This window comes from Peromyscus leucopus, chromosome 8b (assembly GCF_004664715.2).
Source record: "Peromyscus leucopus breed LL Stock chromosome 8b, UCI_PerLeu_2.1, whole genome shotgun sequence".
Lineage (NCBI taxonomy): Eukaryota > Metazoa > Chordata > Mammalia > Rodentia > Cricetidae > Peromyscus > Peromyscus leucopus.
The window spans coordinates 15998688-16142866 of record NC_051086.1 but is presented as its reverse complement, the minus strand read 5'-3'; the positions used below and the strand labels follow the sequence as shown (position 1 = coordinate 16142866).

The following is a 144179-nucleotide window of genomic DNA, read 5'->3' as shown; positions in this document are numbered from 1 at the left end:
TGGGAAGATCTCTGGCAAGTCATATATGCAAGGCTGTGGTCTTGGACTGAATGAATCAGGAAAGGGATCTGAGCGTTAACGCTCATCTTTCTGATTTCTGGCTGCAAGATGCACTGTGATGAGCTGCCTCTCCCTCCCACAACTGTGTCTCCCTACTGTGACAGTCTGTACCTTCCAATGGGGCCAGATAATCCCATCTTCCCACAAAATATGTTTGTGTCAGATATTTTATCACAGCACCGAGAAGAGTAACCCATCCATGCAGCAATTTTTTAAAAATGTCAAATATTTCACAGAGGTGATTTGTTTTATTTTTTCCAAAGAATCATAAAAATGTTATTTGAATTTGAATGAAATGAAAAGGGGCCAGATATGGTCAGGTGGCTTATTACAATTTTCAACATTAGCCACTGTCAAGGCAGTACTTTGTGCTAGGTGTCTTTGCATCTGAAATTAATGATCTCTCACTTTTGCCATTTTGTATACAAGTTATTATAATGTTAATGTGAAACTGGTTAATTACAAGCTCAGGAAGTGTGAGAACACTTTTAATCAATTTCATTATTTTGTTTATGCATTTGTTATTCATTAATTCATTAAAAAACTTTTGATTACTGCAGTTCCTTTGGGCATTGGGAACTTCAAGGAAGACCCACCCTTGTCTTAATAAAAGTAGATTCTAGTTAGGAAAACTGTTAGTATTCTGACAAAACTAAAAATATAATGGACATTATTAATAAGTTCTCTAAAATTATCATATATATGGACACACACAGACACACACACACACACATATATACGTGGGTAGTGGGTATGTGTAGTAAAATGTATAGACATAGGATAAAATTTACAGAGTGGTCAAGAAAGGCCACACTTTTTCTGTGTAAGTAACACTGGAGTTTGATAATTGAACAATTTACCAACAAGAAGTCTGGAGTTCGCTGGGTGGTGGTGGCACATGCCTTTAATCCCAGCACTGAGGAGGCAGAGCCAGGCAGATCTCTGTAAGTTCAAGGCCAGCCTGTTCTACAGAGGGAGATCCAGGACAGTCACCAAAACTACGCAGAGAAACCCTGTCTCTAAAAACATAACAAAACAAAAAGTCTGGAGTTCACTCTTGTTGAGCTTTAGTTGGGTTAATTTAAATTCATAAATTTCTTTCTATTTCCCACAATGTTCCTCAGCTGCAAATGTTTCAATATGTTGCTAGTATTTTTCTTTTCAATAACAAACATTGCTTTTTGGTAAGAATACTATTTTTAAAGACATAATTAGCCACTGTAATATGATAACTTCAACTAGAATCATTTTCCCTTGCTTGTTCCTCCCCGACTGTAGAGCCCACCTTTGACATACTTAGTCTTGATAAATGAGTGTCTTAACAGCGCAGGCAAAATGACCTTATTTAGCTGAAATGGCATAGTAATTCTAAGATAGTGGCTGGTTTCTTTCTTCCTTAATATGTCCAGCGAAAGAACACCTCTAACAAGACAAACAATACAAGTGTAGCTAGGATATTTGATAATTATTTAGATACTGTCATGCTTTTCCTCAGTTGAATAACTGTCAGTACTTGTGTAAACCAATTTTTCCTAGTGATGTTTGCATGGAAATAAATTAAAAAGAATTCAGCATATTTTTAAAAAGATTATTTATGGTCTGCTCACTTTACTAAAGTAAAACTGAGTTACATTTTTGTAATGCTTCCTGAGAGCACACAAAAGCATCTAGTAAATACGCTAGGTATAGAGTCGTTTAGAAACGTGTCCAATACTGGAAAAATGATTCACTAAGTAGAAAGATTGTGTAATAGTCTTCATTTTGAGGACAAGATATCCAAAGCCTATTACAACTCAGAGAAATCATTGTGAATTGTAATTATACATTGTTTGAATGTGGGCAAACCATGATTACAATAATATTTATATTCTTATCAAGCAGAAAGCATAGAACAACTTTTCTTTTGCTTCCTAATTGAAGTGATATAATCTCTACGGGCTGGAATAGAGCCATCTGCTCTCTTTTCTTCCTTTAATTATTTCGTGTCGGGTTTGACAAGGTGTTATTGAAGATTTATTACAAAGTATTTCACCTTTTGAGAATTTAAGCCTGAGTGTCTGAACATGGCCAAGCCCTGTGGCTTGTGTACATCGTTTTGAAAGTGATAGAATTTCTCAAGCGAAGCTTAACATCTGTAAAAGAGAAAAGAACTGACAGTGCCTTATGAAGTGTTGGCCTCTTCGCTGAAGGCAAAATTTGGGAACCAGAATTCCTCTTTTGTTATTTTGTCTGAACAATCATTACGCCACACTGAAGTTTCTGTCTCCAGATATCCAGCACTTTTCTTCTCATCTGTCTCATGAGGACCGTTGTGGAGACTGTCTGGGAAGTAGATATTTCTTGCTTTCCCCTTTTGTTGTCTCTTTAAAATGGTGTTAAGTAATGATGCCTTTCCCCAGAGAGTGTTCAAAGAATCAAAAAATCACTTCAGTGGCCAGACATGTAACTTCAGTTAACTTACCACTTTTTTTTTGTTCTGATCATTTATGAGAGATCTTCCCTGCTATCTCCTAAGTATCTCCCTCCACAACACACTCACAGGTGGGAGTAAGGAAAAAGCAATTAGCTATTTTGATAACCATGAATCTAAAACATTAACTTCATATTCAAGTTATACCCCCAATTTTATTTTATTTAAATTCTCAGTTTATTAAAAGTAAAATATGACATTGTTTTGCTCTTCTGTTAATTTTACTGAGTTGGACCTGCTGCTGCTGACTTGACTTACTCAGGAGAGGCTCCCCTAACCATATATGAGCTCTTAAGCTCCATGTTAATCACTAGAACATCATTGGTCCTTTTTTTCTTTTTTTTTTCTTTTTCTTTTTTTAATTTATTTTACAATACTATTCAGTTCTACACAATAGCCACAGATTCCCTTGTTCTCTCCCTTCCTGCCCCCCTCCCCTTCCCCCAAGCCCACCCTCCATTCCCACCTCCTCCAGATCAAGGTATCCCCCGAGGACTGGGATCGACCTGATAGACTCAGTCCAGGCAGGTCCAGTTCCCTCCTCCCAGATTGAGCCAAGCGTCCCTGCTAAGTCCCCGGTTTCAAACAGCTAACTCATGCAACAAGCCCAGGACCTGGTACCACTGCCTAGATGCCTCCCAAACAGATCAAGCCAATCAACTGTCTCACCTATTCAGAGGGCCTGATCCAGTTTGGGGCCCCTCAGCCATAGTTCATGTGTTTCCATTCATTTGGTTATTTGTCCCTGTGCTTTATCCAACCTTGGTTTCAACAATTCTCGCTCATATAGACCCTCCTCTTTCTCACTAATTAGACTCCCAGCGCTCCACCAGGGGCCTAGCCGTGGATATCTGCATCCAGATTCCTCAGTCCTTGGATGGGGTTTCTGGCACAACTATTAGGGTGTTTGGCCATCCCATCACCAGAGTAGGTCAGTCCCGACTGTCTCTCGATCATTGCCAGCAGTCTTTTGTGTATACCCCCAATTTTATATCTCTTGGCCCTGTAAGAAAAAAAAAATTGCAAAACACATGGTCAAAAGCAATACTGAATCAGACACAATCTATTCGAATTCTGTAGATGTGTTGTTGTTGCAGTTAAAGTGAAGTACTTTTGCTCTTTTTTTTGTAAAAAAAAAAAAAAACAAAACTATGTTTTTCTTTCAATAATGAAAAGTTACGAATATTCTTAATGTTTAAATCTATTGATATCAATATATTCTAGTAAGTTGAAGATTGAAATATGTTTCAAACATGATTAATAGCCACTGAAATTTCTATTTTACTGTGTGTGATAATTATATGTAAATAACCATAGTATTTAAAACATGATCGATACTAGAATCATCCTTCTATAATAAAATATTAAATTATATATGTACACACATATACATATATGAATATCTAGATATTTACAGCTAAATTTAGATATAAGTTTGTTATTACATGAAAGCTACAAGCTTCCTTTTAATTAATATCTTAATTTATTTGTGCTGCTATAACAAAGTTATGACTAAGTAATTTATAAACAATATAAATATATCTACTGCAGGTTTGGAGGTTGAATTCCAAGATCAGTGTTTTGTCCCACTGAGTAGCTTGTAAGGGATGATTTGCTTCCAGGATCACATCTTAGTGCATGTTCCAGATGGGACAATTCCATGTACTTACAGGACAGAGGTCAAATTCATCCCCTCATGTCCTTTTAAGAGACAGTGATTAAGGCTAGACTGATAGCTCAGTAAGAGTAAGTAAGAGTGAATACACACACACACACACACACACACACACACACACTTTGGCTAAAAGATATAAGTGAATTTGATTAGTATGTGGTTTGAATATTCATTTTAAATGCATTTAAATGTGGAAGTTTCAACAGCAAATATAAAGAAATATCAACAAATTGTAATCTTTCTGCATTAAGTATAAATGCTGGGTGACCTTCATTCAATAATAAATAACTGAAATGACCTTGATTTTTATATGAATAAATAAATCAATAAATTAACCGAGGTTGTACATAAATCATAAGTAAATTAGTTACCTTACCCTCACAATAATTGGGTTTTAATATTTTTTTTGAAACATGGTTTCTCTGTGTAGCTCTGGCTGTTGTGGAACTCATTATGAGAACAAGGCTGGTCTGGAACCCAGAGAACTTTCTGCCTCTACCTCCTAAGTGCTAGGATTAAAGGCATGCATCACTACTGCCCAGTTTGTTTTAACACTCTCAGATGTGAGTTCACAGATGTAAATATTTTCTAAAAGACAGAAGATGAGGATATGATTTCTAATCACTGATTAGAAATTATAAAGATTATGCAATTAATCATCAAGTAGAAATTACATACTTTTGTAAATATCCTAAATGGGAATACAAAACCACCATTAAACTACCAGTGGTAGTGTAAGGTGATAAAATAATATCAGAAAACAATTTTATATAATTATTATTTTTTTTACTCACATAGCATTAGCCTTGTCAAGATTTCTAGGCACATTTAATTTTGTATTTCCTCATGGTGGATATTTACCTGGTGTGTTCATGACCAATGAAAAGATACTGAAACTGAATGAACACTTCCATCCATGGAGAAATGACTAATTTTTTTTCAGGAATGATTTGCAAAACTAATGAAATTGCTTGATGGCACACTATGAATTTTCCACCACAAGGGAAGACTAATGTACAAATGTCCATAATAGAGGTGTGAAAATAGAAAGCATATATGTGCAATCAAGGGCATTTCCAACTTCTGGTACTGTATGTCCAATGTCCAAGGTCGACATCATGACTTCTTGCACAGCCTGTGTTAAGCTAAGGATAAAAATTGACTAAGCACAGATCATTAATTGCTACGAAGCTGATTCTACCTGCTTAAAATTCTGCAAAGATTTCCATGATCAAAGAAATCTGTGGACTTGAAAGTGCAGCAAAGTTATTGGCTTCCTAACTTCAGAATAATTTAAAGAATGCAAAAGTATTTACTGAATTTTAAGTCTCCACTAAGTAAGGATCATAGACACACTGTTTCACAAGCATTTGGTTATGATATTTTGTCTTTACAGAGCTTATATCTTAGGATCAGTGTGTTTTGAATTGACATGGAGAAAAATTTACATTTCATTCTAGTCTATTCTGTACCATTTCCTAAGAAGGTACAGTTATTAGCCAACTTGCAAACCTTTGTGATGCAGTATTTCAAAGTATTGTGTAGTTGCAGAAGGAGCAGATAAGCTGTCATGATTTGAATGCACATCCTAGGATTTCATGTACTGCAAACTTAATCCAAGATGAAGATGTAGCCTATTCCCTTGTGATGTCTCTGCTTTCGTCAAGGGACTGCAGCAGTAATCAGTCAGGTTCAATTCTGCCTTGTACTCTTGCCATTCTGCCTTGTGTCCCACAATGTCACAGCAAGGTTATAGCCACCTCCCAGGATCATGATCATGGTTTCCTAGGAAACGAAACTGAGAGCAAATGGATGCTGTTTATTGTGTAGATCCCAATTTCTGGGATGCTATCATAGCAACACAAAAAGGCAATGTTAGAAGCAATGTGAAGTCATAGTTGAAGTGTATTTTCATTGACAAATATTATAAAAATGACTTTCAAAGTATGTTTTTCTTCTTTGAGCTCTTCAGATGATATTAAATGTATCAAGGAACCATAAAAATTAGTCTTGCATTCTTTGGATTCATTGGCTCGATTACATTTTCTTTGTATTCAAGACAAAGAATGTTTCCTTTAAATATAGAAATGTGTCTCTCTCAAGATTATCTACAAATGTTGTGAGATCCACATCCTATTTTGCTGGTTTAGATTCCTAGTCTCCATAAAAGGACACGACTAAGATGTGAGAAAAGTCAGGTGAATGTCCTGAATGGAATTGAATTAAAATTAATTTCACACCCCATATGAAACTAAGTTGAAGTGCGAAAATGGTAGAAAAATAGCCGATAGTGTTATTATTGCCTTATGGGATTTTAGAATTCTCAAAGTTGATTCTCACAGCAAACTTCCTCCATGATTTCAGCAAGGCTCTGAATATAGATGCATCTGTAGACCAATTGTTATTTCATTTTTATATAATGATGTGGAATGGGGAATGTTCAACATGCAAAGGAACAACTTATAAAGTGAGAGAGCTGAAGTAGATGGATGTTGTAAGCAGATTGCTAATAAAACTATTGGGTTTTTCTATGATCATATTTCTCTAGTCACAGCTTTCTTCTGGTAATATCAAGAAGACTATACTATGCACATATAGGTCTTCTCTCAAGTGAATTTTTGAATCAGCCATTCACATTTATGTAAAATATGGTAGCAAATGGTGGTTGACTTGGAGTATGATGTTTCTGTTCCACTTGCTTAGAATTGAGTAAAGAGCTGTGTCAGCTGCACACATATGGACGAGTAAAGTCTGGGGAAGCTCCACATCATCAAATGAAACAATGAGTAGTGTTCATGATCCCTACACCATCCAGTATTGCATTACTCTCATTTAGTCATACATCTGTTCTAAAGAATTTATATTATTTTCAATGTTGTTTTTGTTTTCCTTTTGTTTTTACAAGATATATGTGTATATGTAAACAAGTACATATAATTCATATGTATATATGATATGATAGATAATAGAGCTCTACATATATATATGCATATATACATATACATATATATGTAATTATTCTTTATTTAAACTGAATATATTCCAAAGATTACTAGTGTTGGTAACTGAATTAAAAGATATGAAAATTTTAAAATAAAGTTATTTACCAATAATTATCCACAAATGTTACAAAGATTGTTATTACTATGGGCAGTATTTGGGAGATGGTGTCAGGCTACTTATTCTTAAGCTACAGAAAGTATCAGTCACTTTTAGATGATTGGAACAAAAAGAAACTACTGCATTTCATATAATGTAACTGGGAGTTTATAGGGGAAAGAGGGATGTTTTATCCACTTTTTTTCTCAAGCTTCTCAAGGATATTATTGCTGGCCACTATCACTCTTTCAGATGTCCATTTCAGACCAAACTCTATCCAAGAATAAAATGGACTCTGGACCTGATATTCAAGGCAGGCTAAATTTCATTTAAAAATTTAAATGCAGATTCCTCCTTGTTCATTGGCCTGCATTGTGATATCAATCCATGCTTAAGTCATATATAGGAACATGATCATATACCTCACCAGGATTCAGCCATGGGGTGGGTTTTTCTGCCAACATATTCTGTATTAAAGGCATATATTTAGAATAATTTGGAGGACCACAGAATCAGTGATTCTTAGTAATAATTAGGAAATTGATCATAGCTAAGCAACCAGCCCTTTCTATCAGAGGTATTTTGATATCAATCTGAAGAGCATAATGGTATCACATTATTGTTTTAATATGCAATTCCTTGATTACTATTGTGGGTGATTCTTTATTTTGTATATTTATTGGCCATTTGCAATTCATTGTCTGTTAGAAATCTGTTTGTATTCCTTTTCTTATCCTGTAAGAGAAACTATTGGCAGAATAATTTAAAGAGTTGTATCAAATGCATTAAACATTGCACTTTTGAGTTAAGAATATGAATTTTTCTTAGATTACTTTCATATATTAAAATTTCTGTACTTACCAACTCTATGGATTTTTAATTAATTAATTAATTAATTTGTTTGTTTGTTTGTATATGTGTGTGTTCTGTAGGTGTTCAGATACTTGTGAAAGCAAAAAAAAAGGGGTGCTGGATTTGATGAAGCTGGAGTTACAGGCTATGGGTATCAGTTGTGGGAACCAATGAAGATAAATGCACTAAAATACTGTGCAAGTAGGTATATAATATATAAAGCATATGCTTGTTATTGAACAAGCACATTAAAAACTACAATGAAATGTGTAATATTAAGAAATGAAGTATAATTCAAAACTTGAGTAACTGCATGTATCCATTAAACTTTTTTATATTTGCTAGAGAGTTAGTATATAACACCCCATTAAATATGGCAGCAAATACCTAACAAATATTTCACAAGTAGGTGCCCTTCCAAAGTATATCTGTGTAATTTCAGGCAAAGTCTATAGATTTCCAAATGTAATTAGCACATAAAAAACTTGTTTGTGGTTCTGATAATCTTAAAAGCTCCCCTATTTAGTACATGGAAGCTGTGCTCTGATCAAATTAGAAAAAAAAGTTATTTTTTTAACATCTAGTTCTTCAAGGTATAACTCAAACACGCATGAAGGGTAAAGGAGAGTTAGAGGAAGGGAAACATGCCTTAGATGACAAAGATTCTGAAGTAATTCCTTTTAATAGCATGGAGTCATGCTTTAGGGGACAGTCCTTGATATCAAGATGATCTATTTTCCAGATGAAGTCCTACTACTTATTAGTTATATTATCTTGACAATGCAAATGACTTGATATTACTCCATATTCCAAGACATTTTTCTGAACAATAAGATAATGTGTGTGAAGTAGCTGGCCTAGGGCTTAGCATAAAGCATCCTTTAGTGATCTGTAGGGTCCACCCCAGTCCTTCTTCCTGTACCTATAAACCTGTTCTCAAACAGAAAATTAACTTTTACACATGCTGGGCCAATTAACCTCCCTCTCAGAAGTCAATTTTTTAAGATACAGAGAAATAAAATGAAAGAAATCTGAAAGAATCACATCAAAGTCAGGATATAGACCTGATTATGTGGTTTTAGGATGTGGGCATGATTAATTTCTTTTCCACTTAGTTGTTCAAGTGTGTATGTCCAGAAGTTGTGTGAAGAGTGACTAGTTTTTGTTCTAGGAAAGTTAGCTTAAGTAACCTCCTGCAGCTTGTAATGGGGAAAAAAAATCTCCACAGTAGAAGACTGTTGTATGTATCCAGTTGTTGTATGAAAGTTCAACAACCCATTCCTTTTTACAAGTTACAGATGAAAGAACATTTTCATAAATATGTCATTAAGGCCACAGTCTCTCTCTCTCTCTCTCTCTCTCTCTCTCTCTCTCTCTCTCTCTCTCTCTCTCTGCCTCTCTCTCTCTGCTTCTCTCTCTCTCTCTCTCTCTCTCTCTCTCTGCCTCTCTCTCTCTGCTTCTCTCTCTCTCTCTCTCTCTCTCTCTCTCTCTCTCTCTCTCTCTCTGTCTTTCTCTCTCTCTGCCTCTCCCTGTCTCTCTGTCTCTCTCCCCATATACATACACACACATATACACACATGTGGGTGTTTGTGTTTGTTTGTGTATTTTGTGTGTGAATCTGAGTGCTGAGAAGAGAATGAGTTCTTAGGCTGTAGTGGAATTCTTTTATCAATTCCCTACCAATACCAAGGAAAATCTCAGAAGAAGAGAGGGGAAGAATGGAAGAGCTGAAGAATGGGAAGGAATGCTGTGAAATTCTGTCTTCTGGACATAATATGGCTGTTAAGCTAATAGATTCATGCCAGCTGTGGTTACCTGAATAACACCTACACAAGATCTAGCCAGCCAAAATTCCTCCATAGTTGGGAGATATGATCTCTGAGCCCTAAACTCATTAACAAGGAATTACTGGCAGTTGATAACTTCTGGAGAAGGGAATGTCATTCTTTATTGAAAATATAACCAATGGTAGGTTTCCCATGCTCCAGCAAATGGCTCCACATACACATACAAATAGCACTGGTGCCTCCCTCCTTTATTAGTTATCCAGTATCTAGAAGTCAGTCCTAAAATGATATGAAATGTACAAGTAACATTGTATGAAATAAGAACATTATATTTATATATTTAGGTGTGTGTGTATATGTGTGTGTGTGTGTGTGAGAGAGAGAGAGAGAGAGAGAGAGAGAGAGAGAGAGAGAGAGAATTAATGAAATAATGAAAAAGAGTCTATGAATTTGAAAGAGATCAAACTCTTCAAAGGTAAAGGAGAAATGATGTAATCCTATTTTTATATCAAAATATTTTAAAAATTAAAAAGAAGAAAACATGACCTTAAGAGAGGAGTGTTGGGAAGATATTTACAAAATTCATGTGGGGAAAACAGGAATGCTCAGGAATCAATCTCATTGCTTACATGTATGAAAATTAAAATAATATATGAATAAATAAAATTGAAAAAATATAGATTAGATTGTTTAATATATTGCACACTATACATATTGCAATGTTACTATTGCATGAGGGGAGAGGGGGAGAGCGAGAGCGAGAGCGAGAGCGAGAGCGAGAGCGAGAGAGAGAGAGAGAGAGAGAGAGAGAGAGAGAGAGAAAGAAAGTCCCCAAATCCTAATACCATCACACTGTGAGTTCAGGCTTCAGTAGATTTATTTCATAAGTATTTGGGCTGTAACATTCCATCCCCTGCCTGCTGAAGAGCCATGTCTATCTCATTTGAAAAATATATGCACTGCATCCCAATAATCTCAGAAGGCTTACCTCATCTAGCATCAATTTTAAAATCTCTTGCTAGGGGATGACTTAAATCAGACACCGTCTGACACAGGTATGATTCACACTGATACAAAGGTCCCCTCCAGATAGAAACTTTTGAAAGCAAGTAACTTATGAGCTTCCAAAATCCTAGGGGCATACACTATGATTTATCTCTAAAACCAACACTTTGAACAGAGAAAACAGCACCCCTGAATTTTCTATAACCACAAGAAATTAAAGAATGTTGTATCGAGCATAGGCTGGAGCGATTGCAGAACCTTTCCTTATTCTGAGCCCCAGCTCAAGAAGAGTACAGTCTTGGATCTCTCAGTAAGCAGAGCAGATTAACACGCCAAAAGCAAATACATTAGCTCTTAAACCAAAAGACCTCCTGACTGAAAGAGGGGCCAGCAGCAGCAATTTATCCTCCATCTTCCAGAGGATCTTCAATTCATCATTTCACCAAACGTCTTGAAACTTCACTGGTGTTAAGACAACTGTGTGGGCTCAAATTACTCAAGGTCAGAGAATCTGAGCTTGCTTTCCCCAGCAAGGTTGCATAATGGGATGATTTGGCCACAGGCATGGTTACCAGGTATTTTGAAGGGTCTACACTTGGCTGTACATTGTGCTTTGATCTTGCAAGGAGGAGGTCTTTTGCCTCTCCCTCTGGCATTGTATAAAAAGCCCTTTGGAATAAACCTCAGGGTGACTGGGTATTGATCCAGGGCACTCTGGAAGCCATTCTGTGTCTCTGTCTTTCTTATTGTCTCTTTCTATCTTTCTATCATTTCCTCATTTTTCTCTTCTTTCCCTGAAGTACCCTTGGACAGGTTGGAGCTTGACTCCAGCAGACTTCCACAGAGAACGGTAAACTTCTGTTTTATTTACCTTCACTTTCTGGCATGCTGCCACCTTACAAATTTGTAGACTAGTTGCAAATGTCTGGTAACTAGATCCAGTAAGTGTAACCTTTTCCATATAATGGACACCATAGTAACCTGGAGAGAGAGGAGATGAACTAAGTTATGACATGAGGCTGCGGGGAGGGGGTGTTGATGTACCTTTAAGGGCTATAATTATTCTTGTCTTAACGTGGGACTGTGCATATGATTTCTAAAAGCTCAAACCTGAGGATGTAGGATGATTTTTCTCTTTCAGAACACACAGAGAAATGCTCATGTTATTTATCTAGCCCAGAATCTGGGAATTCAAACCTCTGAGCTCATCCCCGTCACCACTTTAATGATGACGGTAGGAACACAGAGCCTACTACCTTACCATTTTTACTTTTTCCCATATTTTTGGGGTCCTAGTGAGTCACTTTACTACTTCCCTATAACAAGTGACAAGTTAAGTATAACTGTCTGTACTTACTAATATTAAATTATGATTTTCAGGTTCTTTTGGTCCAATGTTCCCAGTTATGTGGTAATCATTGCTTCTACAGATTATGTAGCTGAGGTCAGGGAGAGTGATACTGAAGTATTTTTCACAATTAACAATGTATTTACCTCCAGTAATATGTAATCAAATGAACTGAGAGAATGAAGGAGGAGATCTATTCAGTTCCTGAAATAGTCAATGCTGCGGGCCGCAGGAATATATCATAAGAACTCAGCTGGTTATGGCAAAGTCACTACCTGGAGGGATCATGGAATTCCTCCAGAGGAAGCCAAATCCCAAGGAGTTTTTGGTGTTACTTGGCTTGTTATATATCAGCTGTCTTCTGTTATGAAAATCATGTGTGCCTTCATAGCTTTCCCAATTGACTTTCCCCTAAGAAGGACTAACAGTGTAGACTGAGCACTCTCTGGACATACACATTCCAGGTATTTGGAGAACAGCCTCAGGAAAGGCTTTCTCTGGAATCAGATTATCTCCCTTAGCCACTTTTAAGGACTACAGGAAACACCACCCAGGTGGGTGCCCAACTTCCGAGGACTAACAATGATAACAGCCCACATGCAAGTCTCCTGACTTATGGTAAATTCCACAAGGGGACACCGCCTAGGAGAGGTGGACATTAAGTAATAGCTTTACACAATTTTGCTCGGACCCTCCATTTATATACCGGGACTTCCAGGGTATAAAAAAGAGAAGAGAAAAGAGAATGGAAGAACTAGATGGGTAAGAACTTGAGAGGAACAAACTGAGATGGGAACGAAGTAGATTGAAGGGCTACAAGAGAGTACTAGAGGAACGAGATGGAAGAGGAGGAAGAGCCAGATAGGGAAGAACAAGATGAAGTAGAATGAGAAGAGGAGAGAGGAGATGGGAGAGAAGATGATATGGGAAGGAACAAGATGGATGAGAACCTAGAAGGGGCAGAACTAGATGAAGGAACTAAGATAGAACATAGAGGGGATCGCAGACAAGTGTAGAGAGAAATCAGGCTAAAGATGACCTAAATATGAGAGCAGAATATAAGCTTGTAACTGACACAGAATAATAAAGTATATGGACTAAGGAGTTTCGTGTACATAGACTCATTTCTTCTCATCAAAGATTAATTATCAGCTGGTTGTAGATTCTTCCCGGACCCTGGGAGGGGACTATTGAGGGGCGGGACCCCCTTAGTCCCCGATAAGTCAAGCCTTAAAAAAACAAAACATAAGACTTCAAAATAAAAGTAGATACAATCTTTGTACTTGAGGATTTTACATGTAAGATGGGAAGATGACAACTTTCATTGATATATTAACTATGTCTTACAAGCATTTAAGCGTATTTAAGTTTCTCATACCTATATTTATATGGACACATATGTACAAGCATACAAGTATGCATTTCTTTTATCAGATATAGGATTTTTTTTAGTAGTTACAAAATTTTAAAGTTTTTTGATATTACTTTCTTTTTAAACAAACACAATTTCTTTATTGAATCTTTGGGAATTTCACATCATGAACCCCAATTCTGCTTACCTCCCACCCTCTCCATATCCTCCCCTTCTCCCTGCAGTGGCATCCGAAAATGGAAATTAAAAAGAAAAATCAAACTAAACCAAACCAAACCAAACCAAGCAAACACAAAGAGAAAAACAAACAAATAAAAAACTGAAATAACAAAACAAAACAAAACAAAACAACAACAAAATGACCTTCACTCCTCCATCTTTCATACCTCTCCAAAACCTCTTCTTCCATCCTGGTGGCATTAGGAGCCACGATGTGTCACACAGTACACCCTTTTGTCCAACCAGCTTTACTTGCAAATGTTCATTGTAATGAATCACTGGTCTGTTTCAAGGTCTCTGGTTTCTGGTTCACTATCATGACTGGATCCTCACCAAAACTTCTCTTGGATATCCTACAGCTGCCCCAAGTCATGAAAATCCAGCGGACCAGACCCTTTACAAACTCCAGCAGTTCCTAGATGGGATAGAAGTTAGAGTGGGCCAACCCCAGGCCTGGCTGTGGGTCTGCTTGGTAGTTGAGCTGGGCAGTCCAGGCCACTAGGGCCACCTGCCCCCACCCTCAGGCGAGGGGTGGAGCAAACTCCCCTATGCCCAAGCCAACATGGTCAGCTCTCCCCAACCTGTGGTGAGGGGAGGGTCACGGCTTTCCCATGAGGGTCAGGGCCAGCTCTCTTGGTACAGCGTCCAACAAGAGGCAGGACCAGCTATCCCGGGGTCAGTGAAGGGTAGGGCTGGCTTAGTGTGGCCTTTCGATTCTATCATGAATGGTTTTCATGGCCCTATGAGGCAACACCGGCCACATACATCAACACAGACCCCAGTTGCAGCAAGACCATGAAGCTAGACATGCCTCTTGGCAGAGGCTTGATCCCAGACAATATCCTGGCTCTGGGTGGAAGGACAGGCCACTCAGATCAGAATGGCTCAGGTGGTGGTATGGCTTAGCGACATGTACAAGGCCACAAGTTTCGGCCCTGGCTCCAGCCTTCAGTGTAACCTTTGTTGGCAACAGAGACCACGGCTGTGGTGGGACTAGGTTGATACTACTTAAAATTGGCATAGACTGAATGTTTTTAGTTCAGATGAAAAGTCATTTGCTCCAGGGTTCTCTAAATGTTTACTTTTTTCCTATGTACAGTTGGATATGAGTGGGGTACGGGGTGGGGAGGGCAGATAGCTACATACAGGAAATTCAATTTTATCTGCCAAGGATTGAAGGAGTCCTACTAGAGGAAAGTTTTAACTTATAAGGGAAACTTGGCCTCATTCTATGCGTGGAGCATAAGATTATGGAAGATTGAGGATAGCTGTTGGCTCCTAACATGTTTAATGTGTAGTTTCCTGCAAGTAATTAACTATTTCCAGATTTCAAAATTGGTTCTTTTTTTTTTCCTTCTTTCTTTTTTTCTTTTTTTTGGTTTTTCAAGACAGGGTTTCTCTGTGTAGCTTTGTGCCTTTCGTGGAACTCACTCTGTAGCCCAGGCTGGCCTTGAACTCACAGAGATCCGCCTGGCTCTGCCTCACGAGTGCTGGGATTAAAGGTGTGCACCACCACCGCCTGGCTCAAAATTGTTTCTTAATACGTTGAAGTTATTGAAGACTATTGTCTGTTACCAGAATGGTTACTTAGCAAGTAAAGTATGTTATAATTCATTTAAGTATGGTGATATATTTAATAATTTGTATTACTAAATAGTGGTAAAATGGTTCTGAAATTGGCGTGTCAGGTAAATTATAGGAGTACTTGAACTGTCCTTGACAATGTCAAAATTTGTGTCAGCTTTTCATATACATTTGGATTCTGTGAGAGTAAAATTAATATAACCCTAATAATGTTAAAGGTATTTAGGCTTAAATGGAAGGTACTGGCCATTTGTAAAGACAGTAGATATGGGTGGGTGGTTACTACCTATTGGTTGTACTTTACAATTCCAAATTGCTACCAAAACAGGAGCTAAGAATCCATTATATATTATAACAGTTCTTTGATTTTATATATATATATATATGTATATGTATATATATATGTATTTTCTTTTCAGAGATCTGCATGTAATTTATACATTTTGAAATTACAAAAATCAAATTAAAAGTTTTAAAGGTTATATGTCTATAACAAGATTCAAATGTGAAATATAAACATGTATACACAATAAACTAATTATGCAAGATCTATATAAATACGTTATTAGAACAATACAACAAGGAGCTCTTACTGCTGTCAAAGGGCTAATTATGTACTCCACATGATTAAAATATTCTTTTCCTACGCCTTCTTCCCTTCCAAAGTGAAGACTTGATCAGATAGTTGCTAAAGTCAATTTTGGATGTAAAATTATATTCAACATTTTTTCAATGAATTCTCAACTATACATTGATTCATTGAAATTTGTAAAGGTATAAAAATTCTTAAAGCACCTAATTCTGTGGGCAAACTCTAGAAATTTCAAAAAGTGTTACTTGGCATTATAATCAATATTAAAATCTCATAATAATTCATAAAAATTTGTTAAGGTCAACAATTATTTTACCTTAAATATTTTTGCTTAAAATGTATATAAATAAATTTGATAATTAAGTAGCATACTCATAAATATGGTCAGGCTATGAGAGGAAAAATATAGTTTATACATAACTGTGCTTCCCAGCATCTAGTTGGTGGTGTGACACTGTGTTGTTTACTGGATGAATCAATAAATGAATGATTTGCTAAAATGAGTTAATAGTATATCATTACATGTAACCATCTGGAGAATTAAGTTCTAAAATAACTTTTTGAGTCTACTTGAGCACAAAGTGTCAACTTTATCACTTGGTGAAGTCTGATAATACTATAAATCTAAGCACTAGCCTCAAATGAATATTGATGATGGTAATTGCCCTTGGTTTCTTTAATGAGACTTTGGACTCAAATATGATACACAAGGTCACTTGGATTTCATGTGTTCCTCTGATGACTAATCTTCATCATCAGTTTGACTGTGATTGGGATCTGATCTCCTAGGGGACATATTTTCATATATGAGGGATTTTGCAGGGAGATTTTTACTAAGAATTGAAGCCTCACCCTGAATATGGGTAGCACAGTGTGGACTGGAGCCTCAGAGTAGGTAAAAAGGGAAAGAGAAAGGAGGCACTGAACAGGACATCAGTTTTCATCTTAATCGTGGATTCATTGTGACTAGCCATCTCATGTTGCCATCACCCTGTGTTCCCTACCATGATGGATTGTGCTCCTCTGAACTTTGAGATAAAATAAATGCTTCCTGGGGAAAGAGATCAATCAGTAGTTAAGAACACATACTGTGATTGCAGAGGACCTGAGTTTGTTTCCCAGCACCCACAAGGTGCCTAACAATCACCTGTAACTACAGTCCCAGGGGAATAGACTCCTTCTAGTCCTCACCAACATGTGCACACATAAGGTGCATATAAATCCATGTAGACACACAGACATACACATGAAATGAAAACCAAACAAACCAAAACAAAAACCTACCACTTTCCCCTTCAATCTATTTTTGTCAGTATTTCATTAGAGAAAGAAGTAAAGAGCACAGTCATCTTATGTAACAACACATAAATTACATAATATTTTGCATTAGCTTTTCAACCTAACCCACGGGAAGATTCTTTAATGTGCAAGTGCTATATGAAACCCAAGGAATGGGGCATAACATAAATAGTAGGATTTGTATGTAAAATTATCAGTCACGTAACTTTTATTCCACAGTCCAAATAACACTAGTCAAAATTTCTACCATCATGAAATGTATGACCAAACCGGGGAAAAATTAAAAAAACAAACCAAAACAAAACACAAGCAATTGTGCAACTATGTAGAGAAAATCATTTTTGTTTCAAATCATAGAAATTTTAAGATGAACTGGACAAGTAGCTTCAGTGGTAGAACACTTTCTTTATTTTTTATTGTATTTTTTATTTTATAATTTAATTTAATTTTACATATCAGCCATGGATTCCCCTGTTCTCCCTCCTCCCACACCCCCCCAGCTCACCCCCCATTCCCATCTTCTCCAGGGCAAGGACTCCCCTGGGGATTCAGCTCAGCCCGGTAGATTCAGTCCAGGTAGGTCCAGTCTCCTCCTCCCAGGCTGAGCAAAGTGTCCCTGCATAGGCCCCAGGTTCCAAACAGCCAGCTCATGCACTGAGGACAGGTACAGGTCCCACTGCTTGGGGGCCTCCCAAACAGTTCAAGCTAATCAACTGTCTCACTTATCCAGAGGACCTGATCCAGTTGGGGGCTCCTCTGCTATTGGTTCATAGTTCATGTGTTTCCACTAGTTTGGCTATTTGTCCCTGTGCTTTTTCCAATCATGGTCTCAACAATTCTCACTCATAAGTAGAATACTTTCTAAACAAAGTCTAGCTCTGAGCTCACTCATGAGCCTAAGAAACCATATTTCTTAATGTGGAGACTTAACTAAATTCATTAGTCAGGGAAGCAAATGTGTTTAAGATGGAATCTGCAGAGTAGGAAATAAATAGCGAGGAGAAGAAGATTATTATGCAGAGACAACAACATGCGTGAAAGCTCAAGGGCTGGGAAATAAAAATGTACTCTGCATACTGTGAAGCACTGCTGTGCTTTGAGTACAGACAGCACTTCTGAAAGTAGCCAGAGATGAAGCTAAATCAGGTGCATGAGGTTAGACCACGCCCTGCTTGCTTAGGTTAGACCACACCCTGTTTGCTTATGTTCCCAGACATCACAGTATTATCACATGCACTTGAACAAACCTTTCTCTGCTTCTAACCTACAAATGCACAGCCTGGAGCTTCTGTGTTTTGAATTAATTTCCTCGTTTTCTTGTTTCTGAATTTGTATGCTTCGATCATTACTTTGAAGCTTTTCATCTTCTAACTACTTATTGCTATAAATTTTCCTCTAAAATCTGTTTTAACTTTGCAACATGAATACTGATATGCTTTGTTTTCATTTCATTTTACATGAAATAAATGCGTCTGACTTTCAACTCTGAACCATGATATCAGAAGGACTTTGCTCTGTACTCAAATATTTTGGAATTTTTTTTTAATTGAGGATAGATTACTCAGTGAATTCTGATATAGTAATCTTATGCCTATTTGAAATTTGCTGATTCTTATTTTATGAATGGCTTAAAGGAATGCATGGTTTGCACTCTATTCTTCAGTTACAGAGTGTGATCTAGAAAAGTCACTGTGTGTGTGTGTCTGTCTGTCTGTCTGTCTGTCTGTCTCCATATTTCTATGCCTCTTTCTCCATCAGGCTTTGTGCCACTCACTTTGAAGCCTTGTTTTCAGTTTCATAAGTTTACGATTTTTATGCCTTCCTGGTTAATCAATTATTTTAACGTTATAAAGATGAACTGTCTCTCACTGTCTTAGCTACTGTTCTCTTGCTGTGCAGAAACACCACAAGCAAGGCAACACTCACAAAAGAAATCATTTTAACTGTAAAAACATAGGTTTTACATTTGCTACAGTTATAGAGGGTTAGTCCATGATCACATGTGGCAGCAAACAATAGAGATGGCACTGGAGCAGTAGCTGGAAGTTTTATATCCTGACTCACAGACAACAGGGAAAGAGAGAAAGAGAGAGAGAGAGAGAGAGAGAGAGAGAGAGAGAGAGAGAGAGAGAGAGAGGAGGGGGAGGGAGGAGGGGGGAGGGGAGGGGAGGGAAGGGGGAGGGGAGGGGGAGGAGAGAGAGAGAGAGAGAGAGAGAGAGAGAGAGAGAGAGAGAGAGAGGAGGGGGAGGGGACGGGAGGGGAGGGGGAGGGAGAGGGAGAGGGAGAGAGGGAGAGAGAAAACCAGGCATGCTGGCATGGGCTTTTGAAACCTTGGAATCCACCCTCTCTGACACATTTCCTCCCACAAAGTCACACTTATTTCAGAAAGGTCACACGTCCCAATTCTTTTAATCCAGTCTCTCTCCTTGGTGACTAAGCATCAAATACATGAGCCTATGGGAGCCTTTCTCACTCATGCCACCTGCACTTGTGATGCTCCTAATATTCATAGATACTTTCATGCAGCATTTAGCTATTATGTATATTTGTGGCATTATAGTCCTCTTATATTCAGTATTTTCTTTTTAAATATCTTTTTTTCATGTATGAATCATCTGCTTGCATGCATGTCTGTGGATCACATGACAGCCTGGTGCCCATAGAGACCAGAGAAGTGTGTGAATTCCACTGGAACTGGAGTTACAGAGAGTTGTGAGCTACCATGTGGGCACTGGGAATCTCAGGAGGAACAATGGTGCTCTTAGCCACTGAGCCACCTGTTAAACACTGTATTCAGCATTTTCTGGTTGTTTTGCCTTTATTCAATTATTTTTAGATTAGATTTTTAATTTAATGATATTTAGATATATCGTTTATTGTGGTGTTTAAAGATGAGAATTTTCATCTCTGTCTTCTTGTCAAAGTCTATTTACAGACATGCTGTTTTCTCTTCAAAGGATATGCAGGAAATGTGTCACACTATAATTTTATTTAACTCAATGTCTAGGCTTCTTTGTGATGCTGTTGCTTGCATATATTTTATGTGCATGTCTGTTATAAACTACAAAATACACAGCAATGTTTTTGTTTGCATTGTAGGGTTGGAGTTTTTATTGTAAAAACATAGCAAACTGAGTTTTAGGGAAATTCTGTTGAACTATATTACATTTTCTGTTATGTTAAGTATTTCTAGAGTTACTCTTTATGGATCTGTGTTTTTAATCTGGCAGTTCTCTCAGCATGAGGTCCTTAGAATTAGTTTTAGTTCAGCTACACTGGTGACAAGATCTCCCAGCCTTCACTTATCTAGAAAAAAATGTTTTTATTTTTCTTTAATTTATGAACAGTTTACCAAATTGTATGTGTGTGTCCCATTTTAGTCATTTAAGCATGTCATTGCTGTGTCTCGGCCACAATTAAAAAAAAATCCTTCATTTTTTGAGAATGTCATACATGTATACAATGGAATATAATCATATCTACTTCTGTTCCCACATTTCAAATCCCCTCATGTCCCTCTCAAAGCCTCCCCCAATTTATGTCTTTTTATTTTAGTGTGATGCATGTAGTCTAGTTAGTTCCATGCTTTGTGCTCAACATCCCTTCCTGAAGTGCTATGGGCATTGTATAGTTGCTGGGGGAGGAAGATTATTCCTTTTTGAGTCTGTAGTTACTGGTAGGTTTCCAAGACTCCAGTGGGGAGCTGCAGTCATTTTTGATATGTCACCCATCATCATATTGCAGAGCTGTAATGTCGTGGTTAACATTTTATATTTTATATGTGTGACTACAAAGATTTTTTTCATTATGTTTACACTGCTTGGAATCGCTGTGTTTTGTGAATCCATATGTTAATATTTCTGGCTAGTTTGGGGAATTTGCAGCCACTATTGCCTTCAATATGTGTCTGCCTAATTTCCTCTGCTTCATCTCCAGCACTTCATAGGAAGCTTGCTATTCACTCACCATTCCTGGGGCCCTTATACTCTTATTTGCAGTATTTTTTTTCTAGTGTTTCTATAAAGTACATTTTTCATTGATCTTGTTTCATTCTCTTTAGTGTTTCTCAATCACTTCCTCTGTTATCCCTGCCCCCATTGTCTATCTGCTACTATGTATATTTCTCTTTCCACGCACTGAAAAGTTTAGTTACAGATATTCTCTTTTATCCTCTTCAAACAATTTCTCCTTTCTGCTGGGATTCTGTGCCATTCATTCATTTGTCCATATAAACATTTGTAGCTAGAGTTTTCCTGGTCCTGTCTGGCCCACAGTCAGGACAAATCTCTCTCACCCGCCAGTTCCACAGCCCCTCAGACCCAACCAAGTAAACACACAGAGACTTATATTGCTTACAAACTGTATGGCCATGGCAGGCTTCTTGTTATCTAGTTCTTCTATCTTAAATTAACCCATTTCTATTAATCTATACTTTCCCATATGGCTTGTGGCTTACCGGTACTTTACATCCTGCTTCTCATCTTGGTGGATGGCAACATCTCCTGGCTCAGCCTTCCTGTTCCCAGAATTCTCTGCTTGTCCTGCCTATACTTCTTGCCTGGCTACTGGCCAATCAGCATTTTATTTATATAGAGTGATATCCACAACAAACATATGACCATAGTTTTCATTAAGTCTTTGAATTAGTTTTTATGGTTGAATGGAGGTTATTATCTGCTAATTGCAAAATTTAGGACATCTCACATTTATCTGCTTCTATAAACTGTAATTGCAATTGCTATGTCTTAATGCTCTGTACTGTGTACAGCTTATGATTTTACCATGTATCAGATGTCATACATAATGCGTGAAGAAGATTCTGGTATGTAGTGTTTCTCTGAAGAATGATGGTTTTTGATGTAATAAGTGTTAAATTATTTACCAGTCACCATAAGCTAGTGGAGAATATACTCTGCACCATTTTCAAGTGGGTCAGTGTCAGTTTTGTTGTTACCCTCATAACAAATCAGTACTTCATTAGAACACAGATAGACCATGGTCCCAGAATTCGAGTGAACTGTGAGGTGCTGATGGAGAAGCTTCATTTGTCGGGGTTCAGTTGCCAGACTTCATGGCAGAAAATGGTAGCTGATATGGATGCTACTTCTTCAATCTTTCAGTTTGCATTCTCTGGGCTCTTTAACGCCCTTAACTTCTCATACAGAAACATTGAGGGGGAGGTTCCCTTGACATGTGAAATATTATCTTTCTGTTTTCACATTCTGATTTCCTTGTCAATGTGTGCTTTTGTGTGAGTCCTCTGAGACCTATCAATGAGATTCTACTGTATCTAGCCATGCTGAATTTCTGGGGTTGAAGAGTTTTCTTCAATATAGGACTACAAACAAGGAAATCCTAGGAAAAATAGAGAACAGGTGGTAACTTTTTAAGTTTGCCAGAGAAAAGCCACAATCGTAGGCCTAATTCAAGTCTGCTTGCATTCTGCCTTAATTTCTTTATACTTTCACAGAACTTTAGACATTTTTTGATACTTAGTATAGTTGCTTATTTAATATTTCCCAAATAGTTACAAATATTTTCCAAAGAAGGATCATCTACTGAGTTATTGCCAGAACTAAAATCTGTATTGTCATTTCTCATGAGATACTATACAATCCAAATTATAATTTTGAAATTTATATACTCATTTATTCTCTGTGTGTGTGTGCCATAGTACACTTGTGGTAGTCAGAAGACAGTTTTTGGGAAAGGATATCTTTCAGTACTCAGTTCTTCTTGTCTACCTCATCGAGTTTATCTTTCTGGATGCTCCTGCCATTGCACAGCTTGCTCCAGGCTATCTGTCCCCACAAGCTTCTCGGAAATTCTTTTGTCTCTGTCTTATTTCCTGTTACAAATGCCTGGAATACAGAGGGCACCATTGCATTTGGCTTTTGAAGTGGGATTCCAAGGAGCATCCTCAGATCATCAGGCTTGTACCAAGAGCACCTTTTTCCTACAGATAGATCGCACTGGCTCACAATATTGAATCTCATAACTTGCTTCTGGAGATAGTAGTGACCACAACAGCAAAACTATTACCACTGCTTTAAATTAAGAATAAAATTGAGCTGGGGCAATGGTGCTACACACCTTTGAGTCCAGCATTTGGGAGGCAGAGGCAGGAGGATCTCTGTGAGTTTGAGGCCAATCTGGTCTACAAAGTCAGTTCCAGGACAGCCAGGGTTACACAGAGAAACCCCATCTCAAAAAAATAAAACAAACAAACAAACAAAATTAATAAAATTTGAAAATTTAATACAAACACTAATGACAGTAGCCATAATCAATAAATACTCTCATTTATTTCAATTCCTTATGGGTGAGAGGATGTGACTGGTAGTTTTCTTCATTCTGCTGTCTATATTTTTCAAAGTTTTAATATAATTTTATCTGCATGTATGTATATACATATACTTATAATTTGCAATAAAATGAGCTTCATTTTTATTAATATAAATAGGTAATATGATTACAAAATGAATTATTAAATCATGTATTTTATAAGTACTAGAGAATAAAATATGTATTGTGGAATATTACTTTAACTATGTAAAGATGTGTTACATTTGTTTCACCTTGTCTGTCTAAGGCACCTGATTGGTATAATAAAGAACTGAATGGCCAATAGCTGGGCAGTAGAGGGATAGACAGGACTGGCAGGCAGAGAGAGTAAGTAGAAGGAGAAATCTAGTCTTGAGAGAGAAGATAATGAGGGAAAAAGAGAGGGAGACACCTGGGGACAGACAACCAGGCATCTGCCAGACAGACAGACATTGAAGAAACAGGAAAAGTTAGAACATACACAATGAAAGAAAGGTAAAAAGCCCTGAGGCAAAATATAGATGAAGAGAAACAGGTTAAATTAAGTTATAAGAGCTAGTGGGACAGGTGATTCAGGAAACCCTGCTACAAATATGAAAATATTAGAAAACATATCAAAATAGCTAAATTCAAGGACTATTCATCAGATAAGAAAATCCATTTAGGTCTACTAATCATAAATAGCACAATACAAATTGTACCCAGACACTAAATATAGCTAAATTTTCTATATGGAGTCTCTTTACATGAAAAAAAAAGAATTATTACTGAAGTAAGTTATCATTTGTGGAGATTATTATGATTGTGCTGAAGGAATTGTGTATGAAAATTTGTGAATGATAACAATCACTCCTGTGGGTTTCATTGTGTGAATGACTAGCTGAATTTACCTGAGAGAGTACTTTGGAATTCCTGAAGGGCCGCATAGGAGAGACGACAGATTCTTTCCACACAGATCTTTACATCATCTCGAAAAAAAATTGCTGGTTAGTGGGCTACCTAAGTATTTGGTTTGGCCACTTAGAATATTCCACAAATTTGTCTTACTTCAATTTCCTCTCGCAATTCTGACTTGAATGAAGTGACAGGTGTATTTCTACAGTCACTCCAGCAGGCATGGTTTCTTATGTCTTAGGGACCCATAACCAGCCTGTCCATTTCATTTATGTCATTTGTTTATTTTTTGGTAGTCATTTAAAAATATGTCTGTAGGCCGTATTCTACAAAACTATGGTCAGATTAGATATAGTCACTAACAGCATGTAATTATAGACTGCCTAGGCTCTTTTAAATTAAAATTATGGCTGTGAGGAGGAACCCTTGTCTTCCTGCTAGAGTTAGGAGTGGGGACCATTTTTCAAAAAAAGGTACTTAAATTTGCCCTATCTTCATAGAAATCACAGTGGAAAAAATCTATTGACCTCATGTGAATGCTGTTATTGTTTTAACTGGATTTTGTCCACATGGCATGAAATAATTATGCTTAAGGGTAGTATCATGCAGGTTTCATTAATGTATCTGCCAGATGGCATCTCCTGAACCCATGTCATTGGCAGAAGCCAACGTTAAATTTTTTTCTGCTTTCTTAAGGTGTAATGTTGAGGGTAATGATGGAACTGGGATCCTGTTATTTTATGTTCAGTTCCCATCCCCTGAACTTCTTGCTCAGATGTCATTTGTAAAGGATGATCTCTATCAGAATAGGTTTTGGTTGAGAGATGATGCACTGGCACTTTCCATGAAGATTTATGGCAATTATCTTACCTGTACTTTTTAGTGAACACCTTCCATGTGAGATGCTAACTCTACAGGAAGTGTGAAGCACTTGACACTTTCTTTCCCAGGATATGAGGGTAGAGACTTCCTGTGTGACTGATTAACTAAGTTGGAATAAGAGAGTTCCTCAGTGTCCTCACAGATCATTTGGTCAAGAAAGAAACACTAGTTAATACAAGATTATTCCAAAACACCTAAAAATAAAATGAAGGAAACAAAGGCCAGAGAACACAGAAGAAATGGGAGTGTCTTGGAACTATTCCATCGCCCGCTGTTTTTGCTCACTGCTACATACAGGCATGAGCAAATCAGGGCGGTATTTTGTGAACCTTACTCAAGCAGATGTCTCCATGCAGCTGTGTTGGTCAGCATTCCAACAGATGGACAGCAGACAAGTGAGGACTAACGTCCTGAGAAGCTCGGGACTTTCCCCATGCCTTATCCTATCAGTGTTTTCTGCTTTCATTCAATTTAAATTCACCAAACCTTTCTCCCAGGATAGTTCACTGGGCACAGCTACTCCTTTCTTACTGCCTGTTGCCCCTCCCCCAATGATGCAATCAGGGTTTAAGATTACATGATTTTAAGATAAGGATTGTTCTCAAATCTGGCAAAACAAACCCTCTCTCTAGTAATTCTGTTTCTGGACATACTGATGCATTTCTTTTTTTAACCCCCCCATGAATGGAAATCCTAGCATGTTGGTACAGGAAAGGGTTAAAAACTGCTGGCAAGAAATCACGCATGTGCTAATTCTTGCTGCAGCCTCACATCTCTTCCACTTTGACCTCAGAGTTAATCTGCAGGAGTTAATCACGAAGAGCCTCTAGTGATTTTTTTTCTATTTCTTTTAAATCACCACACAACAGAACCACACAGAGCACAGCTCCATTTAAAAAGAAAGAAAGAAATGAAAAGAGAGCAAATACATAAACAAAACTAAAAGGACAGACCCCTGGGAGTTCATGTGAACGCACAGGGCATGAATGTGAGCGCCTTTCTATTTCTCTCATTTGCCTCCGTATGCATCTCTGGGTGTACCATCCCCCCCCCCCCGCCTCAATTATATTATCCTCCCAGACTTGGAAGCTGCTGCCTGAGCTAACGCTTTGATGATATCTGCAAGCGTTTGTACTGATCTTTATTTCGGCCCCCTGAATATTAATTTTCGAAGCTGGTAGCAATACATCTCCTGAGTGACGGGACCTACTAGAGGCAGGTGGGGGGAGCCAGCATCAAATCATCAGCATAATAATAATACAAAGGGGAGGGATTCTTCTGCAACCCAGAGGCGAGAGGAAAAAAAAAAGCGATGAGTTCGCCAAATACATGGAGCATTGGAAGCACAGTCTACTCTCCGGTATTTTCACAGAAAATGACGCTGTGGATTCTGCTCCTGCTATCGCTCTACCCGGGGTAAGATGGGCCGTTTTCAGCGTCGTTTATCTCTAGAAAGATGTGGGGGAGAGATAGGGTTGTGGAAGAAGGAAGACCACCCAGATTTGAGACACTCTTTTGGGATTTAGGCTTTATCATTTAGGGAAGAGTGAATATATGGAGTGGGAGAGAGATGGATGAGAGAGGAAGGACATATTGACTTACTTGTTAATGAACTGGGTTTTATTTGTTTATGTTTTGTTTCAGAGCGCTAAAGCTCACCTCATAGACTCTGTGTTCTGGGAATAGCATTTGAATTTGCTGCAATCTGATATCAAGTGGGCTGTGCTCACACGCCGGCATTTGAGGCCATATTGAAGGCATTTGGGTGGGGGTCTGGAGGAGAAAATTACAAATGGGGTCCTGGCAAATACCAGCGTGGTCTGTGTGAAGGAGTATTGGGGGCGGGGGCCGCGCTGTTTCTATTATACACTATAGGCTTCTTTGGTCCTGCACCTGAGCATTCAGTCAGCCAGGTTTTCTATCCAGCCCCATTGACCCGGCAGCTGAATCCCAGATGGGCAAACGCGATTCAGCACCAAGGACAGCGGTCCAGCTGAGGGCCCTGTGGAAAGAGGCTTGTCAAACCTCATACAGTTATCTCTAAATCTACAAAAGACATCCATGTAGTCAGAAGGCCAGTGGGCCAAGGCACAGCACAGGAGCCTGAGTTCCTCACACTGGTTATTACTACTCCCACCATCAGATGGGAGAGGGGATACTGCACATAAGGCAGGGAATGTAGTTCAATGAATGTTTTGGGAGTATATCTGGAAAAAGAGTTGGCCTGGCTGCAGTCTTGAAAACATGCTCAACCAAATGAATGCAATGCCAAAATCGTGAAGCATGCACGAGCGCTTTACAGTCTTCCTGCACAAATAAAGGGGAGGGAGGACCTGTAAAATTCCTGAGCATGACTGCTCCCTGAAATGTATTTCATTTTGATTATTTAGGACTTCTTTGAATTAAGCCTGTGAGAGTAGAATTCCTCCACCAAGCACAGTGTCCCATGCTTCTATCCATGGAAGTAGCTCTCATCACATTATGGTTTCCAACCAGAACAAATGACAGGCAAGAAGTCCACTCTTGCCATAACAGCTCTGTCTGTGTTTCCATTTTGAAACAAAACATTGTAAGAACTACATCTGTGGTTGTGCCATCCCCTACCTCCAATAAAGACATAAATCTATGGAAGATATCAAGACACTACTCCAAAGTTTTCTTGGAAGTTGATGTAGTAGTTGTAATAGAGATAAACTGAACTGTTTGACAGTTTAACTACAAAAAACATTGAATATAGATAGTGTCATTAAAAACCACAAGCTGAAGAAGTGTCCCAGAAGAGGAGAGGAACACTTGCTGGAAAGAGTATCATATGTCACATATCACAGAGTAGAACCATTGAAATATTCTTTTTCTATTCAAAATCATCACATGCTTTCCTATTACACATTCTAAGTAAGTTTGTAAAGTTTGTTTTTGGGAATCAGAGTACTCATAAATAGGACACTTCTTCCTTGTATTTCTACAAACCATGAAACCTGTGGAATTAAATCTAGACCAGACACGGGGGAAATGTATCTTTCCTTCTTATTCCCATTCATTTTAGTAAAGAATTTGCAAATAACTGCTTGAGTATATTCTTATGTATCTCACCTCCAAATAATTGTATGTTACTCCAAAATATTATTTTATTTTAGTTTATGATATGATATTTTAGTATTTAAGATGTATGTGTTGTGAAAATTCTCTGATGGAAATATTTTTTTTGTATGTGTCCTCACAGTAATGATACAGCGAGTAGCCATTGCAGTTTGGTGCAGTGGATGTGATCAGAGTTTCATTTGCTGCAGTTCAGTAGATGATCTATCTAAATGGCTAAGTATGGGTGGAGGAAAAGAGAAAATTTGATTTCTAAAGCTGGTGCGAAGGTGGGGGTTACAAGAAGTCTCTTGAAAAAAATGGAATTCTAAGATTCTGTCTTGTAAGCAATAATAGTAAGAAAAAAGTACTGAACATTGTAGGATTTTTAATGGACTTTATTTTTATCTGTTAAACTCCAAATAAGCTTTTCTTCCTATTAAATGACTAAACTCACCCAATTATCTCCACATAAAAGCAAAATAAATCATAGAACAAGACACTAGAGTAAGCCTATTGAAAGCTTATAGCTATCCTTTGAGTGAGAATTTCACAAACTTGGAATTTGCTCTACTCCTGTGTATCTTGTTTACAACTTGTGAGAATCACTTGGGGACTTACTAAAATGGAAATTCCTAAACCACACGCTGGATGACTCTGAGTCATGAGGCCTGAGTGAAGTCTGAGAATGTTGATTTTAACAAGTTCTCAGAGTTCCTTTAAGAAAAATAGGCATGTTGTCTGTCTATTTAAAAAAGTTTATTTATTGCCCCAGTTAATAGTCATAAATATTTTGTTTCTTACAATTTCATTCACCTTGGCACAGAAAATCAATTCCTCATCCATAAACTTTCTAATTGTATATCAATCAAGTATGCCCATAAATCAAAATTGAAAACTGTAAAGGATGTTACTATATTTATAGCATGTGTAAGAGTTCTTGAAATATTTTATTATATGTACCTGAATAAATATCTATTTACACATTCTATCTACCACAACTGTGCCTATTGGAAAGTATGTTTTAAAACAATTTTTAAAACATTCTGTTACAGAGTTTGAAAAGTAGTAAAATTTTAATATACATCAGAAATAATTGGGTATAGCAGGAAATTGCTGTACAGAAAGAGACATTTTATTTTGATTAGAACAAATTATCTTATACTATATTTAGACTGACAGATAATTATTTTCAAAGTATTAGATTGAGCAGAAACATATTAGATTAAATTTTTGATAATAAATTTCAATTCTTCATTAAAATAATAGTTTTAATATCTTTACTTTATATATTTTATAGATAATTTAATTAAATATTTCTCACTTCTCACCACTCCTTCTAAACCCTCCCATATATTCCTCCTTGCTCTATGTCAAATTTATGTCCTCTTTTGTAATTAATTATTGCCAAATATATATATGTATACACATATTTATTGAGTACCATTTTAATGCCTATATTTATTTTCTCTCCTTAGCTATTGATGGATAAAAAATGTTTCAGATAAAATATTGAGAGCTTTGAAAAATGTTTAATTCCATAATTATATTTTATGCTGACTTTTACTTTTGCAGACCACAACCATAACCATAAAAGAAGATATTTCAATATAACCGACTTGTTGACAGAGTTAATTTCCATGGGCGAGCTTGTTACTCTATATCTTTACAAATGCTTTACTGTGTTTTCTCTAGAAGACTACTTTGTTTTTCATAAGCACACACACAATTGCTTTGATTGTCAACATAGGATTCCAGTTATTCTGCCTTAAACACCTACCTGAAAGGGTAAAATAAGAGGCTGTAAATATGATTCAGAATTTCCAAGAATCCTTTTCCCACCACACTGTAAACCAAATACCTGGATAGCAGGCTAGGATTTCAAAGCTGTTTTCTGTTTTGTTCTTAATGTTTCACTTTGTGTTGCTCAGGCTGGACTACAGGTTAAGCTGTAGGCTGTGCTCCATGCCAGTTGAAAAATTAAGTTTTTGTTTAAATAATTAACCACATAAATGCTTTTCTGATATCCCAGATTCATTTTGAATTTAATCTAAAATAATTAATTCACAAAAATTTGATTCACTGGTAAAACTTATTTAGATATTTTGTAATTTCTACTCAAATTGGTAGGGAGTCAAGACTGATTGTAGGGACATCATTCCTGTGGTTCATATTGTGCTACCCGTCCCATGGTTCCTTGTGGATTATAGCATCTTACTTAGTTTGTCAAGCATGGATGTTTAAAGTTTTAAGTACAGTGTAAATATCTCACAAGTAATCTTGTCAAGCTAACATACTTAGAAGAACAGAGGGTAGATAAGTTGGAACCAATAATGCCACAGGTAATTAGTGATTGATTTAAAATAAAATCGGCTATGTTAAGTGTGCACACATGCTTATGCACTTACTATGTACATGCTACATGTTTACTTATTATTAAGCACACATGTTTTGCTATATGAATCGACAAAGATTCTCATATTGTTACTTCTTATCTGTTGGCCTTAGGCAAAGCACTTTGTCTTTAATTCTATTTCTAGTCTGTCAACCCTGGGTGATAAAGACTCTTTCATCAATCCATAGTGAAGATTAGATATGGTTGGCACACATATATGTAGTTCACTCTATCCACATATATGACAGAAGTAGATTTGAAAGTATGTCTATTTATTTCTGTTTTTGAAGATACCTTATTTTCCTCTAATTCTGTACAACATGCATCATGCTGGGGGTTGTTTCTAGAACATGGACATGCTAAGCACTCACATCCCAGTCAGATGGTTCCTTTTCTTGACATCAACCTGACACAAACAAATAACAACAACAACAGTGACAACAACAACAAAATCATGGAATATTTATCCAAATTGAAATACTGACTGTTTTGACACCTATACTGGTTTAATTTTCGGACTGTTTAATTAAGAACTTTTAATCTGTTTTCTGTGATCAATTTGGTAAAATTTTTTTTTTTGAAAAATCACAAGCACATGCCATTTCAATAAAGCCCAATTGTACTATATCAAATATGACATATTCTAGAAAAGCTTAGCTCCAAATGCCTTTTGGATAAATTACAATTTAATTTAATCTAAATTTTTCTGAGGATTCCTTGAGACCTTAGTATTTACCAATTATATCACCATTAAACGCTATCACATTGTACTCTCTGGTCAGACATGCTTAGACACATCTTGTTATTCACTGGCTTTATACATTTAAGGACATACTAAGTGCAAAGGTCTAAACCCCAAGCTAGAGTTGTATTTGGGAAAATACATTTTCCCTATGGTCATGTATGTTGAAGGCAGGGATAGCTGACTTTGCAATTCTTTGACTATGTAGGAACTACTACTACGGCACATCAACAGTGTTTAAAAAGTCTGTCCTCCATTGAGCAAACTCAGGAAAATTTGCTTAATACTGTTCTTCAGTTTTCTAACAAAATTCTTAGAAAAGTGGATGATGAAAAGATGATATTGAATTAATAACACTGAAGAGTAAAGCAGAAATAACATCATTTTATCAATGTCTGGAAACTTAAATATTCAAATACGTAGATATTAAAGGAAGATTTTTTTTTTGTTTTTGTTTTTTTTTGGTTTTTTGGTTTTTTTCAAGACAGGGTTTCTCTGTGTAGCTTTGCGCCTTTCCTGGAACTCACTTGGTAACCCAGGCTGGCCTCGAACTCACAGAGATCCGCCTGCCTCTGCCTCCCGAGTGCTGGGATTAAAGGCGTGTGCCACCACCGCCTGGCTAGGATGATTTTTTAAAATCACTCCCGTCATACTAAAACTTACTTGAGTAGCTATGCTATGGGATCTCCTAATATCAAAGCGCTGGTGTTTTTATTTCTGGAGGAAAAAGTAGTTTGTGTTTCTAGGAATTGATTATAGTTTTTAGTTTTTACTATCATGCTTATATCAGTGTTCTTATACCCTCGATAGGTTTGTTAGTTATATGACAAAGATATCACTTTTTCTTTCAAAGAACTGTCATAACTGAGAAACAAGGAGATTAAGGGATATATCTAGAATTCTTAAATATCAGCTTCAGAGAAGACCCATATTCCTACTGTTTCATTCCTAGTATACACAACACACTGTATAAGTATAGCCACCTAAAAACAATTCTTAGTGCTGGAAAACACACAGGTTGTTTTGAAATGCAAGAGGCCTCTTCACATTGCATTCCTGGGGGAGTTGTTCCTTGTTCATTTTTACCATATACTGGAGATTGAATGTCCTTTAAGAGAAAATGAAAAAGCCTCTTTTAAGTTACATATTAGTGGCATAGGGTAAAAATAAAACTTAACTCCAAATCATATTAATCCTTGTAGCGTTATATTACGAGAGCATAAATATGGTAATAATTCTATATTATTATAAGATCACTGTACAGCTGTGCACAGATAAAGTACCACGTAAATGGTAAATACGTAGCACTGACATTACACTCTCCACCCATTCATAAAGAAAACCATAAGAACAGAAAATAACATAGCAGTTGGCAAAACAAGGGATTTTTTTTAAAAGCAAAGATCCTTTATAGTAATTGAAACCCTGCTATGAATACAAGTTCAGCTACAGAAACAAGTCCATGCAGTAGGGCATATAGAAAGTAAATTCTGTAATTTATTCAGGAATTTTATGGTAAAATATCTCAAATAAACTAAATATACTATGTCAAATTTCAACGTATATATTTGTTATAGGAAAAATTAATTATAGATGGTCTTCTGTATTGGTAGTTACCAGTCTTTTTCATAAGTTGATTTGGGAAATGTACTTAAATGGATAGTGAACAGTCTTCACACAAAATTTGGTATAAATGAGTCAGGCATAGTGGTGCACGCCTTTAATCCCAGCACTCAGGGGGCAAAAGCAGGAAGAACTCCTAGAGTTCAAGGCCAGCCTGGTCTGCATAGTGAATTTCAGGACAGCCCAGGCTAAACAGAGAGACACTATCTCAAAAAGAAAAGCAAAAAATATAAATAAATGAAACATTTTCTTAATTTAAGAAGGGACAGCATTTGAGTTAGTTTTACTGTAGTGTCGGAGTACGCAATCACAAAGCAGCAGAAACCATGAGTTCTGTTCTTGTAGAGCTTTCAGTCTAACCATTTGTACACAGGTGATGAACAGAGAAGTATACAAATGATTACTCAACTTTAACCAGATAAATGTTGTACACGAGAGCCACATGATGCTACAAGAGAGCAAGGTGGAGTTCTCGTTGTGTCAAAGCACAGGAGAGAGAACCCGAGATTCACAAACATCTGAAGTTCATCTACACATATATCATTGCACAGTTTTAGTATTTGATGTTATTTTCTTTTCTTGTTCTTCACAGTTTTAAGTATAATTCTGTAGGGATCTTTCATATGTATAACAAAACTATAAGTTAATGATATTTATTTTTGAAGAAGTATACATTTTTGGGAATGTCCTAAGCCTATTTTTCCCTCAGTATTTAGAAAATAACTATTTAAAAGACACACATGCAAAAAATACAAAGGGCAGTGATAAGTGCCAGACTGTGCTCAATGACACTGACTTTGCGCATATATATATGCGCATATACATACATATATATATATGTTTGGTGAGGACTCTCATACAAAATTTGGTATAAATGAGTCAGGTATAGTACTATTAATATATTATATTAATTATATATGTATATAATTATATATGTATAACATAATATAATATATTTTAATATAAAACAAGGCCTTGTGGTTCTTACTTGGCAGTGGATATATAATTATTTCTTTCTTAATTTTTAAATTAATTTTACATACCAACGACAGGTATCTTCTCATACCTCATCCCAATCCCCACTCCGTCTCCCCCCCCCCCGACCCACCCCTCATCCCCTCCTCCAAAAGGTTAAGTTCTCCCATGGGGGAACAACTAAGCCTGGTATATTCAGTTGAGGCATGACCAAGCCCCTCCCTGCTGCATCAAGGGTGAACAAAGTGTCTGACCATACGTAATGGGATCCAGAAAGCCAGTGATCACACTGCCAGGGGTCCCTCAAACAGATCCAACTACATATCTCTCTCCTGTACGCAGGGGTTCTAGTCCGGTCCCATGCAGGTTCCATAGCCGCCAGTCTAATGTTCCTGAGTTTCTATGAGCTTGGTTCAGTTGTCTCTGTGTTTTTTCCCATCATGATTTTGACCTCCCCCCCGCCCCCCTTGCTCATATAATCCCTCTTTCCTCTCTTCCACTGGACTCTCAGAGCTCTGCCTAGTGCTTGGCTGTGGATCTGCTTCCATCAGATACTGGATGAAGGCTCTATGATGACAGTTAAGGTATTCACCAATCTGCTTACCAGTGCCAGTTCAGGCACCCTCATTATACTAACCTATATTGTTAGTAGTCTTGTGGGTTTGCCATTGTGGATTCCTGGGAATTTCCCTAGCACCGAGTTTCTCCCTTATCCCACAATGTCTCCCTCTATCAAGTTATTTCTTTCATTGCATTCCCCTAACTTGAATATCCCACTCCCTCATGTTCTCACCCCCCCATCTCTTCCCCTTTATTGCCCAGCTCCCCATCTCCAGTTTAATATAAAACAAGGTCTTATGGTTATATACTTGGTAGTGGATATATTTTTTAACTATTATCTCCTATTGGTATATCTTCTTTGAGCCTTTGTTAATTCAATATAAATGGTCAAATACAGTCATAAAAGATGCCATGGACATCTGTATTCTACAAATAACTCTAGAAATATTGAAGCAAGATCATTTGGATACGTCAGAACCAAAACTACATGGATGGAGGCATTCAGATTTTAAATGTAAAAGAAAGTGTGTCATATAACAGTACACATAAGTAGCTTTTAGTTTTTTTGGAGGTTTTTATTTTATTTTAGCATTTTTTTAAAAAAAATAATATTTTGTAAAAGTGATGCTAGTAGTTATGTTAATAAAGTAACTGCCTTATAACTCATTTTCTTCAACTTTCCCTCTCCAACAATTAAGAAAATAATTGCTATACTGCAAGGGCGGACTCATCTATAGTGGGCAGACATATCCACAGAAATACAAACTTAAGATTTTGTCTCTTTATTTACAAATGATGTGGAAAAGCTTTAAAAATTATATATTTTGACTTTCTATCTATCCCAGGAAAGATATTTTTAATCAAGCTATTTCCTCCCAAAGTATATACCCAATAACAATTTATTTAATTACATAATGGAAGGAAAAATATTTTGAGCTTTCCCATAGTCTCTCCCCCTAAACTTTGAAATTCATCAAGTGTGGCTACAAACCAAGAGAAAACTAGCAACAACAAAACAACACTTAAGCAATACATCCTAGGGTATGGTGTTGTCTTTAAGAGGACCAGCTACTCTATATTAGAGACTCATTTATACTTAGTCATTTACTTACATAATGAGCCTCAGTCACCTTATATGATTTTCTTTGCCACATTCACTTTTATGTAAAAAGGAAGGTTATCATTCCTCATATGCTTACTTTGAGCAGTGAATGGTAAATATACTTGTACTTATTACTTCTCTTACTAGTGCAAGGTCATTGTGTATTTCCTGGCCTATGCTCTTCCATAAATGCCAGTTCCTATACCAATGTAATATCCTTTCTTCCCCCATTAAACTCTAAATTTTGTGAGCATGCAAAAGATACATTTCTTAATTTTCTAATTATTTTGTTTTCAAATTTCTCATCCCTCACTCGCCCCCCCCCTTTTTTTAACCTGGAATGAGGTAAGAAAACTGGGGGAAAGATTGTAATTTCTAGAATGCCTGCACTATTGACTTTAAGTATATTGTTTCGGTGAACCAGAGACTATAAGGATATGGATAAAAATCTAGTAAAAATGTATGTCACTTCATGGGACTCCTTAAATGTAACATCCCCAAATAAAACTAAATAGACATTTACTTTCCAGTAGATGGTATCAAACTACTGACTTTCCTTTGCTAAACAATATCACTGGATTTGTTATTGAGAACAAACTTGGTTTGCTTATCCTGACAGTCAAGTCTCTTCCTGTCAGAACAGATGCATTTAATGGTTGGAGGGTATTGGGAAAGATAAGAATGTAAGCTGATATATTGTTATTTGTGGTCATGACTAACTCTTCCATTTCTTTGCACCTCATAGATGTGATCACAGGTGGGAAATCATATCACCTGGGTTACAGCATTAGCACCCAAAATACCTTTCTGACACCATGTCTACTCGTCTACTCTCGACCAACACATTCATGACACAAAAGAAAGAACCCTCAAGCTAGTTCTTCTCAATAACAATCTAGCATAATCAGTAATTTTTTTTTTTAGGATTTAATGTATAGCTAGATGAGTTTTTATTGATAGCATTTCTTCTGATTTATGTGGCCATAGATTCTTTTCCTACTTGTGAAATTGGTATTAGTGAAATTAAATGTCTATGTATATTCTTAGATGCTTTTTTTATTGTTCAGAATGATGCTTTGGGATACAATGATGTTGCTTTTTATTGCTGAGCTTTAATATATCTAGCTATTTTCATCATGTGTCTGGATTGATGTTGTCATCTGAGTTATTATATAAGTGTTTTTGAGAACATGCTTTAATTTCTCTTCATGAACATTTTTAGATGCAAAATAGCTGTGGTATGATACTATAATAAATTAGCAGAAGAGTCTTCTAGTGTACAACTATGAAAATTTCCTCAAATTTCACAGCTTTAGATTTTATCAGTTTGCAATAGCTACGTGTCTATATAACCAATTATTCTAAAAGTTAGCAGTATAAAATACATATGTCTTTCCCAGATTTCCTAAGAACCAAACTATGGACAGCTTAGCTAAGAAGCTGTAGTTCAGAGTTTCTCATGAGGTTACAGTCAAGTTGTGCCACAGGGTTCTACCAATATCCAAATGAACTAATCTATCTGTTTTCAAACTCTTAAAATTATTCATACCTTATACTGTCAGTAACCCAGACCAACTCAGACATTGTGGCAGTGTTCAAAGGAAAAAGGTTGTCTTAGTTTGTTGGAAATGCTATAAAAAAGTGTCATAGACCATGGTTAAAATAATATCAACGAAAGCTTATTTCTCATAGGCCTGTAGAACTAAAATTCTGAGATTAGGAGGGTGAGCTTCTCATAGAGCATTCCTCTGCATGGCAGAATTTTTTGTATGCCACATTGAATTTAATTAGATGTCTTTAAACACCAGGTTCATTTTCTATTTTCTCCACATTTGCTGTATCAGAGTTTATTATCTATTTCTCATTTTCTTTGAGCCTAGCTATCTTCCACATGAAATTTTCATGAAAGAGTTACTTCCGAATTTTTGAGTTGTTCACATACTTCTTTCATATTTCATAGTTTAAAATGGAGGTCTTAAGTAGAATACTATTTAAAAAACTAATTATAATTTTGAAAACAAGAGTGAATGAAGTGCCACTATTGTAGAAAGAAGTACAGCTTCTCAGTCATACTGCAAGTCACACACATACAGACACACACACACATACACACATACACACACCATTCCTGGACTTAAATAAATAGTAAATAAAATTATTAATGTCCTAAAACCACAGATATGCAAGCATTCAAATATTCTTCAAAATATCCATTTTATAGTTTTTGAAAGTTTTTCAGGTGCTTCTATGGCAAGTAGGTCATTTAGGGTTTTGCACATCCAAGTGAGAATTCCTTCCTAAAGCTCATTGTTGTCCCGCCTCGCAGCACAATTTCTCTGATAGACAAACATCTGAGACACCCTTGCAGATGCACACGGAGTAAGAACACTTCATTCAATTAATTCTCTCTGACTTCTGATTTTAACTAATTTCCCGAGCAAACTCTTAGCAGATGCTTAAGTCTCAAAAAAGTACATCAAAAAACTTCAAGTGCATTTAAGGCAGAATGTTGGAAATAAAAGGTCCATACTTATTCCAGTGAACCAAAATATGACCTCCTGGTTTTCTATTTACTTTCAAGATGACTTATCTGCCCTGTTCTCAGTACCATGACAGGTGCTAAAATCAGACCTGACCAAGTTAAGAACTTGTTCTTATGGTATTTATCATACACAATAAAAACATACCTTAAATATAGTGGTGTATTGCATATGACATTATAGGCCTACCTTTATAATTTTACTCATAACCAATGGTATAACTATGTACCATCCTGTTTCACTTATTTCTCCTGACCCAAGGAAGTTGTATATAATTTTTATTTATTTATTATTTTATTAACTCATCAATAATTTTTTGAACAACTACATCCCCAAGATTCCACTCATGTTCCTCTGGGCTGACATGGCTAAATTTGTGTTATGAGTTGATGAACTGAGTATAAACTTCATGAGATCTGAAGTGCTCTGTTGAATATGGATCAATCCATTCCACCATTCCATGTCCTGACTTCTCTGCCTTTAATAAATATTTGCTGCACTTCTAGTACTTGTTTGCTGCTATCTTATTTTTGGCATAACACACACACACACACACACACACATACACACACACACACACTGGACAAATACTCTTCTCAATAGAAGGCAGACAGGAAACAGATAAACAGCAAAACAACAGGGAAAAACAACAAAACTTTAACATTATAACGGGTATTAAAAATAAATGGACTAAAGTTTGTGATATGATTGAAAATAAAATAATGGAAATTTACATTTCATAAGATCGTGAGGAGATACCATTCTGGGCAATAAATAGCAAGTTACAGTGATTTTTTTTTAATTAAGAAAAGTTGAAACTATTAAGGGATTGAGAAAACACCATACTTATGATAAGAATGATTTAGAATAATAGGAAATATTAAAACCTTATGGGAATAGGATTTTGACATAATTTGAGTACTAAACTAAATCCAGATATTTGGCACTGTGGCCAAAGGAAAAAAGCTAGAAGAAAGGATTTGAGAAGCTAGAAGCTGTTTCTCAGTGTACAGCCTTACAGCCACAATATGAATTCAAACTGTAGCTCTGGTAAAGGCTTCAGAACATCAGTCTCATTCTTAAAGAAGACACATGCATATCCTCTAGAGAATGATGAATTTTGTAATTCACACACCAATATTCAATAATGGAAATTAACTTTAACTGTTGGACTTCCAGCTACAGTTGGCTTCTTTCTTGCTCAGAAATCTCATCTTTTCTTATTTCCAAATAAGGCCAAGAATCACTTGTTAATTCTCATGGTAGTCCAGTTATTTAAAACACAATTGTATATCATGGTTATAAAATTATCTCTATATATTTAACTGATCTGTTTATACACATTTAGTTTTGTGATGCTAAAATTGTAGCATTGAAAAATGGCAAATATTTCCTTTTGCTTGCAGAAATTAAAATTTGTTATTAGTTGATTGATTTAAATGCTGTAGAGAACTGTCACAGAGAAGATTAGCAAGTATGTTTTAATTTCTTTGCCTTAAAGTTTACTGGTGTGAATTGAAGTTAACAGAAGTAAGATCCAGCTATGCTGAAGACTGACTGATTAAGACTTTGTGATTTGAACAAGTCGCAGTTTTTGCTAATCAAGATTCAAAATTTTCTTAGGTTATTTTAGGCCTTTACTAGTCATTCATTGCCTGCTGCCTCCTGACTGTGAAGGTAAAACTTCTAGTGTGTTTTGATTCAACAGGCCACCAGCTTCCACATACCCTGAAGCTAAAGCTGTCAGCAAATGGAACCTAAAGCCTCCAGCAGAAATTCTCCTGCTTTGTTACCACCAGCTCATGTGATGATCTTAACCAAAGTATTTTCAGATGCCATGATTTATGGCTTTCTTTTGTTTTGTAACTATACAACACCAGTAATTCACAAGGACTCAGTGTTTCTAATCTTATGACATAGTTAAAGTTATTAATATATTAATCTATGAGCTGTGGAAACTGTCTTTTCTTATGATATAAACTTGTATTTTCCACTAAAACCAACATGGTGACTTAAAATATGTTGAAGCTTAAACTCCATAAAACCACATCCTCATTAGAATAGGCTATTTGGGGAAACTGTGTGCTGGGGATGTCACTCATATTTAGCTCATACTAGTTCTTTCTTGTTATTATAGAGTTCTTGGGTTCTGTGTTAACACTGCAGAAATTATCCTGCACACAGAAGTACTAGAGAATGTAATGTCCTATCTAAACTCCAAAAATAAATACTTAAACTGTTCAATAAATTCACAAGAAACAAAGTACTGTTTCAGTAATAAAATATTCATCATTGTAAACTCAGAAACTGAGATTCTTGGAAAGTCATCTAAATTTGTGAAATATCAATCACATAAAAAATATAACACTCTGAGCTAGTAGTCATTGGATAAATGCACATTTCAACCACAGCAGACTAACACTACAAAGTTTTTAGATGGGGGACATCAAAGTAATCAGATAGTATATGAAATAACATGCTGAGCATCATTTTCATACACCTACTTTCAGTGACCATCAGAGTTTTGCTAAAGCTAGGACAGGTTTGGCTTTCACTCACAGACTGCCTGGGAGAACACAGAGGTCATCCTGTCTATCTGTGGATCTGTTGTAAACACATGAAATCTGTACCTGTGTATATGAACAATTTTATTTTCATTTTATTTTTGGTAGAAAAAGAAACAAAAGTTTTATCAGATTCTTAAAATGTGTGTGTTCTGGCAGAAACTGCTCATTTTCCCACAAAATACTGCGATTTTAAAAGTGAAGAGAGAAACACTTCAGAAGATTTAACCTTCATGTCAAGTTGGATGCCCTGGGAGACAGATTAGTCATGTTCTAGCTCAGAGAACACTTTAGGGTTGTCTTTCATATTAAGTGTTGCCTTTTTCTACTTGTTCAAGATTTGTCTCCACAAATAGAAGAGAGGTGTTTGATACCAACATTGCACTTAACACTTCCTTCTGCCTAACTACAGCTGTGTCTTGTGCATGAGTTTTAAATACAAGCTGATTAACTGCAGGATTAGAAGGTCTAAACCTATAAACCATCATTTTCAAACTTCAGCCACTCTCATGGGTTTCATGACTAAGTAATAACTAGTAATTTATATATTTGAAAATGTATTTTGATATTTTAGGTTTATTTTATTTCAATTATAGTGTGTGTGTGTGTGTGTGTGTGTGTGTGTGTGTGTGTGTGTGTGTGTGTATGCTTACATGTGAGTACAGGTCGCTTGGATGTTTTAGAGTTTTAGAGTTCCCTGGAGTTATAGGCAGTTGTGAGCTGGTTGATGTGGATGTTGTAATCCAACTCAGGTCTTCTGGAAGAGTACGATGTCCTCATAACCACTAAACTCTATCTTCATCCCATTATTTACTGAATATTTTTCAAAAAGAAAGCCAAGCACTAGTAATTCAATATACTTTTATAATCTCAGTAAATTCATTTAAAAATATTAAGACTAGAAAATTAGTATCACTTTTCATAATAGAAGACAGCTACAAAGTAATTGCAATAAAACTAGAACAATGTTGCTAAGCTTTTATTACATGGTTTTTGTCTATCAGACGAGTTGATTTTGTTACTGCTCTTTTACAAAGCAGATTAGCAAACTAAAAACAATGATAAAAAACCAATTAAAGACAGAGTTTTACCAAATATGATTAGATATGCTGAAAGTAAATTAAAAACAGTAAACTTTCTAAATATGTGTTTTAATGACATTTAATACTATGTCTATGTGATATTTCAAGTTGTTCTCTCAGAATGACTTCAAGGATTTAGGCGAAATAGGGGCTGTCTTAATAGGACACAAATATTTAAGGCATTTTTTTAAATTGTCAATGTACTTGGAGTTGCATAACAAAATTCTCAAATGATTATTTACTCCAAAAATGAAAGTAAATAAAAGATGTTTAAAATGATTATAAAAGAGTAACCATGTAGTCATGTCTTATTTCTTTCTCTAGCTCTTAGTTTTCCCACACCTCAAAATTACTTGAATACCCGTGTTTTGACTTCATCTTTGATCAGTTAAGCCAGTATCTAAAAATATTGTCCTTCAGCATTTGTATTTTATAAAGAACTCCAAATAATTTTAGTATGCAGGATTAAAAATGAATTGTCTAGATCCTGTTTGAACATTTAATGTGGAGCAAGTGGCATTATGCAGTTTTAAATACCATAGATAGTATATATAAAAAATACAAATTATTTCTTCCTTGGAGTAATTCTTGGTGGTGTATATAATCACATCCCTCTCTGACATTAACTTTTATGTCTTATATATCTTCTGCTGTTAAAATTGACCTTTGATTTCCACAGCCAGAAGAGAGAAAGTAATGCAGAATCTGAGGATAGAATATAGCTGAACTGGCAGAGTGCTTGCTTAGCTTGCAGAACACCCTAGGTTTGATCACCAGCACAATTATCAAAAAATAGCATTTTTATCAGTTTTCTAAACAATGACATTGAAGCTTTCTTATAAATAAATGGTTAAATAAAACCATGCCTCATTAGCAACTATCCACTTATATTTCTTCCTAACTATATTTAATACTAACACTTTCCTTTCCATTTTATGAGATAACTACAATGGTTGAGATGACTTTAGAATTTGCTTGTTGTAGTATTAAGCTTGTGTTGTCGGTACCTAAAACCTATTTCTAGTGTATGTCATGTACATCATTTGCATATTCACACAATGGAATGGTTGACATTTAATGAAGAAATCAGTGGCTGACAGAGACCATTCATGTACAAATTAGCCTTAATTGTTCATAAAAACACTAAGAGGAAATTAACTTATGATTTTTTTTTGCTAATTTTACAAATAGTACATGCTCTTATTGATCCATTCAATGTTTTAAGACAATGTTAATTGAACATCTTAACAAATGCCAGGTACTTGGATAATTTTGGAAAATGCTACTAAAGTCAGCAACAGCTCATGGGAGTCTAATTTTCCTATCTCTAACTTTTGTGGAGAAATTTTGTTGTTTTAAGCTTTGTTTAGTGAAATAAAATGTAAATAAGAACACAAGGCACCAGTAGAGATAGATGGAGTATAACACAATGAAATAAAAATATGTCTTTACCAAGCATCTCTGGAAAGAAAATATTGTCCAAAACCCAGGAAATAGCTTCATCTATTTACCCATCTCTGTGTTCTCTCCCTTGCCTCCAATTAACTGCCATTCTCACTTTAACACCATAGTGACTTTATCCTGACATTACATTTCATATCACATTTGCATGTCGATGTTTGTATGTGCTGCATGTTTTGTTTAGATTTTTACTTTTCGAATTTATTTTGTTGCATGTAACTACAGTTTGTTAACTTCACTGATATCTAGCACTTAATCGCACAGAGATGCCATATTTTATCTACCAATTCTATTGTCAGTTTGAGTTATACTCTTTCCTATTTATCAACACAGTAATGGGTCTATGAATGTCCTTATGTATATTTTTTAGAAGATATGTGCATGCATATTTTTCTGGAATAAAATTACAAATGGAATGGATGTATTATAGAATATACAGATAACCATCACAGATAGATAATAGAAAAAATATTTTCTTTCTAAAGCTATGTGAAAATGCCATTCCATGTCATCCCACAAGTTTTGAGAAGCTTTAAAGCAAAATAACAACAAATCATGACAAGAAGTCTGTCCCAGAGTAAATGGACATTGTAGTAATCCTAGAACACAAGCTGATTGTTCTTTGCTTGCAGAAACTATTTTGTTCTCTGCAAGTATTGTGGTTGCCTTCATGCTTTACTTCATAACCTCATGCATTCCAATCTTCCTTTGCTATAGGTGAAACACATACCTTGTGGGAAGCTAATTCTGATTTTGATTTTAGCGAGGGACAAATAACTAAATTAAAATCTTAGGCATAATTCACCCTCTAGCTGGAGATACTGGCTTCCTGTACATCATCCTCCTTTACACAAACACCATGAGACTTTCTGTGAGCTTTGGAAAAGAAGTAACCTCCCTTTTTAAAGCAAACTTTTTATAAATGTTTATCTCTCTGTTGAATTTAAACAAGGAAGGGGGAAAAGGAAGAGATGTCAGCAACTTGTGACCCTATAATCAAAGCAAGTGTTTGTTTTGACAGTATGCAGGGCAATGGGAAGAGACAAACAGAAAGGGTCTGGTTTTGTGTTGTTATTGTTTTGTTTTTAATTTTTGAGACAAGTTTCCATTATGTAATCCACATAGTCTAGAATTCTTACAAAGTCAGGATTTGCTTCATACTCACAGCAATCTTCCCTGCATGGATTCTGAGTGCTGGGAATACAGGCATGAGTGTGGTTGTTGCTTGATTTTTAATTCACAGTTTAAAAATTGCATCAGCCCATGTTGAAGGCTACCCTGCTTCTGTCATTATTACTTGTACTCCTATTTGTGCGCCACCATCGCCCGGCTTATGATGGATTGTTAATAAATATTTTGCATTTTATACACTGGAATACATGTCTGATATTTGATTCAGTCAAAGTGAAACACTTATTAACAGATACAAACCTAATGCAAAGAACTGAGCTATGAGTGAGCTAAGAAAGTCATTCCAGCTGGGCAATCTGCTCTCAGAATGATCTGCACACATGCATGATACATACCCATTCACTGAACTCCTCAGCAGTTACTCGGTAAGTCAGTTACACATCCTTCCAGGAGAGAGAATCATGCACAAGCTACTGAAGGTTCTTCAACTAGAACTACCATTGTCTCAAGTCCACTGTTCACAAAAGCTAAGACATCCTTCCAAAACTCTTAATCTAGAAAACAGGATGTTTCCCCTTTACCCTCAAAGGGTCTACATGCATCTACTCTACCTGCTCATGAACCTTCTATAAATCCCCCCTTTTCAGATACATACTCTGGAAGGAACTGACTCATATATCTGTCTTGTTTCTCTGAGTGTGTTGCTTTCCAAACTCAACTGCAACTCAAAATTTGGCAGCTGAACACATCCATTACCTTAAATTGCAAGCTTTGCTGTTATTTCTCAGTATGGGCAGATCAAATCATTGTTGTCTACAATGTCAAGCTTATGAGATTTGAACATTATTAATTTTGTGGTAAAGGTGCCATATTATTCACTGGGCTCAGTTATAAACTCATTTATCCTCCTTAGGGAAAATGAGCTGGAACCATCATTTATGGTATGTACTCTTTTTGTTGTCTCTTTGATGACTAAACATAGAACAGCAGTTCTCATCCTGTGCTTCACGACTTCTTTGGGGGCTGAAAGACCCTTACACAGGGGTTACCTAAGACCATCAGAAAGCATAGATATTTACATTACAATTTATAACAGTAGTAAAATTATAAAAATGAAGTAACAATAAAAATAATTTTATGGTTGGGGGTCACCACAATATCAGGAAATGTATTAAAGGGTCCTAAGAAGATTGAGGACCACTGACACAGAGGATTGTTTGGTCCCAATTCTTTTGCCTTGCAGCATAAAGCTTACATGATGTGATTTTGCCATCCCAAAGTGCTTACTGATAATTGTAAATGTGTATATTGATTTCTTAAAGATGGCAATTATAGGGTCATCCATGTTGACACAACAAATGAGAGACACATTGAAGTTCTTAAAGTTTTTTTTTTCCTGTAACACAATGAATATGTAATAGTATCTATATTTAATATTGTTACTTCTAGAGGAAAACCATGTATGTACTCCCTCCCCCACACTCGCCTCAACACAAACCATTTATTCCTGGGCTAACGAGATGGCTCAGAGGATCAATTAATTACCTCAATTCAGATCTCAAGAGCCTGTGCAAAGCCAGATGTGGTAGCACATGGCTGAGGTAGTTCTCCATCTCCAAAGATAAAATTCAGAGAGCAAAATTTCCCATGTACAAGAATTTTTTAATAGAAATGATTCAAGGGTACCACTTCTCTGATAGATATGACCTGAGGGGGATATAATGACATGTAAGATATTGTTCATGTGAATCATTTTGTCTGGAAAATAATAACCCTGCAACCAGTACTAACATAGCAGTAGTACAACTGATTTTTAAACCACGCTAGCAGTTTAAACTTATTTCAAACATAAAAATAAGTGATATTCTCTTCATTTTTTAATTCAACTACCTTACCTATTTTAGAGAAAGAAAAATATAAAGTGTATTTATGAGGAAGTGAGTATCAATGGATTTACAGACAACTCAATGAAGCAGCAAAGTGTTTTTTAATTCCTGTCCAACTCTTTGCTCTTTTATGTTGAGAGTGTATAATAAAGAACTCCCCTATTTAATCTGGAGCTTAGTAGATTGATTAGAATATGACCTAGATGAAAATATAAACTCTATAAAATAACTAGTTTTTCACAGCAAACACCCAAAATAGATACCAATATCAAGTATTTAGAATCTTTTATGTAATTATACTTTTTTTCTTACAAGCTCTGCCTTTTCCTAAATAACTCATTTACTAGTTTTAAGAAGAGTTAATGCTTATAGATATGGCTTAGTTCAAAGTACATATAAATGTGTAAAGACAGAAATAAAATGCATATGGTGATTTACAACACAAAGATATAGATTCAAATAACTAAGGCAAACCAGGAACATGACTTTATTAAAGAAATCCCAATGCTTATGGAGTTTGTTAAAGAGCCTGACTTATGACTATAGATGGATCATAGAGTTCAGAGTTTCTAGAAAATCCCCTGAGAATTTTTAGACTACTAGTCTAAACTCTTGGCCAGATGGCCTGTGGAAACCTCTTTAAGCTTTTAGAAATGAGAAGACTGAAGGTTTGTGGACACTGTTCCTTGGATATTTTCATTCAAGTGGAGCTTTGTAAATTATGATCAATTAACTTAAAAATAATTTTGATTACATTCTATTTCCTCTATGAGGAAGTCTTTTTGAACTAAAAAGTACTACAAAAATAATAACTCTAAATACTCCCCAGGGGACTCTAACTGGTTCCTAAACTCGGATTTTCAGGTTTGTTTACTTTCAAGCCACACAGCAGTTAAATGGATTTTTTTAAAATCATTATCAGTCTGTTTGTACCCAGGCATGCTCGCAGTTCCACAGGATGCCTCATTTATTGGTCAGACATTATCATCCTTACATAGTCCTCTGTAAATACAGAAGCCCCACCTCTAAAGACCAGAAGAAACAGCCTACCATGAATGAGGGAAGTTTTTTTGCTTTTTTTTTTTTTTAGACAAATCTGGAAATGATCCCAGATTATGCATCATCCCCTTTAATTTAGATCTCAGCTGGGAGAACTGTGGAGGAGCTAAACCTCATTTATTTATAATATAGGGGCTCATTATTTTTCTTCCTGGAAAACATCTGTTTTTGGTTCTTCTTAAGTAATGTTAGGTAAATGCATCTACCAATACAGGCTTTTAGTTACATGTTTGGAGCCATTATGTTAAACCTAGCAATGGTCACCTCATCATAATAATTATGATAGACTTAGACACTAAATAAGAATCTTATTCTTATACAGTGTTATATGAGCATGCTTAAAGATGAAACTTGTGGTTTTCTAAGTTTGAGTAAATTTTCCCAGGTGATAAAGCAAGAATGAATATAGAAGATAAATCAGATTTACCTGTCTCCTGAATATATGCTCTTCATTTTTTTTTGTATTTTAACTTTCCTTAGTGTCTATTTGAGCATTCTGAAGTGTGGAGAGAAAACTACCACTGGTGTATTTATTTTTAATGATCAATTAGATTTTTGTTTCATAAATTGGTAGGAAAGTGATGACATTGAGAAAATCTTTAGTTAAATTCAGGAAAGTATCTTTCTTTCTAAGCTAGTCTGTTTTATTTCTACATTAACTGAATTTTTCATTCTAGTTGCCAGACAGTAAAAATAATGGCAGTGTGGTACCACTGTGCTTGGAATATATATTTATCCGCATGAGAAGTTTCCATAAGTAAATTAGGTCACCTAATCAGCATCTTCTTATATTTAAGAAAATAGATTCCATATGTCTAACAAGGAAGGAAGGAGGGGAGAGGAGAGGAGAGGAGAAGAGAGGAGAGAGAGAGAGAGAGAGAGAGAGAGAGAGAGAGAGAGAGAGAGAGAGAGAGAGAGATTGAGATTTAAAAAACCCTTTTGCATGAATGATTAAGGTAATAAAATACTATCATGATTACATTTGATGGACTAACTATATTCTTTCTTCATGAACTAAATAACTTGAACATTTTTCCACTAGAACCCCACCCCCTCACGCTAGTAAGATCTGGGTCATAGGATTAGAACTCCATTAGGCAGTACTCAGCAGTGCTTTGGTGAAATGAGGAATTGAGCCCCAGAGGCAGTTTCCTAGCAGAAAGCTAGTCTAGGCTGCAGTGAGATCTTTCTTTGAAGAGGTGGTTGGAACATTGCCAGCCCACCCTATCCAGTATAGGCACTCTGGAAGGGATGCATATATGGAGCTTTTATGCTCATTGAAATACAAGATGTAAAATGGTGTCTGTGGTAGATGCTTTGTCCATGTACTTTATTTTATATTTTATAAATTTTTGTTTAAGAATTTTGCGCAAGAATATATTCTAGTTATATCATTTCCATACTTTCAAAAAATTATTGCTTGAGACTTTTACATATGTATGCTATAATATGTGATAATATCCACCCAACATTCCCTCCTTTTTCTCACCCTAGAAACTCCCACACACACACACACACACACATATATTCCCCTACCAACTTCATGTTCTGTTCTTTTTTTAAAAGAACTACCTACTAAGTCTAATTAGTTTTACTCTTATGCCCATGGATAAGAGGGCAACTATTGGAGTATAGACAAGCTACCAGTGGCCACATCACCAAACAATAATGATTCTTCCTCAGCAGTTATCAATTGTCAATAACACTGCAATTAGAAGTGAGGCTTAGCCGGGCGGTGGTGGCACACGCCTTTAATCCCAGCACTCGGGAGGCAGAGGCAGGCGGATCTCTGTGAGTTCGAGGCCAGCCTGGGCTACCAAGTGAGTTCCAGGAAAGGCGCAAAGCTACACAGAGAAACCCTGTCTCGAAAAACAAAACAAAACAAACAAAAAAACAAACAAACAAAAAAAAGAAGTGAGGCTTCATGAGACCTTCCCCCGTCTATGCTAGCATTTTGGCTGGCTCGATCTTCTGTAGACAACCACAGCTGCTGTGAGCTCAGGGTAGCCGTAGCCACGTCATTTCCAGAAGATATTTTACAGCTTCCCATCTTCCAGCTTTCACATTTGTTTCACCTCCTCTTTTTATCTCTTCTTCTGTGACATTATACCTTGGCAGGAGAATGGTATCTGTTAGGAAGGTTGTTGACAAACATGTTGTGTTCAGAGCCACACACTCATAACCACTTCCTCCATTTTTTGACCTGGTGTGAGTCTCGGCACTAACCACTGCTAAACTTCTCTGACCAAAATTGAGAACAGCCCAGTTCTGAGGGTGTAAAAACAATCTTTAAGAAACAGTTGGACAATTTATGAAAATAACAATAACAGGTTCCACTCTAGAGCCTGTAACTTCCCCAGCAATGGGCCTTGGACCAGGATTATGGTGCCAAGCATGAACTCTCCCCTGGAGGAAGAGGCCACAAATCCATCAGAAGGCATGTAGTTACCCAGTAAGAGTAACTAATCAACATAGGTACATTATATATTGCTCCAATAGTCATATCTTGCATGGCAGATCAGTATTGCAGTATACAATACTCAGTGACAGGTAAGGCCCTCAGTGTCTTTTCTCCTTTAACAGACTATATAGCCCTTTCTGACACTATAAAGTTAGCCAACAGGAAGGAATTTTCCCAGTTGGTTTGACATAGATTTCTCTTTGTCTTACAGGCAAAATGTGTAGTATTTTTAGCCATAAGAGTCTTTATCATGTGCCTCTGGTGGGTAACCAAGATAGCCTTTATTGTTTTTGGAGACCTCAGAAGTATCCCTGACCAGTAATGTGTAAGGAAATATCCTATGGCTTATATTATGATTTTCATTTAATAACTTGTGTCTTCTGTGAGAGTCATTGTCTACTCAATCAAGTACTTCATGTGAACTACACACACACACACACACACACACACACACACACACACACACACACACATTAGTTTACTAACTAATGCACTCTTATAAGGCTTTTCATAATACTTAAATTTAGATATTATTTTCCAAAGCTATAAAAATAGCAAAATTACTGTTCTTGCTCTCTAAGCTAATCTAACTAGTTAGTATTCACTCTTAAAACATCACCTTCTATCTTCTTTGCTTCCAACATTAACAACTCAGTCACCATTCTCCTACAATTTTGGACATTTACATATTGATCATCTATTTCTTTCTATTTGTTTATGTGCCTATACACTTCTGCAATTGTACATATTATGTACAAATCTATATAAATATATATTTAAACTACATATATTTACTGTTTCCACATTGTATGTATGTATATATATATATATATATATATATATATATATATATATTTCAGTAATTGATATGATTGAAGAAAGGTGAAATTTGGCATGAGGAAAAAAAACATGTCTCAGCAGGTACAGAGTTCTGCCACCCAGCTTCATGACCATAGCTTGACCCCTGGGAACCACATGATAGAAGAAGAGAACAGAGTACCATGGAATACCATGCATTGCTTTCTGACCTTCTCATAACCACTGGCCTCCACTGGTGTGTCATGGCACTCTTTCTGTCTCCGAAGTAAATAACTCCAGATAAATAAATGTGATAAAAAAATTCCTAAAAACTATATATACATTCAGGGCAAAGTGGCAATCTGCTATCCAATAATACCCATTCTGCAACATAATTAGGAAAATAAAACTAAAGCTGAGGATGGGGTGTGAACTTTTATATGGTAATTTTTCACAATCCTCAGATTTCATCCTGACTACAGATTTCTGGAGTCCTGATGAAAATGAAAGGGAGAGGTCTGGCAAGAACGTACATTTTATATATCCGCGAAAAATGTAGTATTTTTGCATGTGATGGGGAGGGGCTGGAACTTGGAGCAAAGGAAGATATAAATCATGAAGTTCAATTCATTTTCCAAATCCATTCCTCACTTCTACACCAATTGCTAGGGATTTCCCAACTGGTTTCACTATATAATACTGACTGTCAGGATATCCTGAATCTATTTGATGAGTCTAAGCAATTAATTTTAATCCTATGACTACAGTACACCCAGCTTAGTTAATATTGCTGTGACAAAGGGTGAATTAAAGTCAGTAACTACATTTTCTTCATAGTACCAGTTTCTTAACAACCAAAGATAAATGAACAACTCTAACCTTCAGTGCAAGAAAGTGGAAAAAATACACATCATGTAGCCTGGGGGAAGAGAAGGCAGCAAGCCTGAATTCTCCTTACTGGCTCAGTTGGGGGAGGAGGGGCCTGTCTGAGGGTTGTGGGAGTGACTCTAATTATCAGTCTCTTACCTTTATTAATAGGTTGGAGTAAGTTAACTTCTCTAAGGAGCAAGGAGACATTATGGCTGAACTATAAGGCTGCCTTACAATAGTTAAAATATCACGTTCACATTTTTTTTAAATGTCCTCTATGAGGCTGGGCAGGTGGGTGAGAAGAACATCAAATATGGAAAGGCAAAAATAAAAGATAACACATGGCTTATTTATAGACGGGAGGGCAAAGCACTCTGGAAAACTGGAGGAAACATTTTAATACATTTAAATCTCCATCTGCACAGTTTAATTAACCATTAGGTAAACTTTTTCCTAGACTCCCACAATCCTGCTTTATCCCTCCTTTGCTCTGGTTGGTTTGTGGTAGAAGTCAACTCAGGTGTAATCTATGTATTTAGTGACCAATATTTTTCTTTTCTTAGCTTCACTAGCCAAAAATCAGATGATGACTATGAAGACTATGCTTCTAATAAAACATGGGTGTTGACTCCAAAAGTTCCTGAGGGTGACGTCACTGTCATCTTAAACAACCTACTGGAAGGGTATGACAACAAACTTCGTCCTGATATAGGAGGTATGAGGAAGCTTTGGATTCTGTGCTGAAGAGGGGATACACCAGCCCTAGTTACTTAACGAGAATAACACATCATTATATTTCAAGAGCCAGGAAGATTTAAATTATAATCCTATAATTTTAAATATAAAGAAAGGGTATATAAATAGCATTCAAGCCTGAGGGTAGCAATAGTGAAGCTACAAACCTGCTAGATACTTTCCTGGATATTTCAAAGACTTTATTTTTTTTTTTAATTGTTGTTATTTTATAAAAACTTCTGATGAAGACTAGCAGAGAAGATACTGGGTACACAAAACTATGTAACAACTGGCTAAAATTTCAGTGATATTAGCAATAAGTAGTATTTGGCACCATAGTGGGGGATGGGCTAACCTAGGCTAAGCCAAACTAGGTCTACTGGTCTCTCATTCTACTATATAGAATCAGCATGTGAGCTGTGAGAATCCTTTCCATGGAAATAAAAAAGAACAAGAGAGGTGAAACATCATGAGGCTCAATGTTTGGGCTTAGGATTGTCACATTCACTTTTGTCTAGATAGTATGTGTCCAAGTAAGATTCACCAACTCCAAAGTCAAGAGACAACAAAGTAACCTCCCTCACAGGAAGGAAAGGGTGTGGATGTCAGTGCTGATGAAGAATTCCATCTGCCACAGAGCATTTGGGCATGGTACTTTCAAGGAAAATGAATAAAGATGAGACAAGTATGCTTGAATTAAAGCCCAGAACGATCTCATGGATCTTCTGCTCATTAAATGCTTCATTAAAATAGATCACATTAATTTGATCTTGACTGTTACACCACCTATTTTTAATATTAGTTCTGTTTGACAGATTGGTGTGTAATGGGCTTCTTGATGGTTTCCCTTTTACTATCCACACAGTTACAGCATCTAGTAGGTCATTAGTAAAGATTTTGATTTGATGTTGGTTGGAGATGCGTGAGGGCAAAGTGGTGATAAAAGAATCAGCAAGAACAATGTTGCATTATTGTTATTTATGTCTACTGTGAACTTCTAATACATAGTTCCTCAAAAGCTCATTAATCATGTTTCTATACACATAAATCAAATGGGGTCAGCAGGTACAAACAGATTCAAGATCTTGGAGGGGAAAAATGATAAAATTCAGGATATTTTTTGAGAACGCTATAGAAACGCAAACTGAAAGAATGTTTTTTGATTTCTTTACTTTTGTATACTCTCACAAAGCAAAGCCAAAAACTATCACACTTGCTTTTTTGAAACAACATGCTTAAAAAAGAGATATGTCTTTGAAAGAAATTATGAAAATCTAAAATATCAACTAGTAGTAAATTAGTCCTGAGTAAACGATTTCTAATGCAGCTAAAGGAGCATAGGCTAAGAAACAGACTAAAAAATGTATTTTTGTTCCTGGTTAAAACAAACAAACAAAAAACCAAACAAACACATATTCCTATAATTTTCTTTGCAGTGAAACCAACATTAATTCACACAGATATGTATGTGAACAGCATTGGCCCAGTGAATGCTATCAATATGGTAAGTTTCATAATTTAATTTCTAGTTTTAGCTTTGAAATAATAAGGAATATATTTTTTAAAGGGAACCAAGAATTTGCAAATAAAAGGCAACCTTAAAGACCTATTTTTTCATGTAACTTGAAGCTGCTAAAAATTTAAGGATTTTTGTCATAAAAATCAAACATGGTTAGAAATGAAATTAATGAGCATAATTGCAATATCATATTAATCCAACAATTACTGTATACCTTTTAAGTACCACCTACAACAAAATATGAAACTTTTTTGAAGATTAATGCTATAGGAACAATACTTTGATTCAAACTAGAAATATTTCTCAGAGAAATATTCATATTTATAATATTTTCAGTCTAAATCTGATTTGAAAAACTTCATTTAGTTTATAGCACAACAATATAAGGGAATAAACTTATAGTATATTTTAATATAAATAATATGGTAAAATAAAATAAACATAAATGCCTTTAAAATACATAGCAGAAAAATACTATTTCAATACAAGCAAAATATAGTATAACAATATAATAAATTATGGTGATATGATGATTGATAATTGGTATTTACTGTACTAGAATAAATTTATTCTATGCAGATATATATACACAGACAGTGATATAAAACTTCAATGATGTAAAACTTACATAATCATAAAAATAATTCTCAGTTGTTACATTCTTAGTATTCTGACGAAAACTCTTAGTATTTAATGACTGTGTGAGTAACAATTCACCTTGTCTTTGCTGGCAGTGTATTCAGAGTTAGGGCTTAACTTTGTATCAGAATGATCGTTTCTGGGAACTGTCTCTTCATTTTGTAACATGTTGTTTCTACACCTTTGCATTTTCATTTTTATTTTGTTTGGTACTAAAATATGTCCACGTTTATTGTGTCATTTTATTTCTCAACTCAGCATTAATTAGCTAAAATATAGTTCATAAAATTATTTGTTCTCTTAAATTTTTTTTAAAAGCTTCAAGCAGAGAACTAAATTGTTTATAAGGTGGCAGGGCATAAACAGTGGACAGACAAGGAGAGTCCAGAACACTGTGGAAGCAGCCAGAGAAGTGTATCCTGATGGTGTGTGTAGTCCTGAACAAACAATGCTTCCTCTGCTGTCTCTTGCTTTTCAACATAAAATGAAGTTTAGGGTGCTGGAGAAGGGAGGGGCCCTTCTGAGTGAATCTTCCATAGTCTAAGAACTCTAAGTTGATTCTATTTGTTCTGCTTTTCCTATTTTGAACCAATCAAGATATAAAGTAATACGTGGATCAGGGATGATTATTCAGAAACACGAGGATACTATATAATTTAAGATATTATGTATTATTATAAGACTTGATTATTTGGTATATTGACATAAAGCATTTAGCCAGAGGACTGACCCAGAGTAAAAAACTGCTGAAGAGTCACACACACACACACACACACACACACACACATGGACACGGACACGGACACGGACACACAGACACACAGACACACATGACACAGACAGACACACAGAGAAACATACAGGTATACACATATACACACAAACACAGACACACACAGACACACACACACAGACAGAAACACACAGAAGACACACACATACACACAATGGCTTCAGGATTTTTTTTTTATCATCCACTGTCATACTGATGGCAAAGTCAAAATGCAAAAAATCCAAGTATTTTAGGCATGAAGGCATAAATAACCATATATTAAGAGTAGTTTTTCATTTTTAAAATGAGGATAACAAAGCTCAAATAATAAAGAAGTATTTTTTTTTTTTCTCAAGACTACCTGTGAGTGTGGTAGCCATACTAGATCAGTATTCTGATTTCAGGCATGCAGGTCTGAATTCCCACAGTAGTTGCTTACATTTGGCTGAAGTCACCAACCTCCACTATAGCTGATAGGCTCTTGAGGTGAATCAATGCATTCATTTGTTGTTATTACATTTAATAACATATTTCATGGGAGAGATTAATTCAGCATATGTATCATTACTAATATTTTAATAAAATTACTTTATTCTAATTAACTCACAAATAAAAGCATTGTGTAGCTAATTAAGTATGATATTTATTTTTATCTACTTTAGAGAAAATGAAATAAGTAACCATAAATTCTAGGAAGCTGTCTTTCATGTTTGCTATTTGTCAGGGGCAAAGCATTTTGCATATCTTGTATTCTTACAAAAGTAACCATTTGAGATCTTTAGAACCCTTTTTTTATTATGAAGCAGCTGAACCTACAAATCTCCATTTAAGTGCCACTTGAATGCTCAGGACTTTGGTTTACTCTGCAATAGCAAACCTGGAACACTTAGTCTCTTAGGAGACATTTAGAGATACCCTCTAAGGGTTTGGGTGGGACAGAAGGTTTGCTACTAGTATCCAGGAAAAAGAAGCAGAGATAATGATGGCCAGGGCACCACCTACCTACTCCCCTCACCAACAATAGTGAGCTGCCTCCCTGCTTTACATGGGTGTGAAGGAAGGTATTTATCAGGGATTGGCTATCTGGTCAGAAATCAAAACCATATGCAACTGGTGTCTAAGACAGATATGGTAGTGGCCTCATCAGCAAAGCTCCTTCTTCCTTTTGGTCTATTCAAAACTCAAACAACATTGTCATCTCATCCTGGCAATAAGCATGGGGCTGAGCAGCACAAACACTAAATCCTCTGTTCTTTTTAAAACAGGAATATACAATTGATATTTTTTTTGCCCAAACCTGGTATGACAGACGTTTGAAATTTAACAGTACCATTAAAGTTCTCCGGTTGAATAGCAATATGGTGGGGAAAATCTGGATTCCAGACACTTTCTTCAGGAACTCCAAAAAGGCTGATGCTCACTGGATCACCACTCCCAACAGGATGCTGAGAATTTGGAATGATGGTCGAGTTCTCTACACCTTAAGGTATTATTTGGGGGGAAAGGAGTTCTTGGTGGAAATAAAAGAACGCAATGAACCCTATGCTTTTAGGAAGAAAGGAAGGAAGGAAGGAAGGAAGGAAGGAAGGAAGGAAGGAAGGAAGGAAGGAAGGAAGGAAGGATGGGTGGAAAGTGAAGTGTGTGGCTCTTTGTTTTCTAGCTTGCTGTCACATGAGGTAGGGCAACTGTAAAATTCCTATGTACAGAACTTATTGAATGGTGTGTGAGAAAGGACTTGGTCCTAGAATTCATATTAATGTTCTTTTCTACATAACAAGAATGATGTTTCCCTTGTATTTTCTATTTGGATGAATTAAGTAAGCACAGATATAAATCATTAGGAAAGATGGAGCCACTACTTCCTGGGCTATGTACACTTCTCCCTACCTCCCACTAACTTACCTCCCATTCTTTAATGTTTTTGAAGTATAGCTAGTAATTCTTAGCTGTCAGGTAAGATTCTTACCCCACATCTTTGTTAGAAGTAAAAAGAGTGATGGGTAAAATGCTAACCAGAGGGCATGATATGGAAATATGCCAGATGTAAAATTTACTTGTATATTAGCAAAAATTTAAATAATATGCCTCTAGATTTTAGCATGTAATAGGTATCAGTAAAATATATTTATGCTTTATAATTCTTAATACAATATATATATATATATATATATATATATATATATATATATATATATATACCATAATACTTTACAAGGGCCCGAACCTTTACCAGAGTTAGGTCAGATGCTGTAAAAAATGGCTCCAACTGTAAAAGTAACCCATTGTGTTGATTTTAAAGTCATTGGGAATTTATTAAATTACTGAAAAGGCAATGACTAGAATGAGAAATGTGAAAATCAAAGTCTGTATTATAAATCAAAGCTCATTCTGGATTTTGAAATATGCAATCATTCAGCCTACCTCAGGTCTTGTTATCATTTTATAATGTAGTCATTTTTGAGTTTTATTAATTTGAGGAAGCACTACAGTGTTTAATTATGGAAACATCCTAAAAGTGCCAATTATTATCTGCTTAAGGCTTGTGATAATGTATGAATATAGAGAAAGAAAGATGATTTTAGCTTAGTTGCTTATCTGAGCTATAAGTGTCTATATATGTACGTGCACATGTCTACAGAGCTATATATTTTTGAGTCTATATTTATATCTGCAATCTATCTGTATTGTCTTTTTTAGTAATATCACTTTAATTTTGAGAGACAATTCTAATAAAAATAAAATTTAATTAAAATCTCATTTGTGAATAAAGCCAAGCTTTTCTTTGAAGAAAAATCATAAAGAGACAATGATTAAAGCCTCCTGCTGCGAGGAGTGATAAGCCTAAGTACAAATCCTGTGACTTGTCCATGGTCATGTGACCTTGAGTAAGTTCAAATACAACAGAGCCCTACCAGCACTTTCTTAGTAAGGAATAGTTCACATAATCCAAGCTTTATAGGCAATTAAAGATGCACAGAAAAAAATCATTAATTGCTTTATTATACTACAAAAAGTTTAAATGTCCCCAATTAAAAGTTATGCTAATTGGAAAGTCTTTTAAATTAAATTTTTATAAAATAACAACTTTATCACTTAAGCAGTTATATTGTAGGTTGTAAGAAATACAGCTCACAGACGTGAACATTCTAAAAAATACTAATCATCACCATTTCAGTGTGACCTTTTTCCATGCATCTCCAAAAGTGATCAGAGCATTTGCATTCCTTTAGATTTAGACTCCTGGAGTCTCAGTCCAGGGCTTGAAACTCTGAATCTTGAGGCTTTAATTGTGTACAAACTGAGACTCACTGGTTAAGGCTTTCCCAGTCTCTCAGTGTATGTGCATTTATCATCTCTTTTTTGTGTCTTTAGATAGCCCACTACTCTATAATGTCCTATTTGATGGCTTCATAGTGTTCTGTTGTAAAAGTGCACACAATTCCATTGCATGACAGAGGTATTTTAAAACCCTATGCCTATGGCAATTTAAAAACAGCAAGTTCTTGCCAACAGAAGGCTTCGTGTTAATTAGCTGATAAGATCAGAGAACTGTCAGCATTCATTTCGATGCAAACGTTAAATGTGCTTAAGTTCCTAAAACAGTTTGTTCTCTTAAATAAGTTAAATATATTCACTGAGAAATCTCCAGTGTGTGCAATTAATTTGTAAAAATAAATAAGATAAAATACAAAACAAGGAATCACATGTTTTGAATAAATAGAATTGAGGTGAATTAAATCGTTCTACTTGCTATGTGAAAATATTTGCTTGGAAATAATTTTTACCTGGAACTTAGAAATTTTTTTTCACTGAGGATCATGCTGCTTTACCAATCAGAATGTCAGATTGTTCTAGAAAAGACGTCAGTGTGGATTTTAGAAATGATGTTAGTGCTTTTCTCTGTCTGTTTATTGTCATTCTAATTAGGCTGACAATTGATGCTGAGTGCCAGTTGCAGTTACACAACTTCCCGATGGATGAACACTCCTGCCCCCTGGAGTTCTCCAGTTGTAAGTAATAGTCTCTCTGTATTGTGCCCTGTCACTGGTCATTCTGATTGCCTCATCAACTAATAGAATGCATCATAGACGTTGCATAGTGGCATCAGGCTATGTTATTGATTTTGAAATCTTCTTCATTGTAATTACAAATTGTGGCAACTAAGACAAACTCTGCAGAAGAATTCAATGAGTGGGAAACTTTGAGAAAATAGGCAATGGATGCCCAGAGTCACTGCTGAGAGGACTTTAAGATCAGGCCTGGACTCAATAGAAATGGCACAATGGTTGATTCTCTACCGCCAATTCCCTGATTCAGTGGACTCAAAAGAGTGTGATAACACAATCTTAGGCAAAGTGTACCCCACATTAACCTTGCTTTATTAAAGCTGAGAAAACGACAGTCCACAGTTAATTCTAAAAATATTGTCCACTCAGGAAATAGTCACTACCAATCAGTTTTATGATATAGGAGTCGTAGTAACCACTATTAAGAATTATTTTACAAAATAGTTAAGAAAATTCCTATGATCGCTATGGAAATCATACTCAAAGTCACTACTTTGCCCTGATTGTAAACATAATACTGTTTTTGGTAAGGATCTTCTATTTCTCTATGCTCTTTTGTGTGTTCTCATTGGCATTTCTACGTACTAATTTTCATTTTAAATTTCTATGTATCTTAAAACTGAGTTGAAACTGCATCCTAATACCATCCTGTATTACCTCTTCTCCTTGTTCTCTGTTAAACACTAGTTCTGCAATTCTAGTAACCAGATAGGTGCAGATGACAGACTCAAGGCCAACATGAGATACTTATTTACTTATTTAGCAATCCTTATTTCCAAAAGTCAGATCAAAAGAGGCAGGGAGGGAGGATACTGAACAGTTTGATATCTGTTAGTGTAAGTGGTCATGATATTAGGAACTGGAGAAATATCTTTATTGCATCTTTCTCATAGTTTCCTATGTCTACATGACTCTCATAATCATGAACTATTGGCAACCCTTCACTATGAAACACAACCTTATGTTTCTAATCTTCATTTTGTACTGAACACTTTTGTATTATCTCAGGTGATATAAAGTACAGACACAACAATTAGAACATCATTTATTGTTTACATTCCACACAATTAAAAGTGATTTTTTTTAAAAGTCAGTTTTGACTTTGTTACTTTCAGTCTTTTCTAGGAAGGTGTGATAAGGATTCTGTTAATTTTCCCCAAAGCAGTACCTTCCAGTCCAGGTGCTTATATGACTTATAGTGCAGACTCTCTTAGCATCTACAACTTGTCCAAGAAAGTAGTTGCTGTCTGTGGCCATCCACTGTTGCATTTAATGAGAGTGTTCTCATTTCATGATAGATGGTTATCCACGTGAAGAGATTGTTTATCAATGGAAGCGCAGTTCTGTTGAAGTGGGTGACACAAGATCATGGAGGCTGTATCAGTTTTCATTTGTTGGATTGAGGAATACCACTGAAGTAGTGAAGACAACTTCTGGTGAGATGCTCTTGAAAAGAATTTTAAGTGATTCATGCAGCTTGCAAAGCTTTTTGATGCACATCCTTACATGCCATTCAGAAAGACCATGAAGCACATTAATTTCTTAGTCAAAATGATACTTGGTATTCTAGTAGCATGGAAGAATATACATGTATTCTATCAATTCAAAGCAAATTGGATTTAAAGAAGTTTAGTAGTTTATTTACTAATTTCTTAAAATGAATTACATTTTTTTCATAAAAAGAAAATGTTTATTAGATATAAATTAATTTATTCCTTTTAGGTCTTATGTTCCTTAGTATATTGAAATTGAAACATTTTCAATAACCACAAAAATAAATAAAGTAGATGAGGACACATTCACTTTCTAGTAATTCAATATTTTAAAAATCCTTTTATTAAGTCTTTGAGACCTTCATGTAATGTTCAAATCCCACCCTTACAACATTTTCATCTCTTCCCACCCTACTTGGTGATTACTATTTTTTTCTTACTTTTGCATCCAGTTTCTGTCACACAACTAGTGTTGGAATTATGTCTGCTATGATGTATAAAGATGACGTCTATCAGAGGTCCCATTGTAAAGCAAACAAACAAAAAACAAAACGCGAATCTTCCTCTACCAGAGGCTATCAAATGCTAATAGCTCTTCATCTAAAGGATTATGTATTTACCTTCTTCTGGCTGGAGTTTGCATAGTTCTTATGCATATTGTCACTATCAGAATTGCTGTGAGTTCATATGTGATTCTGGATTGCTGTGTCTGGAAATTACTGTTCAATTTAATAATTCTATATTGGCTCTAAAATGGGATAAGATAATGTGCATTGCATTGCATAATGTGACCTGTCTCAAGTCATGACTGCCTCTGTCATGGGCTATAGATAGTGTAACATTATCTGAAATTGATAGGTCCAACTTTCCAAATTGCTTCATATATATTAAAAGAACTACTCACTGAGAGTCTGTGTATATTCTATACACATATATTTATACATATTATACATAAAATGATACTGGCATTTAGAGAACTGCCAATCATTAAATGCTGCTAAAACTACATTTGTTAATACACATATCCAGGATATTAATTAGTAAGAGAAGCTGAAGGTCATTATTTTTATATGAAGTACCATGACTTTTAATGGTAAGTAGTGTGGTCTGAATGAGAATGGCTACTATAGACTCATGTTTGAATATTTGGTCCCCAGTTGGTTGACGTGTTTAAGAAGGATTGAGATTTAAGAAGGTGGACTTGTTGGAGGAAGTACGTGCTGGTTTTATGTCAACGTGACACAAGCTAAAGCCATCTGTGGGGAGGGAATCTTAACTGAGAAAATGCTTTAATACAATTGGGTTGTAAGTAAGACTGTAGGAAATTTTCTTAATAAATGATAGATTTGGGAGGGCCCAGCCCAATATGGCTGGTACCATTCTTAGGCTGGTTGTCCTGTGTGCTATACAAAAGCGTGCTAAACAAGTCATGGGGAGTAGGCCAGGCAGCACTTTTCCTGTCCACTTCTGTCTCCAGGTTCCAGCCTGGTTTGATTTCTTCTCTCTGCTTTCCTCAAGGGACTACGATTCAGGATATGTGAGCTAAATAAACCCTTTCCTCCTCAACTTGGTTTTGGTCATGGTGTTTTGTCACATCAGTAGTCACTCTAATGTGAGCTGTGTCATTGTGGGTAGGCTTTCAGCTTTCAAAAGCCTACAGCATTCCCCCAGTTAGCTCTACCTCATGGTTGTGTTTCAATATTCAAACTCTGTTACTATTCCAGTATCCTGCCTGTGTGCTTGCTCCCATACTCCCCATGATAGTCACAGACTCACTCTCTAAATATATAAGTCCTCAATAAACTCTTCGATAAGATGTGTTGGCCACAGTGTCTTAGCACACTAATATAAAAGTAACTAATATAAATGGTATGATTTATTGTTTCAAAACTCTCTGTGGGAGAAAATTAGACATATTTTGAGATGAGAAATATTTCATATGTGTAGCCAGTTTGAACTCTGAAAAGCTGAATGTGTGTTCTGTGCAGAGTATTCTAACAACTCAATGTTAATATACCAATGTAAATATGTTCCAATTTTAGAAGTAAACATTAGGCTCTTACTTTATTATCTATTAATATTAAGGCAAATCATTGAAATATACACCTAAGTGTCAATCAGATTTCCAATGGTTCTTTCTTATAAAATTTATAGTACATAATTTTTTAAATTTTCTTTTTTTAATTTAAAATTGTTTTTATTCATTTTACATACCAACCACAGATCCTCCTTTCATCCCTCCTCTTGCTCCTTTCCAGGTTCCCTTTCCCCTGGCCCATGCCCCCATCCTCTCCTCCAAAAGGGTAAGGCCTCCCCTGGGGACTCAGCAAAGCATGGTGCATTCAGTTGAGGCAGGACTAAAGTCCCTCCCAGCTGCAACAAGGGTGAGCAAAGTGTCAAACCATAGGTAATGAACTCCAGAAAGCCAGCTCATGCACCAGGATAGGTTCTGATACCAGTGCCAGAGGCCCCTCAAACAGACCAGCTACATACACAACTGTCTCCCATATGCAGAGGGATGTTGGGGGGGGGATGTGGATCAAGGGGAACACTCCTCCACTGTTGGCAGGAGTGCAAACTTGTACAGCTACTTTGGAAATCAATATGGCAGTTTCTTAGAAAATTGGGAATCAGTCTACCTCAAGTCCCAGTGACACCACTCTTGGGCATATACCCAAAGAATGTTCAATCATATCACAAGGATACTTGCTCAACTATGTCCATAGCAGCATTATCATAATAGCCAGAACCTGGAAACAACCTAGATGCCCCTCAACCAAAGAATGGATAAAGAAAATGTGGTGCATTCATATAATGAAGTATTACTCAGCTGTTCCAAAAAAATGACATCATGAAATTTTCAGGCAAATGGATGGAACTAGAAAATATCATCCTGAGTGAGGTAACCCAGACTCAGAAAGACAAACATGGTATGTACTCACTCATTAGTGGATACTAGATGTAAAGCAAAGGATAATTTTTGTATTGAGTTATTTGGAAGGTACCGTATCTGTTGCTCAGAGATGAGAAGAACCAGGAACTAAGTGAAACTGAAATCTCGAAATCAGCCCTCAGCACACCATTCTCCAAACTACAGAAGCATCCTATCCTTGCACCTCTTTTATCACTCACAGTTTCTTCAAAAGATTTCTTTGTTTTGGGAAAACAAACGATGAGGTTGAAGCAGTGCCTGAATGCATAGAGAAAGGTGTCCTTTTGTTCCTTCATTCACAGGGCTCCTGATAGTCATGTACCAGAACATTTTTTTCCATTTGGTTCAAGCGGGGTAAAAAAAAATCTCAAGATTACCTTGGCACTAAAGCCTCCCATATATAAAAGTAATATAAAAATAATCTCCAGTAGCTATCTCTTCCAGAAAGAGAAACTGGAATCAAGTTCTGCTGTACATTCATTTTTCTATATTTGTACCAGCACCCTAAAACAGCATCCACAAACTCATGACTAGCACACTTTTTGTTTATTCATTTTGCTCCAGTAAGATGTTCAGCACAAATGGTAGCAGAGGAAGGATGCTGCTGCATTGTAAGTCCTTAGTATAAGTGCCCTCCCTTGCCATGTCACGTGGAGACTGCCTATGGGCATTCGTTAAGACAATTGTACAGAAGAGAACGATCCAATCACTATAAACATGATAAGAATTACCAAATTCCCATGATAATATTAATCTCTCTCTAAGAAATTACAGTGAAGCTATAGGGAATGAGAATGCTAGATTTAATACAATAACTTCTGTTAATGAAACTCAACTTCATTATAATTTTAGTGTGGTGGCTAGATTTAACATCTACCATTTCTTTCTATTTCTTATTCTCTGTCTCTCTGTCTCTCTCTGTCTCTGTCTCTCTCTGTCTCTGTCTCTCTCTCTCTCTCTCTCTCTCTCTCTCTCTCTCTCTCTGTCTGTCTCTGTCTCTCTCTCTCTTTTAAATGTGTTTCCTGAGCATTTCTATTTCAATGGCCTCATTGAAAACAAAGCCTGAATTGAAAACTAACATCAACACCAATAGGGCAGCTTGATACTTGTGACAATTTGATTCCTTTAAATTCTAGAAAATCTTATTCAGAGTGCCTGACCCAGTTGGGGGTCCTGTGCTCATTGCATGAGCTGGCTGTTTGAAACCTGGGGCTTATGCAGGGACGCTTGGCTCAGTCTGGGAGGAAGGGACTGGACCTTGTCTGGACTGAGTCTACCAGGTCGATCTCAGTCCTCGGGGGAGGCTTTGCCCTGGAGGAGGTGGAAATGGGGGGTGGGCTGGAGAAGGGGAGGGGGGCAGGAAGGGGGAGAACAAGGGAATCTGTGGCTGTTATGTAGAAGTGAATGGTATTGTAAAATAAAATAAAAGGAAAAAAATAAAAAACAAAAAAATAAAAAAATTCTAGAAAATCCATGGAAGAACTGATAGAAGGTGCTGTGAGACTGAGGAGAGTTATAGGCAGATGTAGAACAATGTAGAATGGAATGCATTATTCACTTGATGATTTCATAGCATGGCCAAAAGCAGCTGTAAGACCAGTGGGTTCTCTGTCATTTTGATTAGAGGAGGAGGTTTATTGAGTAATTAGGAGAAAATTGGCATATCAAAGCTAGAATAGTCCTGGTTGATATCAAGCTAACATCAAAAATGTCCAGAGCATTCCTAGAGCTGATGACACCAACCTTTTGGAGATGAGCTTTGTGTGTGACTCTAATGATGCTATTCATTTGTAGAATGTTGGGAAACTGTGGAAAGACAGAGCAAAGTGGTTCCTGACTCAACATGGCTGAAGCTAGAGCCCTGTTCTCAATGTTATTTTTCCTTAAATTACCTTTCTGTATTTTTAGCTGAATGAACAATATTTTTAATTAGCCAAAGTAGCAAATCAGAATCAGTTAATATGCATAGAAGTTACTATAAAATATAATAAACTAAAATAATATTATATGCATGTAGGTATGTATACTTGTACCCTCAAAACTGAGTATATTGAAAGAGAGGAAGAAAAGGCAGATTGTACAACAACCAGCACCAATGCTTGTACCCCTCTTTTTATAAACAAGATGAAGAACTTTGTACAGGAAGGAATTTCTCACTAGTGAAGTCACTGCTTCTTCACAGTTCTCACATTTACTTTCCCTAGTCATCTTATTTACTCTCAGGACCTCCGTGCCATCCCTTGAAGAAAATATTTTCCAGGTGGTAAATTAGTGTAGCACTTAGTGAGTATCTTCAGCCCCGTTACTTTATCATCACGAATCCTGATGGAACAATCCTCCTTCCAAACCCCATCTCTTCTTGATGGTTCATTATCTGACAGCAGCTCCACCATGGTCCCCGTGAGCCAGGCATGAACACTCAGAGTCATGTCTCTGCCTCCCACACCTAATGAATCATGAAGGCTCCTGTGCCTCTGAAATGTCTTGTGTAACTGCCCTCTTTTCTGATGCTGCTGCCACCGTCCTAGTTCACAAATTTGTCTGTTCTTATCTGGACTATGTCGGCAGCTTATTAAGGCATGTCCCTGCTGTCAGCCTCTCTCCTCTAAGGTGTGTGCCTTGTAAATTAAACAAAAGCAGCAGAACATCTTGAACACGACCAACACGCACCAGAATTCCCTCTCTGTGCAAACAGCTTATAGCAATCTACCAAATCACAGTACTCTAACTACAATTACCAACAATGCTGATATCACAGTCGGTGATTTGAGGGTTTTAATGGTTTGTGAGGATCGAGTGCACGTATAGGGCATAAATTTAATGAGCCTTCTCCCTGACACATGCTTTTTATTATTTATTACACTATTTTGTGCCCCCAATGGTGCTGTGAGCCCCACTGTACAAAGTCCAGCATACATCAAGAATGAAGAAAATTCATTCAAACTCACACTATTGTCTCTAATATTTAAGACACCAGTGCCATGCAACTTTCAGCATTGTTTCCTTTGGTTTCTCAGTTTGTCACAAAACTCACCTAATAATACATGCCTGAAATGATCTTGCCTATTCTAATTTATATTCAATCTCAGCTTTCTTTCTCTCTAACAGGACTTTTAAATTAATAAACAATATTTCAAAAAATACATTTCATTTATCCACTTAGCATGTGTGCATGGGCTACAGTGTGCATGTTGCAATCAATTCAAACCCATAGGAGTTGGTTCTCTCTTTTTCACCCTGTAGGTCCTGAGGGTTAAATTCTCACATTATTGAGCATCATCTCACAGGCCTCACCCACAACATCTTATTTCCATTACTCTAAAATTTGAACAAATGCCTGATTCTCCTTAATGCTTTTACTGCTGTCTACACCAGAACAACCTGGAACCTTCATTGACAGTGTGCACTCCTAGGTCCTGGCCACTCATAACCTAAAGCAGCTTCACCTATTAGTATTCATGTGGTTTTCTTAGAAATCATTCAACATAACTGAACACTGTCATGGGATTACTGTAGGCATGAAGTTGGATGTCTACTTAACATTAAAAAAACAAGAAACAAAAATAAAACAAAATGAAAAACTGGAGCACTGGGGAGATGATTCAGTGGGTAAGAATGCTTTTTGTGTGAGCACAGGGACATGAATTTGAATTCCCAGAACTCACATGTAAAAGAAAGCCAAGTGAAAAATGCTTAAAGTGTTTCAGCTTATGGGAAGCCCTTGTAAAATGGAAAGAAATTCCATCACTGTTAGTATGATCACCATAACTAATTATTAAAATCCTATCAGGAACTCTATTATCTTCTGAGAACCTAACTTCTGCCTTCTTTTATATAGGGCCTTTTATACTCAATCTCTGACCCCTCAGGTCACCAAATGTGACAACTACATTGATAAAACTATACCTGTTTCATCAGTTAAAATAGATAATGCAGAATTCAATGATGCATACACCCCATTCAATGTTTAAACCAGCAATTGTTTCTTTGTGATCATATTAGTTTTACTAATAGAATTTGGTCATCAAATTCTCTCCAATTTTTTTTTTTTTTTGTGTGTGTGTAGTGAGCAGAACTTTTTTCTCCCATATTCACACTCTGAGATGGAAGCATGAACAAAGGGTTTTATAGAGGACATTATTCTTGGGACCTAAATGTCTTCATAGTGAACCAAAAAGAAAATCATCTTATCCCTTCTATTCACTTACCCTTCCACACTGCTGTTCTTAATGCATTTAAAACACCTGTATTCATGATGTACCTTCATGACTTTTTGTCAAAAATTACAAATTAGTGACTATTTCCTTCCTTTGCTGTCCTTCACCTACATTTTGAGCTCAGACTTAGAGTTATCTACAGTGAGAAGGCCAAGATGTGAGTGGCATCATCTTGTGGCCTAGGGTCCTGAACTGAATAATAATAAAAACAACAACGTGATGATGTTGATGATGATGCAACTCAGCCGAGCACCAACATTCATCACACTCTGCTTCCTGACAGTGGATGAACATGATCAGATGCCTAAAGTTCCTGCAACCAACACTTCCCCACCATTTTCTGGGCCCAAATAAATCCTTTCCTAGTTAATTTGGTTTTCTCTGGCATTTTACCACAGTAAGTAGAAAAACGACTAGTATATAGATATAATTATTTCTTAATTTCTATTGCAATAAATACATACAAACAAAAATTAAAATATCGGTACCATTAAATGTATCTTCATTTTTGCCAGTTATAATAATACATAGACCCCAATTTAGAAGTCAGAGTTTTGGATAAAGTTCATGTTCATTGCTTGTTATCTAGAATTATCTGCTATTTATTCTTAGTCCTCAGACTTTGTACATCGCCCTCCACCATACATTACTGTTCTCTGTGAGCTGGCACGTGTGTTGAACTACTCTGCTATCTCTGCTAATTTCATCTTCATTACTTGATATGAAGTTCAAATGCAGCCTTTTATACATATATTTATTTAAATAAACAGGTGAAACAATCTGAATACATATCAAAGTTCCCAACTTAAGGCTAATTTAGATTGCTAAGGAAACTAAAGAGTTCAAAGGATCACTGAAGTGAACTAAATATCGAGTGGAGAAGCAAGAAATAAAATGCAAAGACAAAAGTCAGTAAGCTTTTCTTTCATTAATTAAGTTAAAAGAGGAGAGAAAACTGAATGGAAAATCAGCTTCAGTAACACTGGTACTGGAGTCTTTGTACTTTTGAGATTTTTGTGAGTCATGGATCTATTTTAATCAATACGAAAATTTCCAAAGTACTTGAAGTAGTAACATGCTATCTTAAAATAAATTGCTGTAACCAAGGATACTCCCCAGATGTGTAAATGTAGCAGTTATTTTCTTCATGGGTGGAATTTTTAAAAGAATGTTTCTCCTTTTCAGAGTTTTCTGTATGACTTTGAAAACAAATCGAATGCAAACAAACTTATAGATATGCAGGTGTTGAGTTTAAGGTAAATGCCCGTGCCCCCTTTTCCAAAGTTGGTATCAAAATGATAATTAATTTTGTATTAGATATAATTCTAGGACCACTCATGTTACATTTAAACACTATGTGTTTGAGTTTTAAATTCCAGTGTTGTTCTGATATTATTTGGAACCTTTCTGGAAATGGATTTCCAGGGGTGAAGGGAAAGTGCTTCTAGAAGTCTTATGAAATCCAAAACAATTGTTTGGTTACAAGGTGGCATGTGTGATTTCTGCCTGTACTCCCTTGGCAAATGGAGTTGTTTGCTCCCAGGAAGACAAAACATGACCAGAAACTATCATTTGTATGTGGGCTAGGAAGGGACAATAAGTCTTATGATGGTCTAACAACTAGAAATTATGCACATTACAGTTTTATTTCCATGAGTCTCTGAGGATGACAATCACTTTTTTTTTTATTTAATCAATGTAGACAGAAACTTATAGGCTTACGTATTGTGCTCAAGGATATTCAATGTAGTTATTTACCCGACCCATAGCTTTTCATCATGCCACTCATTAGTATATTGCATAAAAAGAGAGATTGATTTTTTAAAAAAAGTTCATTGCTCAGTTTACAATGGCTAACATCATATGGCTAAGAATAGCTAACATTACAGGTATGTGCATGAGTGACAGAAATACTTCCTGTGACCACTTATGGTCATTAGTAACATGTTAAGCTGTCACCTTCTACTTCAGGGTAGTAACTGTGTTTAGAAAAAGGAAGTATTGTCATACATTTAATTTAATGATTTTCTATCCGTTCTGGAAATGTATTTACAGCTAATGTTATATATTATTTACTAGCTAAAGAAATCTATGCATTATTTACTAGCTAAGGAAATCTTATCCACCATAAAAAATCCTGGAATCTAATATATTTATACAAATTTGTTCCTTGAAGAAAAATATAGTTTCAGTAAATACAATAAAACATTTTTCATGATTACTATTTAAAGTAAATATAAGAATTAATCTCTTGTTTTGACAGTAGGTGGAAACCAACCAGGTTGGGGTATTAAAATTTATTCACATTTTTTCTAAGTCTGTTGAAATCTTAAGGACATATTATTATAAGTATATAAAACTAATAGATGTTTTCTGGACATCTGTTGCTGTGAAATAAATATAAACATGAAATGATTTTTTAAAATTCAAAATATAAATTAAAAAAAGGGAGTCTGGGTGTACACAGTCAGTACTTTACCCACAAATGACTCTATTTCTTTTTATTCTATTTTCTGGGAAGGGACGATTCCTTTGTCTTATGTCTGTATTTATAGAATTTGCTGTTCAATACTGTGAATATAAAATTTTAAGCATATAACACACCAAAAAGAACAAATACTTGATGAAAACAGTATTTCTCCTTTTTCATTAAAAGGAGATTACTATGAAGGTCAGAACATTTTGCCTTTCATAAGAGCTTGGAAAAAATTTCCTTTGTTGTGTGTGTGTGTGGGGGGGTACGTGTGCGTGTGTGCATGAGATGTGGTTCTGCATTTGCTTTTCATTGCTGTGACTTCAGAAGATCATCTTAAAAGAAGAAAACTTTCAATTTCACTCACTTTCAGACTCTTCAATCCATGACCACTTACTTCTGTTGTCTTGAGTGTGTATTTAGGGAGACTGTCATAGTGGGAGCACAGGCTGGAATACAGTACTCTCTTCTCTTCATTGCATCTGGGAAGAAGAGAAGTGGCCAGGTTCAAACGTCCCTTCAAGGGCATACCCACTTGACCCAGTTTCTTTACAGTAGGTATCATCTCTTTAAGGTCCCTTCACTCACCAATAGCACCACAAGACTGGGCTTTGGGGAGAAACTATGATGCAAATACACTAAATTGACAGCAATTCCAATAAGCACAGACATTCAACATAGATGTGCATTATTTTTCATCTTCCAATTTACTCTCTATCTACTCCAAATTTACCTGCTGATTGAAGTACATTCCCAGAATGATACAAGGATACAGTAGGATGTACCATCTCCTTAAATTTCACTTTTTAGCACATGCTCAACATACAAACTTTTGCCCATTAGTATTTTGCCACAAGATTTAAGAAGTGACACTTGCATTTATGAATGATATAATATAAGAAAAAGTGACATTTCCAATACGATACGACAATTTCAAATTATACACCTGAGTTTGTAGCTTCCAAACACAATTTCTAATCTGCCCACGCTCATGTGACTAGCAGAGTCAAATGCTTTCATTTTCTTCAATTACATCTCTTGCTCACTGCTGAATGGTGAGGAGCTCTGAAAAATGAAAGATGATATGTAACTCATGAGCTGTGTAATAGAGCCTTGTTAAAGAGATAGCAGACAAGGTGAAACAATTGTAATGCCAAACAATCACAGTTCCATGGATAGTTTTTCTGGCTAGCATATTTGTGACTGAGTTAAATTAGATCACTATAAAACATAACACTTTAAGAATCAGTAGCAATTGTAGTTTCACTCACAAAGAAATTAATACAAAGAGGTAAAGAAGTGGCAACCAATTAGCTCCTATCTAGAACTGTGTGGGTCTGAATGGAGTAACATGTTGTTTATTTCAGTGAACATTAGAAAAGGAGAAAGTGTGTAGAAAAGTTAAACATTCCTACATCTTAAATATCTGAGTCCCATGGGCACACTGTTGGGTAGAGAGGAGTCATCAACTGCCTCAACATGAAGAGCATAAAAAATCCATTTTACCCAATTCCACAGCATGCCTTACCCTTGTCTCTCAAGGGTATTGACTTTCTTTCTGATCTAATGTCCCTGATTTTGGAAAATAATATCAACCCATACTATTATTTAAAGCAGGGGAAATTTAACATAATAAATCCCCAAGTGACAGCACATACATTTTGAAAGAGATATGATTGTTTGTTAAAAGACAAAGAGAATTATTTTACAGAACAACACTTTAGGAAATAAATGTGAATCCCACACAAACATGATTTGCCTGAGAATAGGCATTAAAAGGGATTGCAAGGAAATGCTAGAGCATATTCATTTTATGTATCATGTCATTTTCACCTTCATGCTTGGAATTACTTTTCATAAGCATCTAACATCAACAACTAAATTGATTTTAATTTCAGTAGACTTACTTTTGCTATCCACATTCATGGGAGATGGAGGTTAGATAAAAATAGGGCCAGGCATTTCTATACACAGCCATCTGTGCCCACAGGCATTGTGTTGTCTTCCCAGATCCCATGTAAGCAGCTCAAAGCTTTGTTGCTGTTTTTCTGCATATTACTGATCAGCAGTCTTGCGTACCCAATTAACAAGGTCTTCTTGTAGTGTTCGGAAGATCTACAGCATCTGCAACAAAATCCTATTATTTATTTTCTACAATGCAGCTTGACAGCTGGTATAGGGCAAAACAATATAATTTCTATTTAAGACTTGTCGTTTTAATCATGACACCATATGGTTGAACGACCTTGAACAAGTCATTTTCTGTTTAAGGTGAAGAAATCGTTGAACTTCTGTTTGCAGAAAGATGTGTCTATTTCTTTACCTGTCTTATAATTTGTTTTCTTGTTATTATTCTGGCATATTTCTATATCTATTTATAAATCTGTCTCTGTAAGTCTCCACGTCTTATTCTCTCTCTCTCTCTCTCTCTCTCTCTCTCTCTCTCTCTCTCTCTCTCTCTCTCTCTCTGAATGATAATATGATAAAATCAGTCTGCAGTGCTAAGCCTAAACCAGACTAGATCATAAATAGCAAATAGTACTCAAAATTTTTGTAGCTTAAAGACAAAACATACGATGTTAATTTTTCTTTATCATTCTATGACATGACATTTTTATTGCCAGAGAGGAATATTGTGAAATAAAGTAAGTGTGAAGGGTTCTACTTTGAAAGTTATAAGACAGTTTGGCTGATAGTCTGTTGGCTAAAGAGGAGCCCCATGGCAAGACTAATGCGCATGAGATGAGATGTGTATGCTGTGTACATAAAGGACCACTAGGCAGACTATTCTGGGATGGACTTTGGGGAAATGGGCATAAGATATTTTGAATTACAGAAATATAAGCAAACATTACAGTGATAAAACTTAGAACTATAAATGGCCCCTGCACAGGCCATGTATGTAGGTCCAGGGCATGAGAAATTTCATTCATCCCTTCTCTTGAAGTCCTCATTAGAAGAATTTGTCCATTCAGTATACACTGCAGCTTTTCTGAAGATTCCTTCTACTCGGAATGGACTAGAAGAATCCTCAAAATATGTTGGTGGAATCAAGTCATTTGTGGGTAACTTCTTATTTTCAGTTTCTGTTTGGCTTCAAATCTTAAGGTCACATGTCAGTATCAATTATCCTTGAAAAAAGGAAATTATAAGTTACTATGAGAGAAAATAGGGGACATGACTAAAAATGTCTCTTAGACTCAGAGTCATCCCCTTGTAAAGAGATAACTTGGGGTCAAGAAATCTCACTTGGTTGAAGATATCTTATTTATATAAAATCAGCTTCAGACAGAGCAAGTAGAAATACATGATGCTAACATGAACATCATCATACAGTGGTGAGAATGGTCACATTATGAACATGGGTAGGCAATCCATGCTGAACTGTAAAGACAGTTTTATTAATTACAACAAAAATCAAGTTTGTAAGTATCATACTGCGATGAATTCAATTTTACAGTTATTAATCAGTGGTAACATGTGGAAAAAATAAACTAGAATTATCTTCTTGTCAGTAGGAGGGAATAATTAAATGTAATCTTTTATTTAATAGTCAAAAATAATGAAAAGGCCAGGTTATTTTGGTGGTTTGTTTTTACTTAATTTTTGTATAAAAATGCTTAAGGTCTAGAAAGACTTGTGTAAAATAAAACACTTCATTGTAGTACAACTTACCAGTGAGATGTAGGCTAAGATTTTTTCTTCAAGGAATATTATTTTATTTTTATTATAAAAATTTTAGATTATTTTATGTATATGTATGTTTTGTCTGCATGTATGTAACATGAACAAGTGTACCATGTGTGTGTGTAGTGCCCAAAAATTCAGAAGAAAGCATTGCATTCCTTGATGTGGAGCTACAGATGCTTACGAGCTATTGTGGATGCTGGGAACTGAACCCTTGTCCTCTGCAAGGACAGCAAGTGCTTGAACACTCACCTCACTCTGTGTTTGTATTTGTGTGTATGTGTGCATGTGTATGCATAAAATGATGAATACTTTTCCAATGTACACCACGCCAGTTGCATAATGTAACGAACTATTAATGTGATAATCTAGTTAATGGCAGTATTTGGAGTACTAAAACTGAATCTAAACTGGTATATTCTTGTTGTGGCATATCACAAATAAAGATAGTTAAAACACTTTCAATGATTATTCATTTGAGACAGGGTTTCTCTGTGCATCCCTTGCTGTTCTATAAACTGCTATGTTGACCAGGCTGACCTCAAACTCAGAGATCCATCTGACATTGGCTCCTGAATGCTGGGATTAAAGGTATGTGCCACAAACACCCAGCATGATTAGAAATATTTTAACTATGACGCAAGGGAACAGTCTGGATATAATCACAGGGGTATAAAATTAGCAATACATCACTTTTAGTAAGAAGTTTAAAGTAAGAATACTGGGCTGACATGACAACCTGGGCCTTATGTTCCAGCTAAACTTTTTAAGATTAGTGTATATTTGGGCAAGTCACAAAAATCACCTGAAATCTCACTTTGCTTACTCGATAGATAAGAATTATAATTAGAGTTGCTAAGTGATGTAACTTTAGTAACTGAAATGCATAGAATATTTCAAATATCCTGAAGACAGATAACCATATGATCAGAATTATATTTTTTTTTCACCATTTATCCCTTAAAATTGTTTTTGTGTAAAAATTCCTGAAAATTGTCTGGCATATTTAATGGCTCCAAGAAAAGAAAAGTGATTAATAATTTATTGAGAATGTATGTGGGTTGGTGATCAGTGCAGTGGTCTAACGCTGCTGGCTTGGTGAGTCTCCATTGAGACAGCAGAGAGAAAGGTTGTGTTGGGGATGCTCCTTTAATAGTTGTCCGATAAAGAAGCTTTGAGAGTGGTGGTTGAGAAACTGTCAGAATGAGTGGAAGTGTTGGGTTTTGTGTTTGTTTGCTTGATTTTATTTTGTTTATTTTTCTTTTTTAGAAAGGGTCTGTCTTACTATGTATCCCTGCCTATCCTGTAGAACAGGCTGGACTTGAACTTGTAGAGATCCTCCTGTCTCTGTTTCCTGAGCACTGGGATTAAAGACGTTCACTACCATGTCCAACTTAAATTGATTTTTTTATTAGTTCTGACTAGCTTTGGGTGTCTAATACACCCGATTTAATATCTAATTTTATTTTCTGTTTCACATGATTAATGTGAACTATGAACTGGTCATATAATACAAACAAAAATGTGCAAATCAGAAGGAGTCTTGACTTTCCTAATTGAATTCCTTTTTATTATTTACTATAATAAATTTTAGAAATTTATTTTTAATTTATTTTTATGATGATGGTTACTGTGTGTATGACATGTGTGTACAGGAAGGCGGGCACTTCCAGGGGACACTCCCAGAAGTTAGAGGATACCTTTGGGACACCAGTTCTCCCCTTCTATCTTTGTTTTTCTGTTACTATCATGACCAAAACCAATTAGGGAGACAAGGTATTTGGCTTACATTTCTACCTAAAATCCACCACTGAGGGAAAGCCAGGAAACAAAATGAAGATGGAACCTGGGGGCAGATACTGAGACAGAGACCACAGAGGAATAATGTTTCCTGGCTTCCTTTCTCTGACTTGCTCTGCTATATTTCCTACATAGCCTATGCTCACTTACCCATGGGTAGCATATCACAGTGGACTGGACCTCCTCTACCTCAACTAGAGATCAAGAAAATACTCTGAGACCTACCCATAGGCCAATCGGATAGAGGCAATTCCTCAAATTCCTTTTTCCAGCTGACTATACTTTGGTCTTCAACAAAAAACTAACTATGGCACATGGGCTTCTAGATCAAATTCTGGGCACCAGACTTGTAGGAGATTCACCTTTACCTGATGAGTTGTCTTTGCTACAATTTTAGAGATGAAGCGTAGATAATACATTGATTTGCATATGGCCTTTCTAATAGCTTGTTGGAAAGATAGCATTTAAAAATCAATTCCCAGATTCTAGTCCAATAAATCTCCTTCTACCCTCCCTGCCCAGTTCTTGAACTGAAAGTTTCCCTTTGCTAGGTCTCTGTTTTGTGAGAAAGTGAGACACATCATAACAATGAAAAACAAAATTTAAGAGTGCAAAACAATGACAAATACAGCCTAGTAATTGCATTGATTGGAAGGTCTGGGTATTGATTACTTTCTGGAGGATATTACAAGTAGTTTAGACTTTTGGGCAGTGTTTGTAATTATTAATTATTCATGTAGTATTGACAGAAAAAAAAAAACTTCTGTAAAAGGTGTTAACCCTAGCTTCTAGATCAAGGATGCCTGCAACTCCGGTCAACTGTAGCAAATCTCCTTATCTCTTTTAGTATTGGATTTTCACATTCCAGATATGGTTTCATTGATAGCATTTCTTCCTCAGAAAGACACAGAGAAATCCCAGTGAAATAATGATGCAAGAACTTTATATAGCATAGTTAGAGTGCTCTGCAGATGAAAAGCAACACCACCATTTTCTTTGTTCTCATCATTATCTGTAAGGTCTGACAGTTTGATGTTCAGAACTCATGCTTTGTGGTTAAGATTCCAAAAGTATATATACTTTGGTCCAGTGAGAACTTGTGGTATAAAAATAACAAGAACAACAACAAAACAAACAAGCAAACATAAAAATAATGAATCATTGTTGAAACTCCAGGGGAAGGAATCTGAGAATGACTGATGTGGCAAGTGGTGTTTCTTACTTGTGGAGTCCTGCAACCAGATTTTGTCATCAGGACTTCAGGGCAATCAATGATGAGCAAAAACTGGCCATTTGTTATCAAAGTCACTCAAAAGGCATAGTTCAGGCCTTGCCTCTCACATTGGGAATTGTTGCTGTTAAGTGATAAAGACTAAATGTGGGTAAGAAAAGGAGAAGAGTTACATTAAAAGAAACCTATGGGAAGATAGGGTTTGGATAGCCCTGGGGTTACTGCCTTTTTACCTAAAACCAATAAAGGATCTGCCACCTTACCCAGTTTTGAAGTCTCCCGTGGTATGAGAAAGAGTTATCTATGCCTCTTTAAAGGCAATCTTATACCTCTTTTGGGAATCAAAATCAAAATTTCAATGAAGAGTGTAGGATGGAAGGAAATGAGAAATTAGTGTCTTCAGAGAGATGTAGAAACAGATTTAAAGCATTATCCTTTTTATCTCAAACAAGCATGACAGGATCTAGCCTCTAAGTGTTGTGCAAGGGAAATCACAAACCTTGGCATGGGTGCTAGTCCATATTCTGTCTGCAACTGAGAGAGACGATGCTTACTTCTTCTTGAAAAATGAAAATCTAGTTATATACTTCCCCATGGATAATTGCTACTTATTTTCAAACTTCATAATTAGCCATTGTGGTAATAATTAATATTGCTGTTCATTTCTGGAATGAATAAAAAATACAACGAACTGTCATGGCAGTTTCCTGGAGGAAGCCTCCTGATTTGCACAATAACCTTAAAGTAGATATTAGTACTGTTTACCTATCATAGATAAGGATACTGTGACTCAAGAAAATTTGGTAACTGGTCCAACCCTTTCACAACAATTAGGAAAAATAAAAAAAATTGAAATCAGAGAAAGCCCTTCACAAAGGCCAAGTTCATAGAAGTTTTGCTCTACAGGACTTCTTTGTGAGAATTATGGACTCCTGTGAAGTTGTGTCAGAGGATAAAGAATGAAGAGAAAAAGGAGGGCATACAGAATTCTCCAAGAGACTATTTGCTGTAGAAACATGGTATGTTCACACAGTCATTTCTGGGAGGTGCTTGCTTGTCAAGCTTCTGATGACTTGCTACAGACTGCCCAGCAGGCAATTTCACACCCATAATTCTCCCCAGGTGTTAGCAGGGGAAAAGAAAAAAAATTAAAAGTCAGCTAACAGATATTTCCATGCCCTTGCTTTCTTATCCCCTAAAATCTTGTTGACTATAGAGGAGGCAATTTTATATATGTGAAGAATTTCTGGGAATTAGTGGATGAGCACATGCAAAACATCTCACGTAGAAAGACTGATTCTCTACACTTTTAGCTTCCTGGCATCCGAAGCAAATTAGCACAATTTTGAATTAGTACAAGTTCTTTAGGGGAAAAAATTAAATAATACAAAAGAAATATCCCCTGTTGCTATTTAAATAGTAGAATCACAGTGTCAATTATAACTGTCTGCAATTATGCCATGCATGGAGCTGTCATACAGTGCCCTTCTGTAGATGGAAAGCATAGGGCAAAGAAACAAAATGTGACTGGCCCAAGTAACATAGCTGACGGAGAAAAGATTAGAATTCTAGATCCTTTAAAGCCTGCCTGTATACACATGGAGGATGCTGCAAGGTGTCCTTGTCAGTGGACCAAGGCTCAATCAGCTCATCTCAGCACCTTGGCTGCCTAGCTAGGGCTTTCTATGTTCATAATATCACTAATAAGCTCATGAAGATAAATTTCCGTAGAGTAGACCATTGTTCAGTGGAATAAATATGAGGCAGATCTAACTGAATTTTACATAGTTTTTATATGGGTCTATGATGTGATGTATCTACAAAGCACTGACCATACATATCTGTATAATTTTCTGACAGGAGAGCATTTCAGTTCAAATCTGCTTCCAGAGTATGCCATCTTCACTTTTACTTTTCTGAATGAAAGAATCATTATCCTAAAAATACCATAAATTCTTATAATACCTCAGTATATATTTGAAATATAATTTGAAGGTATCAGAATAGTCATTATCTTGTTTAAGAGCTATTGTAGTTAATTATAACTACAGGGCTCATTTTAGGAAGTTGCCTACCTCCGCCTACCTTTCTTCCCAGCAGTTGGGAGTCTCACGTCCTTGCTTACAATGACTAATATCTCCCAGGTTCAGCTGGAACATTATCTGAGGGTACACTTGCCACCCCAGAACTCCAGTAATAGGTGTTCCTTTGAAGGGGCTTCGCTCACACAGAGAATAATGACTAAAGCAGGTTTTCCATCTAATTTAATGCTAAGTTAGATGCTCTGGGATTTCTGTTTGCCTTTTCCCTGCCTTTGCCTTACAATTTCTGACCTATTGGAGTCCCAGAAAAAAAGAAAAATTTGATCTGTTTGCAGCTGTAGAGATGACACTCATTTGATGCTTTATCCAGCATTCCTATTGTTCTTTGTCCTTCTGGATTCCCCTCCCTCCCCCAACCCCCCTTCTCTCTTTAAGCCAGGGAAAATAGAACTAGTTAAGGTATAATTGAGTAAAAACTTGTTTTTGATTCTTATCTTCTTGTAGGGAGGAGTACAACCAAGAGACACTGTTAGTTTAAGAAGAAGTTTCTATAGCAAAGAAAGATTGAAATGGCCTACCCAAAAAGAGGGAGAAGAGAGAGAGAAAGAAGAGAGAGAGAGAGAGACAGAGAAAGAGATAGAGACAGAGAGAGATATTCAACTTAATGGGATCTATGTTATAGATTTATTTTTATTATTCTTTATTTTTATATTAATATAGTTACATCATTTCTCCCTTCCCTTTCCTCCCTCTAGAGTCTCCAATATATACTTCCTTGCTCTCTTTCTAATCCATGGCCTTTTTTTCACTGATGGTTATTACATGGATATGTATTTACATATCTATTACTACATAAAACTTGCTCATCTGTACAATGCTACTTTTAAGTATGTTTTCACAGAAGGGATGCATGGGAGGGTGTGGAGGGAGGAAAGGAAATGTGATTACAATATAATTTTATTATAGTCTCAAAAATAAAAGTTATAAAAAAGAAAAATTATTAAAATTAACGATCCTCTCAGTTAGTATTCAAAGTTATCCTATAAACATCATTATGTATATAAAGGTCTGCTTCGCTGCTTCTGCTGGGAATCCTCCTTTTTAGCCAACATTATCTCTGGACACATATGGACTTCCTTATACAGACAATTGGTAGTGTGTTCCCGACTGCCTAGCATGAGCAGCTCCCTGAATTGAGGAGAGGGAATTGAGAAAGTTAGAAGAGCAATGTAGGAAGAGTTCACAGAGCAGAAGTTTAGAAAGGAAGAAACACACAGAAAAAGAACTGGACAGCTGTCCAGAGGTTCTAAGTGACTATTTACTAGAATAGCATTGTTTTCTGCAAAAATTTAAGTCCTGAGGAATCAATTCCTAATCGACACACATATTACAATTTTCAGAGATGGTCATTAAAACAGTTGTACCTATGTGGCTTGTATCTTCAATTTTAAAGAACAAATCAGACTTCTCCACATTAAAAATATATGAAACCAGGCAGTAGTAGCTCACACTTTTAATCTCAGCACTCGGGAGGCAGAGGCAGGTGGATTTCTATGAGTCCAAGGCCAGTCTGAGCTACAGAGTGAGTTCCAGGACAGGAACAAAAACTACACTGAGAAACCTCATCTCAAAATAAATAAATAAATAAATAAATAAATAAATAAATAAATAGATAGATAGATAGATAGATAGATAGATAAAAATAAAACAACAAAAACAACAACAAAAATAACACAAAGAACAAATAAAGTTATATGAAAACATTGTGGTATAATTAATCGAGAATTAGACACTGTAGAAGAGAAGATTAATGAATCTAAGCAATAATAACGGAAATGTTTCAAAATAAAACACAGAAAAAAGAACGTGAGAGAAATGGAGGAAGCACACAGAGATATTGAACAAATATTGACTGCCAGTTACAACCAATGGGGCCCAGTTTGTTTTGAATCCTCCACAAAGACAGAAGAAACAAGCAGGGATAGGAAAAATAGGAGGAAATAATCTAACAATATAAATTAAGAGAAAAACATTAATCCAAAAACTCAATCTCATCAATTCTGATCAGAGGAAAGAGAACAAAAACTGTATAAATTACATAATTTTAAAATTAGTGATGAAATTACCTTTAAAAAACCAGTTAAGGTCTGAAGAGATAGCACACGTAAAAGCAATTGCTACCCTCATAGAGGATTCAGTTATGTTTCCCAGCACTGACATATGGTTCAGATTTACCTGCCCTAATTCTCGGGGCTCCAAAACCCTCCCTGGTTTCTGTGGTTACATGCACATATGTGCTCCATGGACACACATTAGACAATCAAGCATACATAAAAATGAAATAAAATAATTAAAATGAATCTTTAAACAAGTCTTCTTTGTGGATATCAGAACTAGTATTTAGAGTATAGTTAGGGATTGTAATGGTTTAGTTAGAGATTGTGATGGTTTAGTAGGTTCCCCCAAGATCTCCACCTTCAGTAGCTCTGGGGAGTGGGCTAGTTTTCCAGTACCAAACATGACTTTCCACTTGTTGAGCGGTCTTATGTCGAGTTACAGAGCCGTTCATTACCACCAAGGAATGGATGCAACTCTTGTACATTTGGGGTTATTGTATTATGCTGGTCCTTGTTGTGATTTACAAGTGTTTTAGCTGAGTAGTGTGTGTGTATGCATATATGTATATATAAACAATTAGTGAAAAAAGAGGCTATGAATCTGAAAGAGAACAGGTGTAGGTATATGGAAGGGTTTGGAAACAGGAAAAGGAAGAGGGGAGAACAACATAATTCTATTATAATCTCAAAAAATAAAATAAATATTTTAAAAGTGAAAGAAAAGACATATCAGTATGACTTTCTAATAATGTTTAAACATTGAATCTAGACAGTAGATATAAATAAAAAACTTTATGACACAAAATATATAACAGAGAAATAAACTTCTTTTCTCTTATTTACTGCATCCATAAAAAATAGCAAATTATATTTTATTTGAATTAAAATTCCTTCATTTTAAAATATGAAAAGGCAATATACACCCACTTGGCAAAATACTTGCAAAATTTGTTAGGCAAAGGGCTCTTTTGCGGGTATTACAAGGCTTTCAAAATCCATTCATCATAAAATGCAATTTAATGAACCTGGTAGAAGATTCAAGCTTGCTTGCCCAAAAATACAAGTAGCTGGGGACTAGGGATGTAGCCAGAGACAGAGTATTTGTCCTGGCATGCTCATGCCCTGGGTTTGATTCCCTCATACCTCAGAGACTAGCAAACTAGTACATGAAAAAAAATACTCAACATAATTAGCAGAGAAATGAAATCTAAAGCTAGCCTATGATTCTTCATTGCATTCATCAGAATGACTAAAATTAAAATAGCTAGATACCAAAATTAAAAAATGTAGATATCAAACTAAATGAATTGCATGTTTTAAATCTCTATAGCCTGTTATACATTAATCATGACTCAATATAGATGTTTGAAAGACAAACGTGGTCACTTAACCTTCTCTCTTCAAAAAGGTGCTACACAAGCATGCCTCTACGTAGGTGTCCATCGAATGCTAACTTAATTCAATTGCTGAAGACTTTTGATGGAGTGAGTACATGCTGAGCTCTTCTGCTTCATTTAGTACATTGTGTTGTAAATTTCTGCTCAGAAATTAGAAGGCTCACCTGCAGAGGAAGCATGTTGGTTTTCTCTCTTTATCTAGAGTTCTTTACAAATTCTCCCTGCACTCCATTTCCCAGCTTTGCAGAGGGAGCAAAGTCAAGAGTACACAGTTGCTTTCAACTCCTATAAGAAAGAAAAACAAAACAACAACAAAAACAAACAAATTGATTTTGCCTAGGATGCCTTACAGTGTCCATTGTTTTCTTGATCTTTGCTACATTTTAATAATAAAAAGATAGCTGTAAAGTGTGTGTGAGCTGATGGGAAGAATCTTTCCTTTACTGCCATAGCAATCAGCAAATTGCATGCTAAGAGATGAGTAAAATTAGGAGCATTTATTTTTCAAATCAAATTATATGACTTTTCATTTATATCCAAGGAAAATTTGGAAGAATAAAAGGCTATAGACTGAGGAGAAACAAACAAACAAACAAACATACAACCTGGATTGCAATAAAATCCAAAAGGGGGCAGGGATGCGAATAACTGAAAAGTTAAGACAATTCAAAGACATTATTATTAAAATTTCTATTTTTCATTTACTATTAACCCCAGGGGTTGGCAATAATGAAGACACTGATCTCAAGACGAGTTCCATGCATTTTTTTTAAACCAGAGAAATGGCCCAAAGTGAGAAACAGTATTATTCTTACAAAGCATGATTAACTAATGCTTACTTTATTAAATTTAATGATTTAAATAAAATCTAATAATATAAATGCAAATTAATAAGTGTGGAAAACCACAGATGTTGGCAACTGTTGGTGGTGGCTGGTGGTGTGGTGTGAGGGTGTTTTCCAACCAGAGTCCAGAAAGTAAGGAAACTGGGAGTATTTATCTATTCTACTAAGGATTAGACAAGTCAGTAAGGGTCATTAGACTATATTCAGGATCAATGAGATGGGATTTTAAAGTTTTGTTAATGTTGCTGTGGAAGCATTTTTTCTTTAGTTGTAAATAATAAGATTCCTGAGCAAGGTCATATATTATTGTGTAAAGAATACAATGACTAAAGTTAGATCTGCTATGAACATGTACTGGTTCTGTAACGTGCTGGGGTGTCTTTTAACAAATACTTCAATTTCATGAGCTTCAGTTCCTTCACCTTTCTAGAATTGATATTTTCTCAGGAAAATAATTGGACAGAAAAAGGTTAAAATTGTATTATTAACCTTGTCACAGAGAGTAAAAGGGGAATTACTATAGAGCAGGACTAATCCTTTTTCTTTTTCTTTCTTATTTATTTATCTTTATTTTTATCTTGGTGTGACTGGACACCAGACAGCCTGGGAATTGAACCTGGGTCCTCTGGACCATCAGTCAGCTCCCTTAAGGGCTGAGCCATCTCTCTCCTCTTCTAGAGCAGGACTAATCCTAAGGCTTTGTAGGACTATAGAATTTGGGGCATTGCTAGTATTGTGGAGTTCAACCATCGCTGACATGATCTACCAACATAAACCATTGTGATAGCTAATTGTGCATCAGAATGAATCTTGTTAGGTTATGGTTGTAGAGGCTCTGAATATGCTTCTATCTGTAACATGAATTGCTAAATGGTCTTATTAATAAAAAACCCAGAGCCAGATATTGCAGTAAAAGCTGAAAGATCAGAGAGGTAGATCAGCCATCCACTAGTTCTTACCCTTATGAAATCTTCCTGCAAAAAAGAGGGCTCCTCTCTCCACCCCAACTTATCTCTTCCTATCTCTGCCTAGATCTACGACTTCCTGTCTGTCTGTACAGACCTCCAGACCTCTATGGTTAACTCATGGCTAGTTCCTCCTTCCGGTTATCAGGCAAGCTTTATTTGTTAAAGCACAAATAAAATATCACCACATCTATCCTCCTTTATTCCATGATACCAGAACACATACAGTGAAGAAATTGTCCAGGTAGTTCAAAACATTGTCTCTCTAGGAATCCTCCATAAAATAGAAATGCCTAGGAAAAGCAATAAAGCAATTATTACATATATTCCCCATAAGATCAGCCTGGGGGTGGGTAATGCCATAAAATAATAGTTGAACTTAGCTACAGAGCTGACTTTCCAAACAGTTAAGTGAACATTGTCTACTTGGCAGGAACTAAAATGCAAATTCAATTTTAATTTCCACATTTTTTTTTAAGAAGTGACGTGGTAAGAGCTCAGGCATAGTTCAGGTAAACAGGCTATCTGTGAAGCTGGACAGGATATACGAGGGAAATCTGTGTTTCAAGGGACAGAGGTCATCGAGAAAGAGAAAAAATAATTGGGGAAATGGGAAAATGACATATAAATTTGGCTCTTGTCATGGTTTACTATGTTGTGAATTAACCAGAAATGGGAAAGCCCACTTTTCTTTAAGTATTAGTCCAATTGCCTGAATGTCCTTGGTGGACCAGAGAGCACAGAACCTGGCCATAAGCCAAGCCAAGCATCTCCTCTGATTAGCTATCCCACGCCTGTTCTTCAGTGGAAATACAGTGAGAGAGTGTATTGATTTCATCTCAGATTCTCATCTGGGCCATTCAAGCCACATTCAGCAAGTGCAGTTCTTTCACTTGAAGTGGCAGTGACTGAGAGACACTGTCAGCCTCTCCCATGAGGAGGGCTGACTAAGTGTGGTGGCACTGTTTGCTGACATCTCTTTGCTTGTCTGGGTTTGTTTTACATAATCACATACCGCAACTCTTCAGGGAACAATGCTAGAAGCTGCCCTGGCTTCCCTTCTCCTCACATCAGGGAGAGAAACAGGAGCAATTGCAAAATGATCCTTGCCCCGAGCTCCATTCTCAGCAGGTACATAATCACCATCTCCCAATGCCAAACCGCAGTGGCTCCTCTGTCTTCTCTCTCTTCCAGTTATACACTGTGTGCTCAGAAACAGGAGCACTTGCATTTCTAATTCTCCAGGATGCAGGCTAGACAGAGGGAAGTCAAGTTTTCTTCATTTACACTTTGAAAGAATTAAATGACTTTGTAGGACAATCCCAACTTCTAGAATTATAGGTGCTGTGTGTTACTTGAATTGTATGGTCAAGTACATTGCCCCTGTAAAAATATGTACCGTGCCTTTAATGAAATCTCACAACTGGAAAATATTAAGTTCAGAAGCAGCAAGTGAAATTCAGTGGTACAAATCTAAGACTAATTACTTTAGTGACTCTGCGTATACCCTTTAAACTCTGACTTTTTGTTGTTTATTTCTTGTTTGGAGACAGTGTCTTACTATGCAAGGGTGGCCTTTTGGCTTGGAGCTCAAAATACTGCTGCTTTAGTTTAGCTCCATTTTGTTATTTAGCTCAAAATACTCCTGAATTCTGTGATTACACAATGTACCCCCAAGTTTGGCTTACCTCATCTCTCCACTTTTTCAATTATAGCTACGTTATATTTTCCTTGATATTCTTTTTAATGAAAGTAGTCTAAATTGAATGCTTTCTCTTTTTTAATTTGCATATATTTTAAATTTACTTTACAGTGATGGTAGTTTAAATAAATTATTTTAGAATTGGGGGGGTGTTTTGTTGATCAATGATTTACCTAACATAGCTATAGAGGCATAAGAAATTTTATGTGAACAGAGTTTCCTTCTTCACTCGTGTGTGTGTGTGTGTGTGTGTGTGTGTGTGTGTGTGTGTGTGTACAGAACTCAGACCTTGAACTTGCTGCTAATTAGATACTCTTCCACAGCCCCAGTCTCTCTAATGAGAATTTCTTTTCCTTTAATAAAAGATGAATCCTGCAAAGCTGATGAGTTTGAGTGTGACAGTGAGGCAGGTTAAAAATACAAATTGTCCACAGAAGCTGATACATGGCAAACATAAGAAGAAAGGGTTTTTGCTTTGGTCAGGATCTAAGTATTGGACAGAATTGTCTGTATCTCGCATATTAGAGGAAATTATTCTACAGTAAAATATAATTGAAGGCAGCTATTTTCCTTTCTGTGGTGTCTCATAGCAAACTTATAGATTTTCACAAATATCCTGTGATTAACCTCTCACAACTGAATTCTATATGCTGTCAAGAAATAGGTTGGTAAAAGGAGCTCCATTAGCACATATAATCCTTACAATATTCACATATGCTGGAAAAGAGGGAAATTTTTCCTTTTTGGAAAGACTGCAAAAAGGAAGACTGAAACCTCAATTCTTCCATTACTGAAAAATCAAATTTCAAGTAGGCTGCAAATTCATTAACATGGGCCTCAAATTTTTCTAGAGGGATCTCTCCTGATCAGCAAACTGTCGTCGCTGTACCGGGACATCAATACCTCAAAGCTAATGCAGTTCTTTCAAATTTAGAAGCTATCCTTTGCCTTATTACTTGCAAATCATATAAGCAGTTATTCCACATTGAGGATTCATTGAATCTGAAATTAATTCAGCAACTTGGGCAGAGGAAAGACAAGATAAGATCTATTAATATTTTAATGCATAAATATTGGTTCGACTTTATAGTCCAGATATTATTTACTTAAATGATAATATTAGGAAAAGCAAGCTCTTTGGATGAAATGAAACACCTGGTTTTAGATATAAAGTCTGTAGTGTTGTAGTGTGATCAATGAATGCTAGCAGGTCTCTGTCTCCTTTAGGACTCCTCCGCCTAACCTGTCAACTGAAGGGAGTATTCTCATCTCTACATTTCCTTTGCACTTGACATTACTATAGGATGAAGTCTAAACTCTAATATCATCAAGGAAAGCATGGATGATTTTCAACATAATGAGGCCAGATAAGGTTTCACGTAGATGAGCAGAACATTATCCCTTTGTTCTTGATGGTAAGGTGAAACAGAATGGCATCCGTATCAAAACAAATAGACAAACAAGTACCAACTCCACAGACATGGATGAATGGATGGCCTCTGACGATCCTCTACGTGAATCCTGTGTTGGTAGAAACAAGATGTGGGCATGAGTCACAGAACCCTTCTCTTGAGAAGTTGCACTTAGAGTGAATTCTGCTTAAAACAAAACAAAATAAAACTGTTATCCAAAGCTCCTCTGGAGGAAAGAGCTTGATAATAACACTTTTCCAGATCTGCACTTTTGATAATGACAGACACATAACACCCATGAGACAAACAGATTGACACTATAATTTAATCTTTGACATGTGAATTGAAAACAAAAACAGCATGATATTCTGAAAATTAAATGTGATCTGAAAATGTATGAGGCCATATATTTTTTTCTCAGTCTCTGCATTATTTCATTTAAGAAAAATTAAAATTCATTAAAATCAAGTGCAGCAAAGATATTTAGTGGGTGAAAAGAGATGATTGTGTCTAATGGAGTGAAGGAATGACAGATGCAATCTCATGCATCAAGTCAGCCTACAATGTTGCACCTGCAAATCCTCCCTCCCCTCATAAGAAGCTTCCTCAAGCCAGGGCTAGGATCTGGCCTTGTAATTTTACATCTGGAATGGAATCTTGTCTGTGACTCCAAGCATGTATTGCAGCATAACAAAGAAGGTCCTAACCAGGTCTTTAACAGGTTTTAGCTTGGATCACAAATAAACTTGACTATGATTTATTTTAGTTATATGTCCTGTCAGAATATGTAAAAATGCAAAGATGTTTGTCCTATGTGTACATCTAAAGAGGAAGACGTAATCTACAACTTTTTTTAAGATAAAAAATACTTTTAAGGTTGTAGGTAAACATAAATAAAGGGAAACTTTAAATGGTAAAATTCAGTTTCATTTATTAACACTGCTCTACCTCAGCAACATTCTGCCATTCCATGGAAATTGCTATCTGTAATATTTGCCACAACTCTATGTGGTAAGGATGGCTACTATTTTCCATATGAGAACTCTCCAATATTAAACTTAAAAAGGTAAACAAAAATAAGCAAATAAATTAAAAGCTAGTTTATATTCTTTGCTGCCAAGTGGTTTATTTATTTCTGCATTTAAAAAATAAACATTTTTAGAGGTTTCATTGGTGAAATTTGACCTCTTTTTCCAAAGGCACAGACTTAAATATCAAAATGACACAGAAGTACTAAGTTTATAATCAATATTTATGCAGTATTTTCACCAAATCTATCATCTGACTGAATTTGTGATATTTCATAGAGAACAAGAGGGGAGAAAATATTTACCCAGGAACACATAGTAAGTTGGAATTAGATTCTACTACTTCTGGTATTGAGTTCTGTATTTTCTCCAAAAATGGTTTCCTTAAAGAGAGAAATTAAGCTTTATGGAATCAACTGCCTAAAATATGGCATAATTTATACAGCACAGCATATGTGTGAAATTAATTTTTCTTATTTATTTTAATGTAATTACAAAATTTCTCCCTTCCCTTTCCTCCCTCCAACCCATCCCATATACGCCTTCTTGCTCTCTTTTAAATCCATGGCCTCTTTTTTCAATAATTGCTATTATGCTCATGTGTGTACACACGCGCGCAGCGCGCGCACACACACACACACACAACATGCTTGGCCTATATAATGTTAGTTGTATGCATGTTTTCAGGGCAAACCATTTGGTATTAGATAACAAATAGGTGTGCTCCTCCCTGGGGAAAACTATGTCTTTAACAGCTATCTTAAATATATCCCGAATAACAAGCCAAAAATTTTCTGGAGTGAAAGAATTCCACTGAGTTGGGGAGAATTTAAAAATTAAATGCTGAGGACTAAAGGCCAAGTGAGGCCAAGTTTTTAAGTCTATAATGTTGCTGAACATCCTGAAAAATAATTTGACATCTTGGGGTCCAAGTTGTTATTTGACCTTTTGCAGGATTTGAACACTCATGACTTTTTTTCTAGCTGCTTTGAAAGTCATTTTAGAAAGGTTGGTATTTTGCTAACATTGGGTTCTTCAAGCTCAGCAGAGACTTTTTTTTAGGAAAATAGCAGTGCCTGGGTTACCCCAATCAGTCCAGCTTCAAATGAAAAGTTCTAAGAGACTTAGTGAAAGAGAGACAGAAAAAAAAAAAGAATAATAAAGCATTTCTACTAACATGCTTATTTCTCTAGGAAACAGTTTTTGGTTGCAGGGGTATACTCATTAAGAATATTTCTCTCTTGTTACTGAGTTCAGGTGTCATCTCACTGCTGATTCCATTGCTTTATAACATTAACCAAATCAAAGATGTGCTGCTTAATATGTCTCCTTAAAGCCTCGTCTTTGTTTTTAACTGACTCAAGAACGAAGCAGACAAGATTAATATGCTCGCTAAGAGTGACTATCTGATATCTGGGACACAATAGATTCTGACCATGAGAGAAATCTCTTCACATTATTCTGTGGTTCACACACAGTCTCTCTAATGGTGGCAGACACCAGAACAACTGGATCCATGTAGCAGGGAAGACCTAAATTGCTCTTGACCAATAAGATAGAATATGGGAAAAATGGAAGAGATTTAGACTCATTCCAGTTACTGAAAATAATCCCCTAACATCATAAAATGGTCCGTAATTTATGACAAGAACTCAGTTCTTAATGTAGATTTCCTTGGTTTTACAAAGTAATGGACAATAAATAGCTTCCTTGAAGAAGCAGCCTGTATCCTTAGAGGATGGGTCAAGTGACTGCCTATGGCTGCAGATGTTCTCCAACATGGGCCTGTGGGGTGTGTTCTTTCCCATTCATTTTCTCCATCTTGTGCCATCTGTTATTCCTATGTCAGCACAACTCCATGTGATGTGCTCAGTCCTTCATTGTGTTTTTTTTTGGTTAACAACTGACAAATGAATCATGATGTCTAATTTAACAGTGCATAGAGTCCTCCCTCGGTTAGTAATTGTTTAACAAGAAGTTAATGACTGCATGCTTTCTCAGATCTTCACCAATACCTCCTTAGTTCCTCCTTTCTTTAATAGCATCTACTTTTCTTTAAGAAGTCAACTATAGTATTTTTTTAACTATTTAAAACAATTCCCTTATACTGTTAGAGTTAATAGCAGACTAAGACTTTACAATTCAAAATTACTCTTGAATAGAGCTTCCATTAGAGTAAATTAGGAGGCTCATTTGTGTCACACCTTATGCAAAACAATGAATAAATATACATTAAAGATTATTTTACGATCTGTCATTAGTCTGCCATTTAAAATCCGAGCTGAATGAACAAATATTTTAATAGTTCAAATTCTCCAGTTATATTAAGGTGGAAATGTATTTAATGGTGTTCATGGATGCTTTTTATAGTGCTATAAACAAGAACAACAAGAGAGATTACTATTTTATTATTCTTGAGAATTACATTCTGTGTTTTAACAATGGCTGAAAATCTTGCTATCATCAAGAAGAGTACCTACTAATGTCATAAAAGTTACTTCTCCAAATATTTATCCTCAGGGAGCTGCACCTTATTTGGACAATGATTTGAAAGATTCCAAAATCCTTCCCTTTAAACAACAAATATGATCTACACAATACTCTCAAAAGCAGCCTATGTCTCATTATTTTGCTGTGGGTATGTCCATGATTTAGTCAAGTCTAGGTCCCTTTTTATCCTTATCTCTTGCTACCTTTGTTCCTTGTACTTGGATCCTGGGTCTAGATTTGCTACTGAGAACTCCTCTATACTTATGTAAAATATGTTTTAATATCTAGTCAGATGTTTGTAGGAGTTGGGCTTAATTAGCTGGTAAATTGTCTTCCATTCTGATAGATAACAGTGACAAACATATTCATTTGAAGTGACAACTTCAGACATAAGAGCCAGAGTTATTTTACTTAAATAGATCCCAGGATGAATTTTCTTTGGCTGCATTTCTGGAATTTGATGGCAGACTCAAAACAATAAATTTTGCCACAAATGTCTACATTGGACTAGGCAACTGTGGAGGGCTTCTACAAAATGAGAAATAAGCTATTTTGTTAATGAGAAAATTTTTGAGTAAAGGAATACAGAGAACTGATATTAATTAGCAGATCTCTCGTGGTGTGACACTCTGGAAAACTGTTGTGCTGAGAATTTTTTCAACATTGAGTTCTTTGCATCTAAATTTTTTTTTCTAAATGGAAAACTACACAGTTATTGACTCAGACTACTTTCTTAACATAGAATGTACATTACAGAAGCCTCAACAGTAAATGAAGACAACTATTCTTGGCAGTCAGGAGCTCCAGTGACCCAAGTTAGCTTCATAAATGAACTGCATGTTTAACTAATATGGAGCTTTTTCTCCTCTGTGTCTCTACATTACTAACCACTGGTAGAAAATGAAGAGACCATTTTATTTCTGCAGTAAGTATTAGGATTTAGGAAACAAGAGTCTTGGGTTTGCCAATGGTATCTTCTGTCTTTCTTCATGCACAGGCTTTAACAAGTTGAGTCTTCCATGGTGGTGGAGACACCTCCTGAGGTGCCTATTATGGCTTGGAATCGTGTTTAATAATGTTAAAAAGGTTACCCTACTTCAAAATAACTAGCATTAATGAACCTTCCATTATGTGTTTGAAAGTTGTCAAGAACTATATATGTATGAGCTCTTTTTGTGTTCTCACTAACCCAATTATTATTCTCATTTTATTGGTAAGGATGTTGAGTTTCATGGAATTAAAGAAGCTCTCTGAAGTTGCATACCAGTTAATGATATGACTAAATTTTACCCTAGCTGACCCGATGGGTCCCCTGTAGTAGCCATCAGTGATGTCACTGCCAGCTTTTCAACTTCCTTGGTTTCAGGGATCCAGCTTCCAGATGCTTAATAGTTTACTATTAATGGCTCAGAATTGTCCCTTTCTCTGGGCAAAACAACTGTCACATCTGGAGAGTAAAACTACCCTGCATTATTGTACCAGAAACAGCCTTGTCTCCAGTGGAGGACAAGACTGTAGCAAATTTTGTTCCTGAACCTCCAGGGTCTTTTTGTGGGCTGAAACAAAGCCATACTTGCCTTTTCTCTCCATTCTTTCTGGTTTTCCTCATCCCCATGCTCTGAGAGTCGAACTCCAACAAATCTCTTATAAGAACCATGAACTCAGCTCTTTTGGAAAAGCCTGGCTTTAAGCAGGCCTGCTTCCACTGTCGCTCCACACTCCTGTCTCCATGAGTGACTCGGATAGAGTCTTGAAAGGATAGGCTTAACCCTGAAAACTTACATTAATTATATTTTTAATTTTCAATTTTTCTTCTGTAATTTCTTTTTGTTTGTTTGTTTGCTTCAACATTAGAAACTAAATAGAAGACAAATAAGATCAGTCTACCAGATACACACATGCGCACACACACACACACACACACACACACACACACACACACACACCCAAACAAATAAACAAACAAACTAGAAAACCTAAAACATACCTATCAGATTTACTGTGGAACACAGGTAGTTTCAGCAACCAAATTTGGTTGCTATCTTCTCCACTAAATAGATGCAACCAACAAGCTGAATAGTGCAGTCTTTGCATAGAGTCTATGTCCCTGCCCTTCTTTTATTCTTGGCAAGCAAATAACATTGCTTAAACTCACTGTGACCTTGTATCTACATCATAGGCGATTAAATCTAGCAACCTGTATAGAAAATGCATTTACTGTACTTTTTTTGCAAATTAAAATTTAAAATTTTAAAAGCTCTATGTGACTGTAAAGATTTTTCTAAACTAAACCATTTATTTATTAATAATACTGTCTTGCTTCTATAAAACACTTGTTGATTTTGCAAAAGAATAAAATGCAGGACAAAATAGGTACAACTGCATCTCCCACTGACTTCACAGACAAATTTTAACCATGAAATATTTTGTGGAATATTAGTTTAAGATGTGTTACATTTGTTTAATGCTGTGGAATATTTGTTTAACAATACAAATATGTGTTGGATTCTTTTATGTTGCATTTGTTTAACTCTGTAAAGTTGTGTTACTTTGCCCTTCTAAAACACTTGATTGGTCTAATAAAGAGCTGAATGGCCAATAGCTAGGCAGGAAAAAGAAAAAGATGGGGATGCCAGGCAGAGAGAATAAATAGGAGGAGAAATCTAGGCTCCAGAGAAGAGGATGGGAGGTGCCAGCCACCCAGCCACCCAGCTAGCCACAGAGGAAGAAGGAAAGAAAGATACTTAAAATAAAGAAGGGTAAAATCGCAGAGTCAAACTATAGTTAAAGGGAAGTAGATAATTTAATTTAAGTTAGAAAAGCTGGCTAGAAACAAGCCAAGCTAAGGTTGGGCATTCATAAGTAAGAATAAATTTCTATGTGTTTATTTGGGAGCTGGGTGGCCAGCCACCACAAAAAACAAAAAAACCAAAAAAACCTAACTACAGATACGTAGAGTAACATAGAATTTATACTAATAAGATTCTCCTCATTTCAATCTTAGTCATGTATTATTTTGAGACCTTTCTGAGGGCATTCAAATCTATAAGGACTCTTGCAGCTAACAAGATAAATTAATCATCTATTGATAAGTGAGAGGATTTATTTCCATAAGGATGGAGACATTAGAGATGTATTAAAACATTCTTAAGACCAGTCCTTAATATAAGAAGCTCCAGAATGGGGTGATGTATTTAACATATTGCAAACACTCTAATTAGAGATGAAACACTATTCAAATGAGGCTAGAGTAAGAGATCTAAAGTAAAGACTTTCAGTGTGTTCTGATATCAGTGGGTGACTGTCGATCATGTCCAAGATATGTATATGTATGTGACATGATCAGAGGGCAAACAACCATTCAAGAAGTACAATGTAACATGAATTGTTAAATGGTCTTATTAATAAAAATATCTCAAAGTCAGATATTGGGTGAAAACTGAAAGATCAGAGAAACAGAACAAGCCAGCCACGTTCTTATCTCTATGAAATCCTTAGCCTCAAGAACAAGTGTTCCTGTTTCCTCATGCCTTACATACCTTTCTCTGCCTGGACATCACTTCCTGGGATTAAAGGCATGTATGCTTCTGAGTACTGGGATTAAAGGTGTGTGCCACCACAGCCTGGCTCTGTTCCCAGTGTTACCTTGAACTCACAGAGATCCAGATCGATCTCTGTCTCTTGAGTGATAGGATTAATGGTGTGTGCCACCATTATCTGGCCTCCATGTCTAATCTAGTGGCTTGCTCTGTCCTCTGATCCCAAGATAAGTTTATTAGGGCACACAATATATCACCATATTTCCCCCTTTTTGTCTAAAATAATAAAAGAAGTTTATAACTAATATAAGAAAAATTATATATATTAAATTCAATAAGTATATACAATATATACAATCAAAAATTATATTAATAATGTCCAGTCCATTAACATATGACAGATTCAGACAAAAGCCTCCATTATTTATTCTATCTTGGTGAGTCCAAAGTGTGTACATATTCACTTTCTACCCTAACTTGTATTACCAGCCAAAAATATCTTTTGATGTCTTTCAATCTTTTACAGACTTTACACCTCTTAGTGAGTTTTTTTCTGAATTTGTTAACAAGGAAATCTATAATTATCTAATTTTCAACTCCCTCAGATACCAGAGAAGGAAATAATATTAATGAGTAAGCAGGAAGTATAAACAAACAACTTGCAAAAAACGTGAGAAATGTCAGAAGCAGCTGGCTGACTGAACAGTCACCCAAGATTTCTCTGCAACTTTGGGGCATCCATCTTCAGCCTACAGGCCTAGCATATCTGACGGACTTATCTGTGAGGCAGGATTTTCTAAAGGGCCTTCCTAGCTTGTCTTGGCAAGGATCATCAGTCCTTTCTTTTGTGTACTACCTGTGTGTTTTGGACAGCATATTGTTAGCAGTTGAGGCAAGAGCATTTTCTTGCACAGTGGCTAACTTTTGCCATAAAGAAAGTAAACTCCATTAGGAGTTTCTTCAGTGCCCATTATCTTCTCTGAAGTAGATTGGTGCTGCTAAGAACAGACATGTCTCATGGTCATAAAAAAAAGAATATATGTCATTAAAATATCTTAAATGACATATTCTGTAGATCTTTGAAGTGTTTGAAGATGACCTGTCTATCTAAAATATATTTCTAGTAGTCCTTGAAAATCTGTAGATCTCTGAATTGTCTGAAGACCTGTACATCCAAGATATATCTCTGTTTGACCTTGAAAACATACCTAGTATGAGTACAAGTTTGATTATAATGACTACTAACTTGCATTTCTTATATCCTAATTAGTTGGTAATAATAACTTTCAAAGACAAGCAATTTGCATCACATTGTTAAATGAGCTGTATAGATACAATACCTTGAACAATATTAGAAATATATGTACAGTATTTTCTAACAAAATCAATCTCAAATTTATATTAATATACAAAATTTGCATATAATATACAAAAATCCAATCCAATGTAAAATACTTTTAAAACAAGTGAATTGAATAATCTACTTTTTTTGTCTTATCATATCTATATCCTCTCTTTTTTCTTCTCAGAGTAGATTCAATAATGTACCTCTTATCTATATCCTCTTTTCTTAAAATAAGAACCCTGAATCTAATCTCCTCTATTTAGCTTTTTTCCTGACAATTATCAATTAACAACTTGTAACCAATCATCCTAAACAATGACAATTATCCATAACCCATTGAAATACCAAAAACCACCCACCCTACCTCTTGGGAATATGGGTGTTGTGTTCTTAAAATTACTTCCTGCTCTCTGCGGGTGACAGCATCTTTAATGAATCCTGAAAAGAAAAAAAATGGGTTAATTGTCAAATCCTGGGAGAGGTAGTTGTATCATTTGTTGTCAAGTCTCTGCATAATGGGAAAATGCTGGGCTTATCTCAAGTCCTTCCTCGAGTGGTCTGTGATGCTGGATCATCTCAGCTAGTCATCTCAAAATTGTCCTGAACAGTATGTAGTCCAAAACTGATCTTTAGGTAGTGTTTGTCATCTTAGTGATATTATCATCATCCTGATAGAATCATCATTGTGGGGTCCCATCATCTTTTTGGAGACTTCAAAGTTGCTGTTTGGTGTGGTCATGGTTCCTTGAAGAAAACTTTTAGTGCCTACTCTGTGGTTTGGAGCAATATCAGTTATATCTGTGGTAGAATCTTGTCTCACAGGCAGTCCCAAGTTTGCAATACAACAGATTCCATTCTTCTTCATCAAGGTATTCTTTGAATTCAAATCCCTGTGAGCAATAGCTGGCTTTCCTTGGGTACCAACAATCTTGATGAGAAGATGGGCAGGACCACTTGCCATGGGCCAAACCCGTTTGATCATCCCTTCAACTCTAACAGTGTATCTATTCAAGTAATCAAAAAGGGATCCAGGCTCATGGTAATCTAACACAAGCCACAGCTGAATCCATCTGCAGTTGCCTTTGTTGTCTGCTGCTATAAATCCTAGGATGTCTTCATGATGTAACATCCCATTCTGATAAATCTCTGCCTCTCAGAACCATGAATGTTCTTCCCTGATGGGTGATATCGCTCTGTATGAATATGTGTTGCTCTGACTGGTTGATGAATAAAGCTGTGTTGGCCTATGGCAAGGCAGCTTAGTGGCAGGCAGGAAATATAAGCAGACAGACAGGAAGAAGAAAGGGAGAAGAGCTAAGGAGACACTGCTAGTCACTGCCATGAGAAGTAAGATGTAAAGTATGAGTAAGCCACAAGCCATGTGGCAAAGAATAGATTTATAGAAATGGGTTAATTTAAAATATAAGAGCTAACTAGCAAGAAGCCTGAGCCATTAGGCCATACAGTTTATAATTAATATAAGCCTCTGTGTGTTTATTTGGGTTTGAGTGGCTGCTGACTGGGTGGGACACAGGAAAGCTTCTGGCTACAGTTCCGTAGAAGAGAATATCTTCACAACAATTTCTTCTCCCCACCACTTGCCTTGCCATACTTCTCCAAACCAACCTTTGCCAATGATTTCTTATAACATGATGGCTCTGGCAATTGTTCTCTGAACAATCAGCAGTAAAACTTTTGTCCCTGGTAGCAGCATTTCCATCACCATCAACAGTATAGAAAGCAGATGGCAACCAAGAGCAGCAGCCAATGCCTCCATGGTCCCTCTGGCACCATTTGTGGCCCAGCCCCCACTGCAACTTCTCCTCAGCAAACCTCTCAGGCTGGCCTTCAACTTGGGATTCTCCTGCCTCCAACTCCTTCAGCAAATCCTTCTGGTGTGTGCCACCACAACTGCTGTGTGCAGCTCAGGCCTCAACTGGGGACTGCAAGGCCACAGGCAAGTGGCTTTTTCAGAATTTGTGGCACCAACATTGGGTGCCAGATGTAACATGAATTACTAAACAGTCTTATTAATAAAAAAAAAAAAAAAAACCTGGAGCCAGATTTGGGGATGAAAGCTGAAAGATGAGAGAAATAGAACAACACACAAACAACTTCACTTCCCCAACTCCTCAGCTAATCCTGTTTCCATAAATCCTCAGACTGGCAGCCTCTTAGTTCTCACCCATGAGAGCCTCAGTTGAACTGCTACTTAGTTCCTGTCTCCTCGTGCCTTATATACCATTCTCCAACCAGCCACATCACTTCCTGAGATTAAAGGTGTGTGTGCTTTCCAAGCAAAGACATGAGATTTCAAGTGCTGTGCTTAAAAGTGTGTGCCCCCACTGCCTGACCTCTATGTCTAGTTTAGTGGCTTTTTTTTGTCCTCTGATCCTCAGGCACGTTTATTAGGGTACACAATATATCACCACAGTACAATATATAACAAACATTAACAATGGGTAGAGAAGTATCCCCTTGGGGAAGTATAAAGTACATTTAGCTAGCTGATCATAAAATGAGAGAGTATAAATGATATGAGACAGGTTGTACTTGGTCAAGATGAACTAGAACTTGCTACAGTAAAGAAATTATTCTACAAGCTTCACAGTGCAGAGCATTCCCTGATTGCTAGCCATTTGTAGGATGGAGCTTTTGAACTGTGCTTTAGATAACTGATAGAATAGATAGATGATCTTTTCATTTAACTCAATTTTAAGTTATAATTATTATGGCCACCATTCTAGAAAGCCCAGGTCTAAACCTGCTATGGAGTATGTGTGTGTGTGTGTGTGTGTGTGTGTGTGTGTGTGTGTGTGTGTGTGTGAGAGAGAGAGAGAGAGAGAGAGAGAGAGAGAGAGAGAGAGAGAGAGAGAGAGAGAGGTGGTTTGTACATGATCAGAAGGTTGAAATGAGTAAAGGTATAAGAGGGGATTACTTAGTTATCTAGAAGGGAGATGATAGAAAGGTAGAGAAGTTACAAAAGCATGAAATAAAAATATTTAACTTTATTTAGCAGGGTTTGGAGACTATAAAAGGGATTATTAAAGATAAATACATAGCTTAAATTCAAGTTATATATTTGAGAAAAATAGAGATCTAAGAAAAGTTTCTTTCCTCAATGACTATTGGGGATTCTGTATATATTAAAGATGTTACTCTTGACATATTATTTATTTAGGAAATAGTCTACTCAAGGGTAGCATTTTGCATTTCACAAAAATTATAGAATTCATTGTAATCAGAAGTTCTAAGTTTTAAAGAGTACAGTTGTTTCTATTTCTTTATGTCCTCTATATTTCATGCTGCATTCTCAGTCTTTTCTAGATTAGGTTACAAAGGTAGTCTATCTATTTTGTCTGTGCGTTATAAAGGTAGTCTATTTATTCCGTTTCATCTAGGTTCACTCATTTATGCATGTAGTGTGTATGGGGTTTGTGGTTAGGGTCAACACCAGATTTAATTTCAAAAAGCAATTTTATCTAACACAAATTCATCAGTCAGCTCTCTTACCATGGAGTAACACAGGTTGAATGAGTCTCATCACACCTTTCACTGGCTTCTAGACAGGTAATAATTTTCCTTCAATCTAATCCATTTAGCGTAGGACCAGGTGTGAGATCACACATATCTTTATTTTCTGGATAGCTAACTGAGGGTTCTTTGAGGAACAGCAAAGGAAAATAGTTATTGGCAAGGATAGCAGAGTAAAATATCACTTGCCTGTACTGTGAACCTAGAAGAATATGATCAGTTCCATTATATGTAAATATATTAAATACTATGAGAGAAGGAGAAGGTCTATTTGAAATTCTCTTTTGTTTTTATTTTTTTCACCATAATGCGAAGTGTTTAGAATATTTTCATTAAACACATTCTAATCATTCAAAGCAGTGCTTGTGTGAAACAAAACCTCACTACCAGCAATTTGAAAGTAACTTCTCTTATTACATCAGAGCTTCCAAAGAGGTAAAGTCTACCCTGAAATCACTAAGATTTTCAGAGCAGACATATCATAGGCAAAACATCTACTAAATATGGAATTCTAATGCTTTTATCTAACTGTTTATTATCACAGGTAAACAGTAAAAAGAGCATCATTTTTTACTGACCTTGAGGATTTGCCTCCTTAAATCAGTCCTTATTTTTAAGAAATAAGAAAAATGATTAATGCCTTTGTTTATTAATTCAAATTATATGTTTCATTCCTTTAATCATAGTCTGTGTCTTTTCATGATGAGTATAAGCAGGGTTGGGACTAACTTACCAAATGTTATGACTTCAGACATCATGTGTTGGGACTTATTAAGGGAACAGTTTGATTTAAAGTGTCTGAATCTCCATCTTTGACTTGCTTAGCATCTGGGGACTTGGGGAGTCACTGTTGCAGCACTTTAAGAGGATTAGATTTTTCTGGCTCCTCAGCATAAGAGTTTTTAAGCATATAAAAAGTGATGTGGTCTTGGTGATAAGACAGGCAGGGAGCTGTCTGTGTGATGCTGCTTTGCTTTCAAATGGCTTGGTCTGGAGGTTGAATCCATAATTCACTGGTGGAAAAGCTTTAGCATTTGCAGGCAAGGAATAAAGGCATTCAGAAGCTATCGCCTTATAATAGAGGCTAGTAGATAAGCAGACCATGAGAGGTTAGACTCTGGCCTAAAGGGAAATGGAGAATCAAATCAAGATATCAATCTTGCCAATGCTGAACAAAATTCAAGTTCACTTATGAGGAGTCAGATCATTAATGGAAAAGCATGAGCTCTCTTTTGCTTATACAATATGAAAAAGCTACCGAACTTTTCTGCAGATTTATCTAAAATCTTACAGTTTATAAATTTTAATTAAAATATGTTTAAATTTAGTGAAAACTCATGGGAGAAAAGCTATCTTCAAATATTATTTTTATATAATTTCTCTTTCAGCTTTCCATATGAAATAAAGGAGCTTACATTTGTTTTGTTATGATTATAAAAATGAGAAAGAAAAAGAAAGACCTGTGTCTATTATACTAAAAGTCAGGACAAAAACAGAGAATGAATTAATTTATGAGATGTTATTTCAAATAGCTTTATATTCAGATAAATCAACACAGAGAACTATAGTGTCAGGAAATTATGTAAAAGCTAGTTATCTGAATTGAAAAGTTTTCAACCTCTGGAGCTTTGTGCATAATTCCTAGATAATTAGTACTGACTACTAACTGAGAGGGTACTGGGGTTCCCACTGAAAGCCAGCCGAGCTGTTCTTCAGCCAGGATTAAAGGAGACAAGGGAGAATGTGTGAAGGCACCAACATGCAGTGCTGAGAGTTATCTAAAATTTTGATGATGAGAATTGCCAGAGGTTGGGGGGTAGGTGTGTCTTTAGTCTCTTCAAGAGCAACCAAGGAAAGATTGTATACTCCAGCAGTTTGTGAGAATAGGAGTTAAGGCCTGAGACTGCTGAAGAGTCAGACTGAGTGTTTTTTTTTTTTTTTTTTTAAGAAATTTTCTACTCACTCCTCATGCTATCCACAGACCCCCCCTCCTCCCTCCTCTCACCCCCCAGCCCTCTTTTCCAAGCCACCCCGCATCCCCACTAGTTCTTACACCTTGTTGAATTGGTCTTTGTCTGAGGCTTTCTACATTAGTTTCTTATTTTCACATCAGCTTGAATAAGCCTTGAATAAAGAAAAACAGACACAAAGCCAAACTACACGGCTGCCACATATGATCACAATTTAACTGTGTACATGTGTTAGAACAAAATATAATACAGCAAAGCGAAAACAGATATTGAAAATAGGCCCTATATATTAATCTCACATGTGACTAAAGATGTAGTCTTTAAAAGTCTCTACTGTGGGAGGTATAAATGTGTCATAGGTGAGGGATGAACCATGGTACAATTTGTAATTTCGAAAAGTATAATGGTTTGTTTTATAGGCATGGAACAAGCTGGTGACAGGGGTTTTACAAACAATTTATGCATAATCACTTCTCAAATCCAATGACTTTAGATAACCAACCTTATGTATATTATTCCCATGAATAGCTATATGGCTATTCTTTGATTTCTTAGAGACTTTTAATATATTCCTTGCATTTTTCATATAAATTCTTGGGAGGGGGTTAGTTTTTCTGTTTTATTTTTGGTTTTTTTTTTCTATCTTTTTTGAGATACAGTATTACTATATAGCACAAGCTGGCTGGGAACTCATTATGTAGCCTAGGCTGCTAGGCAGGCTTTAAACTAGGCAATTGTTCTGTCTCATGCTGGGATTATAGTCAAGTTCCAGAATACATTAAAAACAAAAAAATTCATTTAAAAAGATAAAATCAGTTTATTGCAAGTAACTCACAAATATGTGTACCATACACTTAGAGTAAGGTAACCAACCACTCAAATACATACTTACGCAGTCTCAAAATTTATGTGTCTCAGTGAACTGTTCCATTAGAATGGCCATTCAGAATAAATGGGGCTTTACTTCTGGTTTTACATTTTCACTATCAATTGCATTTGTATGTACTTACTTACCACAAAAAATGAAAAAAAGGTTCTATAACAGTTAGAAATCAGAAAAAACAATAGTGGTGTATGCTTTTTCAAGCTTCATGTGACATTCTGCCTATATTTCTTCTTCTTCATCTCCTAATATTACCCCTTCTTAGTCTAAATGTCATGTTACACCCACACTAATGTTTAAAACACGATTGTCTCATAATATACTTCTAAAGTGCTGATTTTAATTTATGAATGTATCCATCAGATATTAGTAACTGCCCATTTCCACTCAGGCGGTATGCTAACAACTGACGGTGAGAGAGTGGAGGGAAGAGGCGAGGGTCAGGGATTCACACAGGTAAAACTTAACGACAGCACCTCTACCACCAGCATCCAAATGAAAGGAAAATCGTGGATGAAAGCAATTGTTGTGAAACCACCATACGATTCAGTGAAAGCATGAGGAAATATCTCATTGTGGAAAAGGAACTATCATTTTGAGCAAAATAAAACGCTTTGGGTGTCAATCACCTAGACATTCCCCAGTGGTCTGTATATACAGAAGTAATAAGGGAAAATTGTTACAGAGTGCACAATACATGGCAATCAAGCAAGGCTTTGTGCATAAAGGATATCCCCCCCCCCATTCACATCAAAGAGGAACTTATACATTGTTGCTACATATGGAAGCCAAGATCCAGAGTCATCTGAAAGAAGAAATACTTTTAAAACTGAAAAACCCTACTTTCTCACTGATAGTATCATTTCTGCTAGGAGGCCTACATTCCAGTTCTGGTAGGGTTGTGTTTCATAATTTTGTTATTGTGTTTTGTCCAAGTGGCTAGAAAAGAGCTTTCAAAGTAGCCCCAAGTCAATTCTGAAATGAATTATGTAAGCAAGAGAGTTGACTATGTGTTTGATGAGCTTTCCCATAGCTCTGTCTTTCTGTTCCAGGTGACTATGTGGTCATGTCTGTGTACTTTGATCTGAGCAGAAGAATGGGGTATTTTACCATCCAGACCTACATCCCCTGCACACTCATCGTGGTCCTATCCTGGGTGTCCTTCTGGATCAATAAGGATGCTGTTCCTGCTAGAACATCTTTAGGTGAGATGTGCTTCTAGGTGCTCTGTTCTCTCAAGATCAGTGCCTGAGAAAATTCACCCCTTATTTCTCCTTTTCAGTGGGTTCAGTCAGAATTCAAAAGCTAAATGAAAATCTACTTTTTTTTATTATTTTAAAGAAACTCAATGTGGTTATTTATCTATTTATTATATTTACAGTTTACTAATTTTATACATCTGTCTTCTTTAATTGTCACAGGATTTCTTTAGTACAATTAAGTAATAAATGTAACTAAATATAAAAACCAAACAAAAACTTAATTTCAAGAGAATTTTGTCCCCTTCCTCGGCTCTTAGCCTCTCCACATGTATTCATGAGAGCTGACAACATTTATCGTTTCTCAATCATTTGCTTAGTGATGTTACAGCAGAATTTGAAATCTGCTAAGGTGGAAGTTGACGTTTCAGTATCTTGGGAAAGGGAAGCACAGTAAACAGGGCACTGTTGTTTTCCAGAATCAACTGTTACCCTTTTCCCATTACACCACTCCTGGTTAATTCCAAGATGAATAATTATGGTGATGATATTTAACTGAATTGATTCTTTCCAGAAGAGCCATCTAAATGATTAAAAATTGGGAAACACTTATTGACAAATCTACGGAGCATGGTTATTGTATGATCATTTGCAATTTAGTCAAAATTTTAGATATGGTGATGCCTGTCTTTGATTTTCATCTTTTGCTTATAGATGAAAGAAGACTTCCACAAACCAAACCAAAGATTACTGACTCACAGGAACATTACAGTCTCTCTCCACAGAATGAATGACCATTATATGCAAAACGCATTCATTAGCTATGTGCAACCTGGTACTACATGCCTTTGCTAACCCCTAATGGGGAAGCAGTAGCAGAAGATTTTGAAGTTTGGTGATCTTTATTTCCAGCCATACATACAATAGGGCTGTGCAATAAACTTCATTCTCTCTGATCCTTGGTTTCATCACATGCAAAACAGATATCATTCCTGCTTTCTAACTTGGAGGGTTTTATTGGGCTAAAGCAACATATTCTGTGCAAAGCACATTGAGCAGAGAAAAGCCTTAAAAATGATAGTGACTCTCCTCATTTCTGGTAAAATGATCTGTACCAGGTTATTAAACTGAGGGCAGAAGCGATTACCGAGAAAAAGACAACATTTGCATATCTGTCCTCTTCCAAACCCAATTTAGTTTTCCATCTGTTTCAAAATGAAGTTCTTTTGATTTTTTTTCTGATATATGCAGTACTTTGTGTTACAAATCCTATTCAACAATTCAAACATCCTGTCTGATGCCACATACTGAAGCAAACTCCAAATCTGTTAAGCCTAACACTGCAGGGTGTTACTTGTTAGTACATCATCATCTCTCAGGAGAAACCATAGATATGTTGCTCATCTCTGGCGGAGACCTTCCAACAAGCTACTGCCTCAGTAACTATTCAGTTAATTTATATGTTTATGATTAGATGTAACAAATGCTCTGATATATTCTAATATACCCTCTTACTAAAATTATTTTAAAGAAAACATTTCAATCAGTCTTTCCCTTTGAAGGCTGGATTCTTTTGACCAATATGACTTTTATGACCACATGATCAATTCATTTCAACCACTCACTAACAAGGGTTCTCTAGCAGCAAACCATTTGAAAAGAAAGAGATGAAGTGGGCTTGAGTAGAGGCCCTTGATAAGACCAGAAGCAGCTTATCCATTGATCATTTATGAGCCAGTGGCGCTCTGTGCTTCTGGTGCTGTTACTATGTTTTGCAACCATCACAGAAAGAAGTTGTGTAATACAAATTATCATATTTTAAGAGCTGAGATAAGCATGCAAATGTGCTGAAAGTTAAGTAATATCCACAAAGTCATACAGTCAGTTGTTAACAAACCTGCACCCTGGAAAATTGGACATGGGTTTGTCCTAGTTGGAAAGACTTGTTGAATTTTACTTGTCATCCAAGGAGAGAAGCCAAGCTGAGCATATATTTATTTTAACTTTGTTCTAAGTTCTCTAGATCAGTGCTTCTTAAATGTAAAAAAACATTTCTATCACTAAAAATATTTTGGAAGTACAGGAACCTTATTCCCACCCTGTAGATAGATTTTTCTTTGGGCTTCCAGCTCACAAAAAAACGACAGGGAGACTTATTATTCATTATGAAAACCTGGCATGTAGCTTAGGCTTGTCCCACAAACTCTTATAACTTAAATTAATCCATTTCTATTCATCTACATGTTGCCACACGACTCCTCCTGCGTATCTCGCTTTCTCTCTATGTGTGTCTGTCTGGCAATCTGCCTTTCTTTTTCCCAGAGTTCTCTCTGTCCAGAAGTCCCTGCTATACCTCCTGCTTAGCTAATGACCATTTAGCTTTTTTTGTTAAGCCAATCACAGTGACACTTCTTCAAGCAGTGTAAAGGAATATTCCACAACACCACCCCATGATGTGCATACTTAATTTACCTCAAGTCTAGTCTGCATTTGGGCCTTTGCTTTTTAATCTCAAGTGAATCAAGTGTTCAGTCACTTTTCAGAACATGCCTGTACATTTATGGAGTTCCATGATCTTTTCAGACATTTATAGTCAAAACGTAAATGAGATTACCTTGAGCACCTACAGATTTTGAATTTCTTGTCATGGAACAGATACAGCCGACTTTTATGATGGCAGAGTCACTGACAACACTTGGAGATATTGGGAGATATTGGCTGCTTTCTGAGGACATATTTCTGGATCTTGTAACACACGAATGTGGTTTGGTACACAGCTGGTAGCAGGTGAAATTTAATCATGCTATAGTGAGAGGGTGTGCACAGCAAGATGAAAACACATGTTGGTATTTTTCACTTAAGTATTCTGAGGTGAAAGGCATCTCTGAGAAATTCACTTCATGCCAGGACTGGAGGAATTAGCAAAAACTGTGTATCTCATTTCTTCTGCCAAGGCAAGAGAATTTTAATCTCTTCTGTTAGTAAAACTGGGTGTCAAGAGGACATCAGGTTATCTTGTTATGAATCAGCACAAACCAAGACTTTCCTATTTCTTAACGTCATAGTTTTTCTCTTTTCTGTGACCCCAGGAAGCACCCTGGAAATGTGATAGGCAGTTCCTTAAGATACACATTGCATAGCTATGATGAACTCCCTTGTGTCCTGAATAACGTCTTTCACTTTTGCAAGAGCAGTATTTAAGTAATGTGTCAGAATTTGTTTTGATTCAAGTGTCACATGCCAGGTCTTCTAGAATGAACTCATCTGTGGTATCTACCAAAAGTAGTCATGTTTTCACATTTCAAAGTTCAAGTATAGCTTCAGGCCTGATTGTGAAAATGAGGGCCCAGTTTCCAATTTAGTATTTTACATTCTCTACAAAAATATAAGATGCAATTAGGTACAATCAAGAAGTTCAATTTGAATTAATGTGTACCCAACCTAATTAGTTTCTTTTAGCTTAGGAAGTAGATCATCTCCAAAATAAACAACACAAATATCTAACCATGCTTGAGACTTTCTTTGATATCAATTCTCTATGTTAGTCAGTTTTCCATTGGTGTCATAAGCATATAAAATAAAACAATATGAGTGGAAGAGGGATTTATTGTGGTTCAAAGTTTCAAAGGTTTCAGAATGTGGTCACTTGGCCTTCTTCTTCTTACCATGGAACATCACAGTTGAAGTTCATAAAGGAAGAAGCTTCTTATGTCATATAGATAGGAATTGGGGAGAGGGAATAGGGCTGGCATCTTAATATCTCTTCATATGTGCACCTCCAATGTTCTAGCTTCCTCCCATGTCAAATGTTGCACCATGCCACAAAAATGTCAAGCTCAAGACTGCTAACACATGAACTCTTGAATGACAGCCCAAATCCTCCAATGAGTGCCATCTACATACATTAGTACATTATTTAATGTTCACAAAGACTTAAGATTTACCACAATTTTCCATGCTGAACTCTAACCCTAACACTGTCAAAGACAATAGGGATTCTAAGAAGACTCCCCCTCTAAAAACCAGTGGTTGAGACTCCCAGAACTGCATCACTTCCCAAATCAGGATGACTCAATAGCTCCCAGCTTCCTGAGCTTTCATTCTATGTATTTTCCTGTATTTCCAAATATATATATGGAAATTAAAAATGTAGTACAGAGTAAATCTGTTGATGTCAGGCTATCCACATTTTTATTTCATCTGTACCCTATACTAGCCTGGACAGAATATCATTCCTTTGTGCTCTGTGTGTTTTGATAAATTCTGAGGTAGTTATTTTCTTTGTGCAAACCTTAATTAAATTCACCATTTCTCCTGTTCAGTGATTTTGCATGATTTCTCTTTGTTTAAGAAAAACTATTAAGAAATACAGCTTCTATTTCACCAATATCCCCTTGATCTCCTTGCTTCCTCACAGATGGCAGGTACTCTAAAATTTTATAAATAGACATAAATGCTTTTGCTCCAGCCTTGCCCATTACTTTATTAATAGCCAAAAAGCTGATTTCACTTTACTTTTGAAGCCTCAGTTTAAGTGTGGATGCCTCTAAGTTTCTCCTATGTGAACTCCATCTAAGGAGGTTTTCTCCATCCCTGCCGTTTCCATGGTATATACCAGAAATTGATGTCAGGATTTTCTTTCCTAACTTCATTCATACTGTTTCCTCTCATTAAAACACATAGCATCAAAAACTACATCTATTATATTTACCATTATGTACTCAGTGCCAGTCAACATAATTGATCCATGAAAGTCAGAGTATTTTGGACAGAATGAATTAACACCAATTTTCCAGTTATTCCTCCCTTCCAGTGGCTGTTGAATAGAAGGGATATTACCAGTATGGTGCTTCAGACACTCATCTTGCTGATGACATCATGTCATTTCTTTTATTGCACTCCTCTGTAGGTATCACTACTGTCCTGACCATGACTACTCTCAGCACCATAGCCCGGAAATCTCTGCCCAAGGTCTCCTATGTCACAGCAATGGATCTCTTCGTATCTGTTTGCTTCATCTTTGTGTTTTCTGCTTTGGTGGAGTATGGCACCCTGCACTATTTTGTCAGCAATCGGAAACCAAGCAAGGACAAAGACAAAAAGAAGAAAAACCCTGTATGTATCATTTCCTGTCAGGACAAATGAACTCTTTATGAGGAAGGATCATTGGTTTTGGTGTGGGTTTGGATTGGTTAACTTACCTGCACAGTGAGGCTCAGCACTTTGTATTCCATAATGAAAAGAGAGTAAGTGAGCTTTTGTCCAGAACATACAGGTTTATTTATGGTCATTAGTTAGGTCACAGATCCAAGATACTCTAAGTCAGACTCTTTATGCAAATACAGTTGTACATTGTCTTCAATATGGGAGGTTAAAGCAATGTTCAGGGATACATTCATGTTTGAGTTATTATCCTACACGTCACTGACTTTCATCTTTCTGCCCAGCTTACTATAACATTTTTAAATTACTATGTTTTTAATTAAAATGCACACCAAAGGTATTCCAAGCATTTGGTTCTTGTATTAGTTTACCAGTCATACCAATTTGTTAATAACTTAGGGTGTATATGCACATGAGCAGGGGTATGTATGTTTGTGTGTATGTCTATACACACATATGCATTTTTCAACTAGAAGACTTCTACTCATTTTATACATATGTGTATCTTTTTTTTTAAACTAATAGCTTAATAGTCCGTGGGCAAGTTACTTAGCCTTCCTGTCTTTGATTTCTGATATAAAATAAGATAGATATATTAAAAAATGTCAAATAAGTTTGGTGTGAAAAATAAATGCTATAGTGAAGATCAACAAACCAACAAAATATAAAAAAAATTACAAAAAAGTCACATGAGGGTTCTAAATCATGATGAATGGTAATGAAAGTTGATACTGATTGTTTGTACAGTTGACAACATGAATTTTTATTTTCGGTGACTGCTTGATTTGGAAACAGGTAAGACAACTTCTGCTTGTGCTAAACCATGAAAGGAGAGAATGAGTCATAAATATAAATAAGTAAAGCCATTACCTTCTTTCATGAGTATTGAGGACAGCATGTAGATTCCCACTTACCCACTTGAGCATAGTGTCTGGGTTACAGAAGCCCTGCCTGAAATGGGAAGTTCATTTCCTATTGGGAGGATGACCAAGTTAATGGCCCTACCCTCCTGGATCGACACCTTGCCCTGATTTTCTGCTCTGAGAGGTATGAGCAACATCACAGTGGCTACCTATCTAGCCATGAACTGTGGGGTGACTAGAGAACTCTAGCTGGATCTGACTCATATCCTGATGTACCTCCAGAAATACTGAAGATATTTTATAAATGACACATGTTTGTTTGAAAGTAAGATTTTGTGGAAGGTTAAATAAGATAGCATCATTGTTACTGGTTAATGAAAACAGGAAATTTGCTTTCTTTTATTGTCTCAAATATTTATTGTACTGTGTGTGGTCCTTCATTTCCCTGTCTGTTCTTATGTTTCTACCTCTCCACTTTTTCCTATTCTTGTTTGAATTTTCTTGCTTTAAATTTTGTTTCTCTACTTAAGCCCTCTCCTTCATTTCCTAATCCATTTTCCCTCAAAGAAGATGACTGTACTGATACTCATCTGTAATAAGAATGGGAGGCAGGCTTTTAGGCAAAGTTGGAAGTCCTTTACAAAAGTCCTCTGACTTTCCTTATCACTTCAGTGTGGAAATTGCTACAGAGACAGAAAGAGTTGAATTCCTCAACCCAGGTTTATGGAATAGAAGAAGGAAAACTGAAGGCAGACAGGAAAAGAGACTGGAGAAAGCAAGAAAATGTAATTCCTGGACAATCTTATGGATTTTCTCCTTTGGAGCCAATTTGTCTATTTATCAAAACTACTAGCAGTCAAGATGGTGAAGGTCTAAGAAGCTGAAAATTTATTTCTTTATTTAATGTGCCCTTCATTCCTCCTTGTCAGACCTCACGTACGAGCTCCTCTATAATGACAATTACATAATTCATGTTATTTTTCTACAGGCAAAGTATTCACTAGGATGTATCCTTGCAACTGATCAGCATTGGCCTTTGCGGCCATGTACTTGTGGGTTAATTTGTTAAGGATTTGATCACCAATCACAAAACGTCATTTTCTAACTTTAGATATGCAAATTATGCCAATCTCAGAGCCCACCTTCTATGTTTATGCTTTCAGTTCACTTTACTTACTGTGTTTTCAAAATGTATTTTTAATTTGTCTTATTTTGTTTCTCTTTCTCTTTTTTCCTTTTCCTTCTTTTTATTAAAAAAATGCAATTCTCTTTTCTGTCTACAAATCCAAAGCTTCTTCGGATGTTTTCCTTCAAGGTATAATGTTTTGGAATGGAAATTTCACTGCATGCAACTGCTGAATTAACTATTAATGCTTTCCATGGTGCTTTATTTTTTTATGAGTAAACATTTAAGTAGTCTACTAAATGGTGACACACTCAAGGTTGAGAAAATTCTATAGACATCTAGAATTGATTCATCAACTAGACACTATTTACACAGGTTTCAGCTCAAAATAAGGCCAATAGTAATCACAGTTAACAAGGCTTCTTTCTATAATGCCAAAGCACAAATGGGCTGTGTTTCCTCAGATGTAAATGATATACATTTCACTGTCTATAATTTACATATATACTTCATATATATATATATTAAAAGTATATGTATATACTTCTAAAGCTAAAATTTAACTCAGTAAACACTAATTAAAACAAGGCATTGAAACATGTTTTATGAACTTAATCTCTATCTACATGAGAAATTTATAATAATAAAACTGTCTTTACCAGACTTGAGGTTAAAAATCTCCTTCTTTCCCTGCCAGTGTGATCACTAGGCCTATTGTCTCTGTGAAATACAAAATGAGATTTTTATTCTCTCCAATAACTAATTTAGAAACTGTAGTTTATAGTTATACACCCCAAAGCTAAAAATAAGCCTTGAGTTTTGCTTTAATTGTATTATTGGTCAAGCATTAAACATTAGATTACTATCTCCTTAATTGCAGTTCATCTTGCTAAAAAACTTGATAAGTAATGACATTCTTTTTGAATTCTCAATCTCATTTGATGTATGTAAACACTGATGGCAGTTTTAAGCTTGAAGTTGGTGAGTGTTAGACAAACTACACTGTCTTGATACATAGATTAATTCTTTGTGGTATAAAATCAATGAACTTCTGTATTTCTCCATGCATAGTAGCATTTGGTATTAAAATCATTTAGTATATTTATTCAATATGATGGGTTCCTATCTGCCTCTAAGTTAGCATGACATGCAATTTGATTTGAAAATCAATGCATTTTTATTTCTCTATTTTACTCACTTGCAGTACCATTAACCAGCTTCATGTAACCAGCTTCACATCTAATAGTTAATAGAATGAGATTCCATGTAGTTTGATTTAAATACTTATACTTTGAGTTCTTTTGGTATTCAATATTCTTGCTGTAGCTATTAGCTTGATGATATCATTTCCAGCTGCACCGCTTAAGCTCAAAATCTGAAACCTGCAACCGTGCTATCTTTCTGAGTTCAATTTTACCATCGTAGATCACGATGTCATGAGCAATTTCCTGAGTACTCATTTTCAGATTCATCATCTCATTGGTGACATTGTGGAGAAACTGTACAGTATACCTCCAGTGTTAACTAACTTGAATCTCTCTCCTTACCTACCTTGTCTCAGGCCCCAACCATTGATATCCGTCCCAGATCAGCAACCATCCAAATGAACAATGCCACACATCTTCAAGAGAGGGATGAAGAATATGGCTATGAGTGTCTGGATGGCAAGGACTGTGCCAGTTTCTTCTGCTGTTTTGAAGATTGCCGAACAGGAGCCTGGAGACACGGGAGGATACATATTCGCATTGCCAAAATGGACTCCTATGCTCGGATCTTCTTCCCCACTGCCTTCTGTTTGTTCAATCTGGTTTACTGGGTCTCCTATCTTTATCTGTGAGGAGGTATGGGTTTCATTGATATGGGTCTTATTCTCTGAATCTCATGGAAAGACAATGTCCTTTCTAAGTCTAATGAAATAATCCCCTATGTGGTCATTGAATTTGTTTCTCTGTCTCAACCTAGTAATACGTATAATGTCATCTTATCTGTGCCCAACTCTCCTTTGGTTATTGTAATTTGAACTTTGGTGTGCACTGTTTTTCAAACCTGCAAGGCAAAGTAAAGTTAGAACAAGGACTGTTGCACCAAGTATGATCTCTTGGAGGAACAGCAATGAAAACAATGAAAGTGGTGAGTGTTCAAATTGGTTGAATCGGTCTTGGATTCCCATATGGTTTAGTACAAAGGAGGCAAAGCCGTGTGCTCTGTTCACTTGGGGTCAAGTTGTGGTAAACTGGAACAAATTAGAATACCTCCCTCATTTGTGAAGAATCACAATAGAAAAGCCTAGAGTAGAATTCTATTAATACCTTTATTCCAAGGTAAGAAGAAAATTTCCTGCATATCCTATGTACAATGATGTAAATATTTCAGTAATGTAGAATGCTTCAAGTTTAATGCATGCATCTCTTTAGAGCCAAAATAAATGAGCTAAATGATCATCATATAGTATTGTCTTTTATTTTGTGTGTTTGGGCTATAAAAGAATATATTAATATAATTACAAGGATTTGGGCTTGAAATTGGAGGGGGTTCACTGTCTTCTCCCTCATGCATGGAAATTCAGGTTGTAAAATTATATTAGTCTTATACGACATTAAAACTTTGAGTAAAATTTAGGCTGATTGACATTTGGCAGCTCTAAATATGCCCAATTTCATCACTAGCATATAAAGTAAATGTATGTGCTTGCTGTTGTTTTGCCTTCTTTGAGGATGTGAGTCCTTAATAGAACTCTTTCTCCATCTCAATATCTGCTTCTAGTGATGACTAATGCCTTGTGGGCAGAGTCCTGATCATTTCTTCTTTGGGTTCTCAACATCTTACATTGTGGCTGGTACATAGTCAGTGCTCATTAAATATGGCTGAAAGCAACACACCCTCCTGTAGTCTGGTGAATATCGTTTTCTGACCCAGAACAAGCGACTCATCTTTTCACATTGCTTTCAGCAAGTGATGCTTTATCTGTAGAAATAACCAGAGAATCTCAAGAACTGCAGCTCTTAAGCCCATCTTCAAGAATTTGTTTTAGGCAAAGTCTGTATTTGTTTTAAAATAATATCTACTTTCTATACCTATGTATGCAATTGATGACTTGAGCATAATAATTTCTTGATTATTTATCCAGTTTTTTTAAAAGAATCAATGTAATCTTTTAAAAAATTTCTGCTTTTGCACCTATGAAAGTATGAGCGAAATTCATACCTGACTGGTAAACAGTATGTAGTGTTCTGTGCTTGGAAACAATGGACTGAAGGTTAAATTAAAAACTGAAACAACACCGAGTGACTTACATGGAGGATATTGAGCCTCTGACTGTAGGCTCATTTTGCTCCATAACAATTAAATGGAGTGATTGCCTGACTTCATACATGAGTTAGATATTAATGTGATCATCCTGAATCCTCATTTTTTTTAAAAAAAAATAGAACCACACTGTCAATTCTTCTTTTAAGGAAAAACACTGATTTAAATCAAAGTTAAATCATAGTAAGTGTAACTTTATGATTTATGATGAAGACAATTAAAGAGAGTGTCTTTGTTAATATAAAACCACATGAAGTCATTATAATTAATCTGGATGAATCTTGAAAATATGCAGCTGCTGGTTTTGCAAACCTTGAATATACCAGTGCTTTAGTATTTAACCTCAAACAGATGTAAATAGATGGTTATTTTCTTGTTTTAAATTGTCAAAATAGTTAATGTTGACTCTGGGAGAGTTGTTGGCAAATTCCAATTGTGAGGAATCACGATATTATTGTCAACTTGAAATGTATTCTGCAGTAGAGATACTGAGAAAAAAAAAAGCTAACTTTCCAATGTGTGTATAATATTGGCAATATGGATATATATTATACATCATCCAATTCTTAATCATCAGCTGCTCCCTGTCTATGTATTTGCAAACCTTTTCACAAGAAAATTGCCTAACATATGGACTTTTCCAATAAAAATGCTGCATTCTAATCCATGGTGGCATCTCAGTTGTCTGCTTGGACTGTTTTCTTGTTTCTCTTTAGAGTTATCTTCTCTTTCCAATTTCATTTCCATAAATACAGTTTCAATGAGCTTTACTTGTGAACTCTGTTTCCAGGATTCAGCAAGTGACTCTCTTCACTGAAAAAAAAATTGAGATAAACATTTCTAGGTAGAGTGGAGCAGGTAGACAGATGTTAATGAAGTTGGCAAAGCTTGTCTTCTCCACAGCAGGACTTTTCATGTAAAAAACTGTCCTCCACGTTGGGATTAAAGAGTCACTGGCACACTGCTTGATAAGGCAGCCTTTAGAAACCTCTGTCTTATACAGTATAAATTAGACATAACAATGTCACCCCAATCAATGATACCTAATGGGGGGTGTCAAACATTTACTTTCACTTCTGGTACCCATGAAGTCCAGTTCTTCCTGTTCTAATCAAATCAGGCCTCTCCCAAGAGAGAGATATCCTATTTGCCTTAAGGTGATGCTGTGTAGTGTGGTTCTTTTTAAGGGGGACTTGATACATAATTCCTTTTATTAAACTATACGTTGGAGGCGAGGAAGAAGACCGAGTGGGGAAAGCATCTGCCTTGAGCACCTGAATTCAAAACCCTAGAATCCATGTAAAGACAGATGCAGTAACTTGCATGTCTCTTATCTCAGTGCTCCAGTTGTGAGGCAGAAGTTAGAGAAAGTTATAGACCAATTAGTCTGGCATATGCAGTGGTGGTGAAAAGAGATTCTGTCTCAAAGAAAGTTGAACATGGGGACTGAAATGAAAGTGTGATCTCTGGCTTCAGCATGTGCACCTTCGTACATGTGTCCCTCCCCCTACACACAGGAATACACACATAGGAGCACACACACACACACACACACACACACACACACACACACACACACGAGAGAGAGAGAGAGAGAGAGAGAGAGAGAGAGAGAGAGAGAGAGAGAGAGAGAGATGAAATATGCATTGAAAATTCAAGTTTGTCAGAAATAAAAACAAAACAAAACAAAAATCAATCATAAACCAAAAAGTCTCAGGTAACCCCCAAAGAATAAAAGTTCCAAATTTTAAAAGATAGCTCCCTGATGATCTGTGATTCAGTGACTGATAGTGTCCTATTTTCTCAGAGGTCTTTGAAATTCTCCTGAGAATGAAGTAATGGAAGCAGTCCCTGACAAATCCCTGCCAGCTTCCTCTGCACATCATTGCCCTGCCCCGCTGTGTCTTCCTGAATCTGATTTAAACATCTGTTTCTCATGTTTGAGTCAGATCAGTTTTTATGGAGAACTTCACTGCTGTTTACTCAATGCCTTATCTTCAGCGAAGGGGATACTACTTTGTAAAGCCGGCATTTCTCTTCTGTCTCCGTGTTATCCTGACAACCAGCAGTAAACTTTGTGATAGAGGTCAAATTAAGTTAACCATGTCATGTGGTCTGTGGGAATTATGTAAAAAAACATAAATGAATGAAAGAAAGAAAGAGAGAGAGAGAGAGAGAGAGAGAGAGAGAGAGAGAGAGAGAGAGAGAGAGAGAGAGAGGTGCTGCCTCTATGCTCTGTCACTATGGATTTTTGTTAAAGGAGTAGAGGGTAGGGTAATGACCTATACCATGGCCACCTCAGTATTTTCAGTGAACTACTGAAGATCACTTAACACTGTTTGCTCTTAACACTGTTTCTTAGTGTTTCTGAATTTGCAAGTAAAATTCTGGTGTATCTTTCTGTAAATCTGTTAGGATCTGTCATGCTTGAATCTTCCTTTTATAAACCTTTCCTTGACTCTATTTATTAGAAAATAGCAAATTTTTAGAATATTTAGTAATTGAGATTTTACGTTTTGTCTATTCTCCACCATATATGATACTATTCACCACTGAATATTTCCTATACTGCTTTCAGAATTCTCTTTTGAAGAGGAAGGAACTTGAAATCATCTAAAAAAAAATCCAGATCTAGAGCTGGCTTTGTCCCTAAGGCATGGGGCAAGGCATACCTGTCTAAGAGTTCTCACAGCTATTCTCTGTAGAGTCTTCTGCCATTACTGTAATGCCACTGTGGGGTGTGTTATAGTCAGCAGTGTCTGGCCATTATGATTCTTTCAACAGCTACAGAGTATAAGGAAATTATGTAATCAATTAAAGTTTCTTTTGTAATACTTTAGTTTATAAAAATGGAGAGTCAGGGGCTCCTGTTTCATATTTCATGTGTACAAAGCTTGGCCCTGATATCACATGTTATAACAGTTATTTATTTTTAAGATGGTTTCTTTATGTAGCCCAGGGTAGCCTTGAACTCTTGGCCCTTCAGTCTCAGTGTTTGAAGTGCTAGGATTACAGATATGTGACTCCCCACCTGCTCAGTGTTGTGAAATTCTTATGCCTCAGTTTCTTCATCTCAAAACATAGAGACAACATTGGCATATATCATATACTTTCATTGTAAATAATAACTGAGCCAATGCTATAAAATGAACCAATGTTAGCTTTCTTTGGCATAGAAATGAAATTTCAAAAGGAATATGTGTTAGAACCACTTCTATATTGTTTATAATTAACAGTTATCATCTATAAGAATATTGTTTGATCATTAAAATGAGAAAGAAACAAATCATTGGTCCACTAATAGCAGAAGAATTTGCCTAAAGCACTCCGTTATTGATAAGACTAGTTTTGCATAGTTAAATGAGGGAGTTTGAGTCCTCTTTCCAATAGGCTTTTATTCTACATTCCCTGCCATTTACTGGGAGCTGGTGTTATTGGTTTCAACTGAACATTCTGAATCTATCAAACTATATAATTTCCATGTAACTACACTGGCCTATTTGTTATTTTGCATCATGTGTCCTCTCAAAAGACTTCTCAAGAGGCTTTCCCACTTCTGAATATTCTACTGGATCTAGAATACTCTTATGGGTTTACTAACATACAGTGAGATATTTCCTTTTATTTCTTCCACTATTTGGAATGATTTAGAATGAACTAATCCTAATGTTTACTTCATCAAAGTACAGAACATTCATCCATCCCTCCTAGTAAACAAAATTTAAATGAACAATGCTGTAACAAGAATATGGTATGCATAATTCAGTCTTCATTTGCATCCTAAATCAGGGTGTTTATCTTTATGTCTACCTCCCTGTTATATAAATTTGCCTCATATTTTTTTCTGAACCTTGTGTGTATTGTGGCTCTGAGATGAACTCTTTTTATCAAAGAAATCTTGATTAAGCATCTATAAAGTGAATTCACCAGAAAGCTTTTAGTAAATTCATTACCACAAGCTTCATGGCAGGCATTGTGAGGTCAGGAAGAGAACAATTACAGGCATGCCTTGCCTTGAAACATCAAGAATATGACAGAGGGAATAAATAGAAACACAAATAACCCTAATGGGACTACACACAGGAGTTGTAGTAGAAGAAGCCACTATTGTATCTGTGAGTAAATACAGGAAAGCATTTGTTGTACAAAGCTCTGCTATATGTGAGACATTATCACACATTTTAGAACTTCATTTCTGATTACTAGTGAGAAGTTATAGGAAATTTACAAAATGTGAAGAAATGTAACTAATTCACCAGCTACAGGTAACCACTCCAAAAACCGCATGTCTTTTTTCTCCTCTTCACATTCATTTAAACACATAGACTAAATAGACAAATGAGGAAATCAATGAAATCATAGATACACATATAGATATCTATAAGTATTGGGGTGGATATCATGCATATTTATATTTTTATACTATTTTACATATATTGGAGGATTTATTAAGGCAACTCCACATAGTTAAGAGGGAGGTTTATTTTGGGGTAACTTACAACAGTTAAAGGGATAGGTTACAGGATCTCGGAGAGGTGAAGTGCAGTCCATCTGGGTTCTCTGGAGAACTCTGCTTGGTTTACAACCAGCATCCAGGATCACCAGGAATCTCAGGTCTTAAGGGCTCCAGTCTCAGCCCGACCTCAGGGGCAGGCCATAGGTAGCCATGACAGTTACCAGAAGCCTCAATGGGGGTAGTACTTCCAGGTCAAAGCAGAGCAGCTACCCATTACATACATGCATATATGAGTTTATGTAAGAGATAGTTTCTGGATTTCTGTTGTTATTTTTCAGTTATACCATGGGAAATTTGGCATTTATTTGTTGCTATAATTGAATAATGCCACATGTAACACATTTGTCACACATTATATGTGCCTCCCATAGATTCTATTTCACAGAATGCACTTATGAACATGAGTTTTGTTGAATAAAGTGTATGATCATTTCTTAATTACAGAACTGACAGAAAATAGATAATATGCTCCAATGGATATTAAGAAAATTAATTAAGGGATAACTTGCTAAGCTAAAGCCTACCAATAAAGAGACGGTATGTTATTATGAGTTCAGTTGTAGAAAGCCATTTTTACCTACATTGATTGCCTAAAACTATTGTTTCAAATACCTAAACTTAGTGACTTGGCCCAATTCAAGTGGTCATGTTTGATGGTTAGCAGTCTCATTGGCTAATGTGGAGATGTGTGCACAGGGCTGTGTTTCTTCTGGAAGCTCTCCTAACTCTAAGACCTATAGTTCTCTCTGAAGTCAGAGAAAAATCACATCACACAAACATTACCTTTGTTTTGTCCCTCGATCTGGCATCATGGCTCCTACTTGGTAAATACTTCTAATTACATAAGCCCATGCTGAGAATCCAGAATAATTTCCTCTTTCCCAAATTCTTACTTATGCTTAAAAACTGGAATTTTAGCAGACATAGTATCATATCTACCATTTTCAGAGATTGGAATGTCTACATTGGCTAGGGGGCCACTCTTCTGCCCATTGTAGCACCCTAGTGATGAAAGATCAGGAGAAAGGAATACACACATGTGCCAGTGCAATGGCTCAGTGGGTAAAGTCTCCTGCTTTCAAACTTGACAACCTGAGTTCAAACCCCAGACCTACTTGATGGAAGGAGAAAACTAAATTGTGTAAGTTTTCCTATGACATCTCCATATTTTTCCTGGTATACATACACATACACACAAATGTGAACACACACACACACACACACAAAATAATAATAATGAAAAAATGTTAAAAACTTATATAAAAGAGAAAGGAGTCCTAGATGGCATTAAAAAAAGCAGAAGCCATGCACCAGGTGCATTAGCTCTAGATAAAGGCAGCCATTTCGAAGCAGGAAAACAATTCCCAGAGGGGTCAGACTCAGCCTTCTCACTGCTACATGGTGAGGATTGGTATGAGGTGGATCCAAAGAAGTAAACAGAAGTTACCCTGCAAAGCTCTCCAAAACTTACCCTCTGTAATATAAAAAAGAGATTATTTTTGTTTGCACTATCTGGCCATTATACATTTTTGAAGAAAATAAGATATTTGGCCTTTTCAATTTTACTGTTATTGTGTCAAAATCAGGCCCTTAAAAAGTATTTCATGATTATACTCTCTTCAAAACTCCACAAGGAAATAAAAAAGGGGATTGCCAAGGATCTCAAAGTAATAACACTTTAAAGGTTTGATACAGATAGGCAGGCAAAGGTGAAGCCCTCCATTTTGCACAATAAATCTCTAAAGTTTAAAACAAACAAACAAACAAAAAAGCTGAAGTTCTGTAGTTAAGAGTACTGACTGCTCTTGCAGAATCCCCCTGGGTTACATTCCCAGCATTTCTATGGCTGCTCAGAACTATCTGTAACTCCAGTTCCAGGGTATCTGATGGCCTCTTATGGCCTCACTGGGCACCAACCACCCAATGCACGGACACATATGCACACAAAATGCCATACCTATAAAATAAAAATAAAGAAATGTAGCATGAATTTTAAAAGGTCTTATTAATAAAAACAAACCTGGAGATGGGTATGGGGTGAGCACTGAAAGATTAGAAAAGCAGAACAAGTCACAGCCACCTCACCTCGCCTCGCCAATTCCTCAGCTGATCATGTTTCCTCAGACTGGAAGCTTCTGAGTCCTCATCCAGAATGAATCTCACCTGAACTGCTGCTAAAAGCCTAAAAGCTTAACCAGCCTAGTTCCTGGTCTTCACGCCTTATATACCTTTCTGCCTCCTGCCATTACTTCCTGGCATTAAAGGCTCATTTCCTGGGATTACAGGCATGAGTCACCATGCCTGGCTGTTTCCAGTGTAGCCTTGAACTCACAGAGATCTGGATGGATTTCTGCCTCCCAAGTAACAGGATTTAAGGTGTATGTGCCACCATTTTCTGGCCTCTGTATCTAGTGGCTGTTCTGTTCTCTGACCCCAGATAAGTTTATTAGGGTGTACAATATTTTGGGGAACACAATATCACCACAAAGAAATCTTTAAGAAAAAATATTGTATTAGAGGTCCATGTGTTTTATTTTGAGTTATCTGTTCAACATGAAAAAGCTTCCAATTGGCTACATAAAGGTCAAGTAAATGTCTTTAATGTGGGTTAATCGCTACAGTGCTCTGGCTAGTCCCACAGCAAGGCAGCCAAGTCAGTCAGAGGTTTGCAGGCCAAGACAGCCTTAAGCTGTTTTATCCAAGAGTGGACCTTTTGAGCCAACTTTTCTCATCTGTTATCACAAGGCTTAAGAAAGACAGAGCTTCTGAGTTATTGTGAGCCCAGGAGCACAATTCTATATGAGATCAAGGATAAAAATAACAAAGGCAAATTCCTATTTTCACAAATGCAATGACTATAGTTACATTTTAACTGGCACAACTTAACTTAAAGTGACAACAGCTGAATCATTTGAAGTGAACAGCTTGTTCTGTGTCTTTAATATTTTCAGAGTGAGGCTGACAGGATAAATGTAAACCATATAGAATATATACAATATGCATAGGAACCGACACTTTCTTATAAGGCTATAAGCTTCTTAAAGATAAGGCTCCAGAGTTTATCTGTCAATCATTATTTCCTACAACAGTAATTAATATTCTAATATATGATCATATATATGTATTTATCACCAAAACCTTCCAAGGCACATGTTCACAAACTTTTCTCAGAAAAAATGTATTAAAGTTTATTAAAAGAACCAAAATCATGCAATGCTAAATTAAGAACATCATCAAAGACAGTATCTGATGAAAACCATAATGAAATTTCAAAAGATGTATTAAATTTTTATTCATCGATTGTCTATCACTGGCAGTCAACTGACTCAGTTAGTTTTGGGGATACACACACACACACAAACACACACATTTCCTTAAATGAGATATTTCAAGGCAGAATTAGTCCAAGAGGGTCAAAGCTAAAAATACTATTTTTGATAAGACAGCCATTATTTATAACTCTGTTAACTGATTTCTTTCAAATGTCATAAAAAACGATTTTGAGAAGTTTTTGCTAATTATCTATTTTGTGTCATACCAATCAGCATCAAATAAAGGGATGATGAAGTTATTGATGTTTGTGTGTTCTATGCATATTTCTGAATACAAAAGCATAACATTGCACAATATGTTGGAAAAATTTTAAGATTACTCAAGATAAATTTTATATACTCAGCATGTTTCAGTCCTCTAAAAGAATAAATATGACCACAAAAATAGTTACAAGGGACACTGCATTTCTTTTTAATAATCCAAATCATGAGCAATTTTCAAATGCCTACTATTTTTGCACAAAATATTTTAAAATATTTAACACTGGTGCATACCATTAATACCAGCACTTGGGAGGCAGAGGCAGACAGATATCTATGAACTGGGGCCTAGACTGATCTGAATATTGAGTTCCAAGCCAGTAAAGGCCACATAGTGAGACTTTGTTTCTAAATAAATAAATAAAATGTGGCATATTGTCATGGTAACATTCTAAAACACAGAATCCTATGAATAATTCATAGTACTATGAGTAATGATGTGGGTGGATATGTCACTGTTAATGTATAGCAAGATGTCAAGCAACGCTTTAAAATGTTTATTTGTATTTGTGTGTGTATATATGTAAATGTAGAAAGTGTGTGTTCATGGAGGCACTTTAATTAATACATTTTTCTACACCAATCTTAGAAATACGAATTTATTAAATATATGTATATTTATTTGTTTTTTCATATACAGGACATAAGGCATACTATAAAAGATCTTACAGTAAACCAAGCAATTTTATTATACTTTCTTTTTGCAACTAACCATCATCGTGGTTATGGAAAAAAGAAAGTGTGTTTTACCTAGAAATTTCTCATGAGAGCTTTGAGTTGTATTAATTCTGGTTTTACCTCTCATATCTTGAAATTTGTAAGTTATTTAAGGACTTTCACATCAGGTACTGATACTATCACAAAGAGAGAGAGAAGCAAAATCCATTCAGTTATTTGAACACAAAAACAACATCCTGCTATATTAATTTTTACTTGTAACAGTTGATATTACATTCACTGGGTGCACACAAGTTTTAATTGTAAGTAAGAATAATCAAAATATTGATGTGTTAACTAGAAAAGTATAATTTTTATCAAGTGAATAACCGTAATATCATGAAAAATGTACCTCTAGTACAGCCCTCTTAGATTGTGTATTTCATTTCTTTGTTTGAGAAAATCATTTGTCCTCACAAATGAGGAATCTTTCAATGCTATGTATGGTCAACAATGGCAGGAACATGTTGCCAGTTCAGAAATAGGCATGTAAAAATTGATTGTCCTTGTGATTGGTGGTAAGAATCTGTAGACTCTATCCAGTGTTTCAAGACCTACTGGCTTGACTCTGCTGATCAGAATCTCATCTCTTCTAGGTGTGGCTGATCTTAGCTGTCAGTTGCAGTTCTCAAAGAAACTTGCTCAAATAAATTATCAAAGCTTTAGCAATTCATGTGAAAATGAGCTATTAATTGTCTCCCATGTTCAAAGTCCTAGGAGCGATCGCCAAGTTTTAGGAGCCTTACCACATCTCTTCCAAAATAAATTTGGGGTGAATTAATGAGTGCATTTTAAATCAGAAAGTCATGGATGGTCAGACCTAAAATTAGACTGCGCAGGTCATATTTAGGAATATATATATGTATATATATATATATGTGTGTGTGTATGTATATATATATACATATGTATACATATGTATGTAAATATAGAAAGAGAGAGAGGGTGGGGTGGCTAGAGAGAAATAGATACATATATGCATGCATGTGACTATTAATGAAAAAAGTGGCTATGAATTGGAAAGAGACCAAAGAAAGTTAGATGGGAGAATATAGAGAAAGGAACGAGAAGGGAAAATTGTGTAATTGTTATAATATCAATAATAAAAGACATTAAAAATGAAGATAATTCAAGATTTTCTAGGTAGATGGATGATTAAAAAAAGAATGTTAACAACACTTACACTGATTGGAATGTTACAGATTTTTTTCCTTATTTTATTTTACAATATAATTTAATTCTACATATCAGCCACGGATTCCCTTGTTCTCCCCCTCCCGCACCCACTCCGCCTCCCCCCCCCAGACCACCCCCCATTCCCATCTCCTCCAGGGCAAAGACTCCCCCAAAGATTGAGTTCAGCTGGGTAGATTCAGTCCAGGCAGGTCCAGGCCCCTCCTCCCAGGCTGAGCCAAGAGTCCCTGCATAAGCCCCAGGTTTCAAACAGCCAACTCATGCACTGAGCACAGGACCCAGTCCCACTGCCTGGATGCATCCCAAACAGATCAAGCCAATCAACTGTTTCACCGATTCAGAGGGGCTGATCCAGTTCGAGGCCCTTCAGCCATAGTTCACGTGTTTCCATTCCTTTGCCTATTTGTCGCTGTGCTTTATCCAACCTTGGTCTCAACAATTATTGCTCATACAAACCCTCCTCTTTCTCGCCAATTGGACTCCCGGAGCTCCACCCGGGACCTGGCCATGGATCTCTGCATCCGGTTCCCTCAGTCATTGGATGGGGTTTCTAGCACAACAATTAGGGTGTTTGACCATCCCATCATCAGAGTAGGTCAGTTCGGGCTGTCTCTCGACCATTGCCAGTAGTCTATTGTGGGGGCATTTTGTAGATTTCTGTGGGCCTCTCTAGCACTTTGCTTCTTCCTGTTCTCATGTGGTCTTCATTTGCAATGGTCTCCTATTCCCTGTTCTCCCTCTCTGTTCTTGATCCAGTTGGAATCTCCTGCTACTCCAAGCTCTCTTTCCCTCGACCCTCGCCCTTCATTACACCCACTCACGTCCAGGCTGTTCATGTAGATCTCATTCATTTCTCTGTCATTGGGCGATCCCCGTGTCTTTCTTGGGGTCCTGTTTTCCAGGTAGCCTCCCTGGTGATGTGAATAGCAGTCCAGTCATCCTTATTCCACATCTAGTATCCTCCTATGAGTGAGTACATACAATGTTTCTCTTTCTGAGTCTGGGTTACCTCACTCAGGATGATTTTTTCTAGATCCATCCATTTGCCTGCAAACCTCACGATGTTATTGTTTTTCTCTGCTGAGTAGTATTCCATTGTGTATATGTACCATATTTTATTTATCCATTCTTTAGTTGAAGGGCATCTAGGTTGTTTCCAGGTTCTGGCTATTACAAACAATGCTGATATGAACATAGCTGAGCAAGTGCCCTTGTGGTATGATTGAGCATTCCTTGGGTATATGCCCAAGAGTGGTATAGCTGGATCTTGGGGGAGATTGATTCCCAATTTTCTAAAAAAGCACCATATTGTTTTCCAAAGTGGTTGTACAAGTTTGCATTCCCACCAGCAGTGGAGGAGAGTTCCCCTAGCTCCACATCCTCTCCAGCATAAGGTGTCTTCAGTGTTTTTGATCATAGCCATTCTGACAAGGTGTAAGGTGGTATCTCAGAGTTGTTTTGATTTGCATTTCCCTCATAATTAGGGATGTTGAGCAATTCCTTAAATGTCTTTCAGCCATTTGAGTTTCCTCTGTTGAGAATTCTCTGTTTAGATCTATAGCCCATTTCTTAATTGGACTGTTGAGCATTTTGATGTCTATTTTCTTGAGTTCCTTATATATTCTGGATATCAGTCCTCTGTCAGATGTGGGGGTGGTGAAGAACTTTTCCCATTCTGTAGGCTGTCACTTTGCCTTGTTGACCGTATCCTTTATGCAACAAAAGCTTCTCAGTTTCAAGAGGTCCCATTGATTGATTGTTTCTCTCAGTGTCTGAGCTACTGGTGTTATATTTAGGAAGTGATCTCCTATGCCAATGAGTTCAAGACTACTTCCTACTTTCTCTTCTAGCAGGTTCAGAGTAGCTGGATTTTTTTTAATTTATTTTACAATACTATTCAGTTCTACATAATAGCCACAGATTCCCTGTTCTCTCCCTTCCTGCCCCCCCTCCCCTTCCCCCCACCCACCCCCCATCCCACCTCCTCCAGATCAAGGTCTCCCCGAGGACTGGGATCGACCTGATAGACTCAGTCCAGGCAGGTCCAGTCTCCTCCTCCCAGATTGAGCCAAGCGTCCCTGCATAAGTCCCAGGTTTCAAACAGCTAACTCATGCAATGAGTCCAGGACCTGGTACCACTGCCTAGATGCCTCCCAAACAGATCAAGTCAATTGACTGTCTCACCTATTCAGAGGGCCTGATCCAGTTGGGGGCCCCTCAGCCTTTGGTTCATAGTTCATGTGTTTCCATTCATTTGGTTATTTGTCCCTGTGCTTTCTCCAACCTGCGTTTCAACAATTCTCGCTCATATAAACCCTCATCTTTCTCACTAATTAGACTCCCAGCGCTCCACCAGGGGCCTAGCTGTGGATGTCTGCATCCAGATTCCTCAGTCCTTGGATAGGGTTTATGGGACAACTATTAGGGTGTTTGGCCATCCCATCACCAGAGTAGGTCAGACCCGGCTGTCTCTCGACCATTGCCAGCAGTCTTTTGTGGGGGTATCTTTGTGGATTTCTGTGGGCCTCTTTAGCTCTTTGTTTCTTCCTCTTCTCATGTGGTCTTCATTTACCATGGTCTCCTATTCCTTGTTCTCCCTCTCTTTTCTTGATCCAGCTAGGACCTCCCGCTCTCTTTCCCTCGACCCTTGCCCTTCATTGCTCCCACTCATGTTCAGGCTCTTCGTGTAGATCTCATCCATTTCTCCGTGTCTTTCTTGGGGTCCCATTTTCCAGGTAGCCTCACTGGTGATGTGAGTAACAGTCCAGTCATCCTTGTTCCACATCTAGCATCTTCCTATGAGTGAATACATACCATATTTGTCTTTCTGAGTCTGGGTTACCTCACTCAGGATGATTTTTTCTAGAACCATCCATTTGTCTGCAAACCTCATGATGTCATTGTTTTTCTCTGCTGAGTAGTATTCTATTGTGTATATGTGCCACAATTTATTTTTCCATTCTTTAGTTGAAGGGCATCTAGGGTGTTTCCAGGTTTTGGCTATTACAAACAATGCTGATATGAACATAGCTGAGCAAGTGCTCTTGTGGTATGATTGAGCATTTCTTGGGTATATGCCCAAGAGTGGTATAGCTGGATCTTGGGGGAGATTGATTCCCAATTTTCTAAGAAAGTGCCATATTGATTTCCAAAGTGGTTGTACAGAGTAGCTGGATTTATGTTGAGGTCTTTGATCCAGTTGGACTTAAGTTTTGTGCACAGTGACAGATATGGATCTATTTGCAGCCTTCTACACATTGATATTCAGTTATGCCAGCACCATTTGTTGAAGATGCTTTCTTTTTTCCATTGTATACTTTTGGCTTCTTTGTCAAAATTATATGTTCATAGGTGTGCTGATTAATGTCAGGGTCTTCAATTCGATTCTATTGGTTCACATGTCGGTTTTTATGCCAGTACCAAGCTGTTTTTATTACTGTAGCTCTATAGTAGAGCTTGAAGTCAGGACTCATGATTCCTCCAGAGGTTGTTTTATTGTACAGGATTCTTTTGGCTATCCTGGTTTTTTTGCTTTTCCATATGAAGTTGAGTATTGTTCTTTCCAGGTCTGTGAAGAATTGTGTTGTTATTTTGATGGGGACTGTATTGAATCTGTAGATTGCTTTTGGTAAGATTGCCATTTTTACTATGTTAATTCTGCCTATCCACGAGCATGGGAGATCTTTCCATTTTCTGCCATCTTCTTAAAAAATACTCAATAAAATACTGGCAAACAGACTCCAAGAACACATCAAAATAATTATCCCCCATGATAAAGTAGGCTTCATCCCAGGGATGCAAGGGTGGTTCAACATATGAAAGTTTGTCAATGTAATACAGCATATAAACAAACTCAAAGAAAAAAAACCACATGATCATCTCACTAGATGCAGAAAAGGCTTTTGACAAAATCCAACACCCCTTCATGATAAAGGTCTTGGAGTGATCAGGAATACAGGGAACATACCTAAACATAATAAAGGCAATTTACAGCAAGCCAACAGCCAACATCAAATTAAATGGAGAGAAACTCAAAGTGATTCCACTAAAATCATGAATGAGGCAAGGCAGTCCACTCTCCTCACAATTATCCAATATAGTACTTGAAGTTCTAGCCAGAGCAATAAGGCAACATAAGGAGATTAAGGGGATACAAATTGGAAGGGAAGAAGTCAAGCTTTCCCTATTTGCTGATGACATGATAGTATAATTGATTGACCCCAAAGATTCCACCAAGGAACTGATACAGCTTATAAACACCTTCAGCAACATAGCAGGATACAAGATCAACTCAAAAAAATCAGTAGCCCTCCTATATACAATTGACAAACAGGCTGAGATGGAAATCAGAGATACATCACCCTTTACAATAGCCACAAATGATATAAAATACCTTGGAGTAACACTAACCAAGCAAGTGAAGCACCTATATGACAAGAACTTTAAGTCCCTGAAAAACAGATTTTTTTTCTAATTAAAGAAAATCTCCTAATGGCTAAGGATATTGAGCATTTCTTTACTTGTTTCTTGGCCACTTGAGATTGCTCTGTTGAAACTTCTCTGTTTAGATCTGTACTCCATTTTTAATTAGATTATTTGGTTTGTTGTTGTCTATGTTCTTGAGTTCTTTATATATTTTGGAAATCAGTCCTCTGTCAGATGTGGGGCTGGTGAAGATCTTTTCCCATTCTGTTGACTGCTATTTTGTGTTATTGTATTTTTGCTCTTTTGGGTGGGGGGTCTGTACCCAGCTCCCAAATAAATCATACAAGGACTTTTATTCTTAATTATGAATGCTCAGCCTTAGCTTGGCTTGTTTATTGCTAGGTTTCCTTAACTTATCCCATCTATCTTTTGCCTTTGGGCTTTCCTGTTTTGTAAATCTTACTCTTACTCTGTAGCTTGCTGTGTAGCTGGGTGGCTGGCCCCTGGAGTCCTCCTCCTTCTCTGGCTACCTCTTTTTTCCCCCAGATTTTTCCTTCTATTTATCCTCTCTGCCTGAAAGCTCCATCTATTCTTTCTCCTGCTTTGCTATTGGCTGTTCAATTCTTTATTAGACCATGAGGTATTTTAGACAGGCACAGTAACACAGCTTCACAGAGTTAAACAAATGCAATACAAACAAAAGTAACACACCTTAAAATAATATTCTACAATAGTTTTGTCCTTTGGATGGTGACTTTTGCCTTATAGATTCTTTTCAGTTTTATGAGGTCCCATTTATCAATTGTTCATCTTAGTGCTTGTGCAATTGATGTTCTGTTTAGGAAGTTGTCTCTTGTGTTCAAGGCTATTTCCCACTTTCTCTTCTATCAGGAATATACAAATCAAAATGACTCTGAGATTGCCTTACACTTTTCAGAATGGCTAAGATCAAAAACACAAGTGACAGCTCATACTGGAGATTATGTGGAACAAGGGGAACACTCCTTCATTGCTGGTGGGAGTGCAAATTTGCACAGTAACTTTGGAAATCAATATGGACATTTCTCAGTAAATTAGGAATCAATCTACCTCAAGACCAGCTCTACTACTCCTGGGTGTATACCCAAAGGATACTTTACCATACCACAAGGACACTTGCTAAACTATGTTCATAGCAGCTTTATTTGTAATAACCAGAAACTGAAAACAACCTAAATGTCCATCAACAAAAGAATGGAAAAAGTAAATTTGGTATATTTATGCAATGAAGTATTACTCAGCTGTTAAAAACAATAGCATCATGAAATTTTAAGGCAAATGGATGGAAATAGCAAAGATAATCTTGAGTGAGGTAACCCAGACCTCAAAAGACAAATATGGTATGTACCAATTTATAGGTAGATAGATGTAAAGTAAAGGATAACCATGCTACAATCCACAGATCCAAAGAAGTTAAGTAACAAGGAACACTCAAGGGGAACACATGAATCTCATTGTGAAGGGGAAATAAAATAGACATCGCAGGTGGAAGGGGGGATGGTTCTGTTTGGGGTGGTGGGAATGGGAACAGGAGGGATCAGGTTGGTGGGATGGAGAGAGAGTGCTGGGAAAGATAACTGACTCGGGTATCTCAGAGTTGATCTAGAAATCTAATGCACTGGAAATTGTCAGGAAACTTTGAAGGTGACCCTAGCTGAGACTCTTAGCAATGTGGGATATGGAGCCTGAGCCAGCCACCTTCTGTAACCAAGCAAGATTTCCAGAGGTATTTGGACTTTAACCCAGCCACATAATCTCTGACATACAATTTGCCCTGCCTGTAAGATATGCTGGGACAAAGGTGGTGCAGAAATTAATTATAAGAGTGGCCAACCAATGCCTGGTCCAGCTTGAGACCCATTCTATGAGAAGGAGCCACACCTGACACTGCCTGGAGGGTGAGGACACAGAGGCTGGACAGCCCGGAGACCTAGAATAGAACCCAATATGATTGGAAATAAAGAAAAAAAAGTTAATGAAATGATTTCTAATGATATTCTGCTATACTCATAGATTGTTGCCTAGCTCAAATGTTATAAGAGAGGCTTCACCCAGCAAATGATGGAAACAGATACAGAGACCCATAGCCAACATTAAGCAGACCTCAGGAATCCTGTGGAAGAGAGGCAGGAAGGATTGTGGGAGCCAGAGGGCTCAAGGACATCACAAGAAAACCCACAGAATCAACTAACCTGGACTTATAGGGGCTGCCAGAGACTGAACTGACACTCAGTAAACTTGCATGGAACTTACCTAGACCCTCTGCACACATGTTACAGTTGTGTAGTTTGGTATTCTTGAAGGATTCCTAACAGAGGGAGCAGGGGATATTTCTCACTCTGTTACTTGTTTTGGGGACCCTTCCTTCCTACTGGGTTGTCTCATCTAGCTTTAGTAGGAGAGGGGGTGCCTAGTTTTACTGCACCTTGATATGGCTGGCTGATATACATGGAAGGCCTGTACTTTTCTGAAAAGAAAGGAGGAGTTGATGGGGTCTGGATTGGGAGATGAGAGGTTGGGGGAAGGGGTTGGGAGGAGAGGAAGGAGGAAGGGGAAACTGTGATTGGGCTGGGAAAGTTAATTTATAAAAAATTATCCAATGAGATCTGAGGCACCAGATCAAAAAAGAAACAGAGACAGAGACAGACAGACAGAGATGTTGTGGATATTGCTCTATATAAATGAAACACTGATGGCCAGTGACCAGACAGAAAGTATAGGGACAAAAGAGGAAATTGAAAACAAATAAAGGAGGGAGAGCAGAGCATGACGAGAGCATATGATATAAAACGAGGAAAAGAAAGAACAGTACAGAAAGAGCTGCACCAGACTAGTGATTCATAAGTATATCAGCATTGGGGTATTAGAATGGATTGTGGAACTTTTGTGAGCTACCTATCGCCACAGAGACAAGACTCTCAAGAGTATAGAGAAATGCGGAAAGGAAAAGAAGGGAAAGAAAAAAAAAAAGAAATTACAAGAACTGAGGAAGATAAAAAAAAAAAAAGAGACAGAAGACAGAGAGTATAGCCATTCCAGCCAGTGACAGAAGAAATATAGGAAAGGAAAAGAATTGGAAAAAAAAAAAAAGGAGAAACACAAGCACGCAGAAAACAAATATAAAACGCAAAGACCACCACGTAAAAAGAATATTAAAATATAAGAACAGTTAACAAGAAGCCTGCCACGGCCATACAGTTTATAAGTAATATAAGCATCTGAGTGATTATTTTATACGTGGATTGTGGGACTGCGGGGCTTGGTGGAAGCTGGAGAGAAGCCCTTCAACAACACAGAGATACACACACACACACACACACACAGAGAGAGAGAGAGAGAGAGAGAGAGAGAGAGAGAGAGAGAGAGAGAGAGAGAGATAGTCTGATCCTAGCTGGGTGTGATTCATAACTTTAATCCCAGCATTTAGGAGGAAGAAGCAGGTTGGCCTCTGAGGAACTTTCTGTTCTGGTCTACACAGTAAATTCCCGACCAGCCAGGCTAGATAGTGGGACTTTTTCTCAGAAAAAAAGAAATATTTCTGAATTTGAAAAATTCTTTAATTAGATATACTTCAAATAAAACTTTTTAAGAAGAATATTATTATTTGAGACTGCATCTTACCATAGGCTGCATCTAACCAGGCTGAGTAAGCCTTAAAGACACTGGAGTTTACAGATATGTATTAGTATGATTAATAGAAATTAATTTTAACTTTAAAAAAAGAGATTTGAAACCAGGTTAGAAATTCCTAAGATAGAAAAATATTTTAAAATATGTTATATGAATGGTCAATATAGAAGTAAATTTTAGGGAAATAGAAATTCTACCAAAGAATCAGAACTAAAAAATTAGACCTCATATAAATTCACCAAAGTAAAAAAAAATCAATTATTTTCTGTTTTGGTTTTGACAAATGTTTTAAAAGTTTCAAGTTGCGCCAGGCGGTGGTGGCGCACGCCTTTAATCCCAGCACTCGGGAGGCAGAGCCAGGCGGATCTCTGTGATTTTGAGGCCAGCCTGGACTACCAAGTGAGTCCCAGGAAAGGCGCAAAGCTACACAGAGAAACCCTGTCTTGAAAAAACCAAAAAAAAAAAAAAAGTTTCAAGTTGCATGCATTCAGTTTTTACGGATGTTTGAACACATTCCCTTTGTCTTACCCCAGGAGAGCTTCTCATTTTACATGACATTTCAAGAAACTATTTGAAGACTCAACTTCTCCCACATCCAAATCTCCATTTTTAGTTCTTACTCTTTTTAAAAATACAGAAAGAGTTCTTGGGAATACAGAGAGTAATGGCTCTGGAGACTTGGAGTTGTGCTTCACTTTCATCATTGGTCAATCCCATGTGGCAACAGTTGATCTGTGCTCCACCACCTCACAATGATTTTCATTGTTCCTAAGTGACAGGGCCCCCAAACCCCATCATGGTAGTCCTCTTGAAGTTATTCACAGACACTTTTCTGTGAGCTGAAGAAAGAGGGCTATGAAAGTGTTCTTCACTAATGTGGGCTGGCTAAGAAGGATTAAATCCTGTGCTTTGCTCACCAAAGCCTCAGGGAGATGATAAAGCCATGTGTTTGAGAAGCATACTCTGGAAGGAGTGTGTGTTTGTGTGTATGTATGTATGTATGTATGTATGTATATATAATGTATTATATATCATTTAATATATATTTGATATGTTTTATATCAGTATATAAACAGTATATATGAACCTTTAAGTCATCTACTTTATTCAATGATGCTGTTACTCAATTATTCACCTGAAGATATCTATATAGCATCACGTGCCATAATTAATGCTTGCTAGTGAGAATAATAATGAGAAAATCATAAAATTTTGTTTTACTTTCTTTCTTTAAGTTTTGATTTATTTAGTAAATGGTTTTGAATGCCTATAAGGTCACAGACTAGCACAGTGGGCAAGCCTACTGCTAACAAAACAGGAGCTTATATCTATCTGCTGCTAGATATCCTGAGCTCAAAATGTTCAGGAGTAATAACTGTTCACCTCCACAGTTAACCTGTTTTCAACAAGTAAGTTAAGGGAGCTGGTATTAGGTGCAGGAAGTTGTTCAAACAGGTTAATTTGTAAGTTTTAACCCTTCCTAAGCTATAGTGACTCTGAGGCACGGATTTGATATGTACTCCTATCCTGCCCCAGTATACTAAGTTTCATATACCTGGAGCTGCCACACATCCAACACTTCTTTATTGGCAACTATATGTCTCTGTCTCTATACTCTTGCTGGTGTTTCCTGTAATCACATTCAAAATGATTTACATCAAACCCATCCCTTAGATTTTCATTCTAAAAAAACCAAGCTAAAAGAAAGTCAAGTAATCTATCTTTGAAAGGCTATAAACTGTAGTCATGAAATCAATCAAGAGAACTTCCAGTGCATTCCATGATCATGGAAATGCCCATGTTCTCTTGAACAAAAGAAGGGGAACTTCATGATGGAGGAGAAGGCCACAGAAGGAACTTGCCTCCTGTGGTGGTATTGTGTTCCCCAAAATATTGTGTACTCTAATAAATTTATCTGGGGTCAGAGAACAGACAGCCACTAGATACAAAGGCTAGAAAATGGTGGCACTCACACCTTTAATCCTAGCATTCCAGAGATAGAAATCCCTCTGGATCTCTGTGAGTTCAAGGCCACATTGGAAATAGCCAAGCATGGTGACACACGCCTTTAATTCCAGAAAGCCAGCCTTTAATCCCAGGGAGTGGTGGTAGAAAGCAGGAAGATATATAAGGTGTGAGGACCAGAAACTAGAAGATTTTGGCTGGTTAAGATTTTGGCTGGTTAAGCTTCAGGCTTTCGAGCAGCAGTTCAGCTGAGACCCATTCCAGATGAGGACTCAGAGGCCTCCAGTCTGAGGAGACAAGACCAGCTGAGGATCCGGCGAGGTGAGATAGCTGTGGCTTGTTCTGTCTCTCTGATCTACCAACATGGACCCCAATAACTCGCCTCGGGTTTGATTTTATTAATAAGAACTTTTAAGATTCATGCTACAGCCTCCTCTGAGCCAAATTGTGAAAGATGAGATTAAGTATGGGAAGAAAGTAAAATTGCTATGCAAGAGAAAATTACCTGCTCACCTTTCTCCACTCCTCTCAGTCCACTCTTCACTTCTGCTCTCCCCCAGATCTACTGCTCCTCTATTTCCCTTCATTAAAGAGAAGGATTCCAAAGGATACCAATCTAACATAGCATAACAAGATGCACCAAGTCTAGTCACAAACCATCATATCTAGGTTGGACAAGGAAACTAATAGGATGGAAAGGGTCCCAAGAGTATAGAACAAAGTCAGAAACACTTCCACTCCCACTGTTAGGAGTCCCACAGAAATCTCAACCTAAGCAAGCACAATGTATTTGCAGATCACCCAGCACAGACTCATGTAGGCTCCTTGATCACCACTTCTGTCTCTGTGAGTCTCTATGAGCCCTGCTTAATTGGCTCTATGGGCTGTGTTCTCCTGGTATTCATGACTTCACTGGCTCCTACTATCCTTTATCCCCTTCTTCTGTTGGGTTCTCCAAACTCTGCCTAATATTTGGCTGTGGGACTCTGTGTCTGCTTCCATCAGTTGTCAGAGGAAGCCTCTCTGTTGATGATTGGGCTAGGCATTGATGTAGGAGTATAACAGAATAACATAATGAATCATTTCATTGATTCCACTGTAGCTAGAGTTTTTCTGCCTGGCCCACAGTCAGGACAAATCTTTGTTACCCACCAGTCCCACAGCCGCTCAGACCCAACCAAGTAAACTCAGAGACTTATTTTGTTTATAAACTGTATGGCCGTGGCAGGCTTCTTACTAACTGTTCTTACAGCTTAAATTAATCCATTTCCATAAATCTATACCTTGCCACATGGCTTGTGGCTTACTGGCATTTTCACATGTTGCTTGTCCTGGAGGGTGGCTGCAGTGACTCCTTCTACCTTCCTGTTCTTTTATTTCTTCTCTCTGTTAGTCCCGCTTATACTTCCTGCATAGCCACAGCCAATCAGGTTTTATTTATTGACCAATCAGAGCAACTTGATATACAGACCATCCCCCAGCACAGCCAAGTGTAGATCATCTCAGACACCTGCATTCAGGCCCGTGGTCCTAATCATCCTCTATGCGGACCTGCTGGATAAAGCCACGAGGAACCCAAGAACAGGCTCCCACAGGACATACAGAACATCCCACAGCATTCTACACCCCCCCACACACACAAGTTGTATTTGATTCTACCTTACCTAGGTCTCTGGGCTGTCCAACTTTTGCTTCCTTGCCATCCATGCAGTGTTGAACATGAGCATCCCCTCATGTGGTATGGGCCTCAAGTTAGAACAGCCATTAGTTGGTCACTCCCACAAGTTCAATACCATTACTCCAGCACATCTTACAGGCAGGAAAGGTTGTAGGTTGAAGGTTTTAGGACTGAGTTGACATCCCAGTCCCATCACTAAAAGTTTTCCCTGGTTATAAGAGATGGCTGCTTCAGGCTCCGTATCACTTATTACTAAGAGTTCTAGCTGGGGTCACCCTGGTAGATTCCAGGGAGTTTCAACTGCATTGGGTTTCCATATTGTACCCTAAGTGCCCCTCCAATTCTAGTAGGCTCTCCCAGTGATCTATGCTTTGGTCTCCTCAATCCTTCCTGTTCCAGCCCCTCTATCCACCCCCAGTGCAATGCTATGTGCTCTCTTATAAGTAGATATTAAGTGTTAAGTGAAGGATAATGATGCTACAATCCACAGACCCTAAGAGGCTAAGCAACAAGAGGATTCAAAGTAGGGGAAGGGGAAATACATGTATCTCCCTAGGAAGGACGTAGCAAATCAATAGAATAGAAAATTAACTTCTGTAAAAAAATTTTTTTTAAACCTGAATTACAATGCAGCATGATTGGGGACCTTAAGTATCCTGTCTTCGGAGCTTAGAATGAAGTGAAATCCTTTGATAGAAGCAGCCAGGAATTTAAGCAGGTTCTCTGTCATGAGTCACCTTGCATGCCCTGATAAGGAGTAAGGATTTATCCTCAACGCAGCAGAATGATATTGACAGGTTTTAAATAAGCCAAAAAGTGACAAGATCAGATTTGACTTCTGAAATTCACTGAGACTGAATTGTGAAAAATGGATTGGAGAGGCCATGACCTGAAACAGGAACACCAGTTAAGAAAAGTGCTACAGGCAATTGAGGAGAGCTACTGTTGTGAACATTAGATGGGGGAGAAAGAATTTTACTCTTGTGGATATTAAAAGGCAGAAGGTATAAGAGCTGGGATTGATTGCAGAGAGCTGGCAAAAGAAAATTCCCAAGGTTTTCAGTGAGTATCACTCCAGAACTGGAAGATCATCCAGTAGCACATAAGAAAGGGGATTTCAGTTGACCACTTTTTATTTCAGCTTTTGTAGTGAAGCTTCTGCTTGTTTATTAGTTGCAGCTGTACTGTATAGTAGGTGGTTGACTACCTGGAACTGGGCTTTAGCCATTTGGCTTCTAATAGATGTATTGAATGATTTATTAAAAGTCTTAAACCTCAGTTTACTTATCATTTTTAGATAATGTATTTCTAACTATATGCATGTGTGTGAAAAGAAAAACAAAATTGACAAAACCTTGATTAAATTAACCAAAGACAGAGAGAACTCAGACTGATAAAACTAGAGATGAAAAGAGAGACATTATAACAGACACTGGGGAAATTCATAATCATAAGGACATACCTTAAAATTTAATATCTCACCTGGAAAACAGGACCCCAAGAAAGACACGGGGATCGCCCAATGACGGAGAAATGGCTGAGATCTACATGAACAACCTGGACATGAGTGGGAATAATGAAGGGCAAGGGTCGAGGGAAAGAGAGCCTGTGGGAGTGGAAGATCCTAGCTGGATCAAGAACAGAGAGGGAGAACAGGAATAGGAGACCATGGTAAATGAATAACACATGAGAAAAGGAAGAAACAAAGTGCTAGAGAGGCCCACAGAAATCCACAAAGATACCCCCACAATAGACGGCTGGCAATGGTCGAGAGACAGCTGGAACTGACCTACTCTGGTGATGGGATGGCCAAACACCCTAATAGTCATGCTAGAAATCCCATCCAATGACTGAGGGATCTGGATGCAGAGATCCACGGCTAGGCCCCTGGTGGAGCTCCGGGAATCTAATTAGCAAGGAAGAGGAGGGTTTATATAAGCAAGAATTGTTGAAACCAAGGTTGGATAAAGCACAGGGACAAATAGGCAAACAAATGGAAACACATGCACTATGAACCAAAGGCTGAGGGGCCCCCAACTGAATTAGGCCCTCTGAATAGGTGAGACAGTCGATTGGCTTGATCTGTTTGGGAGGCATCTAGGCAGTGGGACTGGGTCCTGTGCTCATTGCATGAGTTGGCCGTTTGAAACCTGGGTCTTATGCAGGGACGCTTGGCTCAGTCTGGGAGGAGGGGACTGGACCTGCCTGGACTGAGTCTACCAGGTTGATCTCCGTCCTCGGGGTAGGCTTTGCCCTGGAGGAGGTGGGAATTGGGGGTGGGCTGGGGGAAAGGGGAGGGGACGGGGGGGGGGGAGAACAAGGGAATCTGTGGCTGATATGTAGAACTGAATGGTATTGTAAAATAAAATAAAAGGAAAAAAATTAATATTCCACTAAGTTGGTACATCTGAAGAAAATTGAATTTATGTGTTCATACGACTTACCAAAGTTAAATCAAGATGGAGTAGATATTTTAACAGGCCCATAACAAACAATAAGATAGAAGCAGTAATAAAAAATTTCCCAACTGTAAAAGCTCATTGCCAGATAGAGTCAGCACAAAATTCTCTTAGACCTTTAGATAAGAAATAACACTCAAATCCTGGAAAGGCTAGACTAGAGGGATGAACCTTTATCTATATAAAGATTACCTCTATATATGAGGAATTACCCAATTTAATAAGGCTATCTATGACAAACCAATACCCATCATGATGTTAAATGGAGAAAAGAAAAATAAACCCAAAGCATTCCCAGGAAAATGGGCATGTCCACTCTCACTGCTCATATTCAGTTATAGTGCTTGAAATCTTATCTAGAGCAATAAGACAGGAAAATTAAAGGGATACAAACAGGAAAGAGAAAAACCAAAGCATGTCTATTTACTGATAACATGTGGAGGTTTGAATAGGTATGACCCCCATAGGATTGAATTTGAATGCTTGGCTTATAGGGAGTGGCACTATTAGATGTGGCCTGGTTAGAGTAGGAGTGGCCTTGTTGGAGGAAGTGTGTCACTGGGGGGTGGGCTTTAAGGTCTCATATATGCTCAAGCTATGCCCAGTGTTCAGTTCACTCTCTGTTACCTGCAGAACAAGACATAGAACTTTCAGCTCCTTCTCTAGCATGGTGCCTGCTTGCAGGCCACCATTTTCCTCACCATGGTGATAAAAGACTAAACCTCCAAAACTGTAAACCAGTGACAATTAAATTTTTTTTTCCTGAATAAGAGTTGCCGTAGTCATGGGGTCTCTTCACAGCAATAAAAACCCCAAGATAACATGATTCTACACATTAAATATCCCCGAAGACTTTACCAAGAAACATCTAGAACTGATAAACACTCTCAGCGAAGTGACAGGTCACAAAATTAACATACCAAATCAATAACCTTTTTATATACCCAAACTAAATATACCTAGAAATAAGTAAAAGAAACAGTCTCACTCACAATAGCCTCAAACTCAAACAAAAACTGTGGAATAAACCTAACCAAGGGAGTGAAAAAAAACTATACAATGAAATGCCTGACTGAAAGTGGGCCAAAGACCTAGAGGTACAGAACTCAGAGGCCCTAGGTGTTAAGTCTACTACCATTGTTTTGCTAAATGGACATAGTATCATACAGCTGTCTGAATTTGTGTATTTATATCCATAGATTAGTTCAGCTCAAAAACCGCACCAGAGAAGTTTCTTTGTGCAGTAGACTGTGGGTAATGTTGGGACTTAGGAGTGATCAAAGTGCAGAGAAAAGGTGGCCGTGTCATACACAGCCACAAATGAGACATCTGTATCACCCCTCTTCTCACGGATGCTCAGGGTCCCTTGAATAAGGGGGCCTCAGATTGAAAGAGCCAGATGTCCAGGAAGAGTGGATTCAAACAATCTCTTCTAGACATACTGCTATTGCTGCAGTCAAGAACTCAGCAGCTGGGGGTGCCTGAACAAGATGAAGGTAATCAGTATTCACACATGAAAGGGGCAGTATTTTCAAGCCCTGAATCCTTACTAAAACTGTTGACATTGGTGGCTTTGGGGGGTGAGAGATTTCTTTAAGGGTATAGCCATAGGATGGTCAACCTCAACCATGCTTTGGTGGGTGGCCCTAAAACTATGACCTAGGAGTAGATTAGCAGCACAAGCAAGACTTGATGAGTTATTAAAAAAAAATTAAAAAGAGGACACAAAGTTGGGAGATGATGAAGTGGTGGTGGGTGGATCTGGAAAGAGGTAGCAGGAGGATATGGGGTAGACATTTTCAAAATACTTTGTACGGCTGGACGTGGTGGGGCACGCCTTTAATCCCAGCACTCAGAGGCAGAGGCAGGTGGATCTCTGTGAATTCAAGGCCAGCCTGGTCTACAGAGTGATTTCCAGGACAGGCTCCAAAGCTACACAGAGAAACCCTGTCTCAAAAAAACCATAAAGAGTATTTTGTATGAAATTATTAAAGAATTAATAGTAAAATTATATTTAACAAAAAGAATTGAGATATTAAAAGGCTCAATTTATGCTGTTCAATGGGTGCTCTACAAAAATATTGATAACTGATATTCATTATAAGACTTAGGGTTAGCCGGGCGGTGGTGGGGCACGCCTTTAATCCCAGCACTCAGAGGCAGAGGCAGGTGGATCTCTGTGAGTTCAAGGCCAGCCTGGGCTACCAAGTGAGTTCCAGGAAAGGTGCAAAGCTACACAGAGAAACCCTGTCTCGAAAAAAACCAAAAAAAAAAAAAAAAAAAAGACTTAGGGTTAAGAAAAAGGTTATGTGTAAGATGCTTAATTATTTTGTAAATGAGCACCAGGACTATATGCAGAATCATCAAGGAATAGAGGCAAATTTAAGCAGTAAAATTCTTGCTTCTCAAATAAATGGGAATTAACAATACCATTTTAATTGTTCCCACAGACTATAATTCTGACTCCTCACAGGAACTTCTAATCAACTCCCCCCAAAACAATCAATATTCTGAATTTTTAAACATAGATAAGTGTCATCTACTCTAGAATATCCTCCCAAATGGAAACATGAATTCTTTGTTAACAAATTTCCTTTCATGAGGTAAATGCATCTTATATTCGGCCATATTGTTATATACATTTCCCTTTACATTTCTGAATAAAATGCTCAAATATAAACAAAATTCTGTTTTTTATCCATGCTGCTATGATGGCTATCTAGACTTTTTTTTTCTATTTTAAGGTAATTACTATCAAATCTGTGAGTATTGATTTTTGTGTCATTTTGGGGCATATCATTTCAAGTATCTTGGATAGATAGCTAATGATGGAACTTTAGGTCATAAAATAGAGACATGTTTAGTTTTACAGTAAACACTAGAACTTAGCTTATTACACTATAGAATTTTACAGCTCAAAAAGGAATGTGTAATCACCCCAGTTACTACATATCCACAAAACAGTTTCCATTCTCATTTCTGTTTATTTTAGTCACTCAGATAAATTCCACTGTGTTTGGTTTCAATTGTTTTTCTTTTAAAAATGCCTAAATGGGACAAATAGCCAAACTAATGGAAACACATGAACTATGAACCAATAGCTGAAGAGCCCCCAACTGGATCAGGCCCTCTGGATAAGTGAGACAGTTGATTAGCTTGAACTGTTTGGGAGGCACCCAGGCAGTGAGACCTGGACCTGTCCTCAGTACATGAGCTGGCTTTTTGGAACCTGTGGCTTATGCAGGGAGACTTCACTGAGCCTGGGAGGAGGGGACTGGACCTGCCTGGACTGAATCTACCAGGTTGAGCTGAATCCCCAGGGGAGTCTTTGCCCTGGAGGAGAAGGAAATGGGGGGTGGACTGGGGGGGCTGACAGGGGGTAGCGGGGGAGGACAAGGGAATCTGAGGCTGATATGTAAAATTAATTAAAGTATAAAATAAAAAAATGCCTAAATGGAATTGAAAGTCGTGTGAGAATATGGTATGACTACCTGTTTTTTTGTTTTTAAGTTGGTAGAGTCTGCATGAACCACCTACTTAAGAGAACTATTCTTTTTATTGAGACTGTTGCACCAAAGGCTATCTGCTGGATGATGACTGAATTTGTTCTAGTACAAATAATGCAATATCAGATGGTTCAAGTCATCAAACTGTTGATTAAATTTAATTCCACTGAGTAAAGCCATTTCAGAGAAGAGGTCAGGAGTGAAATTATACTTCAACTGCATTCACCACAGTTAATGTTATTGGCTTTAATTTAACCAGAACACGTAACTTTATCTCTTATTAATAAACCTGGATATATTGACAATTTTAGATAAATAAGCTTAAGAATGTTTCTGCTTACTAGTCTGCTTTTTCATTTTCTTAACACTATATTGAATGAGTTATTTTAGCTGGAATTATAACTCATGCCATAACATGATTCAGTGGCCTAAGAATTCCGAAGTAGTACCTTTTAAAATTGTAACACCCATGTTGCCCAATTTTGAATAAATTATTAAGTATACCTCTGCTTTTTCAATGATTTCCTGCCTGTGCCATTACTAAATGCTTTCCAGTGATGTACCTGTTTAAAAAATATAGATATGCATATATGCACATATATTTCTAAATATATAAATATAAGCTGCTCATTATGTACCTTACTTGTGTGTCAATTATTTCAGGGCTGACTGACTACTTAGCAAAAATTAAATGATGGAGATTATAAATTTGAGAGAGAGCAAGAGGGAGTAAACATGGAAATGTTGAAGGGAGAAAAAGGAAGGGGAAATTGTGTAAATTACATGTTGATTTAAAAATTTAACAACGAACATTGTATAAGCAGGGAAGGGTGGTGCATGCCTTCAATTTCAGCATTTAGGAAGCAGATGCAAGCAGATCTCTGTACGTTCAGTTCAGCCTGGTCTGTATACAGAATTCTAGGCCAGTTGTGGTTATATAATGAGACCCTGTGTAGCATTGTATAATTTCTGTGTACATAATAATTTCCTGATGTTTTTTTAAGTAGCATACAGATATAACACTTTTCTTTCTAAAGAGTGTTTTCATGTAGAGTCTCAATGAAAAGAAAAATACTGTAATAAATAGTTTTCAAAACAAAACCTAAGATTAACTGGAGTTTTAAAGAGTAGTTCTATGTCAAGAGCTCCTGTAATGCTGAATATGTGGGCACATTATAAAACCTTTCTGCTATTTTAGCTTCACCTCTTTCTGCCAGTCTTAATCTTGGTATCATTTCTGGGCTCTTTGCCATTGGATGTAGAAGGTCAATGTTTGTATCTGCTGTATCACTGCCTATCACTTTAAAAGAAAAGCAAAAATGTACAACTGTTAGGTCCTATTATTTGCTCATCAGGTTCTCTAAAGATTTAGTGCATTTTTTTTGTTTGTTTTTTAACAATTTATTTCTACAAGAATATCACCTGGAATTATGGGAAACCAAAGGAAGTCTATGTACCTTCTCAGTGAAAAATGTGGTATTTAACTAATGCACCAACTATTTCCAAATTCTTAATTTACATCTTAGCAAACTTTCCAAAATCACATTATTATTTTTATTTTAAGTGTCCTCGGGATCCCTTACTCAAATAAATAAGAATAAAAATATCACAGAAAATTGCATTTTCATGAATCTTATCTAAGGATATGGGTATTCAGTGTGCATGTGTCATCTTTTGCTAGGTCTTCACTTCTGGACTCCAAAAGTTCAAAGTAGACACACTTAAGCAGAATGTAAAGATTATGCAGCAAAGAGTATATCTACAACAAGATGCCAATGTTGATATTAATTCTGATCATGACACCATTGTAATACTTTATTTCAGTATGACTTAGATGCTGCCAAAGGCTTCATAGAATTTCATCTTTTGGGTATATTTACATGAAGAAATATGTTGTCTTACAAAGACTGTCACTACTCTAATCAATCCAAAACTGAAATTTCCAATAATTGTCATGGATTTAATATACATAATAGGTGTTACTTTATTAAGATTGTGGTCACAAATACACTAATGCATATCCATCCACTCTCCCAACACACATACACACATACAATTATACACACCATGATCAAAATTTGGATCAATATATTATTAGAATTTAATTTATAATTATATAGGACTTAGTTATGAAAGAAAGCTTAAACTTTAACTAACTCATTCATTTAACAATAAA

At 36.7% G+C, this 144179-nt stretch overlaps 1 protein-coding gene across 2 annotated transcripts; it reads left to right on the top strand.

The window, feature by feature from the left end:
- The first annotated feature begins 26252 nt into the window (after window positions 1-26252).
- On the top strand, window positions 26253-114948 carry Gabrg2 (gamma-aminobutyric acid type A receptor subunit gamma2). 2 transcript variants are annotated; one of them, XM_028864289.2, is made up of 10 exons: window positions 26253-26878; window positions 52354-52505; window positions 53962-54029; window positions 56721-56941; window positions 59383-59465; window positions 60821-60958; window positions 103677-103829; window positions 108733-108938; window positions 111141-111164; window positions 112537-114948. In XM_028864289.2, the coding sequence occupies exons 1-10, from the start codon at window positions 26775-26777 to the stop codon at window positions 112810-112812; spliced, it is 1425 nt and encodes a 474-aa protein (XP_028720122.1). In that variant the 5' UTR covers window positions 26253-26774; the 3' UTR covers window positions 112813-114948. The 2 variants fall into 2 exon arrangements, with proteins under 2 accessions (XP_028720122.1, XP_028720123.1); XM_028864290.2 differs by lacking the exon at window positions 111141-111164.
- The last annotated feature ends 29231 nt before the right edge of the window (window positions 114949-144179 follow it).

Bases quoted from the DNA above. Each gene is read 5' to 3' on its own strand.
- Gabrg2 (XM_028864289.2), top strand. From the start codon at position 26,775: ATGAGTTCGCCAAATACATGGAGCATTGGAAGCACAGTCTACTCTCCG. The intron at 26,879-52,353 runs GTAAGATGGGCC...TTCTTTTCTTAG, and splicing joins CTGCTATCGCTCTACCCGGG to CTTCACTAGCCAAAAATCAG. The intron at 54,030-56,720 runs GTAAGTTTCATA...TTTTTAAAACAG, and splicing joins CAGTGAATGCTATCAATATG to GAATATACAATTGATATTTT.